This window comes from Carcharodon carcharias, chromosome 24, assembly GCF_017639515.1.
Source record: "Carcharodon carcharias isolate sCarCar2 chromosome 24, sCarCar2.pri, whole genome shotgun sequence".
NCBI classification, from domain to species: Eukaryota; Metazoa; Chordata; class Chondrichthyes; order Lamniformes; family Lamnidae; genus Carcharodon; species Carcharodon carcharias.
The window spans coordinates 19,882,488-20,025,413 of NC_054490.1; the positions used below are offsets into that span (position 1 = coordinate 19,882,488).

The following is a 142,926-nucleotide window of genomic DNA, read 5'->3' on the forward strand; positions in this document are numbered from 1 at the left end:
TCCCCGTGTTGTCCGTGGACACCGGCTGCTCCCCCGTGTTGTCCGTGGGCACTGGCTGCTCCCCCGTGTTGTCCGTGGACACCAGCTGCTCCCCCATGTTGTCCGTGGACACCGGCTGCTCCCCCGTGTTGTCCGTGGGCACCGGCTGCTCCCCCGTGTTGTCCGTGGGCACCGGCTGCTCTCCCGTGTTGTCCGTGGACACCGGCTGCTTCCCCGTGTTGTCCGTGGACACCGGCTGCTCCCCCGTGTTGTCCGTGGGCACCGGCACCTTCCCAGTGTTGTCCGTGGACACCAGCTGCTCCCCCGTGTTGTCCGTGGACACCAGCTGCTCCCCGGTGTTGTCCGTGGACACCGGCTGCTCTCCCGTGTTGTCCGTGGACACCGGCTGCTCTCCCGTGTTGTCCGTGGACACCGGCTGCTCCCCCGTGTTGTCCGTGGACACCGGCTGCTGCCCCGTGTTGTCCGTGGACACCGGCTGCTTCCCAGTGTTGTCCGTGGACACCGGCACCTTCCCCGTGTTGTCCGTGGGCACCGGCACCTTCCCCGTGTTGTCCGTGGACAGCGGCTGTTTCCCCGTGTTTTCCGTGGACACCGGCTGCTTCCCAGTGTTGTCCGTGGGCACCGGCACCTTCCCCGTGTTGTCCGTGGGCACCGGAACCTTCCCCGTGTTGTCCGTGGACACCGGCTGCTCTCCTGTGTTGTCCGTGGACACCGGCTGCTCCCCCATGTTGTCCGTGGACACCGGCTGCTCCCCCGTGTTGTCCGTGGACACCGGCACCTTCCCCGTGTTGTCCGTGGACACCGGCTGCTCCCCCATGTTGTCCGTGGACTCCAGCCTGTTGGGCCGAATCATCTGTTCCCATGATGTAGACTCGATGTGATTCTCTGACCCTCTCCCCTCTTCTTCCCTGCAGGTTCCGTCCCTGCCACTTTGGGAAGGTCTTTGGTCTGGGACAGGCTCTCTCAGCGGTTGTGTCTCTGTTCCAGTACCCCTGCTTTGTTCTTGTCCAGGGACCCTTGCGAGGCAACCCCCTGTATGTGAGTATCAGTGGTTATCGGCAGATCTGGGGGACCCCTGTGACCTGTGTCTGAGAGAGTCAGTGAGAGGCATTGGGTGGGATGTTTGTACAATAGAGCTGGTGAGTGCGAGAGAGGGAGTGAGAGATGGGGACAGAGAGATATTGATACAAAATTGTAAAATGCAGGAAATTATCCAGCAAGAAGGTGGTGACACCACGCAAAAAGAAAATTCGGGTCCAACGAGGAACATTCCCCTTGGAAGGAATGGGACATCCCTGCAGTGTCCGAAAATAGCAAATGAGTTGTTAATAAAGCGAAGCACCACTCAAAAGGAGCGCGAAGAGCGAATCAAATGGAGATAGCCAAGTACCAGAAACACAGAGCACTGCTAACATTCATCCAAACCTGACAGACCGTGATATGGAAGAACTGTCAAGCTGCAAGACCACCTGCATTTGTAAAGGCAGAGACTTGAGATGATGTTTTGGGGGGGGGTAGCAGGGATAGCAAGTAAAGATTGCATTGTAATACCCCGTTAAAAGGGAGGCAAGATTTTTTTAGAGAAGAAAAGGGGGTGTTGTGTTATGTGCCTGCACGCCACTGTAAGGCAAAGGTGCTGAGCAGAGCAAGAGTAAATGTGGGGCTGGGGAATAGCACTACCTACGGTATGCTGTGTAGAGTCACATGGTAAGAGACTCTGAGACAACAGTCCAGAAACAACACTCTGTCAGTAAGCAGGCTACCTGCATGGAGCAGCACAAGGCATGACTGTAACCTGAGATGACCAACAAATGGTTCAGGTTTAAACACAAAAGTCTCAAGAGCTCCTCATTGAGACATCTAAAGAACGCATAATGAAATATACGCTGGCTGCAAACAGTGCCATAACACAACATTTCACAGGACTGTGCATGTACCTACACCACATGGACTTCAACAATTCAAGAAGGCAGCTCACCGTCACCCCCTTCGAGAGCAATTAGGGGTGGGCAATAAATGCTGGCCTAGCCAGTGATGCCCACGCCCCGGGAATGAATAAGACAAAATTCAGGATATGCAACAGCTTCCCTTTTTACCACCTCCCCTCTCTGCATCAGACACCCCAAACATTCCTTCAACACAAGAACAGAACAATGGGAGCAGGAGTAGATCACATGTATGTCCCCTTGAGCCTGCTCTGCCATTCAATACACTCATGGCTGATCTTGGGCTTCAACCCCATTTCCCCACCTGTTCCCCGTGTCCCTTAATTCCCTGAGAGACCAAGAACCTGTCTATCCCAGCCTTAAATATATTGAGCGATGGAGCATACACAGCCCTCTGGGGGAAGAGAATTCCAGAGATTTACAACCCTGCGAGTGAAGTCATTCCTCCTCACCTCGATCCTCAATGACCGGGCCCTTACCCTGAGGCTGCGCCCCCGTGTTTTAGATTCCCCGACCAACCTCTCGGCGTTCACCCTAACAAACCCCCTCAGAGTTTTTTTAGGTTTCAGTGAAATCACCTCTCATTCTTCTGAACTGCATTGAATATCAACGCGCTTTGTTTAGGCTTACTTCTTAGGGTAACCCCCACAGCCAAAGGGCCAACCTAGTGAGCCTTCACTCTACCAGCTCCAATGCCAGTGTGTCCTTTCTGAAATAAGGAGACCAGAACAGCACGCAGTATTCCAGACAGGGTTGGAATTTTCCACTTCTCCCTGCGGTGGGTTTAATGGTGGGCGAGGGAGGGACAATGCAGGGGAAGCCAAAATGTCTCTTTCATGTCGATGTAAAATGACAGTGGAAACCTGCGCTCCCACCTGTCATGGCAGCCGCCATTCCCGCCAGAGACTTATCTGTAACAGTTTGCATCCTCTTCCTGGCATATAGATGAAGTCCTGAATGGAATCATCTCCCCAGCTACCTCCCCCACCACCCGCAATCAGCCGTGTTGCCAGCCGGGTTTTCACGCTGATCCAGAACACGTCTGGAACAATGTGGTGTGGGAACGTCGGACTTGCCAGCAGGAAGCCCTGGGGCAGCTCGTGGAGATCAGAAGGGGAGGTGGAGGCATCCAGTGACCAGACCCTGGTACACCGTGTGCAGCAGTGGGTGGGTGGAGCATCTACAGCGTAGATCTCCTCACTTCAGGACCTTCGAGGAGATGCATCTTCGACCTTCAAGGAGGTGGCTCTTCCCACTTGAGGACCTTCGAGGAGGTGGCTCTTTTCACTTGAGGACCTTCGAGGAGGTGGCTCTTCCCACTTGAGGACCTTTGAGGAGGTGGCTCTTCCCACTTGAGGACCTTCGAGGAGGTGGCTCTTCCCACTTGAGGACCTTCGAGGAGTTGGCTCTTCTCACTTGAGGACCTTCGAGGAGGTGGCTCTTCTCACTTGCGGACCTTTTGAGGAGGTGGCTTTTCTCACTTGAGGACCTTCGGGGAGGTGGGTCTCCTCACTTGAGGATCTTCAAGGAGGTGGCTCTTCTCACTTGAGGACCTTCGAGGATGTGGGTTTCTCACTTGAGGACCTTCGAGGAGGTGGCTCTTCTCACTTTAGGACCTTTTGAGGAGGTGGCTCTTCTCTCTTGAGGACCTTCCAGGGGGTGGATCTTCTCCTTCAATGGTGGTGGTTAGGTTCACATCCAGGCACCTTTTTAAATATGGCGACTGGATAAGGTGGCAGAGCACAAGCCATCCAGCCCGCCCTACCTCGCAAAATGTCAGGAGACCCCCAGCTACATGATTAATGAGGCCAGTGTCACACGATATGGCATGAATTCCCAACACCTTCACGGCAAGAAACTCTCCCCATTTCCGACCTCACCATGGGACTTAATCTCGGAATGGAAAATTCCACCCTTGGTCTCACCAAATCCCTGTACCACTGGAGCAAGGCATCTCTCTTCTTGTACCCCAATAACATTGCAATAAAGGCCAACACGCCAGGCGAAACAGCAATTTACCTGTACTTCACTCAATTTAGTATCGGGTATTTGCTGTCCACCATTTGGCCTCCCCTCTCCTCTATATTCGGTGTGGAGGGGGTGGGGGGAAACCAAACACAAATTGGCCACTGCTTTGCAGAATAACTCCAGTCAAGTATGACCCTGCGATCCCTGCTGCCCGTCATTCCAATTCACTTCCCTGCTCCCACTCTGACCTTTCTGTCCTTGGCCTGCGACAGTATTCCAATGAAGCTCAATGCAAGCTCAAGGAAGGGCACCTCAACTTTCCAATCAGCACTGAATTCAACAATTTTCGATCAGACCCTCTTTCCCCAACTTGTTTAGTTTCTTTTTTTTTATTGCTTTGCATGTTTGGCTTTTCTCTTGTTCCTTTCTTAGTTGCTTTACTTCGCATTCAGACAGCTGCTATCCTGCCATTTACTCCTCCTCTAGCCACACGGTTTGATTCTTGACACATTGCCACTCCTTTTGGCTTTAGAACCATGAAATCTTTTGTCACTTAATCTCTCCCGCCCTCCAACCTAGGTCTTCAGCCCCTTCCCCCACCCCACCTTCACTTTCTCAGATCCTGTGATGTTTCTATCTTCCCTCCATTCTGATGACTGGTCGTTGACCTAAAACGTTAACTCTGCTTTTCTCTCTGCAGATGCTGCCTGACTTGTGGAGTGTCTCCAGCATTTTCTGTTTTCAGTTCGGACTTGCAGCATCTGCAGTATTTTGTTTTTACCTCAGAGACATTGATGCTTCTTCATGTGACTGGGGCTGAATCCCATGGTCACCTTCAGGTCACTCCAGCCTGAATGGCCCAAGCCTGGATTTGACCTCCTGCAGCTCACTTCACTCCAACCAGGTCTCTGATGGAAATGTTGTGCTTATGGACAGAGGAATTGAATGCAAAATACCAACCCTTTATAAAACATGGGATAGGTCCTCAGCTGGGGTGATTGTGTCCAGTCCTGGGCACCACACTATTAGGAAGGAGGGTGAAGGCCTTGAAGAGAGTGCAGAGGAGATTGACCAGAATGATCTAATGCTCGAGGGGCTTCAGTTAATGTAAAGGGACTGGGGAAACTGAGATTGTTCTCCTTTCAAGAGAGAGAAGGTTAAAGGCAGATTTAATTGAGGCATTCAAAATCATGAAGCGTTTAGAGAGAGAAAAAAAGGAGAAATTGTTTCCAGTGGCGGACAAGTCAATAAACAGAGGAAACAAATTTCAGGTGATTTGCAAAAGGACCAGAAAGAACATGAGGAAATCTGTCTCACGCATGGAGTGGTTAGGATTTGGAATGCCCTGCCTGATAGAGTGCTGGATACACATTCAACAGTATCCTTCAAAAGGGAATTGGATAAATACTCGAAGGAGATATATTGCTGTGATATGGGGAGTGAACAGAGGTATGGAACCAATTTTATTGCTTTTTGAAAGAGCAAGCGCAGACTCGATGGGCTGAATGGCCTCTTCCTGCCGTATTATCCTGTGATTTATGAGAAGAGTTTGAGATTCGCTTTGCCTTTACACTAACTCTCTCTCTCTCTGTTTCATCCATTTTGACACAGCTGAACATCGGATTCATCCTCCTGGTAGCCTTGTCGTACGCCCACCCCATCAACGTTTACCTGTACTGCCAACGGGAAACCCAGCAGAGAAGCATGGTGCAGCCCTCCCCAGTTGAAGTGCCATGGCTGGGAGAGCAGGATGATCAAGCAGCAAATACTACAGATGCTTGAGTGGGACACTTTGTTGGCATGGGGCAGATTTGTGTGGACACGTTGCCAACTCTGCTGTTCCTCAGGATAATCGGGGATGGTGCCTCACTCTGGGAATCTCACATTCAGAAGTTGAGGCCAATGAGAGATTAATGAATTGTTAATTCTTTTGAAGCAAATTTATTGTTTTAATCCAGGGGATCAGCCAATGACAGTAGGTGCCTTTCTCCTTCTCTCTCTCTCTCACTCTCACTCTCTCCTTCACTCCCTCACTCCCTCACTCCCCCCTCTCTCTTTCATTCTCACTCTCACTCTTTCCTTCACTCCCTCACTCCTTCACTCCCCCCTCTCTCTTTCATTCTCACTCTCACTCTTTCCTTCACTCCCTCACTCCTTCACTCCCCCTCTCTCTCTCTCAAACTTCCCATCTATTCTTTTTCTCTTTCTCTACACTCCATTCCTGAGCACTCTGTCCTTCTACCTTATCCCCTTCAGAGCTTCCCTTTCCCTCATTCCCGCTCTCCTCTTTGTCCTTCTTTGTCCTTCTCTCCTTTTCTCACCTTCTCCCTCATGCTCCTCTCTTTATTCTTCCCTCCCTTTTTCCTTCCTTTCTTGCCTTTTCTCCTGGCTCTTCCTCCTTCCTGTTTTGATGTCTTTTGATGTTCCTGAGCATTAGTGAGTTTTCACTAATACTTACACTTTCTGGCTCCCCTTACCTTACTGAGGGGAGGCGATGGCGCAGTGGTATTTTCGCTGGGCTAGTAATCTAGAAACCCCTAGGGACCCAGGTTCAAATCCACTGTGACTGATAGTGGAATTTGATTTCAATTAAAAAAAGTCAGGAATCAAAGGTCTAATGATGACCATGAAACCATTGCAGATTATTGTAAAAACCCATCTGGTCCAATAATGCCCTATAGGCAAAGAAATCTGTTGTCCTTACCTGGTCTTGTCTGGCCTACATGTGATCCCACAGCAGTAGCAGTGTGGTTGACTCTTAAATAGCCAGTTGTAACTCACTGTTACAAAGTCACAAAAAAGGAAGGACCACCTAGCATCCATTCAGTAACCGGAAATGACCACGGCAATCCCAGCCCTGTTGACCCTGCAAAGCCCTCCTTACTAACATCTGGGGGCTAGTGACAAATTTGGGAGAGCTGTCTCACAGACTAATCAAGCAACAGCCTGACACAGTCACCCTCATGCAATCATACCTTACATACCCAGGCACCACCATCACCATCCCTGGGTATGTCCTGTCCCACCGGCAGCACAGTGGTATACAGTCGGGAGGGAGTTACCCTGGGAGTCCCCAACATCGACTCCAGACCCCATGAAGCCTCATGGTCAAACATGGGCAAGGGAACCTCCTGCTGATTACCACGTACTGCCCTCTCTCAGCTGATGAATCAGTGCCCCTCCATGTTGAACATCACCTGGAAGAAGCACTGAGGGTGGCAAGGTTGCAGAATGTCCATCACCAAGAGTGACTTGGTAGAGCCGCTGTTGACTGAGCTGGCCAAGTCCTAAAGGACATAGCTGCTCAACTGGGTCTGCGGCATGTGGTGGGGGAACCAACAAGAGGGAAAAACATACTTAACTCCTCCTCACCAATCTGCCTGCCGCAGATGCATCAGTCTATGACAATAGCAGTAGGAGTGACCACCGCATAGTCGTTGAGGAGACGAAGTCCTGTCCTCACATTGAGGATACCCTCCATCCTGTTGTGTGGCACTAACACTGTGCTAAATGGGATAGATTTTGAACAGACCTAGCAATGCAAAACTGGACATCAGCAGCAGCAGAATTGTACTCAAACACAATCTGTAACCTCATGGCCTGGCATTTCCCCCACTCCACCATTACCACCAAGCCAGGAGATCAACCTTGGTTCAATAAAGAGTGCAGGAGGGCATGCCAGGAGCAGCACCAGGCATACCTAGAAAAGAAAAATGAGGTGTCAACCTGGTGAAGCCATAACACAGGACTACTTGTGTACCAAACAGCGTAAGCAGCAAGTGATAGACAGGGCTGAGAGATCTGATCTGTTGGGTGTGGGATCGAAGTTCTGCAGTCCTGCCACATCCAGTGGTGAATGGTGGCGGACAATTAAACAACTCACTGGAGGAGGAGGCTCCACAAATATTCCCATCCTCAATGATGGAGGAGCCCAGCACGTCAGTGCAAAACATAAGGCTGAAGCATTTGCTGCATTCTTCAGCCAGAAGTACCAAGTGGATGTTCCTTCTCGGTCAACTCCAGAGGTCTCTAGCATCACAGAAGCCAGTCTTCATCCAATTTGATCCACTCCATGTGATATCAAGAAAAGGCTGAAGACACAGGATACTGCAAAGTCTATGGGCCCTGACAATATTCTGCCAATAGTATTGAAGACTTGTGCTCTAGAACATGGCGTGCCTCGAGCCAAGCTGTTCCAGTACAGCTACAACACTGGCATCTACCCGACTGTGTGGAAAATTGCCCATGTATATCCTGTACACAAAAAGCAGGACAAATCCAACCCGGCCAATTATTGCCCCATCAGTCAACTCTCGATCATCAGTGAAGTAATGGAGCAGGTCATCAACAGTGCTATCAAGCAGCACTTGCCTAGCAATAACCTGCTCACTGATGCCCAGTTTGGCTTCCACTAGGGCCACTCAGCTCCTGACCTCGTTACAGCCTTGGTGCAAATATAGACAAAAGAGCTGAACTCCTGAGGCGAGGTGAGAGTGAGTGCCCTTGACATCAAGGCAACATTTGACCGAGTGGCATCAAGAAGCCCTAGCAAAACTGAAGTCAATGGGAATCGGGGGGAAAACTCTCCACTGCTTAGAGCCATACCTAGCACAAAGGAAGATGTCTGTGGTTGTTGAAGGTCAATCATCTCAGTTCCAGGACATCACTGCAGGAGTCCCTCAGGTTAGTGTCCTCGGCCCAACCATCTTCAGCTGCTTCATCAACGACCGTCCTTCCATCATAAGGTCAGAAGTGAGGGTGTTCGCTGATGATTGCACAATGTTCAGCACCATTCGTGACTCCTCAGATACTGAAGCAGTCCATGAAGCAGTCCAAATGCAGCAAGACCTGGACAATATCCAAACTTGGGCTGACAAGTGGCAAGTCACATTCATGTTACACAAGTGCTAGACAATGACCATCTCCAACAAGAGAGAATCTAACCATCGCCCCTTGATGTTCAAAGACTTTACCATCGCTGAATCCCCCACTATCAACATCCTGGAGATTACCAGTGACCAGAAACTGAATTGGACTCACCATATAAATACAGTGGCTACAAGAGCAGGTCAGAGGCTGGGAATACTGCAGTGAGTAACTCACCTCCTGACTCCATCATCTAGAAGGCACAAGTCAGGAATGTGATGGAATACTTGCCTGTATGAGTGCAGCTCCCACACACTCAAGAATCTTTAAGATCCTGAGGGGACTTGACAGGGTGGGTGTGGATAGAATGTTTCCTCTTGTGGGAGAGTCTAGAACGAGAGGTCACTGTTAAAAAAATAAGGGGTCACTCATTTAAAACAGAGATTAGGAGATTTTTTTCTCACAGAGTGGGGTGAGTCTTTGGAACTCTCTTTCTCAAAAGGTGGTTGAAGCAGAGTCTGGATATTTTTAAGGCAGAGCTGGATGGATTCTTGATAAGCAAGGGGGTGAAAGGTTATTGGGGATAGGCAGGAATGTGGGGTTGAGGTTGCAATCATACCAGCCATGACCTTATTGAATGGTGGAGTAGGCTCGAGAGGCCCAGTGGCCTATTCCTGTTCCTAATTCATATGTTTGCATGTGTACCATCTGTAAGAGATGCACTGTAGGAACTCACCTTGGCTCCTTCGACAGCACCTTCCAAACCTCCGACCACCACCCTCTACTGTGCGTCGGTGGTGGAGTGAGTGAATGTTTGTCAATGTGGTGCCAATCAAGCGGAGCTGCTTTGTCCTGGATGGTGTCGAGCTTCTTGAGTGTTGTGGGAGCTGCACTCATCCAGGCAAGTGGGGAGTATTCCATCACACTCCTGACTTGTGCCTTGTAGATGGTGGACAGGCTTTGGGGAGTCAGGAGGTGAGTTACTCGTAGCAGGATTCCCAGCCTCGAACCTGCTCTTGTAGCCACAGTATTTATATTGTGAGTTCAGTTCAGTTCCTGTTCAATGGTAGCCTCCAGGATGTTGGTGGTAGGGGATTCAGTGATGGTAATGCCATTGAATGCCAGAATGCAGAAGCCGTGGGAACACTTGGTCATCATGATGTCCTTCTTTCACACGTTACTGCAGGGAAAGGCCTGAACCAGGCAAAAGGCTGGGAGAGAAACACAGAGAGGGATTTTCCAGGTAAATTGTCATCCCCTCGAAACAACACCACCACCTGGATAAAAAGCCCCCATCCCGTCAGAAAATGGTCAAACCTTAGGCAGGTGGACCGATTCAGCCCCACCCAGCACCCAAGGAAATGGTTTTGTCCCATCCCCGTCTTAATCCCTCAAAAATGGACAGATCAGAATTGCAACGATAGGGATTCCCTCTCCTGCCCCCTACCTCTGCCCACCTTCATAAAGGATGGTTCAAATTCCAAACTTTAGCTCCTCACCTCTCCCATAATGGACACATGGAGATCTCCCACATGATGAAAATCGACTGGGAGTGTTTGATTGGAGGATGTAGAGAGAGCTTCACTCTGTATCTGACCCCTGTGTTGTACCTGCCTTGGGAATATTTGATGGAAACGGTATAGAGGGAGATTTACTCTGTATCTAAACCATGCTGTACCTGTCCTGGGAGTGTTTGACGGGGACAGTGTAGAGGGATCTTTACTCTGTATCTGACCCCATGCTGTACCTGTCCTGGGAGTGTTTGATGGGGACAGTGTAGAGGGAGCTTTACTTTGTATCTAACCCCGTGCTGTACCTGTCTTGGGAGTGTTTGATGGGGACAGTGTAGAGGGAGCTTTACCCTGTATCTAACCCCATGCTGGACCTGTCCTGGGAGTATTTGATGGGGACAGTGTAGAGGGAGCTTTACTCTGTATCTAACCCCATGCTGTACCTATCTTGGGAGTGTTTGATGGGGACAGAGTAGAGGGAGCTTTACTCTGTATTTAACTCCGTGCTGTACCTATCCTGGGAGTGTTTGATGGGGACAGTGTAGAGGGAGCTTTACTGTGTATCTAACCCCGTGCTGTACCTGCCCTGGGAGTGTTTGATGGGGACAGTGTAGAGGGAGATGTATTCTGTATCTGACCCCTGTGCTGTACCTGTCCTGGGATTGTTCGATGGGGACAGTGTAGAGGGAGATGAATAGACTGCTTCAAAATTCTTGCCTACACTGAAGTCTGTTTCAACATTACACGCTATTCCACTAAATGCAATAGCATGATAATTTCGAGTACATGAGTTACAAAACAATGTTTAAGAGGAAATGGAGTAAAACTGCAGAGATAATTCTAGACATTTGACTTCAGCAAACATTATCACTGAATGGGTGTCTGTGCAATGGTGACCACTAGATCACTCACAGAGTCAAACCATAGAGCAGCTTATACACAGATTGACACAAACTCAACATTTATAGTCACTTACCAGGAACACCAATAACACCGATGATCATGTAATATATTTTCATAGCCATTTGAATTGGAAGATGCATTTTCAATTGTGAAGAGATGTGTCCTTCTGAGCTGCAGGCAATCTCTCTATCAAACTCCGAGGAGATATATCCCCAAAGCCTTTAATTTAAACCCTGTGGGATCACCTCTGGGGCACTGAGATTGCAACATCGTTCAACTTAATTTTTTTTAATGAACAGTTTACAACATCGAGCTTGGTGATGGAATATGTTTATTTCTGAGACAGAGTTATGACATTCCAACTGATCCAGACCCTCCAACTGGTGCAGACACCAACTGGTGCAAACCTTGCAACTGGTACGGCGACTCTATCTGGTGCAGATACTCCAACTGCTGCGGACTCTCCAACTAATGCAGACCCTCCAACTGGTACAGACTCTCCAACTGGTGCAAGCCGTACAACTAATGCAGACGCTCCAACTGGTACAGACATTCCTACTGATGCAGAGCCTCCAACTGGTACAGACCCTGCAACTGGTGCAGAAACTCCATCTGCAGCAGATACTCCGGCCTGGCCTGCCCCGATGGCCTACCCTCCGGCCTGGCCTGCCCCAATGGCCTACCCTCTGGCCTGGCCAGGCCCAATGGCCTACCCTCCGGCCTGGCCTGGCCCAATGGCCTACCCTCCAGCCTGGTCTGTCCCGCTGGCCTACCCTCCGGCCAGCCATTGCAGGCAGCCTTTCCGAGGCTTCCAGGCTTTCCTTTGTACAGGCCACCAGGTGACCATTGGACCTGGCCAGCTGAGTGAGCCCACTCCCACTATGCACGGGAGTCATGAAGTAGACTGAGCGAGCCTTAATTGGCCCGTTTGTGTAAAATGGCAGCGCGGACCCGATCGCGAGTGGTGACCGGATCTTGGCCCACCTGCGCCCCCATCACCCCCCCCTCCCCCGCCATCTAGAAAATTCCGCCCAACATTAGCACGAAACCCTTTTCAATGAAGTTCAATATTCAAGTTAGAGTACACAGCACTCCAGGTGTGACCTCACCACAATATGAGCGAGAGATCCCTAATCCTGTTCACCTGCCCCCTTTGCAACAAGGTCCAACATATCATTCATCTCTCCAATTGCTGGCTGCACCTGCACCTTAATGTTTTGTGCCTTGTGCACGAGGATAAGCAATTTTCTCTCTCTGATCTCCAACATTCTGTTTTTATTCTATTCTTCACACCAGAGTGAATAACCACACATTACGCCATGTTCTATTCTGTCCCCCACTTACTTTCCCACTGAGTTAACACCCCCATATCCCCTTGTCACCTCTCCTGTGTCCTGGTCACAGCTTAACTGGCCCAAATCTATGCAAAGCTGACATGCCTGGATACGAAGATCTGAACAAGGAGCAGGAATAGGCTACTTGGCCCCTCAGGCCTGCTCCACCATTCGATGAGACCATTGCTGATCTCACTGTAATCTCCACTCCACCTTCCCGCCTAACCCCGAAGACCTTTCACCCCCCTCGTCAATCAACAATCTGTCTCGCTCTGCTTTAAACATATTCAAAGGCCCTGCTTCCACTCTGTTTTGAGGAACAGATTTTCAAAGGCTGATGTCCCTCTGAGGAAAAAGAAACTCTCCTCAACTCTGCCTTAAATGAGCCATCCTTTATTTTTAAACCTAGTTCTAGACTTTCCCACAAGGGGAAACATCCTCTCCGCATCCACCATGTCAAGACCCTCAGGATCGAAAAAGCTTTCAATAAAGTCTCCTCTTACTCTCCTAAACCCCAGTGGATACAAGCCTAACCTGTCCAGCCTTTCCTCAAAAGACAACCCACCCATGACTGGTATTAGTCTAATAAAGCATCGCTGAACTGATTTGAACGCATTTACATTTTTTCTTAAATCAGGAGACCAATACCTTGCAGAGTACTCCAGGTGTAGTTACACCAGTACCCTGCACAACTGAAGCACAACCTCCCTACATTTGCGTTGAATTCCCCTCTCAATAAATAACATTCTATTCACCATTCGAATTGTTCGCTGTACCTGCAGACTGCTCTTTTATGATTCATGCACTAGAACACCCAGATCCCTCTGAATCTCAGAGCTCTGCAATCGCTCACCATTGAGATAATGATCTTTTTTATTCTTCCTGCCAAAATGAATGATTTTTACCCTTTCCCACTTTTTTTTTTGAAAAATATACTTTATTCATAAAATATCTGGAAGAACATAGCAAACCGTTTCAAAATCACCATCACAAAGGTACAATAAGGTTCAACCTTTACAACATGAATCACAAGATGTATCAGAACAAACAATGAATACTTCAATCATTGGCAGACATACATTTTAATCTGTACAGACGGAGGGGCTCTTTACAGTTCCCAGCCCCCCAATGCACTGTGGCAGAAAGGTCTTAGGCAGCGACCCTTCCCCATTGCGCCTTTGCGGCGGCTGCCCCAAGCTTTAGAGCGTCCCTCAGCACGTAGTCCTGGACCTTGGAATGTGCCAGTCTGCAACACTCGGTCGGGGACAACTCTTTGCGCTGGAAAACCAATAAGTTTCGGGCAGACCAAAGAGCGTCTTTCACCGAGTTGATGATCCTCCAGCTGCAGTTGATGTTTGTCTCGGTGTGTGTCCCTGGGAACAGCCCGTAGAGCACAGAGTCCTCTGTCACAGAACTGTTCGGGATGAACCTCAACAGAAACCACGGCATCTCTCTCCAGACCTTCTTTGCAAAGGCACATTCCACAAGGAGGTGAACAACGGTCTCTTCCCCACCACAGCCACCTCGAGGGCAACATGCAGAGGGGGTGAGACTCCTGGCACTTAGGAAGGATCTTACAGGGAGGGCCTTTCTCACCACCAGCCAAGCTACGTCTTGGTGCTTGTTGGAAAGTTCTGGTGATGAGGCATTCTGCCAAATGACTTTGTCAGTCTGCTCAGGGAACCATCCCACAGGATCCACCCTCTCCTTTTCCCTCAGGGCCTTTAAGACGTTATGTGCCGACCACTGCCTGATGGACTTGTGGTCGAAGGTGTTTCTCTGCATAAATTTTCCCATGAGGGACAGGTGGTACGGCACAGTCCAACTACTTGGAGCGTTCCGCAGCAGCGTGGCCAGACCCATCCTTCGCAACACCGGGGACAGGTAGAACTTCAGCATGTAGTGACACTGGGCGTTTGCATACTGAGGGTCTATGCACAGCTTGATGCAGCCGCACACAAAGGTGGCCATCAGTATGAGGGCCATGTTGGGCACGTTTTTTCCCCCTTTATCTAGAGGCTTGTACATTGTGTCCCTGCGGACACGATCCATTTTCGACCTCCAGATAAAGCGGAAGATGGCTCGGGTGATCACCACCACACAGGAATGTGGAATGGGCCAGACCTGCGCCACGTACAGCAACAGCGAGAGTGCCTCACACCTGATGACCAGGTTCTTACCCGCAATGGAGAGGGAGCGTCGCTCCCACATGCCCAGTTTCCTTTTCACCATAGACACTCGCTCCTTCCAGTTTCTAACGCGTGCCCTGGTCCCTCCGAACCATATCCCCAGCACCTTCAGGCCATCAGCCCTGACAGTGAAGGGGACAAAGGATCGGTCAGCCCAGTTCCCAAAGAACATGGCCTCGCTCTTCCCACGATTTACCTTGGCTCCCGAGGCCAGTTCGGACTGGTCGCAGATGTGGATCAGTCTGCGCACTGACAGCGGATCCAAGCAGAAGACGGCGACATCGTCCATGTACAGGGAGGCTTTGACCTGAGTACCTCCACTGCCTGGGATCATCACTCCTCTTATGCCCGGATCCTTCCTGATGGACTCAGCAAAGGGTTCTATGCAACACACGAAAAGAACAGGCGAGAGAGGGCAGCCCTGCCTGACTCCAGATTTAATAGGAAAGCTATCTGATTCCCACCCATTGATTGAGACTGCACTACTGATGTTAGTGTAGAGCAGTTGGATCCAATTGCGAATTCCCTCCCCAAACCCCATTTTGGAGAGCACATCCACCATGTAGGTGTGCGATATTCTGTCAAAGGCCTTCTCCTGATCCAGGCTGATGAGGCAGGTATCCACACCCCTGTCCTGTACATAGGCAATCGTATCCCTGAGCAGTGCTAGGCTGTCAGAGATCTTCCTGCCCGACACAGTGCAGGTCTGGTCGGGGTGGATCACCAATTCCAGACCGGATTTGACCCGATTGGCGATGACCTTGGACAAATCTTATAGTCCACATTCAACAGTGAAATGGGTCACCAATTTCTAATTTCCTCCCTTTCCCCCTTGTGCTTGTAGATGAGGGTGATAATGCCTTTCCTCATGGATTCTGGCAAACTGCCGGCCAGGAGCATACTCTCGTACACTTCTAGCAGGTCTGGACCGATCCAGTCCCACAGAGTGGAATACAACTCCACCAGCAAGCCATCACTTCCGGGAGTTTTACTCTTCTCGAAGGACTCAAGGGCCTTAGTCAGTTCGTCAGGAGTTAACGGTTTGTCCAGGCTCTCCCGTGTACTGTCGTCTAAGACCTCCGTGATAGAGGACAGGAAGGACTGTGAGGCCGTGCTGTCTGTGTGCTTCACGTCATACAATCTGGCATAAAAGGATTTGCTGATCCTCAAAATGTCATTGTGTCCTCTTCACAACTTACTTTCATACCTATTTTTGCGTCATTTGCAAATTTACCGAGCATTCCTTTGGCCCCTTCATCCAGGTCATTTATATAAATTGTAAAATGTTGAAGCCCCGGCACTGAACCCTGTGACAAACCTCTTGTTACATCTTGCCAACCAGAAAAACGACCCATTTATGCCTATTCTCTGCTTTCTGTTAGCGAGCCAATCTTCTGTCCATGCCAATATGTTGCCCCCTGCACCATTTTCCACAATAACCATTGATGTGGCACCTTATCAAATGCCTTTGGGAAATCTAAGTACAGCACATCCACTGGTCCCCCCTCACCCACAGCATGTGACTCCTTCAAAGCGCTCCAATACATTAAGTAAACATGATACCCCTTCCACAAAACCATGTTGACTCTGCCTGATTGCCTTGAATGTTTCCAAGTGTCCTGCTAGAACATCTTGGATCATAGCTTGTAACAATCAATTTCCCTAAGATAGATGGTTGGCTAACGGACCTGCAGTTTCGTGTTTTCTGCCTCCCTCCCTTTTTGAATAAAGAAGTTGCATTCACTATTATCCAATCCAATGGAGCCTTCCCCGAATCTAGGGAACTTTGGAAAATTAAGCCCAATGCATCAACTATCTCACTATTCATTCCTTTCAAGGCCTTAGGCTGAAGTCCAACCGGGCCTGTGGATTTGTCAGCCCTCAGCTCCAACAATTTGCTCAGTTCTACTTCCCTGGTGATTGTAATTTTCCTGAGTTCCTCCCTCCCTTCCATTTCCTGATTTACAGCTATTTTCGGGATGTTACTCATATCCTCTATAGTGAAGACCGATGCAAAATACTTGTTCAATTGATCTGCTGTCTCCTTACTTCCTGTTATTAATTTCCCAGACTCACGTTCTATAGGACCAACCCTCACGTTTTGAATTTCTGCTTGAAATATCTAATCAAACTCTTACTGCCCGTCTTTATATCTACAGCTATCTTTCTCTCACACTCTAATGTTTCCCTCCTTCTGAACCTTTTCATCATTCTTTGCTGTTCTTTCTATTCTGCCTGATCTTCTGACCTTCCACCGGTCTTTGTGTAATTATATGCTTTTCCTTTAAAGAAAAGCCAAGTACTGCAGATACTGGAAATCTGAAGCAAAAACAGAAAATGCTACAAAAAGTCAGCAGGTCTGACAGCTTCTGTGGATAGAAAAGCATAGTTAATGTTTTGAGTCCGTATGTCTCTTCTTCAGAGCCTTCTCCAGCTTAACCTTAACTCTGTTTTTTCTCTCCACCATTGCTGTTAGGCCTGCTGAGTTTTTCCAGCATTTTCTGTTTTTGCCTTTAAGTTTGATACTGTCTTTAACTTATTTTTAGCTGTTATGATCCCGGCTGAGGTTACCCCTGGACAAGCCTGATCCCAGAGTGGAACCCAACTTGATAGATCCTAACTTTTATTTGTTGGTTTAGGTACATGGACAGGGCCACTGAGCAGAGTCACCAGAGTCAGCTAATGAACTTTTAACAAAAGCAGAAAACATGTATTAAACAAGCAAAGATGAACTATATTACAATACTCCTTCACCAACAACCATGCCTTTACAGATGAATACAGATTTGTAAGGATAAGACAAGTTACAAAATTTATCTGACACTTTAATGTTCACAGTAAATACACAGTCCATGTATTCCCATGGCACCCTGTGGTCAGACACACCACACTCTGAAACCAAGTAACAGATTTCACCTCAATCAGATGCTATGGATCTCTCCTCAACTCCCCCCAGGCACTTGTCACACCCTGAGCCAAATGGTCTCACTGAATTCCATCCTTCACACAAGGGTTTCCAATCTCCACTCTCCAAGACATCGCCTTGGAATCTCCTCCTAAACTGACACTTTCTCTCAGACCCCTTCCACAAGGGTTCACCACCAGGGTTTCAAACTCTCCTTCTGATGTTCCTCTTCCTGAGGTCACCACAGGCATTCGAGCTTCCCTCTATACACTCTCTCTCTCACACCAACTCATCCTTAACTGTGTACTATTGCTTCACATGCCCATGGTAAATAACAACAGAGTTTCAGTTGCCTCTTTGAACCTTCTTGCTTCTTGCAAGCTGTTCTCACTTTAAATCTGAAGTTTGGAGCCTTCCTCTCTGCCCCTTACTCTTAACTTCACTTAGCAGGATCTTTTCCCGGGTTCCTGTCCTCCCTTTGACTATACAGCCTCGTTTGGAGTTTTCCCTCTTCCACTCTCCAGGATTTTTGTACGCTTGCTTCACTTGGGACCTTTTTGTTCTTCTGAGAAATCTACAGTCCCCTCTCCCAGTGTCCAGTGTCTCTGGGGTCCTGGCTTCAATGGAACTCAAAACTGCTGTTTCTTTAGTTCTGTGTGTATGACTGTGGGAGGAACCTGTCTACCTGTTGCTGGGCAACAGTACTATTCTTTCTACTCTTATGTGGTTACTTTTACTTCATAGGAGTCGTAAACTTCTCATTAGAAATGTAAGCAGCCTTTTAAAGTGAAAGCAAAATTCCATTTTACGTTTCATAACACAGAGGTACAGAAATACAAATCAAATTTAAACTTTAAAGCTAAAACTCATTCCTAACATCCACAAATACAAACATAACTTACTTAAACTGCCCTATGGCCTAACATAATAAACCAGGGATGGTGAGACCTCCCCTTGGAAGTTCTCTTTCTCACTGGAATGTATCTATTCTGTGTATTCTGAAATATCCCTTTCCAAGTCTGCCACTGCATCTCTATTGACCTATCCCTAAACCTCATTTGCCAGTTCACTTTCACTGGTTCTGCTTCAGGCCCTGGTAATTGCCCTCATTTACATTTGAAATGCTAGTCTTGGTCCTACTCTTCTCTTCCTCAAACTGAAAGCTACATTCAATCATATTATGATCGCTGCTACCTCACTATGAGTTTATCAATTAATCCTATCCCGTTGCACAACACCAGGCCTAGTATAGTCTGCTCTCTGGTTGGCTCCAGAATGTGGTGTTCCAAGAAACTATTCTGAAAGCATTCTACAAACTCCTCATCAATGATGCATTTGCCCATCTGATTATTCCAATCTGCCAATGGATTTAAATCTCCCATGATTATCACCGTACCTTACTGACAAGCTCCCATTATTTCTTCCATATACTCTGTCCTACCATGTGCTTACAATTAGGGTGCCTGTACACCACTCCAACAAGGAACTTCATGCCTTTTTCATTTCTCATCTCAACCCTAACCTCTTCTACCTCCTGGTTTCCTAATCTTATGTTATCCCTTTCTAATGCGATAATAATCAGTTCATTGGCTTTGTTTCAAATGCTACCTGCATTTAGATACAGAGCCTTTACTTTTGTCCATTTAGTATTTTTTGCAACATCTCACCTTATCTGTTGATGTCCTCTTAGATTTGGACTCTCCATCCCTCCCTGTCACATTCTGTTTATAATTTGCCATATTAGTACCATTCTCTCTTACATTGTCTCTACTCTTTGGTTTACCATGTCTCCCCAAATTTGATCCCTTGCCCCCATTACATAGGTAAAAGCCTTCTCTACTTCCCTAGTTATGCAGCTTGCTAGAACACCAGCCCCAGCATTAGATACCTTACATTAGATCCCTTCATTTGGGTCACTGATGTACATTGTACATAGCCTTGTCTTTTGCAACAATCCTCGTGGACTCCCAGCCCTATCAGCCTGCCAGATTGAAAATGACTGTGTTGTTCCAACTGAGATTTCTAAGCCATCCAAATCTCCACAAGTTTAATGATCCTATTGAAGCCCTAATTGGAAAAGTACAATTGTTTGAAAAGAAATGTTATATATTGTAAATCTGTGATCCTTAGTGATGTATTCTCCACTTTCATTCAATAATTACATTTAAAGAGGGCAGTCGCATCACTGAGACAGAGAGAGAGAGAGAAGCAGAGAAAAATATTTAAAGTTCAGTTACTGAATAGCTGCAACAGAGGGGTTGGAACTAAGGATCGAATTGCAGATTTTGTTTTTGAAGCGATGTTTTTTTTATTTTGGAGTGAACTGAATCAATGCTGGGTGAATAACACTTCTATTTGTTAGCTAATTGATGTGATCAGAACTGCCCAGTGGAATCTCGGTGCTAAGTATATGCTGACTCACGACAGGGAATTTACTCACTTTGGTAGTCTGCTTGTCCAAATTTAAAGAATAACTATGCTGCAACCTCAAATTCCCTGAGGTGATCCGACGGAATAAATTAAAGGCTTTGAGAATGTATCACCCCACAGTTGAGTGCTGAGAGATTACCCGCTGCAGGGAGGGACAGATCACTTCACAGAGAATATGCTTGAAGCACTTAACAGCTTCAAGGAAATATATTATCTGATTCTGGCCATCATTGGTGTACCTGGTAAGTGAATGTAAGCATTGAATTAATGTAAAGCTGTATGTGTGCTGCTCTGTGATTTTATTCAGCTACTCATAATGTTACATGGTCACATTGTGATAGATTATATCTCGACACCTGATCAGTGGGAATATTTTCTACAGTCAAATAACCTGAATTATCTCTACTGATTCATTCTATTACTTCAACTTAAGATCAACATTTGCTTATAACTTGCATACATACTGAAAAGTGAAGTGATATTATTTAGTGGAATATCAGGTGCTGTTGACTCAGGCATCAGTTGAGGCAATCACAGGAAGAATGTATTACTGGGAGTGTCTGTCAGTGTAGAATTGTAATGAGTGTGGGTCACTAACCGGAGGGGAATACCTGACGCCAGTGACCATTTGGTACTGGGAGTAATTGTCAGTGTAGAATTGTACTGACTGCGGGTCACTAACAGGAGGGGATAACCTGACACCAGTGACCATGTAGTACTGGGAGTAATTGTCAGTGTAGAATTGCACTGAGTGTGGGTCACTAACCAGAGGGACATATCTGATGTCAGTGACCATGTATCACTGGAGTATCTGTCCCATGTAGAATTTGCACTGTGTGTGGATCAATAAATGGAATGAAACAAAATGGTTTGATTTTGAAATCATTGTTTTAGGTGACTGAACTCTCCATGCATGTAGCTGTCTCTCTTTTTTCTAAAGATGTAATCGATTTGAAATGGGTTGATTATTGCTATTGCTTGTTTATCAGTGTACACGCTGAAAATTATTGATATTGGCCTGTCTGCTGTTGAACTGTTCCAATGGAAACAAGCATTTACTGAGAGGTAAACAGGACAGCAACACAATCTAATGAATAAGGTCAGAAAATGTGGAGTCAGGTGACAAGGGGCCAAATGGATTGTTAGTTGGCATTGGGTCAAAATTAGACAGTGGGAGTAAATGGTAGGTATTCACAGTGGCAGAAGGTGGGAAGTCATATTCCATAAGGTTCACTGCTGTTCACAAAACATTACTGACTTGGACTTTGGAATCAGAAATACAACTTCTACATTTGAAGATGGCACCAACTTGAGACACTGAGGTAGGACTGCAACAAATTACAGGAGGGTATTGATAAACTTGCAGAATGGGAAAATGAATGGCAAATGAAGTTAAACACAGATAAATATGAAGCGTTACATTTTGGTAGGGAGATGAGGGAGGCTGCCTAGCACTTGGAAAGTACAAGTCTAGTTGACGGAGAGTAAGAAAGGGATCTTGGAATGCAAATGCATCAATCACTAAGGGTTGTGCCTTGGGTTAGCAAGACCTCAATCTGAAAACCAAGGCACGTAGCTTTAATTCCAGAGGGAAATAATTGAAAAGTAGAGCAGTTATGTTAAACCTGTTGTCAGGAAAATAAAATTATTTTCATATTGGAATTTATTGCAAGGATATGATTTGTGTGTGTATGTGTGTGTGTGTGTGTGTGTGAGAGAGAGAGAGAGAGAGAGAGAGGCTTAACTGAATTAAAGGCAGTAGTTGGTCTGAAGGCTTTCATGTATCAGAAGACAAGCTAGGTTTGAAATGATAAATAGGTAAACATGATTGAAGTTGTAGGATGTGAGGTGTAAAAGGAAAATTCGCATTTTAAAATAAACCAGAGTAGCTTTAATTCAAAAGAGGGGGTGAAATGTTACACCTAGCCAGGAGAAGTTAAGAAAGTGCATTTATTTTTCCCAAAGACTACAGGTAAAATTGGCACAGTGATAGATTTTTATTATTGGAGAGCTAATGTCCAAAGACATAGGGAAACAAAGGGAATTCAATTTTAAAGGGGAAAATATGCAGAAAGGAGAGAAGGCTGTGGGTAAGGGCAGGCATTCTAAGATCTAACACAAGTGTGAAAAGCCTCCAGCATCTAAGCTTCAAGCTGCTGTCTTCAAGGAACCGAAGCTGAGAATTACTTTGAATTCAACGGCTCAGGGTATCGTATAATTTTGCCTGGGTCTTTTAGAATCTATGTGTTTTACTCTTGCCTTAACGGAGGTATAACTGAGAGTTAGATTAACTGGGGGAGCTAGGAGTTATCATAGTAATAAGTTGTAAACCTATGCATGTGCTTAAACTCATTTTTTAGATCAATATAGGTTTAAATTAGTTTTGCAAAAAGCCTAGAAGACTTGGTGAACTTACTAATACTGAATTTAAGGCATGCAACCCGAAATAAATACAAATTGTAAAATAGTTGCAGCGGTTGTTTCAAGTTTCCCTCTGGGCTTTGAACAGCTCAGCGTTTACCATCTGCTGTGCCATAATGTGGGATAGAACCATGGTGTGACCACAGTTTGAGTACTGCATACAGTGCTGATTGGGGATGATAAGAAACAGGATATAGAGGCACTGCCGAGAGTGGAGAAACAATTTACATGGATCATATCAGATGTACATGGGCATAAATATCAAGAAATGGTTGACAGGCTGTGTGTCTTTTCTCTTAAAAAAAAAGGAAGGCTGAGGGGTGAGCTAATTAGAAATGTGAAATTATGAAAGATTTTGATAGAGTGGATTACACAGATAATGCTCTTCATGTGGGGAGGGACATAACCGGGAGCCATCAATTTGAGAGAGTTACCAAGAAAGCCAATAGGGAGTTCAGTGGAAAGTGCTTCACCCAAAGAGTGGTGAGAATGTGCAACTCGCTACCCTACAAGAGTGTTTGTTGTGAATAGTTTAGATTCATTTAAAGGAAGCTGGACAAGGATGCGAGGGAGAAATGAGTAAAGAGTTATGAAATGAGATATAGCTCAGGTGGAGCACAAACGCTGAAATGAGCTGATTAGGTTTCTGTATATCCAAATTCATCCCATCTAATGCTCCCTGGTCTGAATGTGTTAAACTCGGTTTTGCGCAGGATGACCATGGGATGGGGCGGGATGTGGATCTTTTTTTCAATTTTAGCCTCTGACACGGTCCCAGCTGAGCACTTTTCATGCTGAGCTCCTCTCTGTGTCAGGCACAGAGAATGTTTGATGTTTGTTAAGTTCCAGTCTCTTTACCCTTCTCTCTCTTACAGTTAATTTACTGGCGATTGTGATCCTGACTCGGGGAAAGTGCGGTCTCTCCACTTGCACCACTCGCTACCTGTTGGCCATGGCAACGTCAGATCTACTGGTCATTGTGACTGAGGTCATTCTGTGGAGGGTCAGTTATTATTATTTTGGATACAGTTTCCTGGACATCACCCCCGTGTGCAGTGTTCACTATGTCCTGCTTCGTGCAGCCATGGACTGTTCTGTCTGGTTCACCATCAATTTCTCCTTTGATCGATTTGTGGCCATTTGCTGCCGGAAGCTGAAAACAAAATATTGCACCGGGAGAACTGCGGCTGTGGTTCTGGCAACAACCGGCACCCTGCTCTGTTGGAAAAACATCCCCTTCTACTTCACACAGGAACCTGGAGTGATAATCGACAATGTGCCGTGGTTCTGCAATAAAAAGTCCAGCTTTTTCACTGACCCCGGGTGGGTGGGGTTTGACTGGGTCAGTAAGGTTTTAACCCCAATGCTCCCATTCGCTTTAATCCTGTTAGTCAACGGCCTGACAGTCAGGCACATTTTAGTGGCCAGTCGAATCCGCAAAGGACTGAGGGGTCAGAGCAAGGGGGAGAATGGCAGTGACCGGGAGATGGACAACAGGAGGAAGTCGGTGATTTTACTCTTCACCATCTCCGGCAGCTTCATAGTCCTGTGGTTGTTGGACGTTCTGGACTTCCTGTTTTATAACATTACAGGGAAAAAGAACAACGACTACAACGATTCTGAATATATGTTTCAACAAGTTGGCTCCATGCTGCAGAATTTGAGTTGCTGCACGAACACTTTTATTTACGTGGCGACTCAGGCCAAGTTCAGGCAGCAGCTCAAGAAGGCGGTGGGATGTCCGGTTACGTCGATCACCCAGTTGGCCAATAAACAAAACGACTGAGGACCGCCCCTCCCAGTTCCGCTGTCAGCCAATCGGGGAGCTGCAGCCGATGGTAGTCAGTCGGAAAGGCCTGAGCACCAAAACAGCAGCCGCCTTTCTAAAATCCTGCCCCTGGCCTTCAGGTTCTGATGGAGAGTCCCGCAGACTCGAAACGCTAACTCTGTCTTCCTCTCCGCAGAGGCTGTCAGACCCGCTGAGCTTTTCCAGCTATTTTTGTTTTTTGCTTGAGCGTCTTCTCTTGTCTATTGGCAGCACACAACAACTGGGGTGGACTTTCACCGTGGAACTTTATCGCTGCCTTTTTATTGACTCTTTTATTAAGACACTCAGCAGCACGACACACTCTTTTCTTCTCCGCCGATGCTGCCAGACCTGCTGAGTTTTTCCAGGTAATTCTGTTTTTGTTTCGGATTTCCAGCATCCGCAGTTTTTTTGTTTTTATCACCATTGTTTTTCTCCTGGTGCTGAGCTCCCCTGAGAGCCGGAGTCCTTCTTGTTGGTCAATGGGATGACGCGTCCTCCGTCCACGTCCCCTGAGTGACCCACCAAATCGCCCTGACCTACTCACCCCAGAGGGGCCTCCTTCTTTGTTCCCCCTTTTGTTTTCCTATGGCCCTGTGCCATTTAAGGGAAAGCCTGCTATTCGTCCGTTTGAATGGTTGTCGTGACCCCATCGCTCTTCACCTCCCGTGCCTTTTCCAGATGTTCCCCGGCAAAGGCTGCCTTTGAAGGTCACGCTTGATGTCCCAAGGCCAGCTCGGCTCCTCTTTGTTACCTCCCATCCACCCCCAGAGTTTGGGACTCTGCTTTGTGCCCCTTCCCAGGGCTTTGTCTGTTTGCCTTTCCTGGTGCAAGCCCTACTACAGTTTGCCATTTTACAAAACATGCCGATCCTCACAAGTTTTCACTTTTTTTTTATTCATTCGCTGGATGTGGGCACCGCTGACTCAGACCAGCATTTATTGCCCTAATCACCCCTTGTTCAGGGTTTAGGATCTGCTGTCACATGTAGGCCAGGTAAGGGTGGCAGGCTGCCCTCCCTAGGGGCATTAGTGATGGCTTTTTAAACAACAGTCATTCCACTGTCAATTGCAGATTTTTAGTGAATTCAAATTCCACCATCTGCCCTGGTGGGAATTTGAGCCCAGGACTCCGGAGCATTACCCTGGGTCTCTGGATCACTGGTCGAGCTACAACACCGCTTCCTCATTGCCTCCTACTTGACTAATTGACCCATCCTGCTTTGTGCTCTGAGCCCACGGTGCAGTTCAGTGCAGTTCCTCACATATCTTCACTCTGGGTCCTTCTTATACCATGATATTCCAAAGTTGCCACCATGAGACAATCTCCACACACACACACAGACTTACACACACACACTCACTGACGCACACACTGACACACACACACACAATCACACACACACTGACACAGGGTTACACCAGATCCCGTCTACATCACTTAATATTTAAGAAATAAAAATACTTGGTTGAAAAGTGATTGCACGTTAAAAAGGTTAAATAAGGCAATGGGCTTCCACCGTAGCCAATGAGGGAGTTCCGCCCAGTGGCCCAATGCCGCCTCAGCCAATCAAAGAGCTCCACTTGCTGACTGACAGCTGGCTTAGCCAATAAGAGGGGTCCACCTGTTGCCTTGCAACCCACTCAGCCAATCGGGTAGAACGAAAGCAAAATCCTGAGGAGGCTGGGAATCTTAAGATAAAAACAGAAAATGCTGGGAAAGCTCCACGGGGTTAACAGTTTGTGGAGAGAGGGAAAAAAGTGAACGTTTCGAGTCCATGTGACTCTCCTTCAGAACTAAAGGGAAATGAAAATGTGATGATATTTATACTGTTTGAGGGGGTGGAGCAGGGGAGGATGGATAGAAGGCCAGCGATACTTGGGGGGCTAAGGAGACCCTGACTAAGGTGTCATGGACAAAGTGGTTTTAATGGTGGTGGTACTGACTAAAGGAGGTGCCGATAGTGGCAGAAAGGACAGAGAGCAGAATGTGGGAATAGCAGGACAGGAGAAAGCACTCTGGAAAGAACAACATGAACAAGTGACAGGTGGGGGATTGGGGAGTGGGCAGGTAGGGAGTGGAGACTGGGCGGGTAGGGAGTTGGGGAGTGGGGAGTGGAGGAGTGGGGAAGTAGGGAGTGGAAGGGTGGGGAGTGGGGAGTAGAGCGGTGTGGAGTGGGGACTGGGCGGGTTGGGAGTGGGGATTGGGGGAGTAGGGAGTGGGGAGTGGAAGGGGGGAGTGGAAGGGTGGGGAGTGGAAGGGTGGGGAGTGGGGGTGGCAGGTGCAGAGTGGTGGGGGTGAGGGTTGGGGGGGTCTGGGGAGTGGGGGGAATGGGGGTGGGGGAGGGAACGGTGGTGGGAAAAACAATTGAAAATAAAACAGGTGGAGTTAAAACAATGAAGAAAAATGAAAATAATAAAAAAGTAGGTAAAGAAATAAAAACGAAAAAATAAAATTTATAATTATTAAAATTAATACTCAGAGAAGGGCATAACAAAGGGGAGAGGATGGAGAGGAGAGATCATGGTCTGAAGTTGTTGAACTCAATATTCAGTCCGGAAGGCGGTAAAGTGCCTAGTCGGAAGATGAGGTGCTGTTCCTCCAGTTTGCGTTGAGCTTCACTGGAACAATGCAGCAAGCCAAGGATAGACAAGAGCAGGGTGGGGTGTTGAAATGGCAAGCGACAGGGAGGTGAGGCCACTTTCCAAAATGGCGCTTCTGGCATGTAATTCAGAGAGCATCCAGCAGGGGTTAGATCAGTAAAGGTGTGTGCGTAATTCTGAGAGCAGCCAGCAGAGGGTATGGAACAGTGAAAGTGAATGTTTATAATTCAGAGAACATCCAGCAGAGGGTATGGATCAGTAAAGGTGTGTGTGTAATTGTGAGAGCATCCAGCAGAGGGAATGGAACAGTAAAGGTGAGTGTGTCTAATTCAGAGAGCAGCCAGCAGAGGGTAGGGGACACTAAAGGTGAGTGTGTGTAATTCAGAGAGCAGCCAGCAGAGGGTATGAGACAGTAAAGGTGTGTGTGTGTAATTCAGAGAACAGCCAGCAGTGGGCATGGGACATTAAAAAACGAAAAACTGCGGATGCTGGAAATCCAAAACAAAAACAGAATTACCTGGAAAAACTCAGCAGGTCTGGCAGCATCGGCGGAGAAGAAAAGAGTTGACGTTTGGAGTCCTCATGACCCTTCAGCAGAACGGAGGTGAGTGTGTGTAATTCAGAGAGCAGTCAGCAGAGGGCATGGAACAGTAAAAGTGAGTGTGTGTAATTCAGAGAGCAGCCAGCAGAGGGTATGGAACAGTAAAGGTGAGTGTGTGTAATTCAGAGAACAGCCAGCAGAGGGTATATAACAGTGAAGGTGAGTGTGTGCAATTCAGAGAGCAGCCAACAGAGGGTATGTAACAGTAAAGGTGAGTGGGGTAAACCAACGCTGCATTGCAGATTGATATATCTCTGCGTTTTAAGCCTATACCTGGGGAAATTTGTCTCAGTGTCTCCTTTGTTGTGTCCTGCCCTTGTTAACCTGATGACTGTTGAAAGTTATAAAAACAAAAAACTGCGGATGCTGGAAATCCAAAACAAAAACAGAATTACCTGGAAAAACGCAGCAGGTCTGGCAGCATCGGCGGAGAAGAACAAAGTTGACGTTTCGAGTCCTCACGACCCTTCAAGAGAACTGAGTAAAAATAGGAGAGGGGTGAAACATAAGCTGGTTTAAGGTGGGAGGGTGGTGGTTGTAGGGACAAGCAATCAGTGATAGGAGCAGATAATCAAAAGATGTCACAAACAAAGGAACAAAGAGGTGTTGAAGGTGGTGATATTATCTAAATGAATGTGCTAATTAAGAATGGATGGTAGGGCACTCGAGGTACAACTCTAGTGGGGGTGGGGTGAATAAGACTAACAGGGCATAAAAGGTATAGATTTAAAAATAATGGAAATAGGTGGGAAAAGAAAAATCTATATAAATTATTGGAAAAAACAAAAGGGAGGGGGAAGAAATGGAGTGGGGGTGGGGAAGAAAGTGACGTGTTAACCTGTACCTCTGGAATCCGCTGCTCCTGTTGTAAACTTTACCAATGATCTCCAACTTTATATTTTAAATGCTGTGAATGCCTGATGAATGGAATCACTTAGTGTTTAATAATATTGTCTAATAAGTCTGTAATATTGCAGCGAATGAAGTCAGTGAAAGACAAGCCATTGCTGTCAGCATGTTTATCCCATTGTGTGAAATCACCAGATTCAACATTTCAAATCAGGAATGAAACACAGCTTGATATCAGCAGGACAAACTCTGTTATCAACCACCCCGAGTGGACAGAATAGAGAAAGATCCCAACTGCAAGAAAGTCTCGAATCCTGTGTAAATATCTTCTAAAAGCCTGTAGTTTATGCAGAAAGCTGTCATATGGCCAGAGTTAGATAGCACTTTCATCCCCTGGTTGCATCATTGTCCGTCTCTTGAGTTCGCCCTGATTCCATTAGGTTACACATTCTCAGGGGCTCCTCACACATTGATTTTCTCTCTCGTTCACACACTCATTCAGACATACACACTCACATGACCTTGATACATACTCACACATAGCCCCATATGCTACTAGGTACACAGAACCTTTCATTCACAAACTCGCACATGCACACTTACACACAAACACTCACACATACCAGCACACTGGCATGCATACTCTCTGTCTCACACAATTCCAAAATCAAACAGGCAGACAAGCATTCCTGCACAATACAGTCACACACACAAACACAGATATACACACACACGTATCGATATAGAATCACACATTCTTCCTCAAACACTCTCAGACACAGTGACAGATACATACACAGCCACACACACTCTCTGACCAACACACTCACATCCACACGTTCACATATACACATAATCTAACACACACACTGACTCACACAAACAAACCCACACAAGCTAAAACTGAACTTGACTGGGCTGGTGAAATATAACTTTGCTTTGAGAATCCTGTGTTGATTATTCAATGTGAATGCAGTTACATACTGAAGAGAGCTCTATCACACTTTGCATTATCATTGCCACTGTGGGTTTAGACTGAATACACCATCAACCGCTTTTGTAGCATGGAATAGCATTTGACAATCTAAAACATGACACCGGCCACCTCCTTGTTGAGTTGCTGCGTGGGATGGTCTGGCTCTGGAAGGAGCTGGATGGGTAGAAATGCGAATTGATGGTTAACTTCAGGAGCACTGGCAATGGGTGCCCAGCGAGAGCCTAGAGCTGCGGCCCATTCCACCTCAGGCCAGACAGATTGCTGACCAGTGACTTGACAAAGTATCCATTTGGCCGTTGAGCTGTGACATCTGGTGGCAGTTTAGGGATGTGCAGGAGGTTCCGAGGGGCTGCTGGGGGCTTGGCCTGGCCTCCTCCCTCTGCGGGTGCCCCCTGTACTTGCCCTGCCCGGAGCCTCCTCCCTCTGCGGGTACCCCCTGTGCTTACCCTGCCCAGAGCCTCCTCCCTCTGCAGGGACCCCCTGTGCTTACCCTGCCCGGAGCCTCCTCCCTCTGCAGGGACCCCCTGTGCTTACCCTGCCCGGAGCCTCCTCCCTCTGCAGGTACCCCGTGTGCCCCTGTGTTTGCCCTGCCTGGAGCCTCCTCCCTCTGTGGGTAGCCCCTGTGCTTACCCTGCCCGGAGCCTCCTCCCTCTGTGGGTACCCCCTGTGCCCCCGTGCTTACCCTGCCTGGAGCCTTCTCCCTCTGCAGGGACCCCCTGTGCCCCAGTGCTTCCCCAGCCTGGAGCTGGTCTCACAGAATCACACAGAGCAGAAGAGGCCCTACAGCCCATTGAGTCTGCACCGACACGTGAGAAACACCTGAATGACCTACCTACCTGCCTAATCCCATTTACCAGCACGCGGCCCATAGCCTCCCCTGCAGCCACTCCTGTAACAACTCCCTCTGATGCCTGGTCCTCGCACCCTCTGCACCGCTGCCCCCATACACACCCCCAGCACGGGGACCCAGGGACACTGAGCGGATGGTTCTCATGGGTTATGGGGCAGTGCCAGCCCCCGCCATACTGTGAAATACCCAGGCAGTGCCACTCTGTCGATGGAACAGCTTCACTGTGAAATACCCAGGCAGTGCCACTCTGTCAGGGGAACAGCTTCACTGTGGAATACCCAGGCAGTGCCGCTCTGTCAGTGGAACAGCTTCACTGTGGAATGCCCAGGCAGTGCCACTCTGTTGGTGGAACAGCTTCACTGTGAAATACCCAGGCAGTGCCACTCTGTCGGTGGAACAGCTTCACTGTGGAATGCCCAGGCAGTGCCACTCTGTCAGGGGAACAGCTTCACTGTGAAATGCCCAGGCAGTGCCGCTCTGTCAGTGGAACAGCTTCACTGTGGAATGCCCAGGCAGTGCCACTCTGTCGATGGAACAGCTTCACTGTGGAATGCCCAGGCAGTGCCACTCTGTCAGGGGAACAGCTTCACTGTGGAATGCCCAGGCAGTGCCGTTCTGTCAGGGGAACAGCTTCACTGTGAAATGCCCAGGCGGTGCCGTTCTGTCAGGGGAACAGCTTCACTGTGAAATACCCAGGCGGTGCCGCTCTGTCGATGGAACAGCTGGAAAGCCTGACACTGGGGCCCTGCGCTGACACAAAATGAAGCGAGCGGGTCGAGCGATGGATGGGCTGAGCTGGGATTCCTGCAAATATTAACAAGGCGCCTCCCTCCCTCCTTTAGTCAGGCAGCAACACACGGTGGATGATGAACAGGAAGAAGAAGCATCATCCCTGAGGCACAGACACAGGTTCCATCCAGGCTGAATGGAAACCTTGAGTTAGCAGCACCTTGTCCGGCCCTGTCGCGTTCGTGGGGGGCGGGGAGTAGTGGGGGCGGGGTGGGGGGGGGGGCGTGATTCCAGCATTAGCTCCATTCCTTAAACTCTCACTGTTTATAAGCTAAACTCCACCAGGGTTGATATCCACCCCCCTCCCTGGTGCCGCTGACTGTGCTGCACCCTGTTTCAGGGAGAAAATTCAAATCCTGCTTTGGGGGAGAGGGGGATGGGGTGCAGCTGGGAGGTGAGGATTTACACTTATACCCCCTCCCTGCTCCGTCACTCGCAGTTTCCAGCCTTGACCTTCCCAACGCTCAGAGGCCCCTTACACAGCCGATGGTTTGGCTCCAATGTTGTAACGTCGGGGACAGGTTGTGAGTTCGGCTGAGAACGGGCGCTGCATCGACATTTCCTCTCTGGAGCTGGGGGAGAGGCCATTCCGCCCCTCTGACCTGTTCCCACTTTCAATTTCTTTCTTGGATATACTCAGTGCCCCCGCCGCCAACACCCCTTCTCCCTCCAATGCCTGTCGCGTTTCCCTTGAGGTGCATCGATCCAATTCGCTTCCACTGGTCGCTGTGGCAGAGAATCCCACATTCTCACCACTCTTTGTGGAAGGGAATTGATTCAGATTTTCCCACTGGATTTCTTGGTGATTATCTTAACCCAGGGCCTCTGGTTAAAGAGGGGACATTCTCTCCGCATCCACGCCAAACAAATCTTTCATCATTTCTACGATCTCTCTTGGGTCACTTCTCGGCCTCGTGCTTTCAAGCGAGAACGGAGCCAGGCCGACAATCATTTTCTGATAGGTGCGTATGTGCAAATTTACGTAACTCTGGTCTCAAACTCATAAATCTCTTCTGCACCCTTTCCCGTGCCACTATATCCTCTCTCAATAATACGCTGACCAGCAGTGCACGCAGTACTCCAAGTGTGGCCTCACCAGTGGGATGAATGTTTTATGAGCCGTTCCTGAGTATCTGACAAAAGTTGCCTTTTCGGGCCTCCATCACCAGGACTGAAAGCTTTTCCTGCCATGATGTGCGGTGATCAGTTTTTATTCCTGGTGTAACAAAGCAGCAGTATTCCCAACCGCTTTTATATCCTGCCGACAGCTGGGAATCCACAACTTGCCGCGCTATTGCAACTGCAGCTTGAGGGAGGCACTCCAGAGACCAACTCCAACCCACCCACACCCCCACACACAAACTTCCACTTTTGTCCTGCTGTTTTCCTCCGTCTGTCTTTAGACATGGAACCGAGTCCTTCTTTTCCCGTCTCTGTCATAGAACCCCAGAATGATGTAGCACAGCAGGAGCCCTATCGTGGAGCCTTTAAGGGGACCCCTCACACTATCTCTCTGCCACAGATCTCCAACTCGTCCCTGCTATTTCCCCACCAGCCTGCATATTGTTTCACTCCAAGCTAGTCCTTGTATTTGCTTCGGCTCCTCCCCCATTACATTCCAGATCACAAGAGCCTCGCTGTGTGAAAACAAGTTTCCTCATTCCAGCTGTCAGCTTTGCCATTAATCTTGAACGTGTATGCTCCGTAGACCCTCCTGTTAGCTGCTGGAGGCAGTTTCTCCTCATTTAAACTGCCAAAAGTCCTTCATAATTTTGCACACCTCCACCAAATCTCTTCTCAACATCCTCTGTCGCAAGTCCAACTCCAGAGTTTCTCCGGTCTGTCCACATTGCTGAACTCTTTTTCCAGGAAACCCTCTCCTGTAAGCTTCCTAAAGCCTGGACCCTTTCCCTAAAGTGCGGTGTCCAGATTTCAACACCATAAGCCAGCCGAGGCCTAACCAGTCTGTTTCCGACAGGTTTCACTTAACTTCTGTATCTATTCCACTACGGATCAATGCCTTGTTTTTAACCAGCCATCGCGACTTGCCCTGCAAATTGTCCTGCTAACTTCAAAGATTCATGCCCATGTTCCTTTCCCACTCAGGTCTCGCTGTAGTCCATGAACTTAATCAGGTATGCTGATAGAACGGTGAAATTATACAGCACACAAGGAGATTTATTTGATCCTTGTTACCAGTGCCAACTCTTCTTTCAGGCTATCCAATTAGTCCCGTTCCTTTGCCCTTTCTTAATGGTTTTCTGCTACTTCTCCATTCGTTTATTGATCCAATTCCCTTTTGAATTGAATATGTTTCCACAGCTCTTTCTGGCAGTCCATTCCAAGGTATAACAACACTCCACTTAAAAATAACCCTCTCGCCAACCCCAACCCACCCACACAAACTCAAACACACGCGCGCACACACACACACACAAACTCAAAAACGCACAAACTCTCGCGCGCACAAACTCCACCCACACCCACACACACAAACTCAAACACACACAAACTGTCGCGCACATACAAACTCCAACCCACCCACACCCCCACACACAAACTCAAACACACACAAACTGTCGCGCACATACAAACTCCAACCCACCCACACCCCCACACACAAACTCAAACACACACAAACTGTCGCGCACATACAAACTCCAACCCACCCACACCCCCACACACAAACTCAAACACACACAAACTGTCGCGCACATACAAACTCCAACCCACCCACACCCCCACACACAAACTCAAACACACACAAACTGTCGCGCACATACAAACTCCAACCCACCCACACCCCCACACACAAACTCAAACACACACAAACTGTCGCGCACACACAAACTCCAACCCACCCACACCCCCACACACAAACTCAAACACACACAAACTGTCGCGCACATACAAACTCCAACCCACCCAACCCCCACACACAAACTCAAACACACACAAACTGTCGCGCACATACAAACTCCAACCCACCCACACCCCCACACACAAACTCAAATACACAAACTGTCGCGCACATACAAACTCCAACCCACCCACACCCCCACACACAAACTCAAACACACAAACTGTCGCGCACATACAAACTCCAACCCACCCACACCCCCACACACAAACTCAAACACACAAACTGTCGCGCACATACAAACTCCAACCCACCCACACCCCCACACACAAACTCAAACACACAAACTGTCGCGCACATACAAACTCCAACCCACCCACACCCCCACACACAAACTCAAACACACAAACTGTCACGCACATACAAACTCCAACCCACCCACACCCCCACACACAAACTCAAACACACAAACTGTCGCGCACATACAAACTCCAACCCACCCACACCCCCACACACAAACTCAAACACACAAACTGTCGCGCACATACAAACTCCAACCCACCCACACCCCCACACACAAACTCAAACACACAAACTGTCGCGCACATACAAACTCCAACCCACCCAACCCCCACACACAAACTCAAACACACAAACTGTCGCGCACATACAAACTCCAACCCACCCACACCCCCACACACAAACTCAAACACACAAACTGTCGCGCACATACAAACTCCAACCCACCCACACCCCCACACACAAACTCAAACACACAAACTGTCGCGCACATACAAACTCCAACCCACCCACACCCTCACACACAAACTCAAACACACAAACTGTCGCGCACATACAAACTCCAACCCACCCACACCCCCACACACAAACTCAAACACACAAACTGTCGCGCACATACAAACTCCAACCCACCCACACCCCCACACACAAACTCAAACACACAAACTGTCGCGCACATACAAACTCCAACCCACCCACACCCCCACACACAAACTCAAACACACAAACTGTCGCGCACATACAAACTCCAACCCACCCACACCCCCACACACAAACTCAAACACACACAAACTGTCGCGCACAATCTCCAACCCACCCACACCCCCACACACAAACTCAAACACACAAACTGTCGCGCACATACAAACTCCAACCCACCCACACCCCCACACACAAACTCAAACACACACAAACTGTCGCGCACAAACTCCAACCCACCCACACCCCCACACACAAACTCAAACACACACAAACTGTCACGCACAAACTCCAACCCACCCACACCCCCACACACAAACTCAAACACACACAAACTGTCGCGCACAAACTCCAACCCACCCACACCCCCACACACAAACTTAAACACACACACAAACTCCAACCCACACACACAAACTCCAACCCACACACACAAACTCACGCCCACACACAAACTCCAGCCCACACACAAACTCCAGCCCACACACAAACTCCAACCCACACACAAACTCCAACCCACACACAAACTCCAACCCACACACAAACTCCAACCCACACACAAACTCCAACCCACACACAAACTCCAACCCACACACAAACTCCAACCCACACACAAACTCCAACCCACACACAAACTCCAACCCACACACAAACTCCAACCCACACACAAACTCCAACCCACACACAAACTCCAACCCACACACAAACTCCAACCCACACACAAACTCCAACCCACACACAAACTCCAACCCACACACAAACTCCAACCCACACACAAACTCCAACCCACACACAAACTCCAACCCACACACAAACTCCAACCCACACACAAACTCCAACCCACACACAAACTCCAACCCACACACAAACTCCAACCCACACACAAACTCCAACCCACACACAAACTCCAACCCACACACAAACTCCAACCCACACACAAACTCCAACCCACACACAAACTCCAACCCACACACAAACTCCAACCCACACACAAACTCCAACCCACACACAAACTCCAACCCACACACAAACTCCAACCCACACACAAACTCCAACCCACACACAAACTCCAACCCACACACAAACTCCAACCCACACACAAACTCCAACCCACACACAAACTCCAACCCACACACAAACTCCAACCCACACACAAACTCCAACCCACACACAAACTCCAACCCACACACAAACTCCAACCCACACACAAACTCCAACCCACACACAAACTCCAACCCACACACAAACTCCAACCCACACACAAACTCCAACCCACACACAAACTCCAACCCACACACAAACTCCAACCCACACACAAACTCCAACCCACACACAAACTCCAACCCACACACAAACTCCAACCCACACACAAACTCCAACCCACACACAAACTCCAACCCACACACAAACTCCAACCCACACACAAACTCCAACCCACACACAAACTCCAACCCACACACAAACTCCAACCCACACACAAACTCCAACCCACACACAAACTCCAACCCACACACAAACTCCAACCCACACACAAACTCCAACCCACACACAAACTCCAACCCACACACAAACTCCAACCCACACACAAACTCCAACCCACACACAAACTCCAACCCACACACAAACTCCAACCCACACACAAACTCCAACCCACACACAAACTCAAACACACACACAAACTCTCGCGCACACACACAAACTCAAACACACACTCGCGCGCACACACAAACTCTCGCGTGCATACACAAACTCAAACACACACAAACTCTCGCGCACACACACAAACTCTCGCGCACACACAAACTCTCGCGCACACACACAAACTCTCGCGCACACACACAAACTCTCGCGCACACACACAAACTCTCGCGCACACACACAAACTCTCGCGCACACACACAAACTCTCGCGCACACACACAAACTCTCGCGCACACACACAAACTCTCGCGCGCACACACAAACTCTCGCGCACACACACAAACTCTCGCGCACACACACAAACTCTCGCGCACACACACAAACTCTCGCGCACACACACAAACTCTCGCGCACACACACAAACTCTCGCGCACACACACAAACTCTCGCGCACACACACAACATACCCACAAATACATACACCGACAGACAAAATCTCACACACACAAACACACCTCAGGTGTTTTATCCAATTACCTTAAACCTTTGTCCTCTGATTGCTGACCTGCTGCCACTGGAAACTGTCTTCCTCTCACTACACATGCAAACCCCCTTCATGATTTTGGATATCTCTGTAAAATCTTCCCTTAACCACCTCGGTTCTGCCATTCTGAAAACCTGCATTGAATATCCTCACATTTCCCTGGGTGCTTGGTAACTCCCAGATCACCATGGCTCCATTCTTCCAGGTCATAGAATCAGGAAATGGAACAGTACAGGAGCAGGCCACTTGGCCCATCGTGCCTATGCAATGATGCCTTGAATGAAACCCCTGGTCCAGCAGTCACTACAATTTGCTGCTTACAGAGCAAACTGCCTTCTTTCCAATTCCCACTGCTTCTTCCCAGTGAATTGGAGGGAACTGAGGGGTTGATGGCATATTGGTATCATCGCTGGACTAGTAATCCAGGGTAACGCTCTGGTGGAATTTGAATTCAGTACAAGTTTGGGATTAAAAACATAGAAACTAGGAGCAGGAGTAGGCCATTCGGCCCTTCGAGCCTGCTCTGCCATTCATTATGATCATGGCTGATCATCCAACTCAATATCCTGCTCCCGCTTTCTCCCCATATCCTTTGATCCCTTTCACCCCAAGAGCTATATCTAACTCCTTCTTGAAAACAGACAATGTTTTGGTCTCAACTACTTTCTGTGGTAACGAATTCCACAGGCTCACCACTCTCTGGGTGAAGAAATTTCTCCTCTTCTCAGTCCTAAATGGTCTACCCCATATCCTCAGACTGTGACCCCTGGTTCTGGACACCCCCACCATAGGGAACATCCTTCCTGCATCTACCCTGTCTAGTCCTGTTTAAATTTTATAGGTTTCTTTGAGGCCCCCCCCCACCCACATTCTTCTGAACTCCAGCGAATATAATCCTAACTGACTCAAACTCTCCTCATATGTCAGTCCCGCAATCCCAGGAATCAGTCAGGTAAACTTTCACTGCACTCCCTCTGTAGCAAGTACAACCATAGTCGATTGGTGTTAAAAACCCATCTGGTTTACTAACATCTGTAAACTTTCTAAAGCGTCCACTTCCTAAAGTATGGTGTCCAGGTTTCAAAACAATACATCAATTAAACCTTTAAAGACCTTCAGGACTAATGTCCTTGAGGGGAGAAAATCTGCAGTCCTCACTTGGCCTGGCCTACATGTGACTCCAGACCCACAGCAATGAGGTTGGCTCTTAAACATCATCTGAAATGGCCGAGCAAGGTACTCAGTTGTATCAAACTGCTACAAAGTCTCATAAAAGGAATGAAACCGGATGGACCATCTGGTATCGGAAATGACAACAGCAAACTCAGCCGTGTCCACCCTGCAAAGTCCTCCTTGCTAACATCCAGGGGCTAGTCCCCAAACTGGGAGAGCTGTGTCACACAACAGCCGGACATAGTCATCCTCACGGAATCATATCTTAGCGATAATGTCCCTGACTCCACCATCACTATCCCTGGGTATGTCCTTTCCTACTGCCAGGACAGACCCAACAGAGGTGGCGGCACAGTGGGATACAGAGTTACCCTGGGAGTCTTCAACATTGACTCTGGGCCCATGAAGCCTCATGGCATCAGGTCAAACATGGGCAAGGAAACCTCCTGCTGATTACCACATACCGCCCTCCCTCAGCTGATGAATCAGTGCTCCTCCACGTTGAACACCTTTTGGAGGAAGTATTGAGGGTGTCAAGAGCACAGAATGTACTCTGGGTGGGGGACTTGAATGTCCATCACCAAGAGTGGCTTAGTAGAGCCACTACTGACCGAGCTGGCCAAGTCCTAAAGCACGTAGCTGCTAGCCTGGGTCTGCAGCAGGCGGTGAGGGAACAAGAGGGAAAAACGTACTTGACCTCATCCTCACCAACCTGCCTATGCAGATGTATCTGTCCATGACAGTATCAGTGGGAGTGACCACCACACAGTCACTGTGGAAACGAAGTCCCGCCTTCACATTGAGGATACCCTCCATCGTGTTCTGTGGCACTACCACTTTGCTAAATGGGATATATTTCGAACAGACCTAGCAACTCAAGACTGGTGGGCATCCATGAGGCGCTGTGGGCCATCAGCAGCAGCGGAATTGTACTCAGACACAAGCTGTAGCCTCAAGGCCTGGCATAACTCTGGTTGGAGTTATAACTAGCACAAAGGAAGATGGTTGTGGTTGTTGGAGGTCAGTCATCTGAGCTCCAGGACATCACTGCAGGAGTTCCTCAGGGTAGTGTCCTCGGCCCAACCACCTTCAACTGCTTCAGCAATGACCTTTCTTCCATCACAAGGTCAGAAGTGGGGATGTTCCCTGATAAATGCACAATGTTCAGCACCATTCATGACTTCTCAGATGCTGAAGCAGTCCATGTCCAAATGCAACAAGATCTGGACAATATCCAGGCTTGGGCAGATAAGTGGCAAGTAACATTCACGCCACACAAGTGCCAGGCAATGACCATCTCCAACAAGAGAGAATCTAACCATTGCCTCTTGACATTCAGTGGCATTATCATCACTGAATCTCCTATCAACATTCTGGGAGGTTACCATTGACCAGAAACTGAACTAGACTAGCCATATAATGCTGTGGCTACAAGAGCAGATCAGAGGCTAGGTGTCATGTGATAGGTCATTCACATCCTGAGTCCCCAAAGCCTGTCCGCTCTCAAGGCACAAGTCAGGAGTGTGATGGAATACTCCCCACTTACCTGGATGAGTGCAGCTCCCATAAAAGTCAAGAAGCTCGACACCATCCAGGACAAAGCAGCCCACTTGATTGGCATCACATCCACATTCACTCCCTCCACCACTGACACATAGTAGCAGTGTGTACCATCTACAAAATGCACAGCAGCAACTCACCAAGGCTCCTTAGACAGCACCTTCCAAACCCACGACCACTAACATCTAGAAGGACAAGAGCAGCAGATAGATGGGAATACCACCACCTGGAAGTTCCTCTCCAAATCGCTCACCAACCTGACTTGGAGATATATTGCCATTCCTTCACTGTCATTGGGTCAAAATCCTGGAACGCCCTCCCTAACTGCACTGTGGGTGTGCCTACACCACATGGACTGCAGCAGTTCAAGGAGGCAGTTCACCACCACCTTCGCAAGGGCAACGAGGAATGGGCAATAAATGCTGCACCAGCCAGCAAAGCACACTTTCCATAAATGGATTAAAAAGACACCGGAGGATCGAACCTGTGCCAATAACTGAGGTGAAATGAACACATGCTTTGACTATCCTGGCTTTTCGCTGCTTCCTTCCCGTTCCCTCTGGTTCAACATCCTTGGATTTCTTTCTCAGCCTGTTTAGGAATTTCTATTTTTGACATAACAATTGCCTCCAGCTTGTTTTCCATCTCACAATGCCGATTTGTTTGAAAGTGTCATTTCTCTTTGAATCATTCTTGTCCGCCCCCACACCACTCCTCACTCTTCTGACCCCAGTTGTACGCTTGTACAAACCCTGACCACTTCCATGAAAACTCAGGAAATATATTTGCTGTGAGTTGGCCGTTGTTTTGGTAATCAGTGCGTGATTAATTTGCTTTTTTGTCCCTTTAACTAACAGACAGAAAACCCACATGAAGTTCTTCACCATCAGTGCTTCATGTGAGTCTGGCACCTCACATAAACCATCTATCTCAAATCTGAGAATAACATCTAGTCTTGACACAATTAATAAAATACCTTCCCTCTTCATCTCGCCATTTCCTCACCTTAACCTTAGAAAACATTTGGAACATACAGCACAAGAGGATGTCCTCTCTCCGCAGAATGGCTGATAACTGGAACGAGCAGGGTGTCTTGAGGAAAGGTTGGACCGGCTGAGTTGGTTTTCACTGGAGTTTAGAAGAGCAAGGGGTGGCTTGAACAGCCTTGACCAGGTGGATGTGGAAAAGGATGTTTCCTCTGCTGAGTGTGTCCAGAACTAGGGGGCATTATTTTTTAAAACAGGAACCACCCTTTCAGGACAGTGATGAAGGGGATTTGTTTTTTCTCTGATGGTTGAGTTGCTTCAGATCTCTCTACCTCAGGAGGCAATGGAAGCGGGATGATTGAATATTTTTATGACGGAGGTGGATAGATTTTTGTTGGGCAAGTGAAGCAAAGGCTATCGTGGGTAGACGGGCATGTGGAATTCGAAACACAAACAAGTCAGCCATGATCTTATTGAATGGCAGAGCAGGCTCGAAGGGCTGAATGGCCTACTTCTGCACCTATTTTGAATGTTCGTGCTTCTGCCAGGTCTTGACAAGCTATCGAATTAGTCTCTCACCTCCTGCTCTTCTCTCCCTATGGCCCTGCAATCGTTTGCACTCCTAACTATATAATTTCCCCCTTTTTTTTTTGAGTGCTATTGTTGAGTGTTCAGACACTGCTCTTTCAGGCAATGCATCACAGCATCCCTATGTGCTTAAAGAAAAAAAAGGTCATCGCCTCTCCTCCCCCTCTGACTCTGTGCCAATTCCCTTTAAATCTGGGCCCTCTGCTTCCCCCTCCCCCTGCCACTGATAACGGGCTCTGCCTGTACACTCTACCCCAATCCCCAACCCCTTACTCTGAGCAACACTGTTCAACGACTCGCCCCTGCTTGAAGGAGGATAGCTCCAGTACCTCCGTTAGCTGGCCTTTGCTGAAGCCCCTCCATCCTTGGCCCTGCCCTGGGGAAATCTCTTCCACGCTTACCCGCGAGGTCCCGACATTCTTCCAAAAGCGTGGAGCTCTCCAGCTGCGAACTAGCCGGGGCTTTGGGCGGGTTTGTCTTCACTCCCTCGCTGTAGCCCTCAAAGCCTCTGTTTGCGAAAACCCAAGGGTCCCGCCTGCCTCCTCGGCTTCTCCTGACAGCTTCAATGGTTTGTGGAGGGACGTGAACGGGCCAGGCCCATCTGCTGTGAAATATCCTTTTTAACTGCACCAATTATTGACATCGTCCTGCCCACCCTCCAGGTGAAATGGGTCATTAACACTTTGTACAATTAAATTCCATCTGTCGTGTGTCATCGGAACATAGGAAATAGGAGCAGGATAAGGCCCATAGAGCCTGTTCCGCTTTCCAGCACCATCATAGCTGATCTGTGGTTTCAGCTTCATTTCCCCATATCCCTAAACTCCCCGGCCAGCCATTAATCGCTCAACCCCAGCCTTAAAATGTGTTCAACCATAGAGCATCCACAACCCTCTTGGCGGGGGGGGAGGGGGGGTGTTGAGAATCCCAAAGGATTCACAAACGTTTCGAGCTTCTCATCTCAATCCTAAACGATTGCCCCCTCCCTTACCACGAGACTGCGGCCTCCTGCCTTTCAGACTCCCAGACCAGCCGGAAAAATCTCTCCGTGTCCACCCTGTCTCGCCCCTTCGGATGAGATCACCTCTCATTCTTATACTCACCAAGTAATCTAAGCCCAATTTATTCAGCCTCTCATCGAGGATAAACCCCTCATTGAATGAAGGGCCCAACTTGGTCAACCTTCTGTGCTTGTCCATCTCATCAGTCTGTGCCATCCTGAAGCTTGTTACCACCACCCTATTTACTACATCTGCCAGTTTGGTGCCACCAACAAGCTTGACACTGATGTCTTGTATACCTCCAGCTCAAATCATTCCAGATTTCCATTATCTTTATTGCTCTTCCATTAGTACCGTGCCTATTGGGGAGACGGAGTAGCACAGTGGTATTGTGACTGGGCTAGTGCTCCAAGGGCCCAGGGCTCGAATCTCACCACAGTGCATGGTGAAACTTGAATTCAATGAAAATCCAGAAACCATTAAGCCGATCGTCATAAAAACCCATCCGGTTCACTCATGCCCCTTTGGGGAAAGAAACCTGCTGTCCTGACCTGGTCCGGTCTATACGTGACTCCAGATCCACAGCAACGTGGTTAACTCTGAGATGCCCTCTGAACAAGGGCAATTAGGGATGAGCAATAAATGCTGGCTTAGCCAGCGGCACCCACAGTCCATGAATGAACAATAAAAAAAGATTGAAAGGGCCTTTTTGATTACCCTTTGCCCTTTTCTCCTCTACTGGTTCACCGTAGCATCACTATATTCTGTCTTTTATGGTCTGTCCCGTGTAAGATAACAATGTCGATATTGCCTCCCTCCCCGTCGAGCGAACACGTGTGTGACGCTTTCTCCCTTACTAGGATCAGCTATTGCATTAACTGTTGTTAAACTTTCCAGCATCAGGCTAAGGGTCAAAACGTAAAATGTAAACTTACCACCCGGAGAATACTGCAAATCGCCAGAATACGCAGAGCCTTCAAACGGAGAACTAACCAATTGTTATCTCCATGTTACACTGTGAGATGGGGGTGGGGGGTATCACACCTGCTCAGTATTAAAAACACCAATCGGGAATTCCTGATGCCCGCTCTCGTTGTACACTGGTGACCAGCCAGAAAACAACAATTCACGGCCAGAGACGCTTTGAGGCTTTTCTGCAGTCAGGGTGTGAAAATGAGCGTAAAGAAAGCCCACTGCACCTGCTGGCTGTCCACTGGCAAAAGGTACCTGGTTATAGACAATTGCAGTTCAAAGGAAGTGAGGAGGATGTTCGATAAAAATAGGGGCAAAATCGTTTGTGTCAACGTTCTTTAACAGGGTGAAGGGAGGAAAAACAATTCCAAGTGCAACTCCGGGGCCTGGGATGAATCCACCTTGGACACAAGGGCTGAAGGTTTCCTCGGACTCTGATGAGGGGCTGCTTTGGAGAATATTCCAGAAGTCTTTTCCCATCTCGGTACACGGTGCCGGATCCCACTGACAAGACACTTAAAGCCTCCATCCATCCCCTTGATAAGGAGGGTGAAAGGTTAGCAAGTGAGAGGGGGGGGAGGGAGGCAGCAATATGGGGTTGAGGTGACAAGCACATCAGTCACAATCCCATTGAGGGGCTGAGTGGCCGTCTCTCCCGGTTCCTGACACCAATGTCAGTATGTACGCACCAACTCTCCCCCCCACCCCCCCCCACACCCATCCCCCTCCGCCTTTGCTCTCTCCAAAAGCCTCCCAGCTCCCCACAAGGGGGGGCAGGTTTTCAGAAGGGGCTCGAATATTCTCACAGATTCAAATTCAGTTTAAACTGAAGACCAAGGTCTCCTTCGGCCACTGGAGGCTGTGTCGGGTAAGCACGTCAGGCAAAATCCTTCCCCTAGGAATGGGATTGGAACCCACCCTGGGTACAGGGTGGTGGGGGTTGGGTAGGGGAGGGGGGAAAGGATTCCTTTTCCTGATGTTGGGAGTGGGGGCAAGGAGTCCGTGTGTCTTCCAGTCAGAGAAGTGGCACAAGTTGGCTCCGAGTTGCCAAGGGAGACAAACGTTCACACACCGACTGCTTTGCTTGGGCCCCTCGGACAAAGGTAGGAAGGGGAAGGGTCTCCCAGCTCCTCGCCATGATGACTACACTGTCGTTTTCTCCCAGGGAAAGAAAGGGAAAGGAGAAACAACCACCTGTTCCCCAGCGATCCCCACCACCACTCTCTATTTCAAACCGGGGCAATGTCCCACCGCCTCTTCCCCCACCCCGAGATCCTCCTGCTGCTGCCCCTCGTCCAGCCCGAGCTCAACGCCAACATCGAGGGGTCGATTCAGTCCCAAGGATTGTACCGTCAGAAAGAGAGAGACTAACATTTACCCGGCACCCTTCACCATCTCAAATGCCCCAAAGCACTTTACAGGCAACAAAAAGTATTTTATTTGAAATGTAATCAGTGTTTGTAGTGTAGGGAACGCGGCAGCCAATCCACGCACAGCAAGATCCCACAAACTGCAATGTGATCAACGACCAGATGATCCGTGTGTTTTCCTTTGTCATGTGTTATTTTTAAAAAGGTGATGTTGGTTGAGGGATGTTATAGTTGGGCCCCAGGACTTTGGAGAGGGAGGGAAGTTGGGGGGGGGGGAGGGGGAGGGGGAGGGGAGGCTGGTTGGTGGCGGGGGGGGGGTGGTGTGGAATCTCTCCCCTTCCACACTCCCCATCCACTGTTGTTCTTCAAAATGGTGGCGGTGGGATCTTTGATGCCCAGATGATTGGGCAGAGGGGCACCAGTGCCCCCCCACTTCGAGCTTAGCGCCTCATCCCGCTCGTGTGGCACTCCTGCAGCTGTGCCTCCTCCTCCGACAGTGCGTCACTCCCTCTGTATCAGAAGTGTGGGGGCGGAGGGGGTGAGGGGGAGGAGGAGGAGGAGGGGGGAGGCTGCTGGGTGTTTGTGGGGGGCGAGTGTCAGTCTGGATGATGGGCAGAGTGGGCTGGACTTTGTGGAGCGAGCAAAGTGGGGTGGGGGGGAGATCAGGCTCAGGACCTCCTCTCAGCAAGGGGGTGCTCTACGCACTGAGCCCACATGGCTGACATTTCAAAAGGTGGAGATGTGCACCCACTCTCACCCCACCACAGCCGTTTACCACCCCGTCACCTTACAATGCATTGAGCCACTTGGTCTCAACTTGGCTGGTGTGGGGGGGTGGGGGGGGAGGTTTGGGGAGATATTCGGCCCTGCTGCACTGACCTAGCCCCCTCCTCCTTCCTCCCTACTCACCCCCTCCCCCCCCAACACACACACACTCAGCAGTGCGGAGCTGAACATGCATCACACCCTCCCTCCCTTCCATTCTCACCAACTCTCCCATATCGGGAAACCCCCAAGGATACTCTCTCTCTCTCATACTCACTCGCTCTCCATCCATCTTCTCACACCTCAGCACCAGTTTCTGTACAAAAAGATACACAGCAGCCCCACCCCACCCGACCTTGTCACCAAGCAGCGGAACCCATGAGCTGTAGAAACTGCAGCTCGGGTCTGAAGTCCACCCTATCAATCCCCAGGAGTTGTGAACCTGATCCTTTCAGCTCAAAGGCAGGCGCACAGGCCCAACCACCCCTTCACTCCACTCCAACCCCCTACTCCTCAACGCCAAGGTTAACGCGTCTCACCCACCACGCCTGCTCTGAAAGGGAGCCCACGCACCCTGGGGCAAGGGCGGGCTGCACTCGAGGCCCAGCCAGGGAAGTGTGGACAGCCTGGGTACACGCGCAGGTCTTCCCTTCCTCCGGCTGCCTGTGACCCCACCAGGCTTCCCCAATACCTTCCCACCCCACCACACCCCTTTCCCACCACCAGTCCCAGCAGCGGGTCCGAGGAATGAAGAAACAAAGGGACAAAACCCCAGCGATCACCCAGGAGGCCCGGGTCATCCCGGCAGCTCCCAGGTGACAGAGGGAATTAAGGAGCACACGGTCGAAAAAGAAAAGGTCCACATGGCCACAGGCGGTGAGGGAGTAGTCTGAGAAAGGAAGGCCGGATTTCTCAAAGAACCCGATGAACAGTTTTGATTTTTTTTTTTATATAGAATATATCAGGTGCCATTTTACAACTGGGTCCTCTTTCATCCTGGTGGCTGGAAATCTTCACCCGGGAGTGACGGAAAGAGAGGGAGGGAGGGAGGGACGGAAGGAGGGAGAAAGTGAACATCCCCCTCGGCTTTCAAGGCTCTTCCCCTCCTGGCTCTCCCACTGGGGGGAAATCAGACAGAAGCGATGGCTCAGTCCAAGTCCAGGCCAGTTGCCTGCCCCACCCATACACACACACACACACACACCCCCCCACACACACACACACACACACACACACACACACACCGGGCAGTGGGCACACTGGGCTTCAGAAGATATCCGGGCACAGGTGCCAGTCTTGCTTCTCCTTCGCCTCCCAGTAGCCACCCTTGTAGAGGTGCACCAGCTCTTTGGTGTAAGGGTCCTCGCGTTTCTCAAACCACAACGGCCGATAACTCGACTCCACGTGCGTGGCTCCTGCAACATCAGACAGGGGGCGGCGGGAGGAAATTGGGGAGGTGGGGGGGGAGGGGGGTGCGGGGAGAGGGGTGAGAGGACAGCGAGAGTTATTTCCAGCTCTTCTACTCGTGGTTGCACAGTCAACGCGGCACAGGAGGAGGCCACACAGCTCATGCTGGAGATCACTGTGGGACGATCTCCTTCAGTCACCAGGACTTGGGAATGGCTGACAAAGAGAGGCGTGCTGTCGAAGCACTTCAGGACAGGTACAAGAACGCCAAATTTCAGAGGCAGCAACAATCTACACTGCACCAGAAGAGAGTGCCGATTGGTTGGTTCCGATCGGGCGAGGCGCAACTGCGGAGGATACCGCCAGGGGGGAGCTGCCACTCCTGACACTTCCATTTGATCTTTAAAAGATTCAGTGCCTGGGCACTTTCCTGTCACCTGCAGACGAACGTACGTCGCTTCTGCTGAGCGAAGGGTGAGCCCGACACATCCAGGCTTGTTTTGAATCAAAGGGAAGCGTGAGGGACAACAGATCCCAGGCGTAATCTCCACGGCAGCAGCTCGAGGAGCATCGACTTGACAACCAATCCCCACACTCTTCTCATGCAGTATAAATTGTTGTTCCCTTTGCAATTGCGAATTTATCCTGGTCAGCGCCAGGGAGTGGGGCGAAAGGTTTCAACAGCGCGTCTATCTTCCCAGCAACGATCTTCTTTGAAAAAGATACGCCTCTGCCACCCCACCCACTCCGGACAGGTACGGCACAGGTTCAGCAAAGGGTAAAGCTTCCTCCACACTATTCCAAACTCTCGCAAGCCAGGGTACATCACGCGGTGGACACGGAATTAAGATCCCACTTCAGATGGGTCTCCCCAATGCCGCAACTCTCCTACCCACCTCCCCACCAAACCCCTCCCCACAAAGCCTCCCACCCCCTTTTCTTCTCTGAGCCATTGTCCCTCTCAACCTCCCCCCTCCGCCACCTCGCCCGAGATGCCTGCCCTCCTCGCTCCTTTCCCTCCCCGTGAAGCTCTCCCCCCGCCCCCCCCACGTCCCCCCCCACACCCCGGCCAAGCCCCACCTCCTGCCGCACCCCTCACCTTCCGATGTCCTGCTGGCATCAGATTCCCGCTTACGCCGCACGGCTCGCTGTTTCTCCTCCAGCCGCTGCTTCTCCGTGTTAGCATCGTCCCACCTGCCGTTCTCCATCATCCTCTGGTCAGGCCGCAGGCGGCTGTCAGTGGGGGCGACCCCTTCCTCCGGCTCGTTCAGGGTCAGTGCCAGCTCTGAGAAGTAGTACATCGTGTCTGCGTGTTCGCTGGCGGGACAGGAGCAAGGGTCGCGGGATTAAATTCTTCCTCTTCCTACAAGTTGTCACTACCCTCCTACACTCCACCTCCCTTACTCGAAACAGGGGCCTTGTGGGCCCTCTCCCAGTATCTGAATTTCGGCTGGTCAACCAGGAGCAGGAACACAGTAAAGCCCCTATCCCCAGCACCACTGATGGATATGACATAGTAAATCTCCTTCTACACTGTCCCCATTAAACACTCCACGGACAGGTGGAGCACGGTGTTACGTACAGAGTAAAGCTCCCTCTGCACTGTCCCCACCAAACACTCCCAGGGCAGGTACAGCACGGGGTTAGATACAGAGTAAAGCTCCCTCAACACTGTCCCAATCAAACACTCCCAGGACAGGTACAGCACGGGGTTAGATACAGAGTAAAGCTCCCCCTACACTGTCCCCATCAAACACTCCCAGGACAGGTACAGCACGGGGTTAGATACAGAGTAAAGCTCCATCTACGCTGTCCCCATCAAACACTCCCAGGACAGGTACAGCACGGAGTTAGACACAGAGTAAAGCTCCCTCTACACTGTCCCCATCAAACACTCCCAGGACAGGTACAGCACGGGGTTAGATACAGAGTAAAGCTCCCTCTGCACTGTCCCCATCAAACACTCCCAGGACAGGTACAGCACGGGGTTAGATACAGAGTAAAACTCCCTCTACACCGCCCCCATCAAACACTCCTAGGACAGGTACAGCACGGGGTTAGATACAGAGTAAAGCTCCCTCTACACTGTCCCCATCAAACACTCCCAGGACAGGTACAGCACGGGGTTAGATACAGAGTAAAGCTCCCTCTGCACTGTCCCCATCAAACACTCCCAGGACAGGTACAGCACAGGGTTAGAAACAGAGTAAAGCTCCGTCTACGCTGTCCCCATCAAACACTCCCAGGGGAGGTACAGCACGGGGTTAGATACAGAGTAAAGCTCCCTCTACACCATCCCCATCAAACACTCCCAGGATAGGTACAGCACGGGGTTAGATACAGAGTAAAGCTCCCTCTGCACTGTCCCCATCAAACACTCCCAGGACAGGTACAGCACGGGGTTAGATACAGAGTAAAGCTGTCTCTATGCTTACGGCGTTTTGTGCCTCTTCCACAGCTCCTTCCCCCGCAGGGTCTCGTACACAGTCTTCTGCCTCCCCTCCGCGCTGTTCTCTCCTTTGCTGCTGTGCAGGACCCGCGAATAGTCCATCTTCTCATCCCAGGTGCCTGAGAGGATGAAATGAGCTTTCCCCATGCTGTCCATCACAACGCCAGTGACCTACCGACCCCAGCGACGAGGGGAGGAAAACCAGAGCGTTCAGAGCTTTAACACTCCACATCTCAAACCCCGCGCGGCACACTTACTCCCGGCTTCGCCAGCGCTCGTGCTTTTCACCTTTCAATTTGCCTCCAAGCACGAGGGAGCAATGGGGGTTTCTCTCTCTCTCTCTCTCTCTGCCAGAGCGTTGGGGGACCGTGGGGTGGCGATTGAGGGCGGGGGGGTGGGAGCGAGCGAGAGACTGTGGCACACGAATGTTTACATCGCCCGAGCGGTGCCAGTCTGCATCGAGCAATGGGACGAGACAAGGGAGCAGCCCTTTTATGAACTGCCACAGCCAGTCCGGCACTGTCTGCGTCGTTCTTCACCGCCCTCCTTGGCCAACCCTTACTGCCATTAATGCCCCAGCCTCGTGCAATGAAACAGCCCAAAAAGGAGGAGGCCCCTTTCTGGGGGCAGCTCTTTGAGAGAGCTATCAAATTAGTTCCCATTTCCAGCTCACCCCTGCCCCTTTCCCCCATCAGCTCTCTCCAGGTACTTTCCCTTCAAGGGATTTGATTTCCCCTTTGCAGGTTCCTGACGTATCTGTCTCCATTGCTCTTTCGGCCAGAGCACACGACTTTCTCTGCCGTTCTGAAGGAGAGGGGAGATTTTGTGAACATTCGTCAAGGGTTGGACAGGGCAGATTGCTGCTGGGGTGTTTCCCTTGGGTGGGGAGCCTCTGAGTAAAAGGGAGGCCAGTTGGGGCGGAGATGAGGAGAAGCTTCTTCACGCCGAGGCCTGTGAAGCTTTGGAAAACTCTGCCCCAAGAGCTCAATGGGTGTATTTGAGGCTGAGACCAATCGATTTCTGGATAGTAAGGGCATTAAGGGAAGGTGGAGCTGAGGGTAGATAATCAGCCAGGGTCTGAACGAATGCTGAAGCAGGTCTGAGGGGCCAAATGGCCTCGCCCATGGGAGCTGAGAGTCTTTTCTCCTGGGGAGTGCTGAGGGAGCTCTCCTGATGCAACTGGTGAGGGATCAGCAGGGAGTTTGGACGGAGAGGGGGCGGATAGATCGAGGTGTCTTTGCTCACTCCTCTGTGTTAAAGAGAAACCTACCTTCCGTGCCACATCACGGGAGAAATAGCTGTAAGGTGCAAACTTTAGGTGGCATTTGTCCCCCGTCTTCTTGTTCACGATGTCGATCTCCCCACTCTGTTAGCGCAAAAAAAAAAACAAGGTGTTGATGGGATGTACTGGACAATTCAAGTCTCCTGTGAAGATGCAAGGGGCCCAGCGCTGGTGTTAAAGCTCTCCCCCTTGGCTCTGGTCTCCCCCGCCCTCCCCACCAGAGGGAATAGTTTCTCACTATCAACCTTACCAACGCTTTTTAAATCATCTTCCACACTCAAGGTGATACGATCCTGGACGATGTAACCTGTCCCCACCATTTGAACATTTTAACCTCTATTATTCTTCTATCCCAGACAGAATTGGGAAAATCTATCCAAACCTTTCGTTAACTGGGTTCAGAGATCCAATGGTCCTTTTATAATGATATTCACTCCCTAAAACCGTACACTCCAATTAGCAGCCACGACCTCAGCGCTGGCCCTCCGACAGCGCAGCGCGCCCTCAGCGCCGGCCGAGCCTCCGACAGCACAGCCCGAGCCTCCGACAGCACAGCCCGAGCCTCCGACAGCACAGCCCGAGCCTCCGACAGCACAGCCCGAGCCTCCGACAGCACAGCCCGAGCCTCCGACAGCACAGCCCGAGCCTCCGACAGCACAGCCCGAGCCTCCGACAGCACAGCCCGAGCCTCCGACAGCACAGCCCGAGCCTCCGACAGCGCAGCACTCCCTCAGCGCTGGCTGACCCCCCGACAGCGCAGCACTCCCTCAGCGCTGGCTGACCCCCCGACAGCGCAGCACTCCCTCAGCGCTGGCTGACCCCCCGACAGCGCAGCACTCCCTCAGCGCTGGCTGACCCCCCGACAGCGCAGCACTCCCTCAGCGCTGGCTGACCCCCCGACAGCGCAGCACTCCCTCAGCGCTGGCTGACCCCCCGACAGCGCAGCACTCCCTCAGCGCTGGCTGACCCCCCGACAGCGCAGCACTCCCTCAGCGCTGGCTGACCCCCCGACAGCGCAGCACTCCCTCAGCGCTGGCTGACCCCCCCGACAGCGCAGCACTCCCTCAGCGCTGGCTGACCCCCCGACAGCGCAGCACTCCCTCAGCGCTGGCTGACCCCCCGACAGCGCAGCACTCCCTCAGCGCTGGCTGACCCCCCGACAGCGCAGCACTCCCTCAGCGCTGGCTGACCCCCCGACAGCGCAGCACTCCCTCAGCGCTGGCTGACCCCCCGACAGCGCAGCACTCCCTCAGCGCTGGCTGACCCCCCGACAGCGCAGCACTCCCTCAGCGCTGGCTGACCCCCCGACAGCGCAGCACTCCCTCAGCGCTGGCTGACCCCCCGACAGCGCAGCACTCCCTCAGCGCTGGCTGACCCTCCGACAGCGCAGCAGTCCCTCAGCGCTGGCTGACCCTCCGACAGCGCAGCAGTCCCTCAGCGCCGGCTGACCCTCCCTCAGCACTCTGTGCTTCTCCTGGCCAAAATCCTGTATCATGTCTGTCCACTGCAACTTGGGAGCTGTTTGAGCTACTCACCCCGCCAGCGGCAGGTAGCACGAGACTGGACATGGCGCAGCCGTTTCCTCACCTGGTCAATCCACAATTTGCCCACGATGATGTTGTGCACGGTGGTGGTGACTTTCTTCCACGTGTAGTGGTTGCTGCTTTGATGGAAGGTACAGTGGATGGTGCCTGCAGTGCACAAGACACACACATCAGCGAGGGGCTACGCGTATCGGCGGGGGTGGGGGCACGCACGCACCAGGGCGCGGAAAGAATGCACGTTGTCGGTGCGGGTGGGGGAAGGGGAGCGGGAGCCGACGGGGGGGGGAAACATGCACCTTGTGGGGAGTGGGGTAGGGTGGTGGGGAGGGGTGAGCCCTGACGGCCAGATTTGTCCACAGTTTACTTACCCAGGGGCATGATGGATAGATATTTGCCTCGGAACTTGCTGGCGATGGCTATCTCCTGTCTCAGCGTCCAGCCATACTTGGACTCTGCGTGATGGGCAGCGGCCGGAGGGTGGTGACTCACCTGTTGGGAGGGGGTAGCGGGTGAGGGAGGGTCAATGCAGCACATGGTTACAAATATTACAACTGCTCCCAAAACCTCCCGGTCAGCGCCTCCTCCTGGTGACAGATAAACAATGAATCTTAACCTCTGTAACCTCAAGCCTCTCAGCCCTCCCTACCTCTAACCTCCTCCAGCCCCTCCAATCTTTCTTATCTCTGTAACCTCCTCCAGCCCCTACAACCCTCCCTATCTCTGTAACCTCCTCCAGCCCCTACAACCCTCCCTATCTCTGTAACCTCCTCCAGCCCCTACAACCCTCCCTATCTCTGTAACCTCCTCCAGCCCCTACAACCCTCCCTATCTCTGTAACCACCTCCAGCCCCTACAACCTTCCCTATCTCTGTAACCTCCTCCAGTCCCTACAACCTTCCCTATCTCTGTAACCTCCTCCAGCCCCTACAACCTTCCCTATCTCTGTAACCTCCTCCAGTCCCTACAACCTTCCCTATCTCTGTAACCTCCTCCAGTCCCTACAACCTTCCCTATCTCTGTAACCTCCTCCAGCCCCTACAACCTTCCCTATCTCTGTAACCTACTCCAGTCCCTACAACCTTCCCTATCTCTGTAACCTACTCCAGTCCCTACAACCTTCCCTATCTCTGTAACCTCCTCCAGTCCCTACAACCTTCCCTATCTCTGTAACCTCCTCCAGTCCCTACAACCTTCCCTATCTCTGTAACCTCCTCCAGTCCCTACAACCCTCCCCACCTTTGTAACCTCCTCCAGAAACTACAGCCCTCCCCATCTCTGTAACCTCCTCCAGAACCTACAACCCTCCCTATATCTGTAACCTCCTCCAGAACCTACAACCCTCCCCATCTCTATAACCTCCTCCAGCACCTACAACCCACCCTATATCTGTAACCCCCTCCAGCCCCTACAACCCTCCCTATCGCTGTAACCTCCTCCAGCCACAAAAACTCTCCCTATATCTGTAACCTCCTCAAACCTCCATGACCCTCCCTATCCCTGTAACCTCCTCCAGCCCTACAACTCTCCCCATCTCTGTAACCTCCACCAGCACCTACAATCCTATCTCTGTAACCTCCTCCAGTCCCTACAACACTCCCTATCTTTGTAACCTCCTCCAGCCCCTACAGCTCTCCCTATCTCTGGTAACCTCCTCCAGCCCCTACAACCCTCCCTATCTCTGTAACCTCCTCCAGCCCCTACAACCCTCCCTATCTCTGTAAACTCCTCCAGCCCCTACAACTTTCCCCATCTCTGTAACCTCCTCCAGCCCCTACAACCTTCCCTATCTCTGTAACCTCCTCCAGTCCTACAAACCACCCTGTCTCTGTAACCTCCTCCAGCCACAAAAACCCTCCCTATATCTGTAACCTCCTCAAACCTCCATAACCCTCCCTATCCCTGTAACCTCCTCCAGCCCCTACAACTCTCCCCATCTCTGGAACTGCCTCCAACCCTTCCTATTTCTGTTACCTCCTCCAGCCCCTACAACCCTCTCTATCTCTGTAACCTCCTCCAGAACCTACAACCCTCCCTATCTCTGTAACCTCCTTCAGCCCCTACAACCCTCCCTATCTGTAACCTCCTCCAACCCTCCCTATCTCTATAACCTCCTCCAGCCCCTACGACCCTCCCTATCTCTGTAACCTCCTCCAGCCCCTACAACCCTCCCTATCTCTGTAACCTCCACCAGCCCCTACAACCCTTCCTATCTCTGTAACCTCCTCCAGCCCCTACAACTCTCCCCACCTCTGTAACCTCCGCCAGCCCCTACAACTCTCCCCACCTCTGTAACCTCCTCCAGCCCCTACAACCCACCCTATCTCTGTAACCTCCTCCAGCCCCTACAACCCTTCCTATTTCTGTAACCTCCTCCAGCCCCTACAACCCTTCCTATTTCTGTAACCTCCTCCAGCCGCTACAACTCTCTCCATCTCTGGAACCTCCTCCAGCCCCTACAACTCTCCCCACCTCTGTAACCTCCTCCAGCCGCTACAACTCTCTCCATCTCTGGAACCTCCTCCAGCCGCTACAACTCTCCACACCTCTGTAACCTCCTCCAGCTGCTACAACTCTCTCCATCTCTGGAACCTCCTCCAGCCGCTACAACTCTCTCCACCTCTGTAACCTCCTCCAGCCCCTACAACTCGCCCCACCTCTGTAACCTCCTCCAGCCCCTACATCTCTCCCCACCTCTGTAACCTCCTCCAGCCCCTACAACTCCCCCCACCTCTGTAACCTCCTCCAGCCCCTACAACTCCCCCCACCTCTGTAACCTCCTCCAGCCCCTACATCTCTCCCCACCTCTGTAACCTCCTCCAGCCCCTACAACTCTCCCCACCTCTGTAACCTCCTCCAGCCCCTACAACTCTCCCCACCTCTGGAACCTCCTCCGGCCCCTACAACTCTCCCCACCTCTGGAACCTCCTCCGGCCCCTACAACTCTCTCCATCTCTGTAACCTCCTCCGGCCCCTACAACACTCCCAATCTGTGTATTAAATTTCACCTTCCATGTGACAAGAGTGCAGCCCCCATAAAGAGAACCTGCTGTTAAATTCCACCACCCAGTGTGCAAGTCAAGCCTTTTCTCCATTATGTGCCCAGGCTGATATGGCTTACTCATGCTCTGATTTCAGGTGCTCGAGAACAGCGATTTACTTTTGGGTGGCAACCCTCCAATTTGAATGGATGAGTTGTCATGGACCCCTGCACCTCCCCCCACCCCAGCCAACGCCCCCAATTAAATTAAAGTGCTCTGTTAAACTGATATGATAGCGCTGCATGTAAAGAGTACGTTATTGCTACCCAGCCAGCGGGGATTTAGGTACAGATGATGCTCTGCTTCCCACTGCACAGTGCGTAGCACTCAACTATTGGAAGTAACTCCCCTGCTCTCCACCCTGAGGTGGGATAGCCACTCCGCCCTGCGCATGGCTGTCACCAAGTGGGTGCTGTGTGGGCTTTATTGGATGGAGGCTTGAGTGGTAAGGGGTTTGGGATGGGGGGAGATGGGGAAGGGAGCATCTGCTCACCTGCTCACAGATGGAGCGGAAACCTTCATCTTCCATTCGATCTAGTTCAAAGGTCTCCCCGAGCAAGGGGTTGAAAGGTTTTCCCGTTCGGAAGACGGTGGTGGAGTATGAGGAGACGGTGAAGGCAGCCACGTAGCACAGCTGCTCTAAGGCATTCTCGCACTTGGAGGCCTTGTCCAGGAGCTCGTGATATTCCAGGTCCTCCGTTAATCGCTGCAGCATTGACAGGGGTTCGTTGAAGTTAACCTGTAAGGGGGGGGAGAGAGAGAGAGAGGGGGGATAAGAGGAGTTAGCAACAGGGAAAGTCCCGAGGGCAGGGTGAGGAATTGGCAGGGTCTCATCGTAAAGTCAGAAGAGCACAGGTGGCCATTCAGCCCCACCGCGACCATGCCAGCTTTCTGTATAGCCATCCCGTCAGTCCCATTACCCCCCTTCTACGCCCGTCGCCCTGCCAGTTTATGTTGCTCAACTGTACATCGACTGTCCTTCCGAAATCATTGATAGTCTCCTGTTCCCACTGTCCTCGTGGGCAGTGAGCTCCAGGTCATGACCGTTTGCTGTGTAAAGTCTATTTTTTCTTTCACTCTTTCACGGGATGTGGGCGTCGCCAGCTCAGGCCAGCGTTTGTTGCCCGTCCCTAACTGCCCTTGAACTGAGTGGCCTGCTCGGCCATTTCAGAGTTAACCACATTGTCGAAACCCATCTGGTTCACTCCTGACCTCTAAGGGAAGGAAATCTGCCGTCCTTACCTGGTCTGGGCCTACATGTGACTCCAGACCCACAGCAACGTGGTTAACTCTTAAATGCCCCTCTGAACAAGGGCAATTAGGGATGGGCAATAAGTGCTGGGGCCTAGCCAGCGACGCCCACATCCCATGAATAATAAAAAATATTACTGTGGGTTCTGCAGTCACATGCTGGACAGATCCTGCAAGGACAGATTTCCTTCCCTAAAGGGAATTAGATGGGTTTTTTTTTTAAATGAACAACGATCAATTATAGTTTCACATTACTGAGGCTAGCTTTGCATTCCAGATTTTATGAATTGAATTTAAATGCCACCAGCTGCCGTGGTTTGAACCCATAGTCACTGGGGTTTATCCTGGGCCTCTGGATCAGCAGTTCAGTGATATTACCACTGTGGCACTGTCTCCACCTCCCGCAAAACACCCGGTACATCCACAGCTCGCCCTGCGTCGCCTGCCCAAAATCTTAAGTCTCCTCGTGCTTGTATATTCGAATTGGCCCAGGCCCCCCCGTCTGATTCCCTCCCCATCTCTAGTGTCGCAGGTCCCATCCCAGTCACTCTTCCTGAAAACCAGAGCTCGCAGGCCAAAGCTGCCAGCGCCTAGCAGTGTCAAGGCATATCTGTTAGGGGAAATATGCTAAATATGCTAAAAGAGAACACTTAAAATCTCCAGGCGGACATGGCTGCTCAGCATATTAAGAGTTGACGATTACCAGATGAACATTGCACAGCCTTGAGAGTCAGGATAGAGACACAAGAAAGGACATAAGTTAGATTAGCTGTACTCTCCTCTCACATAAGGAAGGGGCAGGTGGTTTTAACCTAGATGTGGGAAGACATACAATGTATAAAGAGGGGGCTTTGACGAACGCAAGAAGTCTTGAGCTGTGAGAACCAAGGTCTTTGCGTACGTGTTTTAATTTTGTTTGGATATAATATAATTATGTTTACATCCTTTAGGATAATTGGTGAGCAAAATCACCTGTTTATGTACTCAATAGGATAGAGTTAGCATGGGACCGGTGTGTCGGTTACCGACTGGATGCATTCCAATGTATTAAGAAAACGTACCAAAGTAATGAAATGTAATCAATCTGGGAGCTGGGTCTTCATTCTTAGGGATGATTGCGGCTCCCTTGTATATGCTTGCATAAAACCGGTTAAAGGAAGCCTAAGTGTCTGTGGTCGCTGTGTGATCAGGGATTGTAATTTCTCCTCTTCAACTGGCCTGTGTGGTAGTTGCCGGACTGGAGGGAGTACCCTCTTCAATGAGGGCAGGTTTATCCCGATGGCAAGTGGGCAGCACCTCTACACTGTGCCTAGACCTTTGATTCCGCGTGTCATTTTAACCAGCCCCCCACCGTGAGCTGCTCTCACCGGCATTGGGATTTTGGACAGCTCCTTCCCGATGCAGTTCTTCATGATGCTCCAGAGGTTGAGGCTGTAGTTGGGTTTGTCGGGAATGCGGGACCTCCGGTCCTGCTTGCTCCCACTCTCTTTGTTGGCCAGTTCCACAGTGCTGGTGCTGGAGCTGGTGTTGCTGCTGGACGTCTGCTCTTCCAATATCTAGGGCCAAAGGGGAAAAGGAGGAAAAAAAATGCAAATCACAGTCAAATCAAACGCTCCTAGAAGCGCACATCACAGAACGAGGACATTCAAGGGGAGGTGGGGGGGAGAGGGAGGGGGAAGGGTGTGGGGAAGAGAAGCAAGTGGGGGGGGTGGAGAAGAGAAGGAATACCTCTCTCGTATACGAGCCTGAGCCTTTGTCAGTCACCGTCTGCTCTGAGTCTTGCTATCCACTCGAGTTCTTCCTTTCTTTTCCTCCTCTTTCTGTCTTTCTCTTTGTCTCTCTGTCTGTCTGTCTCTCTCTCTCTCTCACTACCAATTCTCCACATGACTCCTGCTCCTTCCCCAGCTCAACTCCCTTCCTCCTGTGACTCTCACGTCGGGCCAATGTTCGTTCCATTTCTGACTTTCCTCTTCACTGACAGACAGTCTAAAAAACAAGAACAGCAGCCCTGTGCCTGGGTGAGGGTCTGGGATGGTACTAGGGGAGGAATGGCAGTGGGGAGCTGGGGTGTGGGGAAGGTCGTGGGGGTGGGACGGATAAACACAGGGGACAGACACACATGAAAACTACAAGTAGTTCAGACTTGGGAGGATACAAAGTCAACTCCCGCAACACTAGAAAGACCAGTTTGGCAATCATTTGACGTAAGTTATGCTGAACACTGTCATAGCAAGTGCACGAAAAGGCCATTCAGCCCCTCGGTCATGCTACATTCTCATGGCTGATCTACCAGTCAGCTGTCCCTTTGCTCCCCATTCCTCTGCCTCACAAAAATCTCAAGCCTTCTCAACTCCGACATTCACCATCCAACCCAGTCAGCTCATCCAATCCTTTCTCCGTGTTATGACCAAGCTTTCTCCGAAACGCATTGCACTATTCACCTCAACCGGCCAGTCTCTACAGCAGCAAGTTCCACATTCTTACCCCTCTCTGGTTAAAGAAGTTTCTCCCCAAATCCCCCTTCGCATTTACTGGTGGCCCTGCTGTCCTGACATGTGGGAACATTTTTCTCCACCTTTGCCCTAATGAACCTTACCACCATTTTAAAAAGGTGTCGATCGGGTCAATTTTCTAATTTCCTAAAGAAACCTAGGGGTCCCAACCCATTCGTGCTTTCCTGATTGATATAACCTATCTCCGATCTTGCACGTTCTCTATGTCCTTTTTATAACATGGAGGCCAGGGCTGTTCACATTAACTCCAAGCGTCGTCCAACCAATGTTCTGTGCAATGTTTACATAGCTTTTCTTTCTCGTTTATTCTTTCATGGGATGTGGCAAGACCTGCAATTGTTACCCTTCCCTAATGGCCCTTGAGCTGAGCGGCTTGCACGGCCATTTCAAAGGGACAGTTAAGAGTCAACCACCTTGCTGCAGGTCTGGTGTCACATGTAGGCCACACCAGGTAAGGGTGGCAGGCTTCCTTCCCTAAAGAGACATTAAAACAAAAATAACCCATCTGGTTCATTGACGACAATTGACAAAGTTTCATGGTCACCAAGCTTTTAATTCCAGATTTTACTCATTGAATTTAAATCCCACCAGATGCCACGGTAGTGTTCGAATGCAAGTCCTCAGAGCGTTAGCCTGGGCCTCTGGATTACAAATCCAGTGGGATTACCACCACACCACCTTCTCCTCTCCCCGCCCCCTCCCCCCGCAATAGGGAAACTAAACCCACTTCTCCCAGCTGCTTCCCAACTGAGCGCAGGAATGGCAGCGGGTCCCCAGAAAACAATCGGAGGGGATCCTCCAACTCCCACCGCTTCGAAGGGGAACGTCTCAATTCTGCTCCTCAGAATTAACTGCGCTGGGTACCACGAGCTACGATTCCAATGCAGTGGCGAAGCACATTCCAGCAAAACACGGCCGACTGGCTGAATAACGCAGTGACACCTCATCCAGCCCATTAATACGTCTGTGCCAGCTCTCTGAAAGAGCAGCTCAGCTAGCTCTGCTCGCCCCGAGCCCTGCAATCCTTTTCCTCTTCAAGTAAATGTCCGATTCCCTTTCGAAAGCCGTGAATGAATCTGCCTCCAGCACGCTCTCAGGCAGTGCACTCCCACTCACCGCATAAATAAAGCTCCCGTCATCTCCTCTGCCTTTAATATATTCCACCCCCACCCACAGGGTCTTTGCACGTGCTCGGTGATGTCGTAACGTTGCACTTTCCCACCTGGGGGTCATCCCTACTTCCAAACTCCCGCTCCCTATCAAGTTTAACCCATCCTCATTACACATCTCTAGTCAACTAGGTATCATTTAGGCCCATGTTGCAGCCTTTGACCTGCTGTTCAGAGAAGGGCAATGAAGAAGGAAATAACAGAGGCGCAAAGAGAGAGAACGAGAAGAGTCTGGAAGGGAGTGAAGGATCAAAGACACCTCAGGGTGTAGGTGCACATATGGTTGAAGGTGAAAGGGCAGTTTGCGAAAGTGGTGAGAAAGACAGAGGTAATTGAGGTATGGAGTACAAAAGCAAGGAAAGTTATGTTGAACCTTTGTAAGAGACTGGTTAGGGCCGAACTAGAGCATAGCATCCATCCAATTCAGAACACGGGTGCTTGAGGAAGGACGTGAAGGCTTTAGAGGAGGTGCAGAAAAGATTTACACAAATAGATCCAGGGAGATGGAACGTGAGTGATGAGGATAGCTCGGAGAAGCTGGGGCTGTTCTCCAGGGAGAAGGGAAGGTCGAGAGGAGATCTGACAGAGGTGTTCAAAATCCTGAGGGGCCTGGACAGAGTAGATACGAGGGAAACTGCTCCCCCATTGACAACCAGAGGGATGCAGACTTAAAGTGACTGGCTCCAGCACCCAAGGCGACACGGGGTCTCGTTCCACAGCGAGTGGTTAGGATCTGAGCCTGAGAGCATGGTGGAGGCAGGTTCAATTGCGGCTTTCCAAAGGGAACTGAATAAGCACTTAAAGAATTTTTTTTTTTTTAAATCATGGGCTACAGGGAAGCGAGCAGGTGAGTGGGGCTTGAAGAGAGCTGGCGTAGTCTGACATTGTGAATGCCCCTGTGCTGTAACCAGGATTCTACTCCGAGCCCCTCCCACTCTCCTTCACTGTTTACGGTGCGCTGTTCCTCTCCATTGCGACCAAAGAGGAAGATGATCGTGAGTTGAGCAATGGTGCCCAAGGCCGACAGGACAACCCCGGCAACAGTCCTGGAGCTTCCCTTGGACTGCCGTCCCCGCTCTCCCTTGACTTCACGCACCCCCTGCACCACCCTCCCACCCCTTCACCAGCTCAACAAGCAGACACCTGACAGACAGAGAGATGTTTGTCAGCGAGCAGGCCAGGCGGAAAGCCGATACTCACTTGATCTTCAAAGTTTCCTTCACTGCTGGCTCCACTGATGTTGCTGCCCGTCCTTCTGCAACCAGAGAACTCATGTTACTGAACAAAACTGCACACAACAGCCCCTCCACTCCTGACTGACAGGCCAAGGGGAGGGATCAACGACATCTTTAGAATAAGTGGGAACGAAGCTATGGTAGGTTTTGCAATAGGCAGCTGAAGGCACACCCACCAACGGTGGAGCGATGAAAATCAGGGGCGCCGAAAAGCCTAGAACCGGAGGAGGTTAGAGAGATAGGGAGGGTTGTAGGGGCTGAAGGAGGTTAGAGAGATAAGGGAGGGTTGTAGGGGCTGAAGGAGGTTAGTGTCAGGGAGGATTGTAGGAGCTGGAGGTTAGAGAGATAGGGAGGGTTGTAGGGGCTGAAGGAGGTTAGAGAGATAAGGGAGGGTTGTAGGGGCTGAAGGAGGTTAGTGTCAGGGAGGATTGTAGGGGCTAGAAGTTAGAGAGATAGGGAGGGTTGTAGGGGCTGAAGGAGGTTAGAGAGATAATGGTGGGTTGTAGGGGCTGGAGGAGGTTGGAAATAGGGAGGGTTGTAGGGGCTGAAGGAGGTTAGAGATAGGGAGGGTTGTAGGGGCTGAAGGAGGTTAGTGTCAGGGAGGATTGTAGGGGCTGGAGGTTAGAGAGGTAGGGAGGGTTGTAGGGGCTGAAGGAGGTTAGAGAGATAATGGTGGGTTGTAGGGGCTGGAGGAGGTTGGAAATAGGGAGGGTTGTAGGGGCTGAAGGAGGTTAGAGATAGGGAGGGTTGTAGGGACTGAAGGAGGTTAGAGAGAGGGAGGGTTGTAGGGGCTGAAGGAGGTTAGAGATAGGGAGGGTTGTAGGGGCTGGAGGTTACAGAGATAGAAAGGATTGTGGGGCAGAGGGAGGTTCCAGGGAAAGGGAGAGTTGCAGCGGCTAGAGGAGGTTACAGAGCAAATGAGGGACGAGGCTATGGAGATACCCGAAAACAAGGGTCAGCATTTCAAAATGAAAGCATTGCCTGAGAGCCAATACAGATTTGTAAGAAAAGGCATTATAGGTGAATATATTAACATTAATCGCCATACTTGAGATCAGCTCTGTAGTAGCCGCCATTGCTAGTACAGGTCCTCCTCGAAGGAGTGGGAGACATTAACTTAATAACCATAGAATTAGGGGTGTTTGTGAACACAAATCACAAAATTAACATTTTTTCATTGATACCGTGATATCGAACATCCTGAGGACAGCACCAAACGCTGCAAGGGTCATGGCCTCTGTCGCTCTGCCGATGGCAATCGCCAACCTTTGCGCATGAAAGAGCAACGACTACTGTCCACAAGGGGAGCGGGGAGTGGAGACGATGAGTGACTTTGATGGGAAATTGGATCGGCACTTGAGGGAAGTCAACTTGGAAGAGCTACGGGAACATAGCGGGGAAGCAGGACTAACTCGATTGCTGTGCCGAGAGCCTGCATGGAATCGATGGGCTGAATGGCCTCCTCCTTTGCTGTGCCAGGTTGATTGAAACGTGGTGGGACGGCCTGGGGTTGCGAAAGGCATCGGGGAAGAGGGGGGTTCTCCCTTTTCTGTGTTTATATCTGCGAGCTCCCTGAGCTCGCACGTATATGATTAAGGTCGATGGGGAACCTCCTGGAAAGGGCGGAGGGGTAATGGTGGGCGGGCAGTGGAAGAGTGTTGGCCCAGCGACATTGGCCTTCCATGTTGGGAGGGCTGGGGGATGGTGGGGTGGCGGGAGCAGGGAAAAACTCTCCCGAAAGAGCACATCTTCTGCGCAGCCGCTGAAGCTGACGACTGGCACCGGGTAAAGCAACCCCAGCGGTGACACTGACCTGTGGTACCGTGAATCAGCCTGTACAGTGATAAACTCCGCCACGTCCTCCATCGCGTCGAAGAACTCATTCTCATCGTCCTCGTCACTCAGGTCCCGGCTACTGGTACTCCCTGAAAACACAAAGCGTTTCAGTAATCTGGGCCTTTACCTGCTCTGTGCGGGCAGCTCTCAGCGACACACTGGGTGTGATCAGGGTTAACTCAGCGCTAGGCCGGGATTGCGGCCTGGGCCTTTCCTGATCTGTGCGAGCAGCTCAGTGCCACACCAGGTGTGATCAGGGTTAACTCAGCGTTAGGCCTGGATTGAGGCCTGGGCCTTTCCTGCTCAGTGCCACACCATGTGTCATCAGGGTTAACTTAGAACTAGGCCGGGATTAAGGCCTGGGTCTTTCCTGCTCTCTGCAAAGCTAACTGCCCTAACAGACAGCGCAGATTATAAAAGGCTTCTGTCACCTCCCAATTTTCCTTGCTCTACCACTGGATGCCATGCCTTCAACTGCTTGGGCCCATTCCCTCCCTCAACCGTTCCACCTTTCTCTCTCTCTCCCTCTTTCTTCTTCTTTATGACTCTCCAAATCCCAGCTCTTTGGCCAAGCTTCTGATCAGCTGTCCTAACCTCTCTCTACACCTCAGTGTGAATTTTTGATAACGCGCCCATGAAATACCTCGAGATGTTTCACCAGGTAAATGGCCCCACGTAAATGAAAGTAGTGAAGAGAAAAGGTGATGGAAAAGGTACAGTACAGGGAACTCACCAAGCCTCCTTAGCCAGCACCTTCCAAACCCACGACCACTACCATCTCGAAGGACAAGTGCAGCAGACGGGTGGGAACGCCATCACCTGGAAGTTTCCCTCCAAGCCACTCACCATCCTGACTTGGAGATGTAGCACCATTCCTTCATTGTCGCTGAATCAAAATCATGGAACTCCCACCCTGAGCGCGCTGTGGGTGTACCTACACCACACGGGCTGTTGCGGTTCAAGAAGGCAGCTCATCACCACCTACTCAAGGGCAGTTAGGGATGGGCAATAAATTCCGGCCTAGTCAGCGATGGCCACATCCCAAGAACAAATACAAGAAAAAAGGCAGCTGAGGTGGATGGAATGGGAGGTTACTCGTGTGGAGCAGAAACATAAGTGTGGGTTAGTTAAGCCGAATGGCCTGTTTCAGTGCTATACATTCTAGATAATTAAGAGCATAATAAATGGGAGCGACAGTAGGCAATTCAGCCCATCAAGCCTGCTCAACCAGTCAGTCAGATGATGGCTGATCTCCTACATCAATTCCACTTTCCTGTCGCTCCCCATATTGTTTCTTATCCCGAGGGTAGGGGTTGTCAGTGCTATCGAATGGCAATTGCTTAGCAACAACTTGCTCACTGACACCCAGTTTGGTTCCGCCAGATACACTTGGGTCCTGACCTCATTACAGCCTTGGTTCAAACGTGGATAAAAGGTGAGGGGAGAGTGACTGCCCTTGACATCAAGGCAGCAATTGACCGAGTCCATCAAGGAGCCCTAGCAAAACCAAAGTCAATGGGAATCAGGGGCAAAACTCTCTGCTGGTTGGAGTCATGCGGAGCACAAAGGAAGATGGTCGTGGCTGTTGGAGGTCAGTCATCTCAGCTCCAGGACATCACTGCAGGAGTTCCTCAGCGTAGCGTCCTCGGCTCAACCACTTTCAGCTGCTTCATCACTGACCTTCCCTCCATCATAAGGTCAGAAGTGGGGATGCTCGCTGATGATTGCACCATGTTCAGCACCATTCGCGACTCCACAGTTACTGACATGTCGAAATGCAGCAAGACCTGGACAATATCCAGGCTTGGGCTGACAAGTGGCAAGTAACATTCAGGTCACACAAGTGCCAGGCAATGACCATCTCCAACAAGAGAGTATCCAACCATCACCCCTTGATGTTCAATGGCATTACCATCACTGAATCCCCCACTACCCCACTAGCAACATCCTGGGGTGGGGGGGTGGCATTACCATTGACCAGAAACTGAACTGGACTAGCCATATAAATACTGTAGCTACAAGAGATCAGAGGCTCGGAATCATGCAATGAGTAACTCACCTCGTGGCTCCCCAAAGCCTGTCACCACCTACAAGGCACAAGTCAGGAGTGTGATAGAATACTCATCATTTGCCTGGATGAGTGCAGCCCCTACAACATTGAAGAAGCTGGACACTATCCAGGACAAAGCAGCCCCGCTTGACTGGCACCACATCCACAAACATTCACTCCCTCTGCCACCGATGCACAGTAGCAACAATGTGTACCATCTACAAGATGCACTGCACCAATTCACCAAGGGTCCTTAAACAGCACCTTCTAAACACACGACCACTACCATTTAGGACAAGAGCAGCAGATAGATGGGAACACCACCACATGGAGGTTCCCCTCCAAGCCACTCACCATCCTGACTTGGAAATATATTGTCATTCCTTCACTATCACTGGGTCAGCATCCTGGAACATCCTCCCTAACAGCATTGTGGGTGCACTTACACCACATGGACTGCAGCAGTTCAAGAAGGCAACTCACCACTATCTTCGAGGGCAACTATGGATGGACAATAAATGTTGGGCCAACCAGCGAAGCCCACATCCCCCGAATGAATAAAAGAAAGAGCTGAACTCCCAAGGTGAGGTGAGAGTGACTACCCTTGACATCAAGGCCATATCTGACCGAGTGTGGCATCAAGGAGCCCCTGCAAAACTGGTGTCAATGGGAATCGGGGAAAAACTCTCACTGGTTGGACTCATACCGATCACAAACAGAGATGGTTGAGGCTATTGGAGGTCAGTCATCTCAGCTCCAGGACATCACAGCAGGAGTTCCTCAGGGTAGTGCCCTTGGCACAACCATCTTCAGCTGCTTCATCACTGATCATCCCTCCATCCTAAGGTCAGAAGTAGGGGTGTTCACCGATGATTGCAGAATGTTCAGCACCATTCGGGACTCCTCAGGTACTGAGGCAGTCCATATCCAAATGCAGCAAGACCTGGACAATATCCAGGCTTGGGCTGACAAGTGGCAAGTAACATGCAAGCCAAACAAATGCCAGGCAATGACCATTTCCAACAAGAGGGAATCTAACCATCTCCCCTTGATGTTCAATGATATTACCATCACTGAATCCCCCGCTATCAACATCCTCAGGTCACCATTGACCAGAAACTGAACTGGACGAGCCATATAAATACCGTGGCTACAATAACAGGTGAGAGGCTAAGAATCCTCCGACGAGTAACTCACCTCCTGACTCCGCAAAGCCTGTCCACCATCAACAAGGCACAAGTCAGGAGTGTGATGGAATACTCCCCACTTGCCTGGATGAGTGCAGCTCCCACAACACTCAAGAAGCTTGACACTGTCCAGGAGAAAGCAGCCCACTTGACTGGCACCACATCCACAGTCACTCCCTCCACCACCAAACACACAGTGGGAGAAGTGTGTACCATCTACAAGATGCACTGCAGAAATTCACCAAGGCTCCTTAGACAGCACCTTCCAAACCCATGACCACTATCATCAAGAAGGACAAGGGCAGCAGATAGATGGGAACACCACCACCTGGAAGTTCCCTTCCAAGTCACTCACCATCCTGACTTGGAAATATATCGGCCGTTCCTTCACTGTCACTGGGTCAAAATCCTGGAACTCCCTCCCTAACAGTGCTGTGGGTGTACCTACACCTCATGGACTACAGCGGTTCGAGAAGGCAGCTCAGCACCACCTTCTCAAGGGGCAATTAGGGATGGGCAATAAATGCTGGCCCAGCCAGCCAAGTCCACATCCCATGAATAAATAAAATACATTTTTAAAGGAGGATCAAAAGAAAACTATTAGTCCCAGCCTTGAATATACTCAACCACTGATCATCCACAGGGAGGCGGTGGTGTAGTGATAATGTCACTGGACACATAATCCAGAGGCCCCAGGTTAAAATCCGGCCTTGGTAGCTGGTGCAACTTAAATACAATAGATGAAGACTGGAAATGAAAACTGGCCTGAGTGAACATGCCAACTACCAGCGATTGTGATAAAAAAAACCCATCTGATTTACTAGTGTCCTTTAGGGAAGGAAATCGGCTTAGTTAGAAAAGGACATACTTGCCACACGGGGACTGCAGCAAAGGTTCACCTGACTTGATTCCTGGGATGGCAGGATTGCCGTATGGAGGAGAGATTAGGCCGACTAGGCCTGTATTCACTGGAGTTTAGAAGAATGAGAGGGAATCTCATTGAAACATATAAGATTCTGACAGGGCTGGACAGACTGGATGCAGGGATAATGTTTCCTCTGGCTGGGAAGGGGGGGCGGGTGCGAGAACAAGGGGTCACAATCTCAGGATACGAGGTAGGCCATTTCGGACAGAGATGAGGAGAAGCTTCTTCACTGAGAGGCTGGTGAACCTGTGGAATTCCCTACCGTTGAAGGCTGTGGAGGCCAAGACACTGAACATGTTTGAGGAAATAAGATAGTTTCCTAGGCTCTAAAGGGGAATGGGGAGAGATCGGGAGTATGGCATTGAGATGGAGGATCAGCCATGATCATGTTTAATGCCAGAGCAGGCTGGAAGGGCCGAATGGCCTACTCCGGCTCCTAGTTTCTATGTTTCGAACCCCTTACCTAGTCTGGCGTACATGTGACTCCAAACCCACAGCAATGTGCCCTCTGAAACAGCTTAGCAAGCCATTCAGTTCAAGGGCAATTAGGGATGGGACACAAATGTTGGCCTTGCCAGCGACGCTCACAACCCATGAAGGAATGAATTTTTTTTTTTTTAAAAAGAGCTCTCTTGGGTAGGGAATTCCAAAGATTCACAGCCCTCTGCGTGAAGAAAATTCTCTTCATTTCAGTTTTAAATGGCAAACCCTTTATTCTGAGGCTCTTAGACCGATTCAACTTAGACTCCATAGCCAAGAGGAATCATACTTCCAGCATCTGCCCTGTCAGACCCTTTAAGAATTTTGCAGGTCCAACACTCATCTGTGGGGAGAATAAACAAGAGTTAACGCGTCGAGTCCATATGACTATTTTTCAGCACTAAAAACCTTTTTTTTTTAAGCTCTGAAGAGTCATTCGGACTCAAAACGATAACAGTTTTTTTCTCTCCACAGATGCTATCTGACCCGCTGAGCTTTTCCAGCATTTTCTGTTTTTGTTCAGATTTCCAGCATCCGCAGTGTTTTGCTTTTACCTTTTGAGAATTTTATACATTTCAATGAAATCACCTGCCATTCTTCAAAAATCCCAGAGAACATAGGCCTATTTTACTCCATCTCTCCTTATCGGACAACTCCCCTCATCCAAGGAGCCTTTGTTTCATCCCATTCCAAGTATGCCCTTCCTTCGGCACAGAGACCCACACAGTATGTTGCTCACAATAAGAGGCTGTGGTGGAAGAATTAATCCAGGCAGGTCTCTTGGTTAAAGCTGGTTTATTTCCAAGACAACTCCTCAGTGCAACTAACTTCCTAGCAGCTTCCGCACAAAAAGTGTTCCAGCTGTACCTTTTTATTCTATTCAGTTGGGGCAACTAATGCCCATCACCTGTTTAACTACCAATCGGTTTTAACAAGACGACTGCCATATTGGTACAGTACACAACAGTTCAGGTGTGGTCTCCCTCATCAGAGCACCACAACAAAACTCCCTTACCTTTGTACTCCAACCCACTACAATGTCAACATTTTGTTTGCTCTGCCCCAATTTTAACTTGGTATTGGTGTGCAACTTTCCAAATCCCTCTAAATACACACGTTTACTTGTCTCTCACCCTTTCAAAAATATTCTGCTTTTACATTCTTCATACCAAAGTGAATAACCTCTCACCACCCGACATGACACTCCATCATCTTCTATTCTTTCACAGGATGTGAGCGTCACTGGCTAGGCCAACATTTATTGCCCATCCCAGGTTGCCACTTGAGAAGGTGGCATTGAGCTGCCTTCTTGAGCCGCCTTCCTGAACCGCTGCAGTCCAGGTGGTGCAGGGAGGGGTGGTTCCAGGATATTGGCCCAAAGGCAGTGAAGGAGCAGCGATGTCGTTCCACGTCAGGGTGGTGTGTGCCTCGGAGGGGGACTTTCAGGCAATGGTGCTCCCATGTACCTCATCCTGCTCGAGCGGAAGAGGTCGCGGGTTCAGAAGGTGCTGCCAAAGGAGTCTCGATGAGTTGCTGCAGTGGAAGGTCCACACTGCTGCCACTCTGCGTTGGTGTCGAGGGAGTGAGTGCTGAAGACTTTTTTTTTTCATTCATGAGACGTGGGCATCACCAGCTAGGCCAGCATTTATTACCCATCCCTAACTGCCCTTGTTCAGAGGGGCATTTAAGATTCAACCACGTTGCTGTGGGTCTGGAGTCACGTGTAGGCCAGACCAGGTAAGGACTGCAGATTTCCTTCCCTAAAGGGCATGAGAGAACCAGATGGGTTTTTTACAACAATCAATGGTCTCATGATCATCATTAGATTTTTACTGAATTAAAATTCCACCCTCAGCCGTGGCGGGATTTGAACCCGGGTCCCCGGAGAATTACCCTGGGTCTCTGGATCACTAGCCCAGTGAATATACCACGACGCCATCACCGCCACCCCCACCGCCCCCCCCCCCAACTGTAAGATGGGGAACGGTAGGTGATGTCAAAGAACGCTGGGAGAGTCCTGCATGGAACTCTGGAAGAAGAGGCTCACTCACCAGCGTCCCTTACCTTTGACGGAGCCGGTGCTGAGCGCGCTGGAGGCCGGGAGGACCGTGGCTCCACGGAACGCCCGCTCCAGGTTGTTGTGCTGTTTGGCCAGCTGCTCTAGTGTCTCCTCCAGCCGGATCCGCTGCTCCCGCTCGTGCTGGAGGGCTTTCTGCCACTTCTTGCTGTGAGTCTGTGCCATGAGCAGGAAATCGCGACAAGCCTGGGAAACATAAAAAAATAATACAGGGACTGAGAAAGAGAGCGTGTTAAGCAGCGGTCAGCAACAACCATCGGCTCGTCATATTGCACCAGTGCTCAGGAGCTGCTTTAACATCAGTGGAGAAACAGTCAGTAACACAGGGCGCTGGGGGAGAGGTGTTACTGAGTGACAGTGTGAGGGAGCTAGATTAACATCAGTAGAGAAACAGTCAGTAACACAGGGCGCTGGGGGAGAGGGGTTACAGAGTGACAGTGTGAAGGAGCTGGATTAACATCAAGTAGAGATACAGTCAGCAACACAGGGTGCAGGGGGAGAGGGGTTACTGAGTGTCAGTGTGAGGGAGCTGGATTAACATCAGTAGAGATACAGTCAGTAACACAGGTTGCTGGGGGAGAGGGGTTACTGAGTGACAGTGTGAGGGAGCTGGATTAACATCAGTAGAGATACAGTCAGTAACAAAGGGTGCTGGGGGAGAGGGGTTACTGAGTGACAGTGTGACGGAGCTGGATTAACATCAGTAGAGATACAGTCAGTAACACAGGACGCAGGGGGAGAGAAGTTACTCAGTGACAGTGTGAGAGAGCTGGATTAACATTGGTAGAGATACAATCAGCAACACAGGGTGCAGGGGGAGAGGGGATACTGAGTGACAGTGTGTGGGAACTGGAGTAACATCAGTAGAGATACAGTCAGTAACACAGGGCGCTGAGGGAGAGGGGTTACGGGGTGACAGTGTGAGGGAGCTGGATTCACATCAGTAGAGATACAGTCAGTAACACAGGGCGCTGGGGAAGAGGGGTTACTGGGTGACAGTGTGAAGGAGCTGGATTAACATCAGTAGAGATACAGTCAGTAACATAGGGTGCTGGGGGAGAGGGGTTACTGAGTGACAGTGTGAGGGAGCTGGATTAATATCAGTAGAGATACAGTCAGTAACGCACGGTTTTGGGGAGAGAGGTTACTGAGTGACAGTCACGGAGATACAGTAATGGCGGGAGATGGTAGCACGCTGGCTCACGTTGATCATGGCATTGGAGGTGATACGGAAGAGTGTAGCTCGCTCGTTGACTTGTTTAATCTTCTCCGAGCTCTCGGGAGGCAGCTTGAGGTTCTCCAGCTCGCTCAGCGAGCGCTGTAAGGCCGTGCCGTGCTTGGCGATGAGGTCATTGCACGTCGATAGATCCTCCACCTTGCTGGTGAGGGTCCGGAGCGTGTTCTGTACTTCTGTCTTGTCCGTCTGCGAGGCTGGCTCCTCATCTGCAGAGTCATCTTCAAATAGAAGGAGGGCATCAAATTAATGGGTGGAGTCAAACCACTGTCTTCGCCTACATCTTGTGCTGGGCGGTGGGTTGGAGATCCATTCTTCAATCTCATTCGCCCAGAGGGAACCAATATTCGTTCACTTTTGCCTACATGGGGAGGGGTCGGGGCCAGGGGTACGTTCGTCAATCGCACCCACCAAGGGCGATTTAAGCTTCATTTGCATCCACCCCCATTGACCCAGTCACCACCAAACATTAAACACCTCATCGTCCAAACCCCACAGGGCAGGAAGCGGCTCACCTCCCCTTGCTCCAGAGAAGAGGTGACCCTTCACCCTCACGCCACACCCACCGGGACAGTGAACACCACCCCCCCCCCCCCCCCCCCCAAAACAGTGAATATCTGGTGCCCCCCATCCCCCCGTTTTTTCATATTCATTCACAGGATGTGGGCGTCGCTGGCTGGGCCCAGCATTTATTGCCCATCCCTAATTGCTCCCTTGAAAAGGTAGTGGGTGAGCTACTTCTTGAACCGCTGCAGTCCCTGTGGTGTAGGTACACCCACAGCACTGTTAGGGAGGGGGTTCCAGGATTCTGTCCCAGCAACAGCGAAGGAACGGCCGATATATTTCCAAGTCAGGAGGGTGAGTGGCTTGGAGGGGAACTTCCAGGTGGTGATGTTCCCATCTATCTGCTTCCCTTCTCCTTCTAGATGATAGTGATCATGGATTTGGAAGGTGCTGCTTTGGTGAGTTTCTTAAGAGCATCTTGTAGATGGTACACACTGCTGCTACTGTGTGTCGGTGGTGGAGGGCAGGAGTGTTTGTGGATGTGGTGCCAATCAAGCGGGGCTGCTTTGTCCTGGATGGTGTCCAGCTTCTTGAGCATTGTAGGAGCTGCACTAATCCAGGCAAATAGAGAGCATTCCATGACAATCCTACTTGTGCCTTGTAAATGGTGGACAGGCTTTGGGGGTCAGGAGGTGATTTACTCCCCACAAGATTCCTAGCTTCAAACCTGCTTTTGTAGCCAAAGTATTTATATGGCTGGTGCAGTTCAGTGTCTGATCAATGGTAACCCCCCCCACAGGATGCTGACAGTGGGGGATTCAGTGATGGTAACGCCATTGAATGTCAAAGGGCGGTGGTTAGACTCTCTCTTGGAGGAGGTCATTGCCTGGCATTTGTGTAGCACGAATGTTACTTGCCAAGTGTCAACCCAAGCCTGGATATTATCCGAGTCTTGCTGGATTTGGACAATGACTGCTTCTGTCTCTGAGGAGTCGCGAATGGCGCTGAATTATCAGTGAACATCCCCACTTCTGACCTTATGATGGAAGGAAGGTCATTGATGAAGCAGCTGGAGATGGTTGGGCCTAGGACACTACCCTGAGGAACTCCTGCAGTGATGTCCTGGAACTGAGATGATTGACCTCCAACAATCACAACCATCTTTGTTTGTGCTCGGTATGATTCCAACCAAACAATAGAGTTTCCCCGATTCCCATAAATTCCAGTTTTGCTCGGGGCCCTTGGTGCCACACTCAGTCAATTTCTGCCTCGATGTCAAGGGCAGTCACTCTCACCTCACCAAGTTCAGCTCCATTGGTCATATTTGAACCAAAGGGCTCAGGAGCTGAGTGGCCCTGGCGGAACGCAAACTGAGCATCAGTGAGCAGGTTACTGCTAAGCAAGTGCTGCTTGATACCACTGTTGATGGCCCATTCCACTGCTTTACTGATGAGTGAGAGTAGACTGATGGGGCGGTAATTGGCCAGGTTGGATTTGTCCTGCTTTTTGTGGACAGGACACACCTGGGTAATTGCACCTGCCCGTCAACGTAGACCAGTGTCGTGGCTGTACTGGGACAACTTAGCTAGGCGCTCGGCAAGTTCTGAAACAAAGCTCTTCAGTGCTATTGCTGGAATATTGTCAGGGCTCATTGCTGATTCCGAAGACTGTTTCCCACCCCCAGGAGAGGGGAACCTCCAGGACAGTGAACCGCTGGCGTCCCCCTCTCCCAGGAAGACAGTGAACCGCTGGCGTACCCCTCTCCCAGGAAGACAGTGAACCGCCGGTGTACCCCTCTCCCGGCGCGGTGAACCCCTGGCGTCCCCCTCCCCCGGCGCGGTGAACCGCTGGCGTTCCCCTCCCCCGGCACAGTGAACCTCTGGCGTCCCGCTCCCCCGGGGACAGTGAACCTCTGGCGTCCCGCTCCCCCGGGGACAGTGAACCTCTGGCGTCCCGCTCCCCTGGGGACAGTGAACCTCTGGCGTCCCGCTCCCCCGGGGACAGTGAACCTCTGGCACCTCTTCCCACCAGAAGAGGAGGCCCTCAATGTCTCCCAGCCTACCTGATTCAGCCTGCATCTTGACTGCCTTGGCCTTGGCCAACTCCAGGGCGGTGATCCAGCGCTGCCTCTCCACCTCAGAGCTGGCCTTCAGGTGGTAGGTCTGAGCTCCCCCATTGGAGATGATGAAGTTACACGAGTCCTCCACGGTGATGTTGGCAGTGGCCAGGTTTATCGTCCCACGGCAGGTGTGGCCCATCTCTGCCTGGGTCCTTGGGTTGGAGAGGCAGGGAAAAGGGAGGGAGGGAGGGAGGGGGGAGAGGGGGAGAGAGTGAGAGCATGGTTAAGCAATCTGTATCTGCGACGCAATCAATTCGAAACAGACCTTTCCCCCAGCCATTGTTCGGTTGTTCACGTGAACAACTTTCCCTATTGGTTGGGGGGGGGATGGGATGGAAAAGGTGGCTGAAAAAGCGAGGTCTGTTTTTCTCTACAAAATAGAAGCCCCAGAGGATTAACGAACGAGGCTCCCCCGAGAGTGTTTTAGGGTCCGGAGTAAAACACAGAACCTCAAAGGAACTCGAGAAGCTTGAACCCCGCTTGACCAGCACCCCATCCACCACCTTGAAACATTCCCTCCTTCCACCGGCGGCTCCCAGTAGCTGCAGCCTGCACCATCCACAAGATGCGCTGCTGCGCCTCACCATGGCTCCTTCGGAAACCACATCTACCCGTTTGGGAAAGACAAGGGCAGTGAACCCCTGCTCTCCGTGCCGCCTCCTCTGTTCCCACAACATGCCAGGATCACGAGCGCTCCTCCGAACCTGGGCGCTTGCAAACTCCCACTTCCCGGTCATCGGGGCCCCTGCAGTGGGGGGGGGGGGGGGGGGGGGGGGGGGGCTGCTCCAGAATTCCCTCCCTTAACCTCTCCGCCTCTCTCTCTCTGCCCCTTCACGAGCTCCGTAAGGCCGACCACGCCTCTGGTCGCCTGTCCCGAGGTCTCCTCGAGAGCGCCAACGTGAAACACCGTGCGGCAAGCGCGCCCAGGCAGCGGTTTGGGAACTTCCGGCGACGTCGAAGGTGCTTCATCAATGCAACTTGCTAACGAGGATTTGCAGTGCAGAAACAGGCCTCTCAATTGTAATCACAGCTGCTGCTGCGGGAAGCAGGTGGGGTGGGGGGGGGGGGGGGGGGGTGCAATGCAACCGGCGGCCACAAGGCGGAGGTAGAGCCTCAAGTTTGGCCGGGAGCTGATTGCCTCAGACAGACGCCCTCTGCTGCCTGGCCTAGTCTTTCACCACCTTGGGACGTAGCAAAGTACTTCACAGGCAATGAGTTCATAGAGTCACAGAGGTCAACAGCACAGAAAAAGGCCCTTCGGCCCATCGAGTCTGCGCCAGTCAAACAACTACCTAACTTCTCTAATCCATTTTCCAGCACTAGGCCCATAGCCTTGTCTGCCACGGCATCGCAAATGCACATCCAAAAACTTAAATGTTATGAGAATTTCTGCCTCTACCACCCTTTCAGGCAGTGAGTTCCTGATTCTCACCACCTTCTGGGTGAAAACATTCTTCCTCACATCCCCTCTAAACCTCCTGTTTCTTACCTTAATCCTATGCCCCCTGGTTATTGATCCCTCCACCAAGGGGAAAAGCTCTTTCCCGCCTACCCTATCTATGCCCCTCAATTTAACACACCTCAATCATGTACTCCCTCAATCTCCTCTGCTCCAGGGAAAATAACCCAATATCCAATCTCTACTCATAACTAAAACTCTCCAGCCCAGGCAACATCCCAGTAAAGCTCCTCTGCACTCCCTTTAGTGCAATCTATAAAGCGGATCCCAGAACTGCACGCTATACTTTAGCTGTGGCCTAACCAGCCTTTTAAACAGTTCTAGCATAACCTCTCTGCGCTCTTATATTCTATGCCTCGGCTAAAAAAGGCAGGTATCCCATATGCCTCTTTAACCACCTTACCTACCTGTCCCGCTACCTTACTGGACATGCACACCAAGGTCTCTCTGATCCTCGGTATTTCCCAGGATCCTACCATTCATCGTGTATTCCCGTGCCTTGTTTGTCCTGCCCAAGTGCATCACCTCACACTGAACCAGATTAAATTCCATTTGCCACCTATCAGCCCATCTATATCCTCCTGTAATCTAAGGCTATCCTCCTCACTATTTACCACCCCACCAATTTTCATGTCACCCGCGAGGTTAGTGATCAATCCTCCTACGTTCAAGTCTAAATGGTATTATTCAAATATCCTCACTGTGATAACACAAGAAATCGCGCAGCCAACCAGCGCAAAGCAAAATAACAGCCACGGAAAGCATTCTGCTCAGAATTTAACTCCAGAGACGTCAGGTTTACAATCTGGGGAGGAGGGGCCGGGGGAGGCGAACTGGGCCAGGGAGGAGTTAATCCGAACTGAACCTTCCCACAAACAGTGAAGAGGTAAATAATCGGATCATCTGATGTTGGGTGCAGTACATGTGATGGCCGGGGCACTGGGGAAAATCCCCACCTGCTCTACCTTAAAAAGCCGCAGCTGAACATGTGGAGCAGGTCAAAAGGGCAGCGTCGTAAACAACAGCCCCGAAGCTTCAAGCAATTAGAACAAAAACAAGACATGTTTACACAACAGTAAAGCAGGCAGAAGACAAAACAGATGGCAGCTCACAGTGCACAGATTTGACGTGTTCAGCGCTGGAGTCAGGCACAGGAATAATGAGGTGGGGGGGGGGGGGGGGGGAGAGAGAGAAGGGGGGGGAGAGAGAAAAGGGGGGGGGGGAGAGAGAAAAGGGGGGGGGAGAGAGAGAAGGGGGGGGAGGGAGAGAAGGGGGGGGAGGGAAAGAACGGGGGGGAGGGAGAGAACGGGGGGGGAGGGAGAGAACGGGGGGGAGGGAGAGAACGGGGGGGAGGGAGAGAACGGGGGGGAGGGAGAGAAGGGGGGGGAGGGAGAGAACGGGGGGGAGGGAGAGAACGGGGGGGGGGAGGGAGAGAACGGGGGGGGAGGGAGAGAACGGGGGGGGAGGGAGAGAAGGGGGGGGGAGGGAAAGAACGGGGGGGGAGGGAGAGAAGGGGGGGGGAGGGAAAGAACGGGGGGGAGGGAAAGAACGGGGGGGAGGGAAAGAACGGGGGGGAGGGAAAGAACGGGGGGGAGGGAAAGAACGGGTGGAGGGAAAGAACGGGGGGGGAGGGAGAGGAAGGGGGGGAGGGAGAGGAAAGGGGGGGAGAGGGAGAAGGGGGGGGGAGAGGGAGAAGGGGGGGGAGAGGGAGAAGGGGGGGGAGAGGGAGAAGGGGGGGGGAGAGGGAGAAGGGGGGAGAGGGAGAAGGGGGGGAGAGGGAGAAGGGGGGAGAGGGAGAAGGGGGGGAGAGGGAGAAGGGGGGGGAGAGGGAGAAGGGGGGAGAGGGAGAAGGGGGGAGAGGGAGAAGGGGGGGAGAGGGAGAAGGGGGGAGAGGGAGAAGGGGGGAGAGGGAGAAGGGGGGGAGAGGGAGAAGGGGGGGAGAGGGAGAAGGGGGGAGAGGAGAGAAGGGGGGAGAGGGAGAAGGGGGGAGAGGGAGAAGGGGGGAGAGGGAGAAGGGGGGGAGAGGGAGAAGGGGGGGAGAGGGAGAAGGGGGGAGAGGGAGAAGGGGGGGGAGAGGGAGAGAAGGGGGGAGAGGGAGAAGGGGGGAGAGGGAGAAGGGGGGAGAGGGAGAAGGGGGGAGAGGAGAAGGGGGAGAGGGCAGAAGGGGGGAGAGGGAGAAGGGGGGAGAGGGAGAAGGGGGGAGAGGGAGAAGGGGGGTGAGAGGGAGAAGGGGGGAGAGGAGAAGGGGGGAGAGGGAGAAGGGGGGAGAGGGAGAAGGGGGGAGAGGGAGAAGGGGGGAGAGGAGAAGGGGGAGAGGGAGAAGGGGGGAGAGGGAGAAGGGGGGAGAGGGAGAAGGGGGGAGAGGGAGAAGGGGGGAGAGGGAGAAGGGGGGAGAGGGAGAAGGGGGGAGAGGGAGAAGGGGGGAGAGGGAGAAGGGGGGAGAGGGAGAAGGGGGGAGAGGGAGAAGGGGGGAGAGGGAGGAAGGGGGAGAGGGAGGAAGGGGGAGAGGGAGGAAGGGGGAGAGGAGAAGGGGGGAGAGGGAGAAGGGGGGAGAGGGAGAAGGGGGGAGAGGGAGAAGGGGGGAGAGGGGACAGAAGGGGGGAGAGAGGAGAAGGGGGGAGAGGGAGAAGGGGGGAGAGGGAGAAGGGGGAGAGGGAGAAGGGGGAGAGGGAGAAGGGGGGAGAGGGAGAAGGGGGGGAGAGGGAGAAGGGGGGAGAGGGAGAAGGGGGAGAGGGAGAAGGGGGGAGAGGGAGAAGGGGGGAGAGGGAGAAGGGGGGAGAGGGAGAAGGGGGGGAGAGGGAGAAGGGGGGAGAGGGAGAAGGGGGGAGAGGGAGAAGGGGGGAGAGGGAGAAGGGGGGAGAGGGAGAAGGGGGGAGAGGGAGAAGGGGGGAGAGGAGAAGGGGGGAGAGGGAGAAGGGGGGAGAGGGAGAAGGGGGGAGAGGGAGAAGGGGGGAGAGGGAGAAGGGGGGAGAGGGAGAAGGGGGGAGAGGGAGAAGGGGGGAGAGGGAGAAGGGGGGAGAGGGAGAAGGGGGGAGAGGGAGAAGGGGGGAGAGGGGCGGTACCCCTGAGACAGACACTGAGGCTGAGAGGGAGAGAGGAGGAAAGCACAGCCCTGTCTAAAAATAACTTCAGGCAAATTCTCAAGTTATTAAATTGTCTCGTTCACCCATCTGGAGTGAGAGCCACACAATGGGTGTGAGCTGGTACCAGGCAGCACCAGGCAAGGTACCCGAGAGCCTCCATTGCTGATGAGTCACTTATCTTATCGGGAGCGAGTGAAGGTCACAGGCAGCGGAGGACAGGCGCCGACACAACTTGAATGAGGGAGGGAGGGAACTGGCTGCTTCCGAACAAACACAGCTCACCGGGGTCAGCGCGTTACCCAGGAGGAGGGCAGGGACCCCGCTACGCCCCAAGAGTCCAGTTGGCACCGGAGCCCAGGGCTGCTCAGAGTGGAGGCTATTCGTGTGGTCTTACTGTGCGCAAATTGGCTGCCGTCTTTCCAACTGTGGCTGCACTGCCCAAGTGAAAGGCCCCTTCAGGGGCTCCAAAGAGCTTTGGGACATCTCGTGGTCACAAAAGGCGCCGGGAACAAACCCAAGTCTCCATCAGTAACAGGGGGGCTATTCGGCTCATCGCACCCGTTGAAAGATCCTGCATCCAAGTGGTCCATAAGACCATAAGACATAGGAGCAGAAATTAGGCCATTCGGCCCATCAAGTCCGCTCCGCCATTCAATCATGGCTAATAAGTTTCTCAACACCATTCTCCCCATAACCTCTGATCCCCGTAACCTTTGATCCCCTTACCAAGGTCTCGCTCCTGCATGCTTCCCACCCCCTCCGCCCCACCAAAGCCCGTCAACATTCTCCCCATCATCAAGCATTGATCCAATTCCCCTTTCATCTCCACACTCCACCCAGACTTTCATTCTTAACTTCATCTGGGCTCCCTGGTTACCAACCCTCCTGCCAACGCCAACAGTATCTCATCATCCGCTCTCGCTATCGAGCCTCAATTTCGAACCTCTCTTAAATCTCCCCCACACCCCACCCCCTTAACTTTCAGTTCTGCAAGAATGCCACCACCTTCTCCAGACTTCCCAAGGCGCTGTAACCCCCTTTCCCAAGCTGCACTTCCATAGCACCTTTCACAACTTGAAGTGCTCGCAAAGTGCTTTATATCTAATGAAGCGTGGTTCCTGAGGAAAATCAGCATCCAATCTGCACACAGCAAGGTCGTACCAACAGGGATAATAACCAGGTCATCTGCGTGATTTTTTTCTAAGAAGTCACAATGGTTGGGGAGGGGATCAATATTTGCCCCGACTCACTGGAGAGAACTCTCCTCACACCACCCCCCTCACATTCCACTGACAAGTAGTGACGCTCAGATTATATTTACACGTCCAAAGGAGCACGTGAGATATCAGTTTAAAGTCTAATCTGGCAAGATGAAATGTCCAGTAGTGCATGGTGCACTATAAGCACTGCTCCTCCCACAATGCAGCGCTCCCTCAGTGCTGACCCTCCGACCGTGCAGCGCTCCCTCAGCGCTGACCCTCCGAACCGTGCAGCGCTCCCTCAGCGCTGACCCTCCGACCGTGCAGCGCTCCCTCAGCGCTGACCCTCCGACCGTGCAGCGCTCCCTCAGCGCTGACCCTCCGACCGTGCAGCGCACCCTCAGCGCTGACCCTCCGACCGTGCAGCGCACCCTCAGCGCTGACCCTCCGACCGTGCAGCGCACCCTCAGCGCTGACACTCCGACCGTGCAGCGCACCCTCAGCGCTGACCCTCCGACCGTGCAGCGCTCCCTCAGCGCTGACCCTCCGACCGTGCAGCGCTCCCTCAGCGCTGACCCTCCGACCGTGCAGCGCTCCCTCAGCGCTGACACTCCGACCGTGCAGCGCTCCCTCAGCGCTGACACTCCGACCGTTGCAGCGCTCCCTCAGCGCTGACACTCCGACCGTGCAGCGCTCCCTCAGCGCTGACACTCGACCGTGCAGCGCTCCCTCAGCGCTGACACTCCGACCGTGCAGCGCTCCCTCAGCGCTGACACTCCGACCGTGCAGCGCTCCCTCAGCGCTGACACTCCGACCGTGCAGCGCTCCCTCAGCGCTGACACTCCGACCGTGCAGCGCTCCCTCAGCGCTGACCCTCCGACCGTGCAGCGCTCCCTCAGCGTTGACCCTCCGACCGTGCAGCGCTCCCTCAGCGCTGACCCTCCGACCGTGCAGCGCTCCCTCAGCGCTGACCCTCCGACCGTGCAGCGCTCCCTCAGCGCTGACCCTCCGACCGTGCAGCGCTCCCTCAGCACTGACCCCAGACAGTGCAGCGCTCCCTCAGCACTGACCCCAGACAGTGCAGCGCTCCCTCAGCACTGACCCCAGACAGTGCAGCGCTCCCTCAGCACTGACCCCAGACAGTGCAGCGCTCCCTCAGCACTGACCCCAGACAGTGCAGCGCTCCGTCAGCACTGACCCCAGACAGTGCAGCGCTCCCTCAGCACTGACCCCAGACAGTGCAACGCTCCCTCAGCACTGATCCTCTGATGGCGCGGCGCTCCCTCCTTGCTTATTGTGCAACAGTGCAGCGCTCCCTCAGTGCTGATAGTCTGACAGCACAGCTCACTCAGTACTGACCCTGGACTATCAGCTTAGATTTTTGTGCTCAAGTCTCGAAAGTTGGACTTCAACCCATGACTTTGGAGGTGAGTGCGCTACCACCAAGCCACAGTCGAGACTCATCATATTTGATGCTTGTTAATAAAATCGACCGACGTACAATATGGAGGTATTGAGGTGCAGTTTTAGAGTTTACTAGTCCAAGGCAGCAGCATGAGTCACTGACTCAACTGTGACTCAATTACTGCTCAATCTCCACTACTGGGTGAATAAACCACCTGACAGAGAACAACCTCCTGACTGAGAACAGCCTCAGAGCCTCCCACTAAAAGGGCGTGTGTGGAACAGGCAGAATCTGATAAATATCTTTCACAATTCTGCTTCTCAAAAAAGTGTTATTTTTTATTAAATGTGCTGTTGAGATGCCATTACAAAAGAGATAAAAGTTTTAAAAAAAAGGGACAATAAAAAAAAGGGTGTTTACTTTTGCTTTCGGTACGTGTTAATGATCTGACCTCTGGGCGTAAATTCGAAGTCCGCTGATGAAACGGGGTGGGGGTAACGCACACAGCGAGGAGGAGATAGCAGCAGATTCCAGGAGACTGATAAATCAGACAGCCAAATGGCAGATGCAGTTTAATGTAGAGAAGTGCAAAGCAAACTGATCCATTTTGCTACAGAGCAAGGTAACATGAAAGAAGTGCTACAATTCTAATGGGTAGGCAAGTGAATGGGCAGAAATATTCCTGAAGGTGGACAAGAGGAGCAGGTACACGGGAACACCACCACCTGGAGGTTCCCCTCCAAGTCACTCACTATCCTGACTTGGAAATATATCGGCCGTTCCTTCACTGTCGCTGGGTCAAAATCCTGGAACTCCCTCCCTAATGGCACTGTGGGTGTACCCACACCACAGGGACTGCAGCGGTTCAAGGAGGCTGCTCACCACCACCACCACCTTCTCAAGAGGCAACTAGGGATGGGCAATAAATGCTGGCCAAGCCAGCGAAGCCCACATCCCGTGAATGAGTAAAGAAAAAGTTTGACATCTGTCATAGGGGAAATGTTAGAATCTATTAAAAACATAATTGTAAGGCACTGAGGAAAATTCAAGGTAATCAGAGTCAACATGGTTTTGTGGAAGGGAAATCATGTTTAACCAATTTACTGGCGTTCTTTGAAAGAGTCACGTGTGGTGTGAATAAAGGGGTGTACTGTACTTAGATTTCCAGAAGGCATATGATAAGGTGCCACAGCAAAGGTGATTGTGGAAAATAACAGCTCATGATGTAACATATTGCCATGGATAGATGATTGGCTGGCTAACAGGAAAGAGAGTAGCCATAAATGGGTCTTTTTCTGGTTGCCAGGATGTAACGAGTGGCGTGCCACATGGATCAGCGCTGGGACCTTGACTTATGATATATATCAATGAATTGGACGAAGCGATGGATGGGAGGGTTGCCAAATTTGCTGATGATACAAAGATAGGTAGGAAAGTAAGTTGTGAAAAGGATGTGGGGCGGGGGGGGGGGCTAAAAAAAAAAAAGGACATAGGTTAAGTGAGTGGACAAATAGAATATAATGTGGGCAAATGTGAAACCGTCCATTTTGGCAGGAAGAATAAACTTGCAGGTTATCTAAGTGGGGAGGGGTCGCAGAGCTCAGATTCAGGGGAATCTGGGTGTCCTGGTGCATCAATCACAAAAAACCAGTATGCAGGTACAGCAAAATAATTAGGAAAACTAATAGAAGGTAATTGTTCATTGCGAGGGGAGTTGATTACACAAGTAGGGAGATTGTGCGTCAGTTATATAAGCACTTGTGAGACCACATGTGGAGTACTGCGTACAGTATTGGTCTCCTTATTTAAGGAAAGATGTAATACATTTGTTCAGAGAAGGTTTACTAAACTAATACCAGGAATGGGTGATTTGTCTCATGAGGAAAGTTTGAACAGGTTAGGCCTAAATCCAATGGAGTTTACAAGAGTAGCAGGCGGCTTGATTGAAACCTCCAAGATCCTGAGGGGTCTTGACAGGGTGGATGCAGAGAGGACATTTCCTCTTGAGGAAGAGTCTAGAACTAGGGGGTCACTGTTTAAAAATAAGGGGTCACTCGTTTAAGAGAGATGAGGAGAACATTTTTCTCTTAAGGGTTGAGAGTCTTTGGAACTCTCTTCCTCAAAAAGCGATGGAAGCAGGGTCTTTGAATATTTTTAAGTCAGAAGTAGATCCTTGACAAGCAAGGGGTTGAAAGGCTATCTATGGTAGGCAGGAATGTGGATTTGAGGTTAAAATCAGGTCCGCCATGATCGTAACGAATGGCAGAGCAGGCTTGAGGGGCCGAGTGGCCTATTCCTACTTCCAACTTGTATGTTCGTATCCTTAGCTGGTCGAATTCTATCAATCTCAGATTTGAGATTATTGACTGAGCGAGCACGGACTGCTATTCAAGGAGAGAGTTCTGTACATCTACGCGAGGCACACCATCCCATCGCCCCGCACCCCCTCAGTCCTAAACAGCTCCCACACAGGCAAAGCAAAGAGTTTTCGCTCATCTATCCCGTCAATTCCTTCCAAGTTCCCAAAAACCTCAAACTCGGTTCGGCCACAGTTTTTCTTCTCGTCATTTATCCTTTCGTGAGATGTGCGCACCGCAGGCAATGCCAGCATTTGTTGTCCATCCCTCATGGTCCTCGAACTGAAAGGCTTGCTAGGCCATTTCAGAGGACAGTTCAGAGTCAACCGCATGCCTGTGGATCTGGAGTCACGCGTAGGCCAGGCCAGGTAATGGCGGCAGACTTCCTTCCCTCAAGGGGCATGGGTTTTTACGGCAGTCAATGATAGTTTATTGGTCACCAGTACTGAGGCCAGCTTACATTGCCAGATTTCACTGAGCAAAATTAAACTCCTCCAACTGCTGTGGTGGGATTTGAAAACGTGTCCCCAGAGCATTAGCCTCGACCATGGGTTACTCATCCAGTGACGTTCCCACTATGCCATCGCCGAGATAAGTTAGGAGCACCGTGAACAGTTCTGGTCTCCATATTACAAAATGGGCAGAGACTGACTTAAAAATGGTGTAACAAGGATGTACTGGAATGATACCAGATCAGAGAGGGGATGCACCCAGCAAAGTCTGAACAGACAGCAGCTCCTGGCTCAGAGACAGGACACCTTGAGGGGGTGACCCAGAAAAGGTCTTAAAAACGTTCGCAAGGTTTTGGGTACAGATATTTCCTTATGCGGGAGACAGCAAAACTAAGGAGCCATAGACAGTCACTAATAAATCCCATAGGGAACTCAGGAGAAACCTTACACAGGGAGAGGAAAAAACCACCAGGAATGTTTGAGACGAATAGCATAAGCACCATTCAAAGGGAAGCTGGATAAACATGGAGGAGAAAGGAATCGGATATGTTGACAGGGCTAGATGAAAGCAGGTGGGAAGGAGGCCCACCATGGCTCAGCTGGTATCACTCCCCGCAACACCCCCCGCAACCCCCCCCCCCCCCCCCCCCCCCCCCCCCCCCCCCCCCCCCCCCCAATCTATGAAAGCTTCCTGGGTGCAGTGCGCACTTGTGCTGATTGACTCTGTGACGCCATTGCAGGCGACGGAGACCAGAATTCACATCAATTATACTTTACAGTTCCTTCCATGCTCATGGGCCTAAGGCTTTTAGTCGTGATGAAAAATAAACGAATATGGTGTGTGTTTTGAAACCAAAGCGGCCGTGGTCATCCATCTAGTAAAGTAGCGAATCTCTATGTAATATCATCATTTTCTAAGTACTGAATCATCGACGTGCTTGCACAAGAAGCAACTCAAAAACACTGAGATCAATACGAAAGCCTCCAAACCCTCGAATGTACAATGCTCAGATTCAGCATATAATGTCGTGTTGGCTTAACTCTAGGTAATCTGGAAAGCTCATGCGTATCCAGATTTGAATATAATTATAGTTTCTGGACTCATTGCCTAAGTTTGAAAAGTTCCACAGAAAAACTTTTGCTAAGGCGACGGGTTTTGCTCACACTGAGTCTCCGGCCAATGACATTATTGGCATCATCAGCGTTCACGGAAGAGCGCGAATGTGCAGACGGGTATCGCCTGCCACCTTACGCTGGCAGGAGACAGTGATATATATATGTATTTTTTTTAAATGCCAAGGCACTACCTCAGAGAAGAGCAGGGGAGTTATCTCTGGTGTCCTGGCCAACGTTCATCCCTCAATCCACATCACAAAAGAAAAAAAATTAAAACAGGTTATCTGCTCACGATCACATGGCTGTGGGAGTTTGGTGCAGACACACAGACTGCTACGGTTCCTACATTACAACTGCAACTGCACTTCAAAAGGTACTTTATCGGCTGCAAGGCACCTGGCGGTTGTGAAAAGCGCTATATAATTGCATGTTTTTATTCCTTTCTCATGCGGAGCATAAAACATCAGAATCGATCAGTTGGGCCAAACGGCCTGTTCGTGTTACAAAATTGGGGGGGCGGTGGAGAAAAAGATTTGAACAACAAAGGCCAAGGGCAGTGTTGAGAGCACGGTGAAAGACGAGGGCTATACACTCCGGAACAGTCAAAGAGTCAAAGGAATTAAACAAATGAAATGCCAGTTATGGAAAATAAAGAGCACTTTCAGTTGTCTGTTCAGGAACGTACAGGAGGATCAGCTCCAGTTCCTCACTTCTGCCAATGAGGAGCAGGGGAATAAACAGATGCATTAGAGATGAAAAAGGCTGCAGCCAGCACAGGATTAGCAACTAAATACTGTTGGCTACTTGGAAAAGATAGGGAAGATTGGTGTTGGGGTGGGCCACCGAGACAGAGACAAACTGATTCCCTGCAAGATTGACAAGCATGCAAATTTCAAAAGACACCAGGTACTCAAAACAGTTAGTGTGGCATTTTTCCAGTCTTATTCTTTTGGCCTTTGTACGACCTATAATCTCGATTGTTACCTTGAGCCTCATTGTATTGTGATCACTACTACTTAATTGCTCTCCCACAATTGCTTCTCAGACCTGCTTCCCCCATATTTCCAAGTAATACATCTGGCGGTGGTTCCTCACTTACTGCGCTTCAGAAAGAAGTCTGGTGCACAGTGTGAATCATAGAATTATACAACAATTGCATACATAGTGCATCTTTAACGTAGCAATGTCCCGCCAGCAATTAAGCATCATCAATGAACATATTCTTGACAAAGCTTCATTTCAATCGTATGCATCAGTGGCAAAACACTTGCCTTTGGCTTTTTTATGTAATTGCTGTTGGCTGGAAACATGATGAGTCACAATATTTGGAATCTGCAACTGATCATTAAACAGTGGGAAGGGTGTAGAGGGGAAAAATGTGTAGGTAAATGAGCGCGCGCAAGGCCAAAGAATCTTCAATTGGTGGGGGAGAGGGGATGGGACTTCCACATTCACTGGAAGTATCGGGGGTGGAATAACCTTTATAAATCACTGGTTAGGCTTCACCTGCAGTATTGTAGGAAGGATGTCAAGGTTTTAGGGAGAATGCCGAATAGGTTTACGAGAACGGTGCCAGGGTGAGGAGCTGGCTGCAGCTAATGTGGCGAGAAGCTGGGGTTGTTTCCCGCTCCCCCAACCCCAAACAGAGGGGGTTAAAATCAGGAAGGGTTCTGGCAGAGCAAATGAAGAGAAACTGTTCCAGCAGCAATAAACAGAGGTGAACGATTTAAAGTGGCTGCCAAAAGGACCAGAGGCAACAACACAGGAAACATGCTTTTAAAGACAGGACTTTATACACAGGTCTGGATTGCACTGCCTGAAGGGGTGGTGGAAGAACATTCAAAAAACTATTTTCAAAAGCGAAATGGATAAACATTTGAGGGGGGGAAAAGAGACAAGTACAGGTCTACGGGGAAAGAGCGAGGCACAGGCATGATGGCCCTAATGGCCTCTTACAACCCCAACTCCTGTCTCCATAATCCCCTCAGCCCCTACAAATGTACCCATCTCTGTAACCGCCTCTAGCCCATACAACCCTCCCTATCTCTAACTTCCTCCAGCCCCTACAACCCTTCCTTATCTCTGTAACCACCTCCAGCCCTTATAACCCTCCCTATCTCTGTAACCACCTCCAGCCTCTACAACCCTCCCTATTTCTGTAACCACCTCCAGCCCCTCCAACCCTCCCTATCTCTGTAACCACCTCCAGCCCCCATAACCATCCCTATCTCTGTAACCTCCTCCGGCCCCTACAATCCCTCAGGTCTCTCCCCTCCTCCCATTCTGGCCTTTTGCACATCCCTGCCTCAAATTGTTGGCTGCTGTGCCTTCAATATCTGGAATTCCTCCCATAAATCTCTCCACTTCTCCTTCCTCCTTTCAGGCACTCCTCTAAACCCACTTGTCTGAACAAACGGTTGGTTACTTTTTCCATTTCCTCCTTAGGTGGCTTTGTGTCAAAAATGTGTTCATTGATAATGCTTAATTGCTGGGGGGTGCATTGCTGCATTAAAGATGCAATATATATGCAATTGTTATATTATTCTATGATTCACTCTGTGCACAAGACTTCCTTCTGACCCATGCTGCAAGCAGCACATAAGTGAGGAACCACCGCCAGATGTATTAAAGGGAAATATGGGGAAGCAAGCAAGAGAAGCAAGTGAGGGAGGGCTATTCAGTAGTAGTGATCACAATACAATAAGGCTCAAGGTAACAATCGAGGTTATAGGTAGTACAGAGGCCAAAAGAATAAGGTTAGAAAAATGTCAATTCTGAGGGAAGGATAGGCCAAGAAGTAAATTGGAGAAAAATATTGACAAAGAGAAAAGGGCTGACAATATTTGAGTGAGGGCAAAAGTGCACAAATGCATTCCATTAAAAAAAAAAATAATGCAGACAGGACAACACCACAGATAAATAACACGTAGATAGAATTCAACATATCGAATTTTTATCAATGTAAAAAAATCTTATGCAAAGTGCATAGTCAACAAAAGAGAAAATGAGCGAAAGGGAACATGGAGCTTAGAGGACAGAGGGCATTATGAAAGGCAACGAGAAGGCAGGCATGTGTCAAATGTAAAAAGAAAGTGAACACTGGAACAGAAGGAAGCCATTCAGCCTCTCGAATGCAATCTGCCATTCAATTAGATCATGGCTGATCTGTACCTTAGTTGCATCCATTTGTTTTGGTTCCACAACCATTCACACCACTACCCGACAGAAAACTATTGGTCTCCGTTTGGAAAGCTTCACTCGGCCCACCAGCTGACTGGGGGAAATGAGTGTTCCAGATTTCCGCCATCCTTGGTGAGAACACAGAACTCTCCACCACAAGGAGAGGTTGAGGTGAATTCTGTACATGCATTGAATGGGAAGCTGGGCAAACACAAGGGAGAAAGGAATAGAAGGGTGTGCGGATGTGGTGAGAAGACAATAGGAGTAGAAGTGTTGAAGTGGGGCTGCTGGGCTGAATGGGCTTTAAATACGATCTAACTACATAGATCGGAAAACAAAACCTACGCAATATAATGAAGAGTCAGCAAGGATTTCTAAATTAAAAAGGGTCCTTTGAAGAATTAACGAAGGATAGAAAAAGGCAATGCAATCCACGCGGTTTATGTGGTCTTTCAAAAGAGCTTCCATGAAGTGCCAAGGTATGGCATCAAGGGCCAGGTAGAGACAGATTAAAAAGTGGCTTTGAAACTGAAAGGAAGAGATGAGGGGAGGTCTCTCATGATGGAAAATGCAGAGTAGCCAGGGAACTAAAGAGAATGTCCCGCTCTCCCTCACCCAGCACCAACATCTTCTCTCTGCTCCGCAATGAGAGAGCAGGTGCAGGATCTTTCATGTTCACCTGAGGTGACAGACATTGGCCTCAATGTTCCTTCAGCACTGCCCCCCTCCGACGGTGCGGCGCTTCCCCGGTACTGCCCAGCGCCAGAGGGGCAGATCTGAGCGAGCGTCACGCTATCAGAGAGGGTGTTTCTGAGCGAGTGCTGCCTCGCTGGAAGGGAGGGGGGGGTTTGTCTCCGGGCATGCCACCCCATCAGGGGGGCAGATCAGAAGAGCAGGCGGCGCCTTGTTGGGGAGTGGGGTAAGGGCCGAACATGCACTGCCCCGCCAAGAATGGGGGACGGGTGGGGTGCCCAAGCATGTGTCACCCTGTCAGAGGAGCGGTTGGGGGGGGGTATATGCCGCCCGTCAGGAGAGAGGGGGTAGAGGGGAAGGGTGCCAAGCATGTGCCACCCGATCAGAGCTTTGGGGGTGGGGGCATGCTCCACCGTTGGGAGGGTTTTTCTTTGGGGGGGGGGGGGGGGGGGGGGGGGAGATGTGGTTGTGAGAGCACACGCCTCCCTGTCAGAGCAGGGATGGGGGCACCTCTCCAAAGCACACATTGCCCCAGAGGGTGCCCCAAGCATGTGCCACCCGCCAGAGAGGGGGTGTTCCCGAGCGTACCACCTGTTGGGGGGAGGGGGATGGGTGTTGCTCCAACTGCACCCCACCCCGAACGAGTCCCACCCTACAGCAGGGACAGCTACGAGCGAACACCGGCCCGGTCAGAGGGGCTACGCCTGACCAACATCACACAGCTGGAGTGGGAGGCGGGCTGAGGAGGAGGAAGGCCATAGAAATGCCATGCTACTTTACTTACATTACACTGGCTGTTTCTTACAGTCTGCTCTCAATGTTAGAAAGGAAATCAAGGCCCCATGGGAGATGCAAAGCTGACTCACCAAGATATATGGAATTGAAACGGTTCTACCTATCTGAAAAAAACAGCTTCCATTCATAATGTCCTTAGTGCACTACCACGGCCCAATGTGCTTTAACAGGAGCATTATACGAATGCAAGGGGAATTGAACACTAAAGTCGGGAGGTTATGCATTAGTTACACAGAGCACCAGCGAAACCACATCCAGAGTAGTGTACCGTATTTTGTCTCCTTTTTTTGAAGGAGGATGCAAATGCATTGGAAGCAGTTCAGAGAAGGTTTACCAGACTAATACCAGGAATGGGCGGGTTGTCTTATGAGGAAAAGTTGGGCAGGTTAGGCTCGTATCCGCTGGAGTTTAAAAGAATAAAAGGCGACTTAATTGAAAACATAAGGCCCCGAGAGGGGTCTTGACAGGGTGGACGTGGAGAGGACATCTCATCTTGTGGGAGAATCTAGAACCAGGGAGGGGTCGCTATTTAAAAAATCAGGAGTCACCCATTTAAAACCGAGATGAGGCAAATTTTTTTCTCCGAGGGTGGTGAGTCTTTGGAATTCTCTTGCCGCAAAGATGGTGGAAGCAGAGTCTTTGAATATTTTTAAGGCAGAGGTGGATGATAGATTCTTGGTAAACAAGGGTGCGGTGGGGGTGGGGTGATAGGTTATCGGGGGGTAGGTGGGACGCAGATTTGAGGTCACTCTCAGATCAGCCACGACCTTATTGAATGGCGGAGCAGATTCGGGGCGGGGGGGGGTTGCGAATAGCCTGCTCCTTGCTCCTGTGTTCGTTTTATAGAACCACGCGTGATACAGAGACACATAAGGAAATATTAGTTATGAATATAGTTCTGAAGAGGAGTCACATTGGACTCAAAACGTTAACTGTCTTTTCTCTCAGCAGATGCTGTCAGACCTGCTGAGCTTTTCCCACTGCCTCCTGGTTTTATTTCAGATCTCCACCATCTACTTTCGGGAAATATGGGGTCAGCTGACCAAAAGCTCGGTCGCACAGCTGCATCTTGAGAAGTCGCTTCCAGGAGGAAAGCGGGGGTGGGGGGGAGAGGGGCGAGGGGTGCCCGGAGGGATTTCCAGAGTCTGGGGGCCTAGGCCATGCAAGGCATGGCCGCCAATGGTGGAGCAATTATAGTTGTAAGTACACAAGAGGCCCCAAAAAGACTTGACAAGCTGGGTATCTCGTCTCCAGGAAAGAGAAGAGGCAGGCCCGAGAGGCGCTATCAACAGTTATGGCAGGGTTTGATACAGTCGAGGCAAAGAACACATTTCCCCTTGCACAGCAGACCCAAACTTTGGAGAGGTGGGGTATTGGCAGGCATAAGTATGAGGTGGTCACTTATAAATCCAACCAAGAATTCAGGAGAAAACTCTTTTCCTCGGAGGGGGGCAGTGAAAACGTGGAACTCGCTACCATGGGGAGGCGAGCAAAACAGGTGCACTTCAGTGGGAGCTAGGCAAGCACACATAGCTGGGAGTAGAAGGTTAGGCTTATGGGTTAGACAGGGAGGTCGGTGGGAGGGTCGTGAACACAGGTGTAGACCCCGGTGAGCCACATGGCCTGTTTCTGTGCTGTAGGCCAAGTTTAATGTCATCCAATATTACATTCCACGTCGCCACCCCTGCTCCTCCCAACCACGATTCGACCAGGTGAGGTTATCCCGTCTGAAGCCGATCCTGCCCTCTCACGTGTACTCAGTCGGGCAGGAGCAGCTGACACCCAGTTCACCACCACCACGCCCATTTCTCTTTCACAGGCACCCTCCGTTCCAGAAGACCCAGCTCTGGAAGTCTCCGTTATAAACCTGAGGGGACAGTGATCCGTTGGGTTACGTGTCACACGGTGAGTCCAATTCCTGACAAGCTTCCCTCCAAAATAAGTCGAGCCAGTTAATAAAATCACTGCAATGCAGTGCTGAGAAAACTGTTAGACCACATCTCCACACCATCACCAAGGCCGCACCCACCCACTGCCATTACATTGCCTAACTGCCCACTGCCACAACTCATCTGTTGCTGGAACCCTCATCCAAACCTGTCACGTTGAGGTTCAGCTATTCCAACAGTCCTGGCCATCAAAACTCTGCAGCCCACATCCTGACTTGTTCACCCGCCACGCTTGCTGGTGTACAAATCTAGCAATGCCGCAATTTGAAATTTTTGCTATTGCTCGTTCATGGGAGGTTGGTGCCACTGGCTTGGCCAGCATTTATTGCCTCTCCCGAAGTGCACTCGAGAAGGTGCCACCTTCTTGAACCGTTGCAGTCCGTGCGCAGTGAAGGAGCGGCAATATAGTTTCAAGTCAGGAGCGGTGAGTGGTTTGGAGGGGGAACTTCCAGGTGGCGGTGATCCCATGTGTCTGCTGACCTTGTCCTTCTAGGTGGTAGCAGTCATGGGTTTGGAACGTGCTAAGGAGCCTTGATGAGTTGCTGCAGTGCATCTTGGAGATGGTACACACTGCTGCCACTGCGTGACAGTGGCGGAGGGAGCGCCAATCAAGCGGGCTGCTTTGCCCTGGATGGTGGCGTCGAGCTTCTTGACTATTGTTGGAGCTGCACTCATCCAGGGAAGTTGGAGCTGCACCCCCTCCGAGGCCTGGAATCCTCACGTAACCACTTCGGAGGTCTTGACACTCCTCCAATTCTGGGCTCCGCCATTGGCGGCCGTGCCTTCAGCTGCCAAGGCCCTGAGCTCTGGAATTCCCTCCCTAAGTCTCTTTGCTTCTTGGCATCTCTCCCCTCAGATGTCCCCCCTCTTTGACCAAGGTCTTTTATTTCTTTATGCGCCTTGAGACATTTTGCTGCTGCAGACACAAACACGGATACATTAGTGTGGCTAAGCAGCACAGCACTGCCTGGGCAACAGCTAGAGTCACTGCGTTCAGTTCTGGGCACTGCGGCAAAAAATATTTATTGGCTGCGCCAAAGTTGAAACAGTTACAGGGGCTAAAAGGGTTAAATGATGAGGACAGTCTTTTTTTTTAAAACATACGAATTAAGACAGGAGTAGGCCACTCAGCCCCTCGAGCCTGCTCTGCCATTCAATAAGGTCGTGGCTCATCTGATAGTGACCTCAACCCCACGTTCCCACCTAACCCCGATAATCTTTCACCCTCTTGTTAATCAAGAATCTATCCAGCTCTGCCTTAAAAATATTCAAAGACTATGCTTCCATTGCCTTTTGAGGAAGAGAGTTCCAAAGACTCAACTCTGAGAAAACACTTCGCATCTCTGTCCTAAATGAGTGACCGCTTATTCTTAAACAGTGACCCTTAGTTCTAGATTCTCCAACAAGATGAAACACCCTCTCCACATCCACCCTGGCAAGACCCCTCGGGGTCTTAAGGTTTCAATCAAGTCGCCTCTCACTCTTCTAAACCTCAGTGGATACAAGCTTAACCTGTCCAGCCTTTTCTCAAAATAACCCGCCCATTTCTGGTATTAGTCTAGTGAACCTTCTCTGAACTGGTTCTAACACATTAACATCTTTCTTCAAGACAGATGAACAGTACTGTACACAGTGCTCCAGATGTGGTCTCACCAGTGACCTGTCTAACTGAGATAGTTCAGATGATTAAAGGCGTTGATAAGATCATTAGAGAGAAAAACTATTTCCTCTAGTTGGAGAGGGTGGGGTGTATAAAGTCGTTTAGAGCAAGGAGCCAGAACCTTAGAGACAGACCTTTAAGGCGTGATTTCAGGAAGCACTTCTTCACACAAAGGGTAGTGGAAATCTGGAAGCCAATTGAAAATTTCTGGAGGCTTCTGTTAGGGTTACAGAGCCAAGATGGGCAGATGGGGTTAAACCACAGATCAGCTACAATCTATCCAAACTGTAAGAACAGACGAGGGGGCCTGAATGGCCTCCTCCTGCATGGGCTTGTTTGCCAGGCTGTCAACTGGGGGGCGAGTGTAAGGTGTGGAGTTTCAATCCGGGCACTGCTGAGACAAGGTCCAGCTGGGGGAGTGTTGCACCTCACCAGCATCACACCATTTCCTCTCCTTCAGGGAAATGGCCACTTTTTAGTGGGGGGGGTGGGGGGGAAATGGGGAATCAAGCAGGTTTCCTTCAGCTGGGGGCGGGGGGTGGGAGAAGATGGGTCCAAAAGCAACTTGGGACTGGGAAATAGCCGTTTGCCCAAGACTGGCTGTGTCGAGTAGGAGGGGATGGATTTCAGCACAGCAACAAGACTTTTTTCCCCCTCTTTCGTGGGATGTGGGTGTCGCTGGCAAGGCCAGCATTTTGCTGCCCATCCATAATTCCCATTGAACTGAATGGCCTACTTGGCAGTTTCAGAGGGCAGTTAGGAGTCACGTGTCAGCCAGAAGGGGTGGAGATGGCAAATTTCCAGCCCTGAAGGACATTAGAGCGTCAGGGATTCCATACAGAGGAGGAGGACAGGGCAGTGACTCAGTTCACTGAAAAGGCGTGTTCCCTTAAGGAATCTGACTGCGCTCCACCTTCACTTCAAACACTGGCAGGGCGTACAGCACTACCCAGAGCGAGGCAAGGACTGAATGTCCGACATCTATACGACTCTGCTTGCGCAACAGAAACAAGCTCCAACATGGGCCCGCATAAGGAGGCATTAAGACAGGTGGCCAAAAGCTTGGTCAAAGAGGCAGGGTTTAACCAGTATTGTCTCCCCAACAGGCACAGAGGTTTAGGGAGGGATTTCAGGGCACAGGCAGCTGAAGGCACAGCTCCCAAGGCTGAAGTGATGAAAAGTTGAGGGTTTGCAGGAGGCCAGAATTGGAGGGAAAGAGAACAAGGAGGATCATCGATTACGGAGGTGAGCGGGAGCTGGGAGAGGCATCGGGGGGATCTGAAAGTAAAGATGGAAAATTTTATGAGAAATTGCTGGTCTGGGAGCCAATATAGGTCAGTGTGCACGGTGTTGAGGGGAGGGGGGGTTGCTGATGGCTAAACAGGACATGAAGTGAGTTGGGGTATGGCAGCAGAGGTTTGCATTAACTCAAATTTGAGACGGCAGTAGTGGGGGTGCAGATGTCCAAGTTGTGGAGGGGGGGCAGTGATGTGCGCGCAATGCCTCACCACCTCCAGCAGTCCAGGTGCGTGCAGAATGAGCTGTTCTGGGTAGACTTGTGAGCGTTTCCCCACGTGATGACAGCAGCCCGTCTCCACAAACCACTTCCGCGGCAGTGAAAGCGCATTGGGGTACCCCGAGGACAAAAAGGATGAGAGGGAAGTCAAAGCCCTTCCTTTCATAGCTGGTCTCTTGGAAGGCAATGCCGGCCAGGGTGCCTGCTGTTGAGAGCCATCCACGCCTTTCTCCACCACTCCCCCCAAGGAAATGTGCAAATGTCAAGGAGTCTGGGCGGTGGGAGTGGTGAGGAGGATGGAAGACAGTAAACAAAGCTTGCAGCACATGCTGGTCAAATGGTCAGAACTATGCAGTTAGACACCTCAGGATAGAAGGGACATGCCAGGTCTCTTTGAGAAGAGCCAAGCCCAAGGGAACGACCAAAGAAAGGTCTTTCCCCAAGTGAACGGCTCAGGAGAGCAGGCACAGGATGCGTATCCCCTTGCGGAGAGAGTTTGAGGCTATCAATATAAGATAGCCACTAACAGGTCCAATAGGAAATACAGGAGGAATCTCTTCACCCAGAGAGTGGAGGAGACATGAAGCTCACTAGCACAGGGAGTGGGTGAGGGGAATAGCCTAGGGGCATTTAAGGGGAGCCTAGGTAACACACAAGGGGGAAGGCAAGAGATAAACACTAAGAGTCAGAGAACAAAGGATGGACAGCCTGTTACTCTGCTTCCAATTCAGGAAGGTCTATTTCCACTGGCAATCAGTCAAAGCTCGGAATAATTCAGGCTTACAGACAATATTTAATCGCGCTTGCCCACCCCATTCACAGCACTTTCCCTTTCTCTCCCAGCTCCAGAGGAGCTCTGGACTGAAGGGCTAGAATGTAAATTATGCAGGAATGTGGAACTTGATCTGTGAAACAGACACCGGCCAGTTTTTGAGAGCAACTGCTAGCCCCTCCACTCGCACGGCTAAAGGGAGGGTTTCACTATCGGCCCAGTGACAGCCAAACAATAGGCTTCACAACATAGGGAAGGCTCAATATTTTAAAACAGAGCAAAAACAAGTCACTGGAAGGCCCCCTAAGTGTTAAAGGCATAACGGTCCGAGAATTCATACCCATGCTGTCGGGGATTATTGAAGGGACGGTCATGTGTCCGGCAATTGCGACTTCAAGGGTTAACAACGCACGCGACTGCCCAGGAGGAAAAGGGACAGTCATACACCACCAGAGGGGCAGGGCTGAATCTTAGGGGCAGGCCTACTCTTATGATGTGCAGTGCTTCTCGATTTCACTTCCTCACTATGGGAGGGCCAGTCTCTCAGGCGAAAGGCTAAACTGAGGTCCTGTCTACCCTCTCGGTTGGACGCGGAAGATCTCGTGGCCATATTTCGAAGAGCAGCACAGGAGTTCTCCCTGGTGCGCTGTGGTTAATGCTTATCCTCCAGCCAACAAGACTATAACAAATTAGCTAGCTGTTAACGCACAGCTGTCTGTGGGAGCTTGCTGTGCGCAAATGGGCTGCCCCGTGTCCCACATTCCGACAGTGACCAGAGGTCATGAAAGGCACATATCTTTCTTTTCGATACGCCCTTGGCTATACTCATGTGTGAGCTGCTGGCTACGTGCCACTGCAGGCATTCAGATTTCACGCAGATACTGTGACACTTCACTGAAACCCACTGGAGCAACTGTAGGTGCTCTTTTTAGAGTGTGTCATCTGGCAGCAGCATGATGTGCGTTCTCCAGGGGACCCCTGGATCAGATAGAGAAGCTTCGCAGGACAAAACTCGGGTCCTGGGCATTGAATTGAGAGCAGCATCTTTTAACTCTGCACCGGGCCTCTCAACATTGCTCGCCCTCCATTATCGAACCAGCCCAGTTACCCGGAACAAAGTATTGCCAAGTAGTCGCAGCACAAATCAGGCCGGTCGGTCAAACGGGGCCATGCCGGTGTTTATACTCCACATGAACCTCTTCCCACCCCTCTGCATCTTGGCCTATCAGCATACCGCTCAATTCCTCTGTCTCTCGTGTGTTTATCTAGCCTCCCCTGAAATGCATCTATGCTGTTCCCCATAATCATTCCCTGCAGTAACGAGCTCTATCTCATCATCGCTCTCCGAGTGAAGACAATTTCTCCTGAAATCCCGACTGCATTTATTAGCGACGCCCTATTCCTGGTCTCGTCTGCAATTGGGAACAGCTTCCCTACATCCACCCTATGCATATTCAGAAAGGCATCATTCATGTCACTCCTCAGCCTTCTCCTTTCAACAAGAGCCCCAGCCTGTCCACCCTCTTCTGATAGCTGTAACCTCTCAGCTCTATCATCCTTATGAATCATTTCTGCACCTCTCCAGTGCTTCCTTTTTTCACAATATGGAAACCAGGACTGTGGACAGTGACTCCCAGTATGATATGCAGACCAGAACTCTGCACAGTCACTCCCAGCATGATACGGAGACCGGAACTGTGCACAGTCACTCCCAGTGTGATACGGAGACCGGAACTGTGCACAGGCACTCCCAGTGTGATATGGAGACTGGAACTGTGCACAGTGACTCCCAGTGTGATACGGAGACCGGAACCGTGCACAGTGACTCCCAGTGTGCTGCGGAGACGACACTCCCAGTGCACCACCGAGGAAACAATGAGCTGTCGGAGGTGCTGTCTTTTGCCCGAAGCGGACAGCTCTGCTCGGTCAGGCAGACGTCAAAGATGGTCACCATCTCAAATGAGAGCAAACATTTACTCCCGAGTGCCCTGCGGCCAACGTTTCTCCCTCAGCCGAGCACACAACATAAAGACTGCCTGCTCATTTATCGCGTCGCTGCTGCTGCTGGGCTCTTGCTGTGCACAAATTGGCTGCTGCGTTTCCTACAGCACAACACCTTACTACGTTTCATAGAGTTGAATGCTTTGGGACACCCCGAGGTTGCGAAAGGTGCTATAATAACACAAGTCTCTCTTTCTGGCTCCAACCTTGGCTCACTTGGTCTCTACTTCCCGAACTCTCTCATCCTCCCACACCCCATCTCAATCTCACCTGGACACAGTCTAAACCTCCGCCCCTTCCAAGGCACCTATCACTCATTCTCCCTCCATCCCTCATTCCACCACCCCGGCGCCTCTATCTTCCTCCTGAGTATCTTTCCCTGCACCCAGACACAACTCTCTCTCCCACGAACCCTTCTCCCGAGTCCCATTATCTGCCTCCGTTCTCCTCTGACCAGACTCTCACTCGTTCTTTCCTCCACCCTAGAACCCTTCCGACTCCTTACACTCCCTAGATTCCCCCATGGTCTCTCCCCACAAACTTTCCCTCACTTGGTCTCCATGTCCTCCCCCTGCCTGACCACCACCACTCTGCCTGCATGGAGCAACTCAGCTGACATGGAGTAACACAGCTTTCTCCCTCTTGATAGGCTGCATTCACTCCCATCGCCCATTCTCCCTCCTTTCCAGGCCAGCTGTACCCTTGGTCCACACACTCCCTCCTTCCCCTTCCACACTCGCTGCCCATCTTCCCCAATCTCTCCCCTTCTTTACAGAATACCTCTGTATCTTTACCACCACCCCCCCAGCTCCAATTTCTCGCGTTCACCCTGCTTTATAGCCATTCCTACTCCGCCCAACAACCCCCTGACCTCTCTTCCAACTGGGAGCAAATAAGGCACTCTCTCTCCCTCTTCCTTCCCCACAATCCCTCCTCCCCACGCTCCTCCAACCTCACTCCTCCCCATCACTAATGCACCCTCTCTCCTCCTCCCCTCTCCCAACCCCCTCCCCAGCGCTCGCCCCTCATCCCTCCCCCGCGCTCACCGCTTGCCCCTCACCCCCTCCCCTCCCCCACACTCACCCCTCACATCCCCTGCACTCACCCCTCACCCCCCCCCACGCTCACCCTTCACCCTCTCTTGCCCATCACCCTTGACCCAAGCTCGCATTCTCTCTTGCCCATCAACCCTGACCCAAGCTCGCATTCTCTCTTGCCCTGCTACCCTCCACCGCGCACTCTACACTCCTCCCCTACTCTGCACCTGCTGCCGCTCCCCTCCCTCCCAACACTTACTCCCTCCCCTTCTAGTCCTTACACCTGCACCCTCACACGCCCTTCACACCTTCCCCAAGCTCCCAGTATCTCTCCCGACCCTTGCCCGCGCACCCTCCCTCCCCTTCCCCGCGCTCCCTCCCTACCCCTCTCTCCCCACACCCCCGCCCTCTCCCACTCCTTCCTTCACCCCCTCCCTCCCCTTGCTTTGCCCCCTCCCTCCCATTCCTACGCCCCCTTCCCTCGCTTCACCGCCCCCTCCCCCTCCCCTCGCTTCGTGCCCCCCTCCCCCTCCCCTCGCTTCCCCCCCCCACACCCCTCCCCTCCCCCACCCCACCTCCCCCTCCCCCTTCCCCTCACCCACCCCACCTCACCCTCCCCTCGCTCCCCCCACCTCCCCTCCCCTCGCTTCACACCCCACCCCTCCCTCCCTCGCTTCCCCCACCACTCCCCTCCCCTCCCCACCTCCCCCTCCCCTCGCCCCCCCCCACCTCCCCCTCCCCTCGCCCCCCCCCACCCCCCCCTCCCCTCGCCCCCCCCACCTCCCCCGTCCCACGCTTCGCGCCCCCCCACTTCACACCCCACCCCCTCCCTCCCCTCACTTCGCCCCCCACCTCCCCTCGCTTCGCCACCCCCTCGTTTCACACCCCGCCCCCCCTCCCCTCGCTTCGCCCCCCCCACCTCCCCCTCCCCTCGCCGCCCCCCTCCCCGCCCACCCACTCCCCTCGCTTCCCCCCCCACTCCCCTCCCCCTCCCCTCGCTTCACCCCACCTCCCCTCACTTCCCTCCCAACTCCCTTCGGCTCCCACCTCCCCCTCCCCTCCCCGCACCCCCCCACCTCCCCCTCCCCGCGCCCCCCCACCTCCCCCTCCCCTCGCCCCCCACCTCCCCCTCCCCTCGCTTCGCCCCGCCTCCACATGCTTCACACCCCACCCCCTCCCTCCCTTCGCCCCCACCTCCCCTCACTTCACACCCCGCCCCCCCTCCCCTTGCTTCGCCCCCCACCTCCCCTCGCCGCCCCCCCTCCCCTCGCTTCGCCACCCCCCTCCCCTTGCCACCCTCCCTCCCCTTTGCTTCGCCCCCTCCCTCCCCTTCATTTGCCCCCCTCCCTTCTGCTCACTCCCTCCCCTTCCTTCGCCGTCTCCCTCCCCTCCTTCTCCTTACATCAACCCCTCCCTCCCCTTCCTTCGCCACCACCCTCCCGCCCCCTTCCTCCCCTCCATCCGGCCCCCTTCCTCCCCTTCTTTCGCCCCCTTCCTTCGACCACCCTCCCTCCCCTTGCTTCGCCCCTCCCCCTTCCCCTCACCCCTCCCCCTTCCCCTCGCTTCGCCCCTCCCCCCTCCCCCTTCCCCTCCCCTTGCTTCACCCCTCCCACTTCCCCTCCCCTTGCTTCGCCCCTCCCACTTCCCCTCCCCTTGCTTCGCCCCTCCCCCTTCCCCTCGCCCTTCACCCCTCCCCCCGCATCGCCACTCCCCTCCCCCCGCCCCACCCGCCCGCACGCTCTCCCTCCCCTCCCCCGCACGCTCTCCCTCCCCTCCCCCGCACGCTCTCCCTCCCCTCCCCCGCACGCTCTCCCTCCCCTCCCCCGCACGCTCTCCCTCCCCTCCCCCGCACGCTCTCCCTCCCCTCCCCGCACGCTCTCCCTCCCCTCCCCCGCACGCTCTCCCTCCCCTCCCCCGCACGCTCTCCCTCCCCTCCCCCGCACGCTCTCCCTCCCCTCCCCCGCACGCTCTCCCTCCCCTCCCCCGCACGCTCTCCCTCCCCTCCCCCGCACGCTCTCCCTCCCCTCCCCGCACTCGCTCCCGCTCTCCCTCCCCTCCTGCTCCCCCCCCCCCCCCCCTCGCTCCCCCCCCCCCCCCCGCTCCCGCTCTCCCTCCCCCCCCGCTCTCCATCCCCTCCCCCGCTCCCGCTCTCCCTCCCCTCCCCCGCTCTCCCTCCCCCGCTCCCGCTCTCCCTCCCCCGCTCCCGCTCTCCCTCCCCCTCCCTCCCTCCCCTCCGCCGCTCCCGCTCCCCCCTCCCCTCCCCCGCTCCCCCTCCCCTCCCCCGCTCCCGCTCCCCCTCCCCTCCCCGCTCCCGCTCTCCCTCCCCCGCTCCCGCTCTCCCTCCCCTCCCCGCTCTCCCTCCCCTCCCCCGCACTCGCCCCGCTCTCCCTCCCCTCCCCCGCACTCGCCCCCGCTCTCCCTCCCCTCCCCCGCACTCGCCCCCGCTCTCCCTCCCCTCCCCCGCACTCGCCCCCGCTCTCCCTCCCCTCCCCCGCACTCGCCCCCGCTCTCCCTCCCCTCCCCCGCACTCGCCCCCGCTCTCCCTCCCCTCCCCCGCACTCGCCCCCGCTCTCCCTCCCCTCCCCCGCACTCGCCCCCGCTCTCCCTCCCCTCCCCCGCACTCGCCCCCGCTCTCCCTCCCCTCCCCCGCACTCGCCCCCGCTCTCCCTCCCCTCCCCCGCACTCGCCCCCGCTCTCCCTCCCCTCCCCCGCACTCGCCCCCGCTCTCCCTCCCCTCCCCCGCACTCGCCCCCGCTCTCCCTCCCCTCCCCCGCACTCGCCCCCGCTCTCCCTCCCCTCCCCCGCACTCGCAACCGCTCTCCCTAACCCTCCCCGCACTTGCCCCCGCTCTCCTCCCCTCCCCGCACTTGCCCCCGCTCTCCCTCCCCTCCCCCGCACTCGCTCCCCCTCCCCTCCCCCGCACTCGCTCTCGCTCCCGCTCCCCCTCCCCTCCCCCGCACTCGCTCCCCCTCCCCTCCCCCCGCACTCGCTCCCCCATCCCCTCCCCCACACTCGCTCCCCCCTCCCTCCCCCGCACTCGCTCTCGCTCCCGCTCCCCCTCCCCTCCCCCGCACTCGCTCCCGCTCACCCCTCCCCTCCCCCGCACTCGCTCCCCGCTCCCCCTCCCCTCCCCCGCACTCGCTCCCGCTCCCCCTACCCTCCCCCGCACTCGCTCCCGCTCCCCTCCCCCGCACTCGCTCCCGCTCCCCCTCCCCTCCCCCGCACTCGCTCCCGCTCCCCCTCCCCTCCCCCGCACTCTCGCTCCCGCTCCCCTCCCCTCCCCCGCACTCGCTCCCGCTCCCCTCCCCCGCACTCGCTCCCGCTCCCCCTCCCCTCCCCCGCACTCGCTCCCGCTCCCCTCCCCTCCCCCGCACTCGCTCCCGCTCCCCCTCCCCTCCCCCGCACTCGCTCCCGCTCCCCCTCCCCTCCCCCGCACTCGCTCCCGCTCCCCCTCCCCTCCCCCGCACTCGCTCCCCGCTCCCCCTCCCCTCCCCCGCACTCGCTCTCCCGCTCCCCTCCCCTCCCCCGCACTCGCTCCCGCTCCCCCTCCCCTCCCCCGCACTCGCTCCCGCTCCCCCTCCCCCGCACTCGCTCCCGCTCCCCTCCCCTCCCCCGCACTCGCTCACCGCTCCCCCTCCCCTCCCTCCCCCGCACTCGCTCCCGCTCTCCCTCCCCTCTCCCGCACATCGCTCCCGCTCTCCCTCCCCTCTCCCCGCACTCGCTCCCGCTCTCCCTCCCCTCCCCCGCACTCGCTCTCCCTCCCCTCCCCCGCACTCGCTCCCGCTCTCCCTCCCCCGCACTCGCTCCCGCTCTCCCTCCCCCGCACTCGCTCCCGCTCTCCCTCCCCCGCACTCGCTCCCGCTCTCCCTCCCCCGCACTCCCTCCTGCTCTCCCTCCCCCGCACTCCCTCCCACTCTCCCTCCCCCGCACTCCCTCCCGCTCTCCCTCCCCCGCACTCGCTCCCGCTCTCCCTCCCCCGCACTCCCTCCCGCTCTCCCTCCCCCGCACTCCCTCCCGCTCTCCCTCCCCCCGCACTCCCCTCCCGCTCTCCCTCCCCACACTCTCCCTCCCGCTCTCCCTCCCCCGCACTCCCTCCCGCTCTCCCTCCCCCGCACGTCGCTCCCCTCTCCCTCCCCCGCACTCGCTCCCGCTCTCCCTCCCCCGCACTCGCTCCCGCTCTCCCTCCCCTCCCCCGCACTCGCTCCCGCTCTCCCTCCCCTCCCCCGCACTCGCTCCCGCTCTCCCTCCCCTCCCCCACGCTCCCTCCCCTCCCCCCCTCCCCCACGCTCCCTCCCCTCCCCCGCACTCGCTCCCTCCCCTCCCCTCGCTCCCTCCCCTCCCCTCGCTCCCTCCCCTCCCCTCGCTCCCTCCCCTCCCCTCGCTCCCTCCCTCCCTCCTTCCCCTTCCCCACGCTCCCTCCCTCCCTCCTTCCCCTTCCCACGCTCCCTCCCTCCCTCCTTCCCCTTCCCCACGCTCCCTCCCTCCCTCCTTCCCCTTCCCCACGCTCCCTCCCTCCCTCCTTCCCCTTCCCCACGCTCCCTCCCTCCCTCCTTCCCCTTCCCCACGCTCCCTCCCTCCCTCCTTCCCCTTCCCACGCTCCCTCCCTCCCTCCTTCCCCTTCCCCACGCTCCCTCCCTCCCTCCTTCCCCTTCCCACGCTCCCTCCCTCCCTCCTTCCCCTTCCCCACGCTCCCTCCCTCCTTCCCCTTCCCCACGCTCCCTCCCTCCCTCCTTCCCCTTCCCCACGCTCCCTCCCTCCCTCCCCTTCCCCACGCTCTCTCCCTCCCTCCCCTTCCCCACGCTCTCTCCCTCCCTCCCCTTCCCCACGCTCTCTCCCTCCCTCCCCTTCCCCACGCTCTCTCCCTCCCTCCCCTTCCCCACGCTCTCTCCCTCCCTCCCCTTCCCCACGCTCTCTCCCTCCCTCCCCTTCCCCACGCTCTCTTCCCTCCCTCCCCTTCCCCACGCTCTCTCCCTCCCTCCCCTTCCCCACGCTCTCTCCCTCCCTCCCCTTCCCCACACTCTCTCCCTCCCTCCCCTTCCCCACACTCTCTCCCTCCCTCCCCTTCCCCACACTCTCTCCCTCCCTCCCCTTCCCACTCTCCCTCCCTCCCCTTCCCCACTCTCCCTCCCTCCCCTTCCCCACTCTCCCTCCCTCCCCTTCCCCACACTCTCTCCCTCCCTCCCCTTCTCCACACTCTCTCCCTCCCTCCCCTTCCCCACACTCTCTCCCTCCCTCCCTTTCCCCACACTCTCTCCCTCCCTCCCCTTCCCCACACTCTCTCCCTCCCTCCCCTTCCCCACACTCTCTCCCTCCCTTTCCCCACACTCTCTCCCTCCCTTTCCCCACACTCTTTCCCTCCCTCCCCTTCCCCACACTCTCTCCCTCCCTCCCCTTCCCCACACTCTCTCCCTCCCTCCCCTTCCCCACACTCTCTCCCTCCCTCCCCTTCCCCACACTCTCTCCCTCCCTCCCCTTCCCCACACTCTCTCCCTCCCTCCCCTTCCCAACACTCTCTCCCTCCCTCCCCTTCCCCACTCTCCCTCCCTCCCTTCCCCACACTCTCTCCCTCCCTCCCCTTCTCCACACTCTCTCCCTCCCTCCCCTTCTCCACACTCTCTCCCTCCCTCCCCTTCTCCATACTCTCTCCCTCCCTCCCCTTCCCCACACTCTCTCCCTCCCTCCCCTTCCCACACTCTCTCTCTCCCTCCCCTTCCCCACACTCTCTCGCTCCCTCCCCCTCCGCACACTCTCTCACTCCCTCCCCCCTCCGCACACTCTCTCACTCCTTCCCCCCTCCGCACACTCTCTCCCTCCCTCCCCCTCCGCACACTCTCTCGCTCCCTCCCCCCTCCGCACACTCTCTCACTCCCTCCCCCCTCCGCACACTCTCTCGCTCCCTCCCCCCTCCGCACACTCTCTCGCTCCCTCCCCCTCCGCACACTCTCTCACTCCCTCCCCCTCCCCACACTCTCTCTCTCCCTCCCCTTCCCCACACTCTCTCCCTCCCTCCCCTTCCCCACACTCTCTCCCTCCCTCCCCTTCCCCACACTCTCTCCCTCCCTCCCCTTCCCCACACTCTCTCTCTCCCTCCCCTTCCCCACACTCTCTCCCTCCCTCCCCTTCCCCACACTCTCTCCCTCCCTCCCCTTCCCCACACTCTCTCCCTCCCTCCCCTTCCCCACACTCTCTCCCTCCCTCCCCTTCCCCACACTCTCTCCCTCCCTCCCCTTCCCCACACTCTCTCCCTCCCTCCCCTTCCCCACACTCTCTCCCTCCCTCCCCTTCCCCACACTCTCTCCCTCCCTCCCCTTCCCCACACTCTCTCTCTCCCTCCCCTTCCCCACACTCTCTCCCTCCCTCCCCTTCCCCACACTCTCTCTCTCCCTCCCCTTCCCCACACTCTCTCCCTCCCTCCCCTTCCCCACACTCTCTCTCTCCCTCCCCTTCCCCACACTCTCTCTCTCCCTCCCCTTCCCCACACTCTCTCTCCCTCCCTCCCCTTCCCCACACTCTCTCCCTCCCTCCCCTTCTCCACACTCTCTCTCCCTCCCTCCCCTTCCCCACACTCTCTCCCTCCCTCCCCTTCCCCACACTCTCTCTCTCCCTCCCCTTCCCCACACTCTCTCTCTCCCTCCCCTTCCCCACACTCTCTCTCTCCCTCCCCTTCCCCACGCTCTCTCTCTCCCTCCCCTTCCCCACACTCTCTCCCTCCCTCCCCTTCCCCACACTCTCTCTCTCCCTCCCCTTCCCCACACTCTCTCTCCCTCCCTCCCCTTCCCCACACTCTCTCCCTCCCTCCCCTTCCCCACACTCTCTCTCTCCCTCCCCTTCCCCACACTCTCTCCCTCCCTCCCCTTCCCCACACTCTCTCTCTCCCTCCCCTTCCCCACACTCTCTCCCTCCCTCCCCTTCCCCACACTCTCTCTCTCCCTCCCCTTCTCCACACTCTCTCTCCCTCCCTCCCCTTCCCCACACTCTCTCTCTCCCTCCCCTTCCCCACACTCTCTCCCTCCCTCCCCTTCACCTCCTACCTGTAGTAACTGAGCAGTCCGTTGCTCAGGACGAACCAGCGCCGCTGGTATCCCTTGATGTAGTTGGTCCATTTGAAGAGCCAGCCCTTGTAGGTGTCCGACGCCGACTTGAGCTCCGACATGGCGGCTCCGGGGCCGGGAGCCAGGAGGGAGCGGCCCGAGGCCTGGGCCTGCTGGAGCTGCGGGGCGTCACCCCGAGGGCCCTGACTGGCTACTGCGGGCCCTTGCTGCCGCGGTTTCCGCTGCTGCTGCTGTTGTTGTTGTTGTTGTTGTTGTTGTTGTTGCTGCTGCCGCCGCCGCCTGCGGCCTCCCTTCGCCACCGTCTCTACCGCCGCCGCCGACCGAGCGAGCGCAATCCCCGCCCCGCTCAGCCATTGGTCGATGGGCTGGCCCCTAACCCACCCCCCCCCCTGGCTGTCGTGTCCACCCGCCCATTGGACGACACGGCCGTCCCTCACCAGGCACCGCCCGCCCTTTATCCCCCATTGGCCATCACTCGGCAAGGGGTGGGGAGAGTTGACGTCTTTCCGCAAACGTTCCAGCTGACCGGGTGACCGAACAGGAGCTGGAATCCCCGCCCCGGACGTCACCGCCTCCCATTGGCCTACCCGCCGGCACGGATCCCGCTGTCCATTGGAGCGGCCGCGCTGTCAGTCATCGTCGGATGTTTACGTCGTCTGCCTTGCGTCGCCGGCGCGCGCCTCTCCAAGCCCCATTGGTCGGTTGAAAGACTTTGACCGACGGTTGCGTCTTTGACGTGGCATTTCCAGGCCCGCCCACTACCCCAACAGGATGCCGTCAGCTGATTGGCCATCCCGCCTCAGTGGATGACGGTGGTTGTCAATCATCAGGAAAACAAGGGGCGGGGCTAATGTGGGGACAAAAGCTAAAATGCCGCAGCTGCTGCTGAACCTGAGGTAAATGGAGAGATTTCAAAATATAAAGGTAAAATATGCTTGTATTTATTTAACGGCTTTTTATCTCGTCATGATGCACTAAAGCGTTTCATAGCTAATGAAGTACTTTCTGAAGTGAAGACGTAGTTGTAATATTGGAAAGGCTGTGGGGAAGTTGTGCACAGCAAGATCCCAGATAATGTGCTTTGTGATGTTGGTTGCGGGATATTGACACAGGGCACTGTAGTGCATAGGATGAATGTCAAATCTATAGATAGACAGACAGTCTACATCATCAGTGATTTAAGATAATGTAACAACAGGACATGCTGAGCCCTAGTTCTATCTGAAGTCTGGTGCTAAGCCTTAATATTGTACAGAGTTAATTTTATGTTCAATATAAGGTAGAGTTTACCAACAGCCTTGCCTCCAGCAGTCTCTTTCAACCTTTAATGATCCTCATCCGGAACCCACAATGTTGATAACAGATGGTGAATGACAGCGGAAAGGACAACTGGAAAAGCACCAGTTAGCCTAACATCTATCACAGGGAAAATGTTAGCAGCTATTATGAAAAATGTTACATCAGGACACTTTGAAAAAGTCAAGGCAATCAGGCAGAGTCATCTTGGTTTTGTGAAAGGGAAATCACCTTCAATAAATGTATAGGAGTTCTTTAAAGGCATCATGTGTGATCTGGATAAAGGGAAACTGGTGAATGTACTGTCCTTAGATTTCCAGAAGGCATTTGATATGGTGCCACATCAAAGGTTATTGCAGAAAATAAAAGCTCATGGTATAGGAGGTAACATTGGCATGGATAGAAGATTGGCTGGCTAACAGGAAGCAAAGAGTTGGCATAAATGGGTCTTTTTCTGGTTGCCAGGGATCAGTGCTGGGGCCTCAACCTTTTACAATTTATGTAAATGCCAAGTTGTGAAGAGGACATGAGGCTACAAAGGGATAAAGATAGATTAAGTGAGTGGGCAAAGATCTGGCAAATGGAGTTTAATTGTTTTAAGCAGTTCACAGAAGCCTACAGATTTGTCCACAGGACTAGCTCACCCAGATACCCATGAGTTGATGGAGAGTCTGACAGAGGAGCAAGGGTGTTAAAGGTTTTGTTGAAGAAAAATGATGATATCGACTTGGCACTGTTGAGTTACCATTCCACACCATTCCAGAATGGTTTGGCTCCGTCCGAATCTCTGATGGGAAGACAACTATGGATTCAACTTCCCCTTCTTCCACACACGCCTATGCCATGCCTCAAGGCAGCATATACTGAGAGAGTATGGGAGAAGGAGGATGAGAACCACACAAACCAATCCAGAAACTATAATCAACACCACAAGAGTTCACATCTTAGCAGAATGCCAGCTGGGGAGTCACTATGGATTCATGATGAAAATCACAAAGACCAGGTTTTGGAATATGAACATACATGCGAACAAACAAATTAGGAGCAGGAGGAGCCATTTGGCCCCTCGAGTCTGCTCCGCCATTCAATAAGGTCAAGGCTGACTTGATTATAATCTCAGCCCCACACCTCTGCCATAAAAATATTCAAAGACTTAAAAATATTCCACCACCTTTTGAGGAAGAGAATTCCAAAGATTCACAATCCTCTGAGTGAAAAAAAATTCCTCATCTTTGTTTTAAGTGAGCAACCCCTTATTTTTAAACAGTGCCCCCTCATTCTAGATTCTCCCCACAAGAGGAAACATCCTCTCCACATTCACCCTGACAAGACTCCTCAGGATCTTACATATTTCAATCAAGTTACCTCTTACTCTTCTATAATCCAACAGTTTAAACCTAGCCTATCCAACCTTTCCTCAGAAGAAAACCTGCCCATTCCTGGTATTAGTCTAGTAAGCCTTCTCTGAACTGCTTCTAACACATTTACATCTTTCTTTAAATAAGAAGACCAGTAATGTACATGGTACGATAAAAGCAAAATACTGCGGATGCTGGAAATCTAGAACAAAAACAAAAATACCTGGAAAAACTCAGCAGGTCTGACAGCATCTGCAGTGAGGGATACAGTTGACGTTTCGAATCCTCATCAGAACTAAGACATATAGAAATGAGATGAAATACAAGCTGGTAGAAGGGGGTGGGACAGGAGAGCTCGATAGGGGGCCAGTGATAGGTGGAGGCCAAGAAGAGACTGCCAAAGATGTCATAGGCAAAAGGACAAAAGGGTGATGACGGTGGTGATATTATCTAAAGGATGTGCTAATGGGGACATTAAGGGAAGCAAGCTATTGGCAGATGGTCCTAGTGCGGGTGGGGTGGGGGGAAGGGATCAAAATGGGCTAAAAGGTGGAGATGAGACCGGTCCAGTCTCTTCCCACCTACATCCGCGATTCCTCTCACTCCCTACATCATATCAACAATTTCAAGTTCCCTGGCCCCAACCGCCTCCTCTTCACCATGGACGTCCAATCCCTCTACACCTCCAACCCCACCGGGATGGGCGGTGGGGCCTCCGCTTCTTCCTTGAACAGAGGCCCGAACAATCCCCATCCACCACCACTCTCCTCCGTCTGGCTGAACTTGTTCTCACACTGAACAATTTCTCCTTCAACTCCTCTCACTTCCTCCAAATAAAAGGTCTGGCTATGGGTACCCGCAAGAGCCCCAGTTATGCCTGTCTCTTTATGGGGTATGTTGAACATTCTTTGTTCCAGTCCTACTCAGGCCTCCTCCCACAACTCTTTCTCCGATACATCAATGATTACTTCGGTGCTGCTTCATGCTCTTGTCTGGATCTGGAAAAATTTATTAATTTTGCTTCCAGTTTCCACCCCTCCATCATTTCCACGTGGTTCATCACTGACAATTCCCTTCCCTTCCTCAACCTCTCAGTTTCAATTTCTGGTGATAGACTGTCCATCAATATTCATTACAAGCTTACTGCCTCCCACAGCTACCTTGATTACAGCTCCACACACCCCGCTTCCTGTAAGGACTCCATGCCATTCTCTCAGTTCCTTCGCCTCTACCGTATCTGTTCTGATGATGCTACTTTCCAAAACAGTTCCTCTGACATGTCTTCCTTCTTCCTTAACCAAGGTTTTCCACCCACAGTGATTGACAGGGCCTTCAACCGTGTATGGCCCATCTCCCGCGCATCCGCCCTCACACCTTCCTCTCACTCCCAGAATCATGATAGGGTCCGCCTTGTCCTCACTTATCACCCCATCAGCCTCCGCATTCAAAGGATCATCCTACGCCATTTCCACCAACTCCAGCATGAAGCCATTACCAAACACATCTTCCATTCACACTCCCTGACGGCTTTCCACAGGGTTGGTTCCCTCCGGACACCCTGGTCCACTCCCCCTACAGCTAAACCCCCTCCCACAGCACCTTCCCATGCAACCGCAGAAGGTGCAACACCTGCCCCTTTACTTACGTCCTCCTCATCGTCCAAGGGCCCAAACATTCCTTTCAAGCGAAGCAGCACTTCACTTGCACTTCCTTCAATTTAGTCTACTACATTCACTGCTCCCAATGCGGTCTCCTCTACGTTGGAGAGACCAAATCCAGACTGGGTGACTGCTTTGTGGAACACCTTTTGTCTGTCCGCAAGCATGACCCAGACCTCCCTGTCGCTTGCCATTTCAACACACCACTCTGCTCTCATGCCCACATGTCCGTCCTTGGCCTGCTACAATGTTCCAGTGAAGCTCAACGCAAACTGGAGGAACAGCAACTCATCTTCTGACTAGGCACTTTACAGTCTTCCGGACTTAATATTGAGTTCAACAATTTCAGATCATGAACTCTCTCCTCCATCCCCACCCCCTTTCCGATCCCCCTTTTTCCAATAATTTATAACTTTCTTACAAATATATTTTTTTCTTTTCATTCCTATTTTTAAATTTATTTCAATCTATTGTTTCATCTCCACCTTTTAGCCCATTTCGATCCCTCCCCCCCACCCCACCCACACTAGGGCCATCTGCCACTAGCTTGCTTCCCTTAATGACCCCATTGGCACATCCTTTAGATAATATCACCACCGTCACCATCCTTTTATGTGTCATCTTTGGCAGTCTCTTCTTGGCCTTCACCTATCACTGGCCCCCTTTCGAGCTCTCCTGTCCCACCCCCTTCTACCAGCTTATATTTAATCTCATTTCTATATATCTTAGTTCTGATGAAAGGTCATACGGACTCGAAACGTCAACTGTATCCCTCTTCGCAGATGCTGTCAGACCTGTTGAGTTTTTCCAGGTATTTTTGTTTTTGTACTGTACACAGTATTCCAGATTGTACATAAAAGACATGTCCCCTACAAAAATAAGAGTGGTACTGCCAAATCCAGACCCCCTGGTTGTCTAGAAGAATAGAAGATCAATCAGAAAAAGAAAGCATATGATAGGCACAAAGAACTAAGCACTGCAGATAGCCTAGATGAGTATAGGAAGTTCAGGGACGAAGTAAAAAAGGAAGTAAGGAAATCAAATGGAAGGCATGAGAAAAGATTAGCAAGTAAATTTAAAGATAACCCATAAAAGATAATAAGTTAAAGATTAAGTTAAAGAGCAAATTAGTAGAATTAATCCTAAGAGATGGGATTAATTGTCATGTGGAAAGGCATGGACTAGTCAGGGATGGTCAGCATGGATTTGTTGAAGGAAAGTCTTGCCTCACAAATTTGATTGAATTCTTTGAGCAAGTGACAAGAAGGGTTGATGAAGGTAGTGCAGTGGATGTTGTGTACATGGATCTTAGCAAGGCATTTGACAAGGTCCCACGTGGCAGATTGGTTAGGAAAGTAAAAGCCCATGGGATTCAGGGTAATGTGGCAAACTGAATAAAAGGTTGTCTTTGTAACAGGGAACAAAGGGTAATGGTTGATGGATGCCTTTGCGAATGGAAAGTTGTCTCAAGTGGTGTTCCGCAGGGCTTGGTGTTGGGACCCTTGCTGTTTGTGTTATATATTAACAATTTGGACGTAAATGTGGGGGGCACGTTTGGGAAATTTGCAGATGACACAAAGATTGGCCGGGTAGTGGATAGTGTACGCGATAGCCATAATCTCCAAAACCATATAGATGGGTTGGTGGAGTGGGCGGTAAAGTGGCAGATGGATTTTAACATAGAGAAGTGTGAGGTCATACATTTAGGGAGGTCAAACAGTTACAGGGATTACACAATAAATGGGAATATACTAAGAGGGGTAGATGAAGTGAGAGATCTTGGCGTACAAGTACACAGGTCCCTGAAGGCAGCAGTGCAAGTCGACAAGGTTGTAAAGAAGGCATATGGAATGCTCTCCTTCTTTGGCAGAGGTATAGAATATAAAAGTAAGGATATAATGTTGGAATTGTATAAAACACTGATGAGGCCACAACTGGAGTATTGTGTGCAGTTCTGGTCACCACATTACAGGAAGGATGTGATAGCTCTGGAGAGAGTGCAGAAGAGGTTTACAAGAATGTTGCCAAGGTTAGAAAAGTGTAGCTACAAGGAGAGATTGGATAGGTTGGGGTTATTTTCCTTAGAACAAAGAAGGCTGAGAGGTGACTTGATTGAGGTGTACAAAATTATGAAGGGAATAGATAGAGTGGACAGGATAAAATTGTTTCCCTTGGTGGAGAATTCTAGAACCAGGGGACATAGATTCAAGATAAGTGGCAGAAGGTGTAGGGGGGACATGAGGAAGAACTTTTTTATGCAGAGGGTAGTGGGTGTCTGGAATTCGCTGCCCAAGTTGGTGGTAGAGGCAGAAACTCTAAACTCTTTTAAAAAGTACCTGGATCTGCACCTTAAGTGCTATAAGCTGCAGGGCTATGGGCCGGGTGCAGGAAGGTGGAACTAGAAAGGGCACCTGGGTGTCCTTGGGCTGGCATTGAGAAGATGGGTCAAATGGCCTCCTTCGGTGCTGTAACTTTTCTCTGGTCCTATGTGGTCTCACTCATTCATTAGATGTGGGCGTCACTGGCTAGGTCAGCATTTATTGCCCAACCCTAATTCCCCTTATTCAGAGGGCAGTTAAGAGTCAACCACATTGTAGACCAGATTTCCTTGCCTAAAGGACTTCAGTGAACCAGATGGGTTTTTACAATCGACAATGGACTTTTAATTCCAGATTTTTATAGAATTCAAATTCCACCATCTGCCACGGAGGTCCCAGAGTATTACCCTGGGTCTCTGGATTACTAGTGCAGCAACACTCTGCCTCCCCTGGTCCTGTGTCCTGTGTTCTGTCTCCTCCTCAACTGGAGCATAACTGCCTTACTTTTTTATTCAATTCCCCTCGCAATAAACAATGACATTCTGTTAGCTTTCCAAATTACTTGCTGTACCTGCATACCTTGTGGAGGATGAAAATGGGATAGTGAGAAAAAACAGGAGAGCACTTGTATCTACGAGAAGAACATCAACGGAACAGACCAACTACCCAAACAATCAAGAAGACAACCTGAACAGAGAGCTGGTAGTCTCTGATCTACCGAGTTTGAGACGGAACATGGAGAAATTGAATCCTATGCATCCTTCGAGAAAGCTGAGTTCAAAGTCAGGGAACTTGATGAAATGCTTATCTCTCTGAACCAGGGATAAAGGCTGAGGCTTCAGTGGGGTCTTGTAGGGTAATGTAAGAGACTTGGGCGTGTGGGGGAGGGAGAGCGAAGATGGAGTATAAAGGGTTAATGTTAAATATGTAAATAGATAGTCCATTGCAGTGTAAGGTTCTGGCACATATAGAGTTAACTTGGGACTGAGAACAGTACCGCCCACACAGTGATGTAAGAGAACACATGGCCCACACCTAGGGTTCAGTCTAGTGTTGGACTGAGCTGTGTGTTCAAGCAAGCATGGAGGCAGCTCCTAGTTTGACCCCTTTACTGTATATAAGTACATAGTTCTTGTAGTTAATAAATACATACAGTTAACCTGCATAAGACTGCAAAGGCTTCAGTAAGACCTCACGAATGGTATCCCAACACCCTACAACATGGTGGCAGTGGACGAAAAAACCCAGAATCTTGCAAAAAAATGCAGAGGGAAAGTAAAATTCTGCAAGACTGAAGAAAAATTCAAAGATGCATTCTGGCCTGAAGAAAAGACACGTTGAAGAAAATCACGAAGGAAAGGCTCTACAGAAAGGCTTGGAAGCTGAATCCAGAGACTTAAAATTCCTCACTGCAGCAGAAGACTCCATAGTCCAGCTTCAATTCCCAGAGTGCAAAGTCAGCAGATCGAGCATAAGTAAGCAAGGCCTAAGAAACTTTTAAATAGCTCAACGGTCAGAAATTGCCATTTCAAACCTCCGTTGGAGAACCCGATTCCCGAGTCGGCGCTTGAAGTCTGAGCTCAATCCGAGAAGAAAAAAATAATCACTGACTCGGAAGAATCGCAACTCAAAAATCGGATTTAAAGGCAAGAAAAGGCCACGATATGAGGTTTTTTTGCGATCCTAAAACATAAAACTGGAACAGAGAAGTCTGCAGCCAATCGATGCAAGCAGCCATTGTTTAAAATCTTTTCAAGGCTGAACGCGAGCACCATTGCTGTGGGGAACCCACCAAAACCGGCAAGCGCAGATAAACCCTTTGTCTTCAAACGAATGGTAACGCCATCTTGAATTTCAGCAACTTCTTACATTTTTTAACCATGGGTCAGAAATCCCACTCTTCCAAATCAATTTGGACTCATCCCACATCCAGATCAATTATATAAATGGTGACTTTGAAGAAAGAGACCCCTGAGATCCATGATGACCTGAGGTCTGGACAGAAAGGACAGAAGCTAAAGAAGCCCACACGCTGCTTTATTCGGTAGGCCCAATAGCAGATGACATTATTGCCAGACAAGGAATCAACGAATCACCTGCTAAATTAGAATAAGTACTAAAATCATTCAATGCTTATTTTAGCCTTAGGAGTAACAAAACTCTTGAAAGGGTTAATTTTAATAAGCATGTCCGGCAGCCAGGAAAGCTGTTGACTTGTTCATTAACGATCTGTACAGGATGGCTGAAGGCTGCGAACACGGAGACCTAAAATCTTAAAGTATCAGGGATAGAACAGTTGTAGGATTGGCAGGCGACACACTCTCAGGCATTCTGCAAGTGAAGGAAGATCCAACCATCGAGAAAACTACCCAGATTGTTAGTCAGTCTAAACTCCATGTGCAGCACTGGCCCGTTATAAGAGGAGAAAGTAAACCGTGGTACAAAGGAAACCCCACAGTCCAGTTAGTTAAACAGCACAGAAACAGGGGCACTCCAGGCCAAGGGAAGCGTTACCCTATCTGGCCAGCAGAGAGACCGTGCCAGCGCTGTGGAGCAAAGCGTCCCCCACAGGCGAGATCAATGTCCTGCAATTTCAGCCCAATGCTTTCAACGTGACAGGACTGGACACTTGGGCAGACTGCGCGAGGCCAAAAGATCTGAGCGCACCGCAGACCCAAAGATGATTCATGAGGTGGAGGCAGCACAGCGAGAGGACACGCAGCCATGCCTCTTGGGCGAGGTCAAAGATCCTGGATTTTCGGATTGGAATGAGGACATTTTGGCTCGCATCCATCTCACAAACTTTAAAACGGGAAGCGGGAGCCAGTCTTAAGGTCCTGTCGGACAGAGAACCCTGGCTGCTGACCCCACGGCTGATGCCGCCCATGACATTCCTACACGGAGCAGGAGGCATAAATCTCCCAGTGAAAGGCAACCTGCAGGCGACACTGAGGTGCAAGGGTAAAAGAACCTGAGAGACCCCCGTTCGGGGTGCACTACCAAGCCTCAAAGCCGGTGTTGAACTTAAACCTTCCACAAAAAAAATCAACGGGGTCAGCCGACGAGGTTTCTGGCTCCCCAAGTATAGAAGTGAGCTCCCGATGCCCTGTCCAGGACTGGGGCAACTGGAAAATGCACGCGAGACCACACCGAGGGAGGATGCTAAACCCGTGTGCCGATTCACACCGCGAATGATTCCCCGCCTGCTCATGGGACAAGCGCAGCGGCAGCTGGACGAGATGACACAACATGGGAGCCGCCTCCCCAGTCACACAACCGGATCGCACGGTGTTTCGGGATGGTCCCAAGCCCCCAGGCCGAAACGGTCCGTCCATATTTGCCTCGACCTGCCACAGCCGGGCCAGAGAAGTGCATCCCAACGGCCTCAGCGGACGAAAGCCTGACTAACCTCTCAAAAGAGCACAGCATTTGTAAAGCCGGACGCCAACAGCAGTGTTTTGGCAACACCCCCCCGCCCCCCAACCCTCGACGAGGAGTCCAGCCTCTGCCGGCCACACTTGTTGGCACAGTCGGCAGCTTCTGCTTCAGCCGCCTGCCATTTTGGAACCCCTTCGGCTCCAGAAATATTTCAACGTACGACGGCGGCCAACTTTGCATGGGGTGGGGGTGGCGGTGGGGGGGGGCCGACAAAGTGGGGGTCCATTCCCCATGTATTGGCTCACAGCCCCAAAGCCGGAAGAGCACGACAGGGAACTCGCCGGCCAGTCTTAAGAGCACCTGCAGGAAGGCGCTGAGTGAAGAAATGTGAGTCCTCCGAAACGTCAACTCGGCTCCCGGGTCTCATCGTCAGCAACAGAGGCATCACGGCAGACCCACAGGAAAGAGAGGCGGTGAACTAGTTCGCGACCCCCATCCTCCATTCCAAATCTCCAGTGGTTATTGAGGATGGCGAATCAGCTGGCAAAATTTTATTTTGAACCGAGTTTGGCACAGGTCACAGATTCTCTGAGGTGTCTGCTTAAGAAAGGCCAGACGTGGTTCGCCCAGAGGATGGTGACGGTCTGGAATGCGCTGCCTGGGATGGGTGGTGGAGGCGGGTTGCCTCACATCCTTTTAAAGAGGTACCTGGATGAGCACTTGGCACGTCATAACATTCAAGGCTGTGGGCCAAGTGCTGGTAAATGGGATCAGGTGGGTAGGTCAGGTGTTTCTCACGTGTCGGTGCAGACTCGATGGGCCGAAGGGCCTCTTCTGCACTGTGTGATTCTGTGATGGTGCTGGGACTCACATCAAGAGCAAGCATCCACTGGCAACAAGGCAATGCTGCTCTCCACTGACCCACAGTAGCAGCAGTGTGTACCATCTACAAGATGCACTGCAGAATCTCACCAAGGCTCCTTAGACAGCACCTTCCAAACCCATGACCACTAACATCTAGAAGGACAAAGGCAGCAGACACATGGGAACACCACCACCTGGAAGTTCCCCTCCAAGCTACACACCATTCTGATTTGGAAATGTATTGCCATTCCTTCACTGTCATTGGGTCAAAACCCTGGAACTCCTTTCCTAACAGCACTGTGGGTGTTCCTACAGCACAGAGACTGCAGCAGTTTGAGAAGGCAGCTCACCACCACCTTCTTAAGGGCAATTAGGGGTGGGCAATAAATTCTGGCCTAGCCAGCAATGCCCATGTCCCGTAAATGAATAAAAAAGAAATACAGAGGCACTAGGAAGAACTCCCCAGCTCTTTTTCAAAATACTATCACTGGGATCTCTTATGTTCACATTAGATTCGGTTAAATGTCTCATCTGGAAGAAGGTACCTCTGACTATGTTGAACCCTGCCAGTACTGTCCCTCCAACAGAGTGAGACTCTCTTGTACTGCCCCTCCGACAGTGCAGCACTCCCTCAGCTCTGACCCTCCGACAGGGCAGCGCTCCCTCAGCACTGACCCTCCGACAGGGCAGCGCTCCCTCAGCACTGGCCCTCCGACAGGGCAGCGCTCCCTCAGCACTGGCCCTGCGACAGGGCAGCGCTCCCTCAGCACTGGCCCTGCGACAGGGCAGCGCTCCCTCAGCACTGGCCCTGCGACAGGGCAGCGCTCCCTCAGCACTGGCCCTGCGACAGGGCAGCGCTCCCTCAGCACTGGCCCTGCGACAGGGCAGCGCTCCCTCAGCACTGGCCCTGCGACAGGGCAGCGCTCCCTCAGCACTGGCCCTGCGACAGGGCAGCGCTCCCTCAGCACTGGCCCTGCGACAGGGCAGCGCTCCCTCAGCACTGGCCCTGCGACAGGGCAGCGCTCCCTCAGCACTGGCCCTGCGACAGGGCAGCGCTCCCTCAGCACTGGCCCTGCGACAGGGCAGCGCTCCCTCAGCACTGGCCCTGCGACAGGGCAGCGCTCCCTCAGCACTGGCCCTGCGACAGGGCAGCGCTCCCTCAGCACTGGCCCTGCGACAGGGCAGCGCTCCCTCAGCACTGGCCCTCCGACAGGGCAGCGCTCCCTCAGCACTGGCCCTCCGACAGGGCAGCGCTCCCTCAGCACTGGCCCTCCGACAGGGCAGCGCTCCCTCAGCACTGGCCCTGCGACAGGGCAGCGCTCCCTCAGCACTGGCCCTGCGACAGGGCAGCGCTCCCTCAGCACTGGCCCTGCGACAGGGCAGCGCTCCCTCAGCACTGGCCCTGCGACAGGGCAGCGCTCCCTCAGCACTGGCCCTGCGACAGGGCAGCGCTCCCTCAGCACTGGCCCTGCGACAGGGCAGCGCTCCCTCAGCACTGGCCCTGCGACAGGGCAGCGCTCCCTCAGCACTGGCCCTGCGACAGGGCAGCGCTCCCTCAGCACTGGCCCTGCGACAGGGCAGCGCTCCCTCAGCACTGGCCCTGCGACAGGGCAGCGCTCCCTCAGCACTGGCCCTGCGACAGGGCAGCGCTCCCTCAGCACTGGCCCTGCGACAGGGCAGCGCTCCCTCAGCACTGGCCCTGCGACAGGGCAGCGCTCCCTCAGCACTGGCCCTGCGACAGGGCAGCGCTCCCTCAGCACTGGCCCTGCGACAGGGCAGCGCTCCCTCAGCACTGGCCCTGCGACAGGGCAGCGCTCCCTCAGCACTGGCCCTGCGACAGGGCAGCGCTCCCTCAGCACTGGCCCTGCGACAGGGCAGCGCTCCCTCAGCACTGGCCCTGCGACAGGGCAGCGCTCCCTCAGCACTGGCCCTGCGACAGGGCAGCGCTCCCTCAGCACTGGCCCTGCGACAGGGCAGCGCTCCCTCAGCACTGGCCCTGCGACAGGGCAGCGCTCCCTCAGCACTGGCCCTGCGACAGGGCAGCGCTCCCTCAGCACTGGCCCTGCGACAGGGCAGCGCTCCCTCAGCACTGGCCCTGCGACAGGGCAGCGCTCCCTCAGCACTGGCCCTGCGACAGGGCAGCGCTCCCTCAGCACTGGCCCTGCGACAGGGCAGCGCTCCCTCAGCACTGGCCCTGCGACAGGGCAGCGCTCCCTCAGCACTGGCCCTGCGACAGGGCAGCGCTCCCTCAGCACTGGCCCTGCGACAGGGCAGCGCTCCCTCAGCACTGGCCCTGCGACAGGGCAGCGCTCCCTCAGCACTGGCCCTGCGACAGGGCAGCGCTCCCTCAGCACTGGCCCTGCGACAGGGCAGCGCTCCCTCAGCACTGGCCCTGCGACAGGGCAGCGCTCCCTCAGCACTGGCCCTGCGACAGGGCAGCGCTCCCTCAGCACTGGCCCTGCGACAGGGCAGCGCTCCCTCAGCACTGGCCCTGCGACAGGGCAGCGCTCCCTCAGCACTGGCCCTGCGACAGGGCAGCGCTCCCTCAGCACTGGCCCTGCGACAGGGCAGCGCTCCCTCAGCACTGGCCCTGCGACAGGGCAGCGCTCCCTCAGCACTGGCCCTGCGACAGGGCAGCGCTCCCTCAGCACTGGCCCTGCGACAGGGCAGCGCTCCCTCAGCACTGGCCCTGCGACAGGGCAGCGCTCCCTCAGCACTGGCCCTGCGACAGGGCAGCGCTCCCTCAGCACTGGCCCTGCGACAGGGCAGCGCTCCCTCAGCACTGGCCCTGCGACAGGGCAGCGCTCCCTCAGCACTGGCCCTGCGACAGGGCAGCGCTCCCTCAGCACTGGCCCTGCGACAGGGCAGCGCTCCCTCAGCACTGGCCCTGCGACAGGGCAGCGCTCCCTCAGCACTGGCCCTGCGACAGGGCAGCGCTCCCTCAGCACTGGCCCTGCGACAGGGCAGCGCTCCCTCAGCACTGGCCCTGCGACAGGGCAGCGCTCCCTCAGCACTGGCCCTGCGACAGGGCAGCGCTCCCTCAGCACTGGCCCTGCGACAGGGCAGCGCTCCCTCAGCACTGGCCCTGCGACAGGGCAGCGCTCCCTCAGCACTGGCCCTGCGACAGGGCAGCGCTCCCTCAGCACTGGCCCTGCGACAGGGCAGCGCTCCCTCAGCACTGGCCCTGCGACAGGGCAGCGCTCCCTCAGCACTGGCCCTGCGACAGGGCAGCGCTCCCTCAGCACTGGCCCTGCGACAGGGCAGCGCTCCCTCAGCACTGGCCCTGCGACAGGGCAGCGCTCCCTCAGCACTGGCCCTGCGACAGGGCAGCGCTCCCTCAGCACTGGCCCTGCGACAGGGCAGCGCTCCCTCAGCACTGGCCCTGCGACAGGGCAGCGCTCCCTCAGCACTGGCCCTGCGACAGGGCAGCGCTCCCTCAGCACTGGCCCTGCGACAGGGCAGCGCTCCCTCAGCACTGGCCCTGCGACAGGGCAGCGCTCCCTCAGCACTGGCCCTGCGACAGGGCAGCGCTCCCTCAGCACTGGCCCTGCGACAGGGCAGCGCTCCCTCAGCACTGGCCCTGCGACAGGGCAGCGCTCCCTCAGCACTGGCCCTGCGACAGGGCAGCGCTCCCTCAGCACTGGCCCTGCGACAGGGCAGCGCTCCCTCAGCACTGGCCCTGCGACAGGGCAGCGCTCCCTCAGCACTGGCCCTGCGACAGGGCAGCGCTCCCTCAGCACTGGCCCTGCGACAGGGCAGCGCTCCCTCAGCACTGGCCCTGCGACAGGGCAGCGCTCCCTCAGCACTGGCCCTGCGACAGGGCAGCGCTCCCTCAGCACTGGCCCTGCGACAGGGCAGCGCTCCCTCAGCACTGGCCCTGCGACAGGGCAGCGCTCCCTCAGCACTGGCCCTGCGACAGGGCAGCGCTCCCTCAGCACTGGCCCTGCGACAGGGCAGCGCTCCCTCAGCACTGGCCCTGCGACAGGGCAGCGCTCCCTCAGCACTGGCCCTGCGACAGGGCAGCGCTCCCTCAGCACTGGCCCTGCGACAGGGCAGCGCTCCCTCAGCACTGGCCCTGCGACAGGGCAGCGCTCCCTCAGCACTGGCCCTGCGACAGGGCAGCGCTCCCTCAGCACTGGCCCTGCGACAGGGCAGCGCTCCCTCAGCACTGGCCCTGCGACAGGGCAGCGCTCCCTCAGCACTGGCCCTGCGACAGGGCAGCGCTCCCTCAGCACTGGCCCTGCGACAGGGCAGCGCTCCCTCAGCACTGGCCCTGCGACAGGGCAGCGCTCCCTCAGCACTGGCCCTGCGACAGGGCAGCGCTCCCTCAGCACTGGCCCTGCGACAGGGCAGCGCTCCCTCAGCACTGGCCCTGCGACAGGGCAGCGCTCCCTCAGCACTGGCCCTGCGACAGGGCAGCGCTCCCTCAGCACTGGCCCTGCGACAGGGCAGCGCTCCCTCAGCACTGGCCCTGCGACAGGGCAGCGCTCCCTCAGCACTGGCCCTGCGACAGGGCAGCGCTCCCTCAGCACTGGCCCTGCGACAGGGCAGCGCTCCCTCAGCACTGGCCCTGCGACAGGGCAGCGCTCCCTCAGCACTGGCCCTGCGACAGGGCAGCGCTCCCTCAGCACTGGCCCTGCGACAGGGCAGCGCTCCCTCAGCACTGGCCCTGCGACAGGGCAGCGCTCCCTCAGCACTGGCCCTGCGACAGGGCAGCGCTCCCTCAGCACTGGCCCTGCGACAGGGCAGCGCTCCCTCAGCACTGGCCCTGCGACAGGGCAGCGCTCCCTCAGCACTGGCCCTGCGACAGGGCAGCGCTCCCTCAGCACTGGCCCTGCGACAGGGCAGCGCTCCCTCAGCACTGGCCCTGCGACAGGGCAGCGCTCCCTCAGCACTGGCCCTGCGACAGGGCAGCGCTCCCTCAGCACTGGCCCTGCGACAGGGCAGCGCTCCCTCAGCACTGGCCCTGCGACAGGGCAGCGCTCCCTCAGCACTGGCCCTGCGACAGGGCAGCGCTCCCTCAGCACTGGCCCTGCCGACAGGGCAGCGCTCCCTCAGCACTGGCCCTCCGACAGGGCAGCGCTCCCTCAGCACTGGCCCTCCGACAGGGCAGCGCTCCCTCAGCACTGGCCCTCCGACAGGGCAGCGCTCCCTCAGCACTGGCCCTGCGACAGGGCAGCGCTCCCTCAGCACTGGCCCTCTGACAGTGCAGCACTCCCTCTGGTACTAAATATTTTGTGCTCAAAGTCTTTGGGTGAGAAGTGAAATCACAACTTTGTGAATCGGAAGCAAGAGAGTGATACCTACTTAGCAACAGTGAAGCAGTTGTCAATGGAAAGTTGTTGCTATTCTTCTTTGTGTAGCAAGATAACACACAATGCAGTTTGGGTGGTGAGGGGCAGTCAAAGTTCATCTGACCCCAGGGCACCGCATGAACCGAGATTGACTACACAGAGCCTGTACCCTGGTCATTCTTTCAGTCATTCCACTCCTACTTGCTCCAATATTCATCCAAATTTATTAAGCCTTAAAAGTCCACTCTCAGGGTAATCTTTGGCAAGGCCAGCCCCTCCCCCAGTTGCTCCTTGTGGTGGGGAGCCTTCTTTATTGTTGGTGGTGGGTGCGATGTAACTGATGGGCTTGCTAGGCAGTTTCTGAGTACAGCTTAGAGTCAAATTGCATTGGTGAGGGCTTGGAGCCACGTACAGGCCCAGATTGGGTCAGGGCTGGAATCACAGAATTTTAACAGCACACATGGAGGCCATTCGGCCCATTGTGTCTGCACCGGCTCTCCATTTGAGCATTATGACCTAGTGCCATTGCCCTGCCTTTTCCCCGTACCCCTGCACATTGTTTCTATCCAAATAATCATCTAACGCCCTCTTGAATGCCTCAATTGAACCTGCCTCCACCACACTTCCAGGCAGTGCGTTCCAGACCCCAACCACTCATTGGGTGAAAAAGTTTTTTCTCACGTCACATTTGCTTCTTTTGCAAATCACTTTAAATCTGTGCCATCTCGTTCTTGATCCCTTTACGAACAGGAACAGCTTCTCCCTATCTACTCTGTCCAGCCCCCTCATGATTTTGAACATCTCTATCAAATCTCCTCTTAGCCTCCTTCTCTCCAAGGAGAACAGGCCCAACCTCTCCAATCTATCCTCATAGCTGAGGTTTCTCATCCTTGGAACCATTTTTGTAAACCTCTTCTGCAATATGTTCACATCCTTCCAATAATGTGGTGCCTAGAACTGTACACAATACTCCAGCTGAGGTCTAACGAGTGCCTTATATAAATACAGAATAACCTCCTTGCTCTTGTACTCTATGCCTCCATTAATAAAGCCCAGGTTACTATATGCTTTATTAACTGCTCTCTCCACCTGTCCTGCCACCTTCAATGATCTATGCACTATATATCCAGGTCTTTCTGCTCCTGTACCCTCTTCAAAATTTCAACCTTTATTTTATATTGTCTGTCCATGTTCTTCCTCCCAAAATGCATCACCTCTCACTTCTCCACATTGAACTTCATCTGCCATCTATCTTCCCACTCCGTCAACTTGTCTATGTCCTTTTGAAGTTATACACTGTCCTCCTCATAGTTTACAACACTCCCAAGCTTTGTATCATCCACAAACTTTATCCCCTGCACAACAAGATCTAGATCATGAATCTATATGAGGAAAAGCAAGGGTCCCAATACCGACCCTGGGGAATGCCACTACAAACCTTCCTCCAGCACGAAAAATATTCATTGACCATTACTCTCTGCTCCCTATTTTTCAGCCAATTTTGCATCTGCGTTGCTACTGTCCCTTTTATTCCATGAGCAATAACTTTTCTCACAGGTCTGCTGTGGCTAGACTGGGTAAGAACTTCCATCGCAATACAGGCCCCGTGGGCTTGCACACGTTCCCATCCCCAAAAAGGACACCCATGAACCAGCCGGGCTTTCACTCCGGTCCGATGCCTGCTGATCTGCAGATTTGGTTTTACCTTGTGTTGAAATCCTGTTCAGTACCACGTTGGGGTGCTTTGATGACCATGCACAAATGCAACTTGTTGAAAACTGACTGCAGCGAGAATAGAGAATCAGGGACAAAAACAAAAGTACCTGGAAAAACTCAGCAGGTCTGACAGCATCTGCGGAGAGGAATACAGCTGACGTTTCGAGTCCATGTGACTCTTCATCAGAACTAAGGAAATAGAGAAGTGAGGTGAAATATAAGCTGGGTGAGGTGGGGGGGGGGTAGAACAGTTAGAGCTGGATAGGGGGCCACTGATAGGCAGAGACAAAGAAAAGATTGCCAAAGATGTCATAGACAAAATGTCAAAGGGGTGTTGACGGTGGTGATATTATCTAAGGAATGTGCTAATGTGGACATTAAGGGTAGAAAGCAGGACAAGCTAGTGGCAGATGACCCTAGTGGGGGTGGGGTGGGGGGGAAGGGATCGAAATGGGCTGCAAGGTGGAGATAAAACAATAGATCAATTGATCAAAATAAATTTAGAAATAGGTGGGAAAAGAAAAAAATATATTTTTTTAAATTATAACTTATTGGAAATAGGGGGATTAGAAAGGGATTGGGGATGAATCAGGTTGTTCTCATCATAGCTAGTCAGGTGAAAGGGAGATTTACCAGATTGATCCAAGGGGTGAGGGGCTTCAGTTAATATGGAGAGACTGGAGAAGGTTGGGTTGCTCTCGTTAGAGCAGAGGAGGTTCAGGAGGTTTTAGTAGAGGTGTTCGGGTAATGCTGGGCACTGTATTGTTGGATGCTTGTGAAGGCATTAGAGGGGGTGCCGAAAATATTTACAAGAATGGTTCCAGGGATGAGGGGCTAAAGAATTCGGGGACTGTTCTCCTTAGAGGAGAGAACGTTGAGAGGAGGGCTTTTGGGGATATTCAAAATCATGAGGGGTCGGGGATAGAGAAGATAAGGGGCAACCATTTCCGTTGGTGCCAGGGTCGGGAATCAGAGGACACGGATTTAAGGTGATTGGCAAACGATCCAGAGGCGACATTAGGAAAGCTTTCTTCACGCAGTGAGCGGCCAGGATTTTGAGTGCACTACCTGAGAGTGTGCCGGAGGCAGGGTCGATCACGTCTTTCAGAAGGGTTTAGGTAACTATCTGAAGAGAAAGAAAATTTGCTGGGCTGTGGGGGAAAGGTGAGGAAGAATGTGGACTAGGTGAGTATCCTTCAGTTCCACCGCTTTGTTCTTGCCCAGGCCCAGATTAGGTCAGGACTGGAATCACTTTTGAACATAGGCTGGGTAAGGACTAGCATCACAATGCAGGCCCCGCGGGCTTGCGCACTTTTCCATCCCCATAGAGGACACCCATGAACCTGCCGGGCTTTCACAATGGTCCGACAGCTGCTAATTTTCAGGTTTGGTTTTATTTTGTGTGAGATCCTGTTCGGTGCCACTTTGCATTGTGATGGAAGCCCTTACCCAGTCTCCGTTTGAAAGTGATTCCTGTCCTGACCCAATCTGGGCCTGGGCAAGAACAAAGTGGTGGAACTGGAGGATGCTCAACTAGCCCACGTACTTCGTTCTGGCCTTCTGATGATAAATCACAGTCAAGCTGCCTGGTTTAAGTTTCAAACAAGGCTTGGCAGTTAACTGTCAGTCACTATCAACTGGTGAATTCTCCATGGCAATGCCTGTACCCATCAGAGTCCACTTGCCAACTAATTGACACTCTCCGCTTTTACAGTATAAATTGTTGTTCCCTTTACATTTGGTATTCTTGAGCATTGTCCTGATGAGTGCAAGATGAAAAGCTTCGACGAAAAATGTCTTTTTTTCAGCATTAGGTCTGTCCGTCACACCAATATATGGAGAACATGCGCCACACACGGAAGGACAGGAGGTTGAAACAGTATGTTTGTACCTGTGGAAATAAGGTCACCACTAGAAAAGCGTAATCCAACCTGTCCCTGATCAGTGAGCTGAGGAGAGAATGAAATCGGAGAACCTGCCCCGGGAGGTTGTTTACCAGGTGGCTTCGTGAGAAGAATTGAAACCAAACATGAAACTTGGCTCGTATGTTCTTTCTTCATTGACTGCTTGGCCTGTCGCAACTTTGCTCTCTTTCGCTCTCTCTCTCTTGCTCCATCTCTCCCTCTCACTCTCTCTGTCTCGGTTCCCCTTTCTCTCTCAGTCTCCCGCTGTCATTGTTCCTCTCTCTCTCTCTCTCTCCCTCTGTCTACCTGTCTCTCAGTTTCTGTCTCTGCCTCTGATGGATCAGGGCTGTGCAGCAGTTTCCTCCAAGGCTGTCACTCCACCACAAAATGGCGTCCAACGCAACCTCGTGGTTTTATTAGTGTACGACATGATGGCTTCAGTTAAAATGGTGCAGCAAACTCCCGCAGAGAGCAACGTGACAAATGATCAGGTAACATGTTCTTTTTTTTTCAGAGGTGTTTGACTGAGGGACAACCGTTGGTAAGGGCGCAGAGGAGGAGAACATTCCTGTCCACTTCAAAATAGTGCTGTGGGTCTTTTCATGTTCCCCTGAGATGGCATAACATACCTTGAGGGAAACGACACCTCCGTGTGTGCAGTGCTCCCTCTGCTACACTGAGGCATCGTTCTGAGCCTTACAAATACCTTCGGGAGGGAGCTGGGCCGCTTCTTGGCTGGGCTACAGTACAGAGGGTCAAAACTGCTTCGGGACAAGACTTGGTCCCTGTGAACTCCCGGCCTGCTTTTGATAGCCTGAGCGTGTCCCGGAGGAAAGCCGGGATTTTTGGGATGACGGGGGGTTTTCCCTTCCCGCCAGCCAAAGAGTTGGCGGAGAACACATCCCCGCTGTCACTGCCTGCCCCGTGGCCATTCCGTGCTCCAACAAGCATTAGTTGGCTGGAGACGGGCCTTCCGCCCCTCAGTCCTCGGTCTCACCTCAGAGGGCTGCCGGCCAATCAGTCTGGCCAGCAGGTTGGCTGGCAGCTCTCTCTTACTCGCAGCATCAGAAGCTGCAGTGGACAGGAGAGGGGCTGCAAACGTTCCGCAGAGCCTAAGTCCCAGGAGCCCAGGATCATGTGAGTGTGAGAGTCTCTGGGCAGGGATTGGGGGTGGGGAGGTGAACACCAGGAGACTGGGCAGAGTGGAGTGGGGGTGGGGAGGGGAGTTGGGGGGGTGGGGGTGTTAGTAGAGAAGCCGGGGAAGGGGAGAGGGTGGACCTGTAGGGGCTAGGCCGATATCAAACGGAGGCTGGAGGCCTGCTGATGGAGGCACCCTGACCACCGCCCCACCCCCCCCCCCCCCCCCAAACTGCCCCACAACCCCCACCCCGGCTCCCCCTCCTTACCTTCTCGCCCGAGGTCTGAACAGGGTTAATTTTCGGGCCTGCCCCTGAACTCCTTCCGCCTGCCTGAAAATTGAGTCTGGGCGGGAAACAGCCCTTAAGCGGTCAATAATTGGCCACTCCAGGGCCTCATCTGGGGAAAGGGCTGGAGAAGTGGGCGGCAGCCAATGGGAAGTCCCTCCAAAAAGCTTTATGGTCGCTCTGCACCCCCTACCCCCGCCTACAAACCCACTGGGGGGTTGGGGGGGAACCTAAAGTTAGGGTAACGGTGCTCCTCACGGACCCAGGGTTCTTCTTTCTGTGTTTTAGCCCCTTCAAAGAGAATACAAGGCTTTGTGGGCAGAGAGGAGGAGGTGTTTAGTCTCAGTGCTCCAGCCATCAGGTGCTGTGGCATAGTGGTTATGTTACTGGGTCTAGACTAGTAGGCTGGTGATGAGCATTAAATTCCCACTACAGCGGCTTTTGAAAATAAATTCAATGACATAAATAAGTCCTAGGATGTGGGTGTCACTGGCAAGACCAGCACTTATTTCCCATCCCTAATTGCCTCCTGAGAAGGTGGTGGTGAGCCGCCCCCTTGAACCACTGCAGTCCATGTGGTATAGGTCCACCCACAGTGCTGTTAAGGAGGGAGTTCCAGGATTTTGACCCAGCGACAGTGAAGGAACGGCCGATATATTTTCAAGTCAGGATGGTGTGTGGTTCGGAGGGGAACTTGCAGGTGATGGTGTTCCCATGTGTCTGCTGCCCTTGTCCTTCCAGGTGTTAGAGTCCACAGGTTTGAAAAATGCTGTCAAAAGAGCCTTGGTGAGTTGCTGCCGCGCATCTTGTAGATGGTACACACTGCTGCTACTCTGCGTCTGGAGGGAGTGAGTGTTTAAGGTAGTGGGAGGGATGCCGATCAAGCGGGCTGCTTTGTTCTGAGTGATGTCAAGTTTCTTGAGTGTTATGGGAGTTGCACTCATCCAGGCAAGTGGGGAGTATCCATCACGCTCCTGACTTGTACCTTGTAGATGGTGGACAGGCTTTGGGGGAATCAGGAGGTGAGCTACACGCTGCAGAATTCCCAGCCTCTGACCTGCTCTTGTAGCTACAATATTTATATGGCTGTTCCAGTTCAGTTTCTGGTCAATAGTAATCCCCAGGATGATGCTAATGGGGAATTCGGTGATGGTAACACCATCGAATGTTGAGGGAAGATGGTTAGATTCTTTCTTATGGGAGATGGTCATTGTTTGGCACTTCTGTAACACAAATGTAACTTGCCACTTGTCAGCCCAAGCCTGAATGTTGTCCAGATCTTGCTGCATATGGATGCAGGCTGCTTCAGTATCTGAGGAGTCGTGAATGGTGCTGGGCATTGTCTAATCATCAGCAAATATCCCCGCTTATGACCATATGATACATGGCAGGTCACTGATGAAGCATCTGAAGATGGTTGGGTCTAGGACACAACCCTGAGGAACTCCTGCAGTGATATCCTGGGACTGAGATGATTGACCCCCAACAACCACATCCTTCTTCCTTTGTGCTACGTATGACTCCAATCAGTGGAGAAGTTTCCCCTGATTCATTGGCCCCAGCCTTGCTAAGGCTCCTTGATCCCACATTGGATCAAATGCTTCCTTGATGTCAAAGGCAGTCACCCTTGTCCATGTTTGGACAAAATCTGTAATGAGGTCAGGGGTTGACTGGCCCCAGTGGAACGCAAACTGAGTGTTAGTAAGAAGGTTATTGCTGAGTAAGTACCACTTGATAGCACTCTCAATGACCTCTTCCAACACTTTGCTGATGATCAAGAGTAGACTGATGGGGTGGTAATTGGTCCATCCCACAATTGGATGTAACAGGACTACAGAGCTTTAATCTGATCCGTTGGTTGTGGGATTGCTTAGCTCTGTCTATCACTTGCTGATTATGCTGTTTGGCACGCAAGTACCATTTGGGTGTTGGATTTGCCCTGCTTTTCATGGACAGGACATTCCTGGGCAATTTTCCACATAGCCGGGTAGATGCCAGTGTTGTAGCTGTGCTGGAACAGCCTGGCTAGGGCGCGGCAAGTTCTGGAGCACAAGCCTTCAGTACTATTGCCGGAATATTGTCAGGGCCCATAGCCTATGCAATATCCAGTGCCTTCAGCTATTTCTTCATATCAAGTGGAGTGAATCGAATTGGCTGGAGACTGGCATCAGTGATGCTGGGGACATCAGGAGGAGGCTGAGATGGATCATCCACTCGGCACTTCTGGCTGAAGATTGTTTCAATGGCTTCACCCTTATCTTGATGTGCTGGGCTCTTCCATCATTGAGGATGGGGATATTTGCGGAGCCTCCTTCAATGAGTTGTTTAATTGTCCACCACTGTTCACAATTGGATGTAACAGGACTGCAGAGCTTTAATCTGATCCGTTGGTTGTGGGATCGCTTAGCTCTATCACTTGCTGCTTATGCTGTCGGGCACGCAAGTAGTCCTGTGTTGTAGCTTCACTAGGTTGACACCTCATTATTAAGAATGCCTGGCGCTACTCCTGGCATGCCCTCCTGCACTCTACATTGAACCAGGTTTGAGGCTAATCGTAGAGTGGGGATATGCTGGGCCATGAGATTGCAGATTGTGGTTGTATACAATTCTGCTGCTGCTGATGGCCCACAGTGCCTCACGGATGCCCAGTTTTGAGTTGGTAGACCTATTTGAAATCTATCTCATTTAGCACAGCGGTAGTTCCACACAAAACAATGGAGGATATCCTGAATATGAAGACGGGTCTTTGTCTCCAAAGGAGGTCATTACTACTAACACTGTCACAGACAGATGCATATGCAACAGGTAGATTGGTGAGTGTCACAACTACATCTCAAAGTGGTCCCTGAGCTAAGAATGTGTTTGTGTGTGTGTGTGTGTGTCTGGGCCCCCTTTTAATTTGTGACTGGCTCAATTTAAAAATAACCCAGCAGACAAGCTTTAACCTTAAACAAGGTCAAGGTTAGTTTTTACAAAAGCACTGCTGAAAGTTACTGAAGTAAAAGTGATAAAGTTATAAACTGAAATACAGATGGAAAGGTTTAAATGCAGATAAAGGAGAAAGATATTAAAGGTGAGATTTCAAATCAGTCTCTATGAGATATCGTAGGCCCGTCGCTTGAATTCCTTCTTTACCAAAGTAAAGCAGTTGAAACTTGAGGTTCAGTTTAGCAGATGTGATGGCTTGTGAAGTTGAAATATATTCCTTTGCAGGTGGACTTGATAGGAAGAGAAAATGTGGGGAGAGAGTAAAGGCTCCTTCCCTTACTGGAAACTGCAGGTACTGATGTTAGCCTGGTTTCTTCTCAGCAGGCAAGGGATCATTTTTCTGGGGACCTTGTTCTGTATCTCCTGCTGGCAGGGAGAGAATGCAGCTCTCACATATGCTGTTCACAAGTTAGTTCAGCTGAGAGCTGAGAGCTGGAACTGGCTTCCTGAAGTCTTCTTGGTTCTCTTGAGCACTGCCACACAAGATGGCTTCTTACAGCTTCCTTTATACAGTTCGAAACACAAAAATGCTAAAGGGGATAGACAAAGTCAACTTGGAGCGGATGTTTCCCCTTCTGGGGCATTCTAGAATGAGAGGCCAAAGGCTAAGGGGTGGTAGATTTAAATCAGAGATGAGGAGGAATTACTTTTCTCAAAGGGTTGTGAATCTGTGGAATTCACTACCTCAGAGTGCAGTGGATGCCGGGACGCTGAATAAATTTAAGGAGGAGATAGACAGATTTTTAATTGGTAACGGGCTGAAAGGTTATGGGGAGAGGGCGGGAAATTGGAGTTGAGGCCGAAATGAGATCAGCCATGATTGTGTTGAATGGCGGGGCAGGCTCAAGGGGCTGAATTCCCTACTCCTGCTCCTAGTTCTTATGTTCTTACGTTCTAATGGCTGCCACGTTAATTTTAAATAAGTCATTGTTTCAAACAAGCTCAGAAGTTAATTACTTTGAGGTGCTTTGTTGTCCCTTCCTGTCTCCTCTTCCCTCAGGAACCAAAGGGTTTTCACGCCTTCTAGGAGATTCAGTGGACATCCCTGGGGGAGTCTTTACGCTTCAACGGCCCTTCAAAGCCAGCTTTGGAGATAAGAGTCTGACAAGGTTTGAACAAACAGAAAGGTGCCAAAACAAAAACAGACTTACCTGGAAAAACTCAGCAGGTCTGGCAGCATCGGCGGAGAAGAAAAGAGTTGATGTTTCGAGTCCTCATGACCCTTCGACAGAACTTGAGTTCGAGTCCAGAAAGAGTTAAAATGATAAGCTGGTTTAAGGTGTGTGTGGGGGGGGGCGGAGAGATAGAGAGAGGTCGGGGGGGGTGGGGGGGGGGGGGGGTGCGTGGTTGTAGGGACAAACAAGCAGTGATAGAAGCAGATCTGCCAGACCTGCTGAGTTTTTCCAGGTAATTCTGTTTTTGTTTTGGATTTCCAGCATCCGCAGTTTTTTTGTTTTTATCTCAGAGAAAGGTGCCATGTTGCCTGTCCATAGCTCCGCTTTGAAAAAGGCTTTGAAACTCAGATTGAAGGTTTGAAAACAGAAATGTACCTTTCAACTTTAAAATCTGCAATAGCACAATTACACATTCGTGACAGCCTTACTGGGAAAATAATGGAAATGTATATTTTCGTTTTTTTTTTACAGAACTACAGCTCTGGAGAAGAGTCACATGGACTCAAAATGTTGACCTCGCGACCTCTGTGTTCGTGTCTGGACTCTGAGATTCCACACTGATAGAGGTGCGATCAGGGGTCCATGCAATGTTTCAGTGTTATCTTGCCGCTAAGCCTTTCGGGTCATTCCGAGGTTTCAATCCCTCCTTTTGATTTGTGAATTCTGTGGATTCTTTTCCCTGCCCCCTTTTATCTCACTTGGCTTGGCTTCGGCCTTTTTAACATTCCAGGGGACTTCCCTCAGGCTCTTCAGTTAAGTGGGGCATCTCCCTCACCGCCTCTTGGCTTGCTTGTGAACTTCCTCGGTCCCTGATTAATGCTGTGGGCTTTTGCTGAGCCATTTCAACCTTCGTGGATTGTATTAATCACCCATGCCACCACCCCACCCCCATCGAGCTTAATGTACTCTTTTCAGCTGTCTGCAGCATTACAGATCCCCTTGGTGCTGAAACCGTCCTGTTTGCTCAGCCTCTGTGGACTGTTTTTTGAGTTTCACGGGGCAACACCTTCCAGCCTGTGAGGTCATTTCAGAGTGAAAGGTCCAGCTCCACCCCCACCCCCCTCCCACACACCCCCCCCCCCCCCCCCCCCCCCACCCCCCCGCAGGGGCAAGCTTGAGATTGCACCCAACATCTCCAACCTGGTGAAGAAGTTCGCTCTTCAGGTGACTTTTCACCTATGGTACCTCGACCCCCTTCTCCAGTTAGCCCTTTGACCATCACTCTGGATTTTGTCCTGCTTCTGCAGGGGAAATCCTCAGTTCCCCCCTGCTCGCAGTGTCTGTAAACAGCCAGTATCCCAGAGAACGTTCATCTCCTTTCCCAGTTCTTTGGAACCACGAGGGGCCATTCCCCCTCTGCACATGTAATCCTGATAGGTTTCTGTGACTTCCTTCGCATTTGCACAAGGGTTTTTTTTTCAGGGCTTTTTATAGGAATTTTGGCATTTCTGATGATGTGCCTCTGCCATGAGCTCATAAGCACTCAGGGTTGCATCCTTAATCTGTTTGCAACCAACAGATTGGAGAAGGTCTCCCAGGCTTTTCCTGTTAACTGACACTGCATTATCAGGGTCCACACTTCCCGGGTAAGTATAGCTGATCTGCTATGTTTTTGAAAGCAATGTAAGAAGAATTCTACATCTCCCTCTTTGAATTTGGGAAGTAATGCACAGAATTTTAAGGCTTAGGGTTATGAGGATCTAGGCTGTCATCAGGCAGTCTGGGACTTCCCTAGAAGCTTCAAGCTGCCGTATGTTGCTATCTCTCTTCGCTTGCAGCTTCTGTAGCTGGAAATTCCATTCTTCTCTCTCCCCCTCTCTGTCATGCTCTGCCCATTCCCTTCCTTTCTGAGGCTTGTTGTTCTTCTCTTTCTTTCTGGGCATCAAACTCCAGCTTTGCCGGCTCTATTCCACCTAAGTAACCTGCTCCGGTTCCCATTCAGCTCCTGCTACCTGTTCTGATCCTGGGCCGAACTTAAAATGTTCAGCCAGCATTTTCCGGATTCCCTGTCTTTGTCTCACTTGGTTTCAGACCTTTAACCCTGAGGGGTCTTGACAGGGTGGATGTGGAGAGGACGTTTCCTCTTATGTGGGAGAATGGAGAACTCGGGGTCACTGTTTAAAAATCAGGGGTCACCCATTTAGGACACAGATGAGGAGAATTTTTTTCTGTCAGTGGGTGGTGAGTCTTTGGAATTCTCTTCCTCAAAAGGTGCTGGAAGCAGAGTCTTTGAATATTCTTAAGGCAGAGCTAGGTAGATTCTTGATGAACAAGGGGGTGAAAGGTTATCAGGGGGTAGCCAGGAATGTGAGGTTGACATTGCAATCAGACCAGCCATGATCTTATTTAAGGGCGGAGCAGGCTTGAGGGGCTGAGTGGCCTTACTCCTGCTCCTAATTCGTACGTTTGTCTCTGGGGATCTTAAGTCCTACCTGCTTAGCAATGGCTTTTAGTTGCTCCATGTCTATTCAAGCCTCCTGATCAATAAGATCTGGTGCGTCAAAAGTTGCCATCGTACTTTATTGTTGGTACTCTTTTCTCATGGAAAACCAAGCTTGCTGCTGTAGATTCTTGTTTGGTTTCAAAAAATTTAGACTCTGTTGACATATGGAATTGGAAGGGAAAGTAACAGTGAGCCCTTGTTGCTTCCAATTCCTTTGCAATTCAAGATTTGGCTCCTTTCACAATGGATTAAATCCCAGCGTTTCCTTACTGGTCTGTGAGCTGAGAGTGTGTGTGTGTGTGTGTGTGTGTCTGTGTGTGTGTGTGTCTGTGTGTGTGTGTGTCTGTGTCTGTGTGTGTGTGTCTGTGTGTGTGTGTGTGTGTGTGTGTGTGTCTGTGTGTGTGTGTGTGTGTGTGTGTGTGTGTGTCCATGTAGCCACCTTTAAATTTCTGAATGGTTCAGATAAGCTTTCGTCTTGGAGAAGATAAAAGTTAGTTTTTTTTTTTACGCATTCGTGGGATGTGAGCTTCGCTGGCTGGACCAGCATTTGTTGCCCATTCCTAATTGCAGGTGGTGGTGAGCTGCCTTCTTGAACCGCTGCAGTCCCTGTGGTTTGGGTACACCCACAGTGCTGTTAGGGAGGGAGTTCCAGGAGTTTGACCCAGCAACAGTGAAGAATGGCCGATAGAGTTCCAAGTCAGGATGGTGAGTGGCTTGGAGGGGAACTTCCAGGTGGTGGTGTTCCCATGTATCTGCTGCCCTTGTCCTTCTAGTTGGTAAAGGTTACGGGTTTGGAAGGTCCTGTCAAGTGCTGGTGAGTTGCTGCAGTGCACCTTGCAGATGGCACACACAGCTGCCACTGTGCGTCGGTGGTGGAGGGAGTGAATGTTTGCAGAAATAGTGCCAATCAAGTGGGCTGTTTTGTCCTGGATGGTGTCCAGCTTCTTGAGTGTTGTTGGACCTGCACTCACCAGGCAAGTGGGGAGTATTCCATCACAATCCTGACCTGTGCCTTGTAGTTGATGGACAGGCTTTGGGGAGTCAGGAGATGAGTTATTTACTGCAGAATTCCCAGCCTCTGACTGCTCTTGTAGCCACAGTGTTTATGATTGGCTAGTCCAGTTCAGTTTCTGGTCAATGGTAGTCCCCCACCCCAGGATGTTGATAGTGGGGGGATTCAGTGATGGTAATGCCATTGAATGTCAAGGGGTGATGTTTAGAATCTATCTTGTTGGAGATGGTCATTGCCTGGCACTTGTGTGGCATGAATGTTACTTGCCACTTGTCAGCCCAAGCCTGGATATTGTCCAGGTCTTGCTGCATTTGAACATGGTCTGCTTCAGTATCTGGGGAGTCGCGAATAGTGCAATCATCACTGTGCAATCATCAGTGAACATCATTGATGAAGCAGCTGAAGATGGTTGGGCCTAGGACACTACCCTGAGGAACTCTTGCAGTGATCTCCTGGAGCTGAGATGATTGATCCCCAACCATCTTCCTTTGTGCTAGGTATGACTCCAACCAGGAGAGAGTTTTCTCCCTGATTCCCATTGACTCCAGGTTTGCTAGGGCTCCTTGTTGCCACACTCGGTCAAATGCTGCTTTGATGTCAAGGGCAGTCACTCTCACCTCACCTCGGGAGCTCAGCTCTTTTGTCCATGTTTGAACCAAGGCTGTAATGAGGTCAAAAGCTGAGTGATCCTGGTTGAACCCAAACTGAGTGTCAGTGAACTGGTTATTGCTAAGCAAGTGCTGCTTGATAGCACTGACAATGACTTCTTCCATCACTTTAATGAAGATTGAGAGTAGACCGAAGGGACGGTAGTTGATTGGGTTGAGTTTGTCCTGCTTTTTTTGTAGACAGGGCATAACTGAGCAATCTTCCACATTGTTGGGTAGACGTCAGTGTCGTAGCTGTAAAGAGAGCTTGGCTAGGGGAGCAACATGTTGTTCACAGTTCATTCAACTGAGATTTGTGGGCTGAACACCGCCACACAATATGGTTTCTTACAGCCTCCTTTATATAGTTCGCAACACAAAAATGGCTGCTATGTTAATTTTCAATCGGTCATTGTTTCAAACGAGCGAGGAAGTTAATTATGTTGAGGTGCTTTGTTGTCCATTCCTGTCTCCTGTTTCCGTGGAAGCCAAAGCATTTTCACACCTTCTAGAAGGTTCAGCGGACGTCCTCGGAGGAGTTTTTACATTTCAGTGACTCTTCGAAGCCAGCTCTGGAGTTAAGAGTCTGACAAGATTTGAACAGATGAAGAAAGGTGTCTGTCCATATTTCCATTTTGAAAAAGGCTTTTAAACTCAAGTTAAAGTTTAGAAGGCAGAAATGTACCCTTAAAACAGTTGTCCTTAAGAGCTGTTTTATCATAATCACACGTTTGTGACTTCAGGATGAGGTGAAGTAGGTTTTCCTCTCTGTTGGCTCCCTCACCACCTGCTGCAGACATAGATAGCAACCACATCCTTTAGGACTTAGGGCCAGCTCACTCAGCACAGGTGTTAACTGAGCCATGCGTGGTGATGCATGTTGACATTCCCCACCCACAGCAGGTCTTTGCCCTTGCCACCCTCAGTGCTTCTTCAAAGTGCTGTACAACATGGATGTTTATCGATTCATCAGCTGAAGGGGTCGGGGCTGGGGGGAAGGTAAGTGGTAGTGTGATATCACGTTAAGGGAATATGCAAGTGAGAAAGTAACAAGGATCTAGAGCAGCACGTGACCAGCAGGAATTTCAGCCGTGCTGTCTCTGCCAGTGATGGTTGCTGAATCCATAAAGCAGGTCTGTCTGCTGAGACACCCTGCAATGCAGCTTCAAACAAACCAAACCTAGGTATAGATTACCAGTGCTGGTGCGAGGTTGGTGAGTTTGTGTAAAGTGGGTGTGGAAACACAGCATGGTTTGAAGACCTCCTGAGGAGCCACAGGCAAGGTTTGGGTGAAGGTCACCGCAAGTGCTTGTGTTGCATAGAACCCTTTGCTGAGTCCATCAGGAAGGATCCGGGCAAAAGAGGAGTGACGATCCCAGGTAGTGGAGGCACTCAGATCAAAGTCTCCCTGTACATGGACGATGTCGCCGTCTTCTGCTCGGATCTGCTGTCGGTGCACAGACTTATCCACATCTGTGACCAGTTCGAACTGGCCTCGGGAGCCAAGGTAAATCGTGGGAAGAGCGAGGCCATGTTCTTTGGGAAATGGGCTGACCGATCCTTTGTCCCCTTCACTGTCAGGGCTGATGGCCTGAAGGTGCTGGGAATATGGTTCGGAGGGACCAGGGCACGCGTTAGAAACTGGAAGGAGCGAGTGTCTATGGTGAAAAGGAAACTGGGCATGTGGGAGCGACGCTCCCTCTCCATTGCGGGTAAGAACCTGGTCATCAGGTGTGAGGCACTCTCGCTGTTGCTGTACGTGGCGCAGGTCTGGCCCATTCCACACTCCCGATCACCCGAGCCATCTTCCGCTTTATCTGGAGGTTGAAAATGGATCGTGTCCGCAGGGACACAATGTACAAGCCTCTAGATAAAGGGGGAAAAAACGTGCCCAACATGGCCCTCATACTGATGGCCACCTTTGTGTGCGGCTGCATCAAGCTGTGCATAGACCCTCAGTATGCAAACACCAAGTGTCACTACATGCTGAGGTTCTACCTGTCCCTGGTGTTGCGAAGGATGGGTCTGGCCACGATGCCGCGGAACGCTCCAAGTAGTTGGACTGTGCCGTACCACCTGTCCCTCATGGGAAAATTTATGCAGAGAAACACCTTCGACCACAAGTCCATCAGGCAGTGGTCGGCACGTAACGACTTAAAGGCCCTGAGGGAAAAGGAGAGGGTGGATCCTGTGGGATGGTTCCCTGAGCAGACTGACAAAGTCATTTGACAGAATGCCTCATCACCAGAACTTTCCAACAAACACCAAGACGTAGCTTGGCTGGTGGTGAGAAAGGCCCTCCCTGTAAGATCCTTCCTACACACCAGGAGTCTCACCCCCTCTGCACGTTGCCCTCGAGGTGGCTGTGGTGGGGAAGAGACCATTGTTCACCTCCTTGTAGATTGTGTCTTTGCGAAGAAGGTCTGGAGAGAGATGCAGTGGTTTCTGTCGAGGTTCATCCTGAACAGTTCTGTGACAGAGGACTCTGTGCTCTACGGGCTGTTCCCAGGAACACACACCGAGACAAACATCAACTGCAGCTGGAGGATCATCAACTCGGTGAAAGACGCTCTTTGGTCTGCCCAAAACTTGTTGGTTTTCCAGCGCAAAGAGTTGTCCCCGACCGAGTGTTGCAGACTGGCACATTCCAAGGTCCAGGACTACGTGCTGAGGGACACAGTTAAGCTTGGGGCAGCCACCGCAAAGGCGCAATGGGGAAGGGTCGCTGCCTAAGACCTTTCTGCCACAGTGCACTGGGGGGCTGGGAACTGTAAAGAGCCCCTCAGGCTGTACAGAATAAAATGAATGTCTGCCAATGATTGAAATATTCATTGTTTGTTCTGATACACCTTGTGATTCATGTTGTGAAAGTTGAACCTGATTGTATTTTTGTAATGGTGATTTGAAATGGTTCGAAATGTTTTTGAAGATTTATGAATAAAGTATATTTTTGCAAAAAAAAAAGTCACCGCAAGTGCATCCATGGTGGTGGCCACAACGAGTGCAACGTTCAGTTTGTTTGGTACATCTCAAGGGATCATATCAGGCAACAGGCCACAATAGATCTTTTAGAGAAGATGTTGTAAAGAAGGTGGCTGCAGATATAGTGGAGGCATTGGTCGAAATATTCCAGAACTCACTGGATTCCAGGAGGGTCCTAGCAGATTGGAAAACTGCTAATGTGACGCCCCTGTTCAAGAAGGGTGGGAGACAAAAAGCAGGGAACTATAGGCCAGTCAGCCTAACATCTGTCCTTGGGAAAATGCTAGAGTCCATTATTAATGAAAAAAATGGCAGGACATTTAGAAAAGCTTAGCACAATCAGAGTCAACATGATTTTGTGAGAGGTAAATCATGTTTGACAAATTTGCTAGAGTTTTTTGAGTGTATAACAAGCAGAGTTGATAAAGGGGAACCAAGTAGATGTAGCGTATTTGGATTTCCAGAAGGCATTCGATAAGGCGCCACATAAAAGGTTATTGCACAACAATGAAAGGCTTAACATATGGGGAACATTTGAGGACTCTGGGTCTATACTCGATGGAGTTTAGAAGGAGGAGGGGGGATCTGATTGAAAATTACAGAATACTGAAAGGCCTGGATAGAGTGGATGTGGGGAAGATGTTTCCATTAGTAGGAGAGACTAGGACCTGAGGGCACAGCCTCAGAGTAAAGGGAAGATCTTTTAGAACAGAGATGAGGAGAAACTTCTTTAGCCAGAGAGTGGTGAATCTGTGGAAATCATTGCCACTGAAGGCTGTGGAGGCCAGGTCATTGAGTGTATTTAAGACTGAGATAGATTGGTAAGTTCTTGATTGGTAAGGGGATCAAAGGTTACAGGGAGAAGGCAGGAGAATGGGGTTGAGAAACTTAACTGCATCTACCCTGTCTAGTCCCGATCGATCAGCTCTGACAATGTGACGCTGGAGGTTGTTGATAGCTTCACATATCTAGACTCCACAATCACCAGCAATCTGCCACTTGATGCTGAAATCGTCACACACGTTGCAAAAGTTGCAGCTGTTATGTCCAAGCTGTGTGATGGAATACTCCCCAGTTACGTTGACGAGTGCAGCACACACAACACTCAAGAAGCTCAACACCATCCAGGACAAAGCAGCCCACTTGATTGGCACCACATCTGCAAACATTCACTCCCTCCACCACGGACGCACAGTAGCAGTGTACCATCTACAAGATACGTTGCAGCAAATCACGAAGGCTTCTTGGACAGCACCTTCCAAACCCATGACCACTATCATCTAGAAGGACAAGGGCAGCAGACACATGGGAACACCACCCCTCCAAGTCACTCACCATCCAGACTTGGAAATATATTGCTGTTCCTTCGCTGTCACTGGGTCAAAATCCTAGAACTCCCTCCCTAACAGCACTGTGGGTGGACCTACACCACAGGGACTGCAGCGGTTCAAGGCGGCAGCTCACCACCTTCTCAAGGGTAACGGGATGGGCAATAAATGCTGGCCCAGCCAGCGAAGCCCACACCCATGAATGAATAAAAAAAAGAGTAAGAGCGTGTGGAACCTGACTGAGAACACCAAACTGCGAGTCTAGCAGCCTGTGTCCTCGACAGTGGTGAGACCTGGACAAGAAATCCTAGGCAGGAGAAAAGGCTGGACAGTTTCAATAAATGCTGGCCTTGCCAGCAACACCCATGTCCTATAAAAGAAATAAAAATCTTTTCCTGGTTTCATCTTTGTAAATCTGCTGTGCACCCTCTCCAATGCCTCTATAATACTTATACAACAGTGACCAGAATGGCAAGGAGGACTCCAAATATGGTCAAACCAAGGTTCGACACAGATTTAACATAACTTCTCTACTTTTCAATTCTGAAACGCAGTGCTTGTGTTTTTTTTTATGGCCTTGCTAACTTGTGGCACAACCTTTAGTGATTGATGTATTTGTACTCTGAGATCCCTGTCACTTGCATCCCCAAAATGTGACCTCCCTATTCTTCCTACCAAACTTTGGTCGATTCACCTCAGCGTGACAACTGATACTACGCAGGCTCCAAATTTTTGAAGTTGCAGGCTTTGCAGAGGTTAGTTGACATCAATGACAAGCAGGCACACAAGCTTAAAGTGAGACATTCTGGGGGCCTGGACAATACGCATCCTTGGATTCTGAAGGAACTCATTGACATTCCTCCAGAATTCATTGAATACTGAGGGGGGAAAAAAAACCTTGCATTCTGACAGCGTCTTCCACAACCTCACGACACTAGTTTGAAGCTACTTTTTGATGTGTTGTCCCTATGGTAATGAAGCCGAATCGGAGTACAGGTGAATTACGAGCAAACCCAATAGGAAACTCAGGAGAAATGCCTTTACTCAGAGAACGAGAAAGTGGAATTCTGTACCACTTAGGAGTGGTTGAGCTGAATAGCATACGGGGCATTGAAGGAGAAAGCCGGATCCACAAATGTGGAAGAATGGAACAGAATAGGCTGATGGGGTGAGATGGAGAGAGTTACGTGGATGGTCATGTGGAGCATAAACACTGTAGCATAGACCAGGTGAACTGAAGTTTTATTGCCCATCCCTAATTGCCCTTGAACTGAATGGCTTGCTTGGCTATTTCAGAGTGAGGTTAAGAGTCAACTACCTAGAGTCACATGTAGGTCAGACTAGGTAAGGATGGCAGGTTTCCTCCCTGAAAGGCTGGCACTAGTGAACCAGAGGAGTTTTTACATCAATTATAGTTTCATGACCACCATTACTGAGACTAGCTTTTCAATTTCATTAACTGAATTTAAATTCTGCCCGTGGTAGGATTTGAACCCATGTTCACTGGAAGAACTCAGCTTGGCCTCTTGAGTACTAGTCCAGTTTAAGGTATTTAGGGAAACCAATAGCGTTGGTAGAGGGAAACAGGGGTTGTCCTCCTTGGAACAAAGGAGGTTGAGGGAAGATTTAAACACGATCATGACAGGTTTAGATAGGGTAGACAAAGAAAAGGTCTCCCCATCAGCTGATGGAAGACACCAATGTAAAGTTTTGGGCAAAAGATTTTGTGGGGGTGGGGGAAGGGCATTGAGGGGTAGCGACCTGGAACTCAATGCTTACCAGGGTGGCCGAGGCAGAGACGATCAATGATTTCGTAAGGAAGTTGGTGGGGCACTTTAGTGAAATAAACTTGCAAGGGTACAGCAAGGGAATGGGACAAATCAAGATAACTTGACAGAAGAGGCAGCATGGACTCAGTGGGCTGACTTGCCTCCTGTGTGTGGTTACGACTGTTACATATGCTGTGCACAAATTGGCTGCCTCTTACAACAGTGACTACGCTTCAAAAAGTATTTCGTTTACGGTGAAGCGCTTTGGGACGTCCTGAGGTGGTGCGAAGCCCTACATAAATACAAAGTGTTTCCTTGATGGGAGTGGAGGAATTAGCCAGGCGTCCTGCTCCAGATCACCATCCAGTAGCAACAGATCACAACGGCAGCAGTCCCTGGGGTCAGGAGTTCAAATGCCCCCATTGCAGTCTGTGGGATGGCACTCTGTAAATTCTGTGATTGCTTTTTATCCGTCCATCCTTCCTCAGGGGGACTACCTCAATTACTCTGCATGGGCCCGACAGGCTGAATGGCCTCTTCCTTTGCCATAATGACTCTATGGCACAAGGACACAAGAGTAAGGTGCTGGCCGCTTGAGCCTGCTTCACCATTCGATGAGACCACGGCTCACCTGATCGTGGCCTTAACTCGATTTTCCTCTCTGCCCCAAAAGCCCTCGAGTTCCTTTGCCATCAAAAATCTAACTCAGCCTTAAATAGATTCAATGACCCAGTCTCCACTGAATTAGTCTTTACAGTGCAGGAGGTGGCCATTCAGTTGACTGAGTCTTCACTGGCTCTCTGAAAGAGCATTCCACTTAGTCCCACTCCCCTGCCATGTCCCCATAACACTGCACATTTTCAGGTGGCAATCCAATCCCCTTCTGAATACCTCAAATCGAACCTGCCTCCACCACCCTCTCAGGGAGTTCGTTCCAGGCTCCAACCATCCTCTGGGTGAAAAGATTTCTCCTCACGTCATTTTTTCACTGCCGCCTGGGCAAGCGAATGCCAAACACTGACAACCCGAAAGAGAGAGAGAAAAAACATTCTCTTCGTCTCGGTCCGGGGACCCTACCTATTAGACTATGTTACCTCTTTCTAGACTCCCCCATTAAGGGAAACATCCTCTCAGCATTCACCCAGTCACGTTCCCTCGGGATCTTTTTAGTTTCAATATAATCACCTCTCATTGGGACAGAGGAGCAGCAGCATGTCAAAGAAATTTCTGCTGGCTGGGAGTCTCGGACCAGCGGACATGGAAGAAAAGTTAAGGGCCAGACATTTTGGGATGAAGAAACACTTCTTTGCACGGAGGATGACAGGAATTTTGAACTGTCTTCTGCCAACAGCAGCTGATGCTGGTTAATTCTAACTCCAAAATTAGTAGGGGTTTCTGTTAATGAAAGGTATTAGGTGGAAAATGGCAGGTGTACACAGTTGGGTCACAGATCAGCCATGATCCCATTGAATAGCATGAAAAGACTGGAGGGGCTAAATGGCCTCCCCTGCCTGTTGCTGTGTTCCCACTTGGTCGCACTGAAGCCACCCCAGTGTCCCTATTAGGGAAACGGGCCATTCATCCCCCCACCCCCCAACCACCGCCATCAAAACTGGGGCTTAATGGGCAGCCCAGGTCCTGGGGGTGTTGGGGGTGGGGGTGGAAGAGATCTCTGGACGATCATTTATTGCAAGCACCTCTCGCCAACCTCAGACCCCTTTCAGAAATAAGACACGCGGCACCAAGTTCCCAAGTTGTATTTTTTTTAATGAAAGCAAAAAACATAATGTTTAATTTTGGTTTAAAAACAGAACTAGAATATATTTTGTAAAAGCAAAAACGCTTTTCCATGTTATGAGCAATCACACTTGCAAGAGTGCACCCAGAGAGTGACAGGAGAAGAGGTGAGGGAGGGTAAA

At 51.9% G+C, this 142,926-nt stretch overlaps 2 protein-coding genes across 9 annotated transcripts in view; one reads left to right on the forward strand and one right to left on the reverse strand.

The window, feature by feature from the left end:
* LOC121269392 (solute carrier family 43 member 3-like) overlaps window positions 1-6,455 on the forward strand; it is a 67,721-nt gene extending 61,266 nt beyond the window's left edge. For all 7 annotated transcript variants that reach the window (XM_041173983.1, XM_041173984.1, XM_041173986.1 and 4 more), the window contains 2 exons: window positions 915-1,038; window positions 5,526-6,455. In XM_041173983.1, coding sequence (XP_041029917.1) covers window positions 915-1,038; window positions 5,526-5,696 — 295 coding nt within the window. In that variant the 3' untranslated portion in view covers window positions 5,697-6,455. The remainder of the gene's footprint in view (window positions 1-914; window positions 1,039-5,525) is intronic.
* A 38,251-nt stretch (window positions 6,456-44,706) lies between these two features.
* On the reverse strand, window positions 44,707-105,799 carry LOC121269380 (oxysterol-binding protein 1-like). 2 transcript variants are annotated; one of them, XM_041173970.1, is made up of 14 exons: window positions 105,433-105,799; window positions 73,671-73,879; window positions 71,075-71,325; window positions 69,858-70,056; window positions 63,129-63,240; window positions 61,281-61,332; window positions 57,766-57,954; window positions 55,641-55,886; window positions 52,478-52,598; window positions 52,153-52,256; window positions 50,554-50,649; window positions 49,270-49,454; window positions 47,934-48,151; window positions 44,707-46,842 (listed from the first exon to the last, which is right to left on the reverse strand). In XM_041173970.1, the coding sequence occupies exons 1-14, from the start codon at window positions 105,552-105,554 to the stop codon at window positions 46,694-46,696; spliced, it is 2,253 nt and encodes a 750-aa protein (XP_041029904.1). In that variant the 5' UTR covers window positions 105,555-105,799; the 3' UTR covers window positions 44,707-46,693. The 2 variants fall into 2 exon arrangements, with proteins under 2 accessions (XP_041029904.1, XP_041029902.1); XM_041173968.1 differs by having other exon boundaries at window positions 61,281-61,335.
* Window positions 105,800-142,926: the final 37,127 nt, after the last annotated feature.

Bases quoted from the DNA above. Each gene is read 5' to 3' on its own strand.
- LOC121269380 (XM_041173968.1), bottom strand. From the start codon at position 105,554: ATGTCGGAGCTCAAGTCGGCGTCGGACACCTACAAGGGCTGGCTCTTC. The intron at 57,955-61,280 runs GTGAGTATCGGC...CTTTGGCCCTAG, and splicing joins AAGGAAACTTTGAAGATCAA to ATATTGGAAGAGCAGACGTC. The intron at 49,455-50,553 runs GTAGGTTTCTCT...TGGGGTCGGTAG, and splicing joins CCCGTGATGTGGCACGGAAG to GTCACTGGCGTTGTGATGGA.